This window comes from Dendronephthya gigantea, unplaced genomic scaffold, assembly GCF_004324835.1.
Source record: "Dendronephthya gigantea isolate DGI-Jeju-01 unplaced genomic scaffold, DenGig_1.0 000003F, whole genome shotgun sequence".
In the NCBI taxonomy this organism is placed as follows: Eukaryota; Metazoa; Cnidaria; class Anthozoa; order Malacalcyonacea; family Nephtheidae; genus Dendronephthya; species Dendronephthya gigantea.
This window is the reverse complement of record NW_021163013.1, coordinates 2,889,550-3,033,728: the sequence shown is the minus strand read 5'-3', so window position 1 is coordinate 3,033,728 and position 144,179 is coordinate 2,889,550. Positions and strand designations below refer to the sequence as shown.

Genomic DNA, 144,179 nt, shown 5'->3' with positions numbered 1-144,179 from the left:
TTATTTCGAGTTCTCCCAAACTCCCACAAGTGTTTCTATAACTATAATAGAAACACAGGGAAAAATCTTTTATATTTTTTTATAATATAACTCAATAAAAATATTTCATACTAATGTTATAATTCGATTCAATTACAAATCTCAATACATCGCCTATCAAGTTGGGCGGGAAAATTGCCGTATTTCTATACAGTTATGGGGGGAGGTATACTGAAAGTCAGTCAGTTACTCATACCTGTTACGAAGACAAATTGTTCATGTTCAACCTAGTTACTTTTTACTAAGTCTTTGGCGAAGCAAATCCCAAGGCTTTAATGCTATTTTTAAGGTATTTCTTTATTCCGCCAATCAATGACGGTTACTGGCATCACGTGGCGGTAACATGGTCTCTTGGAATATACAGTGTTTCTCTTGATGGTATATTAGTGTACAGTGGTGATGGTCTTTCTTCTGGCAAACCGTTGAAAAATGATGGTGTCTTTGTTATCGAGAGTTCATTCTCGGGCAAATTGAGTCAATTAAATGTATGGAGTGATTTAAAGTCTGCTACTGCGGATCTCGATATAAATTCCACTACACAAAGCTGTTTAACTGACGAAGTTGGAAATGTTATTAATTGGCGCTCCCTTAAGGACAGCTATCATGGTTGTGTGGTTGGCATAGAACTAATAAGTTCGTGTAAGCCGCTTCGAAAGAGTAAGTCGAGTATTAATTTTTGAAATTTCTCAAAGCAAATAGAATAGTAATTATACTTAGTGGTTTTAGGCACACATTTTGGAAACTGTTCGTAGGTACATAATAATTGAAAACTGGCTCGTCTGACGTCAGGCATGCATCTAACTTTTTTTTACTCTAGATCCTGATTATGACTTTATCATGGTAAAACCATCATCAATCGACGTTAACAAGATAAATTTAGGAAATATTTCAAGTCTTGAGGCTTTCACAATAACAACCTGGTTAAAACACGAAGAGAGGACGCAATATGACTCAAAATCTATGGAATATGTTGATTACAGGAATGCTAACGGAACAAAGTTGGTATCACTTTATTTTGCTGCAGAATATTTCATCTTGAAAATAATCGGAACTTTTGCAAGGCAAGTTTTTCTGACAAATAATTTTGTCTTAATAACCCTCTGGTATTTTCTGTGGAAACGCCATTAGAATGAAGTAGTCTGACAGTTTTTTTTCCCCATTGAATTTTAACTTTCATAAGTTGTGTCTTGCGTAAATGAGGGAAGATGTCATGCGTCATAATCGCCGATTACCTCCTCAGCGATGGGTTTGGGGGAATGGGGAAGTTCCAGTTAGGCTATATTTAGGAATTGTGCTATTAAAGTGGTACACCAAAAAAGACCATTTGCATAGTTAAAAATTAGAAATATTGAAATATGTTGAAGTAGAAATGTATGACTTTTCTAATTCTAGTTCACAGCACAGACATTCATCTGCTAAGTTCGCGTTTCAGCAGTCGTTTCGGAGTTTAGATATAAATCCGATATAAATAATTTTTTTGCGCAATCGCACCGAAGTTAATTTGAGTATATTGCGGCAAAAACTCTCCCTCTGTTCTACCATAAACTAAGCTCTGAAACAAATAAAGCATACTTGGCACACTGATGCCTGTGCTTTTTACTAGACTCTAAAAGACAGGTATTAAGTTTGTTAAGAGATTTCGATATTTTCAATTCTATAAATAAATATGCATGTGGTGTTCCACCGTAAAGACTTATTTACTCGCTTCACATTAGCCGTGTACGCTTTGCAATATTTCTTGAAACGTTCCAAGCAACTCTACTTTAATTTGAGATATTTAAATTTGGAAACTACTAAGCTTTTAGGGGTTTACACTCCATGCTCGTTTCATTCTCAGTCTAATAGACTTATATTTTGAAGACTCTTTAGTAATTTACACATCTTGAAAGGAGAATTACATTGCCTTTAAACGTTTTGAGAATTTGCGTCCACGCATTCGTTTTATAAACATGGGGTGTTTAAAATTAACTAAACTTTCTCACACTCGTGCAGGTTCATATATTGTGAGCGGAAAACTTACATAAAATTGAGAGCAGTGCGTAAAACGAAAAGCTTCTAATTTCCATGCGCAGACTGCTGAAGAAGACTGAGCCCTATGTACTGGGCGAAAATTTGCCGAATATGACCACCGTGAATTAACTAATCGTTTAATAATTAAAAAGGAAGGCAAAGATTCCATGGTTTTGGAATGAATCTCCAGCATACTGGCACCATTTGTCTACGACATGGTCGAGCGATACTGGCCACTGGAAGATATATCTCGATGGTTCCTTGGTCTCCATTATGCATGATGTAGCTTCAAATATTACCTTTCATGCAGAAGGAAGACTTTCTTTACGTAAGTGCTATGCTGTTTTATTTAATAATGCTCAGTGGATGGTTGCTAAGAAGCCGGTTAACGCTGACCGAGGGATAAAAATGCCTAACCCATCTTAAATCTTGGTTAATTTGCGTTGCTGAAAGCATTTTAGAGGCTCAAAATTGATGTAAATGTGTTCCTTAACTGGATGAAGTTTATCAATTTCGCTGAGTGAGTTTACGCCATTCAAGTTAAATATTCAACAATATTAATTTTAAGTAGAACACATTTTGAGAATGTATGAAGAATAAACACTAACGCTAAAATCCGACGTTTCGGAGTCATCTTGACTCCATTATCAAAGTTTAATAAAGTGAAGTGAATTATAAAAATTACAGCATTTAAACAAACTCAGAATACAAAAGGTATTGTTATGATTACACACACACACACACAAGATATTTCTTAATGTCTGGTTTAGATAAATTATGATCGCACTTTATGTGGCGTCCAATTGCAGATGCCTCAGACTTGTGTTCTTCCACGCGTTGATGCAGATGACGAGTTGTGTAACCAATGTAATCTGTATCATACAGATCACACTTAAACTGGCTACAAAAGATCAATTGTTTCAATACAACGGTGATCTCTATGAACAGAAAGATGGGGTGGGTATGGGATCTCCTCTAGGTCCCCTTATGGCTAATGCTTTCTTATGTCACGTTGAAATGTAATTAGATCTACCTGATTTTTACAACGATATGTTGTCAATTACCAAAATGCCGAGTGAATCAGCTGCTATTGCTTTTCTTGACAAACTTAACAACGTTCACCCTTCCCTACAGTTTACCATGGAGATCGCTACTGAGGGTAAACTCCCCTTCCTCGGTATGTTATTACATAAAAATGGCTCCTCAATATCAACTCGAGTCTACCACAAGTCAACCGACAAAGGGCTACTGTTGCATTATCAGAGCCATGTTGATCAACGTTACAAAGTTGGACTTCTCAAGACCATGATAAACAGAGCTTATCGTCTGTCGTCTAGTTGGATTTTATTTCTAGATGAATGTGAACAACTCAAACGCACCTTTAAACAACTTAAGTACCCGGAAAAACTTTTCGACAGAATCGTAACGAACTTTATTAACTCCGCTATCGTACAGTCAAGTGATCACGGCCATAGTACACCAATACAACACCATGAAAAAACTGTCCGTTTAGTTTTGCCCTACAAAGATAAAAAATCGGCGAATGTGTTGCGCAAACAACTTAAAGACCTCAGTGTTAAAACTGGAAATGTTAACTTTTTACCAGTACTTACGAGTGTGAAGATCGAAAATAGCTTGAAGTACCGCGAAAATAAACCTGAAGTTGTCAGTAATCAATGCTTAGTTTATTCCTTTAAGTGTGATCTGTGTGATACAGATTACATTGGTTACACAACTCGTCATCTGCATCAACGCGTGGAAGAACACAAGTGTGAGGCATCTGCAACTGGACGCCACATGAAGTGCGATCATAATTTATCTAAACCAGACATTAAGAAATATTTTAAGATCCTTAAAAGGTGTCGAGGCAAATTTGATTGTTTGATATACGAGATGCTTTTCATCCGTGACCGTCACCCAAAATTGAACACACAGTCTGACTCTATTAAATCTAAAGTCTTTATATGATCTTGTGTGTGTGTGTAATCATAACAATACCTTTTGTATTCTGAGTTTGTTTAAATGCTGTAATTTTTATAATTCACTTCACTTTATTAAACCTTGATAATGGAGTCAAGATGTCGTCGGATTTTAGCGTTAGTGTTTATTCTTCATATATTAATTTTAGTAGGCAGAAAAAAGAAAATTTGTAGGGTCGTGAAGCATTGTGGTTTTGCGCAGCTACATGCGCATAATCCATGAATTCGTCTAACTTCAGCACATGTGGTTTGGCTGTAAGTTGTTTTCATATCGTGCGACAAAAAAGAAACATATCAGTTACGAGGTTGTAACAAAATTCTATAAGATCAGGGGCGATATTTCGGCCCATATTCTGTTTACCATTTGCGTTTGTTTGTATACCTTTCTACTATAATTTGTTTCACTATAGTTTTCATGTTCACTCATCTATCCGTGATATAAATGTAATAATAGTACTGTCAGGATATAACTCATTATTTGATGCGCATTCGAAATGTATAGTTTATCAGTTTATACTTGCTTCGATTTGTAAACTATAAAATTAAGCCACAGTTTAATGTTTTTAAAAATAATCCACCTATAACTGTAATTGCCTAGTAACATTATTGACATGTGACTGGCTAAGAAAAATGAATTGCTAAACAGAGTCAAGTCGAAATCTCGTACTTTAATCTTGCGAAGTGTTAATCTTGATCTCTATTCTCTTCCGTTCTGTCGAAAGGATGTAAAAAGCGTGCTTGGACTTCCCTGTGTTTCTAAGAGTAAGAGCACATGTAGAGACGTGAGAGAATTTAAAAACAATGCGCAAACAACTGCACGCAACAACCGACAATGCCCTTCGACGCTAAAAATTTCCTTTTTTACTGCCTTCTCCTGAAAAAAATCACACTATTTATTTACTGTATACATATCCTGCGATAAAATATTTAATTATAGGAAGAAATTTATCAGTAGGAACGTGAGTGATATTTTAGAGGAATTAAGATCGGGATTGCTTTTAGCAGAATTAAATTTGACAAATCAAACTATGAAGGGTAAGACTACGTAGAATACTACCGGTGAAATGATAACAAGTCGTATTCTTGTCGTAGCCTATGTAGTTTTATCATTCACTTTATAGTATTCTCAATTTTCATTGGTTAATTCACCTGCAGTTAACTGCGTGCAAATAATACTCAGCTGCAAATAATACTCTGAGCATGCGCATTAATGTCAATTTTATAAACATGGCGACTCGCTTTGCCGAACTGTCCGATAAAACGAACTCAAAATTGAAAATTGAGTGGTGAATGAATTGAAAATTGAGTGGTGAATGATAAAACAATTATTGAACTCGGTTCTCGCAAAATATCGTGATTTGTCGGTGGCTCGCAGATCAATTATTTGCCTCTGCCTTTGGCATCGCCAAATAATTGATCTGCTCGCCACCGACAAATCACGATATTTTGCTCGACCTCGTCCAATAATTGATAATTATTCGCTTATAACGCCTACAGAAACCCCTACCTTGCAGGTACACTAGTATGGTCACTTAAATTTTAGATGGTGGTATGGCGCACAATAGCCATCAAAGTAGACTTAATGTTTGGAGCTATGAAATTGATGGCCATGCTTTATCATTAATGGCAAACAAAGGACCATTGTTTGAAAACGGTAATGTCTTCGCGTGGTATGGAATAAAATCCAAGGTTGCGGCAAGCACAGTCTTCCAAGAAACCTCGAGTGATCTACACAACTCTCGTAAGTATGACCTCTCCGATGGCCATGTTTCCCAGAAACGAATTGAAACGAATGCATTCGTATAGAATTTATTATATTAAGCTCCGGTAGGTCATCAGTGAAAATGACTGCAGGTTTACAGCATTTGATTCACTTTATACCGATATGCGGATTTCAACCAAAATGAATGCGTAATCCAGACATACCCCATGAAAAACATTTGTCTAAAACAACAAATGATACTGAATTGCCTTTAGGCTGATAAGATTATAGACTGTAAGAGGAAAGCTAGCGCTAGTGAAATGTTAAATCAGAAGCCGAAGACAACAATAGGGAACTCTAGCAGCGACTACGAGTACGAGTACGAGCATATACGAAATTCGTCATTATCACGCGTTGTTTGCATGCTCGTACTCGAAAGCTCGGCGACTACGAGTTTTAGCTGACGGCGTATTCAAACAACATGCGAGAATGACGAATCTCGTACTTGTAGTCGCTGCTAAATCTCGCTGCTAAAAATATTGAGGATGATAGCTCATCATTGATCTCGTTATGAATGATGCCATTTCATTTCCCTCCCAAACGTCAGTCGTCTGACCTTTACAAAATTTCAACCACTTTTTCCAGTCCGTTGCCGTTTTCCTCTTGTGACTCTAAAAATCCAACACCCACAGAAATGTCAAGTTGAACGTTAACTGTTGCAAATATTATCACAATATTGAAAATCAAATTTCATAAAAATGCTCTTGGGCGAGAAAGGCCAAATTAATAATTATCAACTTGTCAACTTTTCTTGCCAGGGTCGGTGTCTGTGTACCAGATGGACTTTCCCTCCGCTTCAGACAAGAACTACGTATTAATAAAAGACGCTGTCCGTGAAAAAATCACCGTCTTCTCCCTTTGTTTTTGGGCAAAATTTTTGCGCGCATTTGCTGGCGTATTTGTCTACTCAAGTCCAAAACATGATGATGAAATTGGAGTCTTTCTATTTGAGGACTTTGTATTGGACCTCTCTATAAAATTATCCGGGAAAAACGGGTTAGTAATGGACATTTGTTTCTCAATTTGAATATAAAAAATCATGCACAACAAATATTATTCGCGAAAGTGAGTGCAATTAAGTGAGCTTCAGCAGCAAAGTAAACTTCCGAACCGTAAATGAATCAATAAATATTACCGTGCAATAAAACGAAATTCTGAAGAATGTTTACGAATTACGTCTGATTTGTTCTCTTTTCGACTCCTGCTACACAAAAACCCTGATGACCCAGACGCACAGAAATGCCAAATAGTTCATTATCTCATACTCGACGTACAATCCTTGTGAAAACATTGACGCACACTCGGTGTTAATTGGCACTACAGTCAGCAGTCACGGAATATATTTCAAAATTTTCCCCCTTTCCCCCACAAATCAATGTTGGGTGATGTGTCAAAACTCATTCAAGCATTTAGCATGGACTCAACATTGATTAAGGGGGGGGAGGGGGCGAAAGGGAAAATCAACTCAAAAATACCAATGTTTTGCGTAAAAAACTCAAAATCAATTAGAGTGTATGAATTGTTTTGGCCAGGATTGTAGGCCTGACCGAGAAAGGTCTCGATTAAATTTTATAGTATTTTATGTATTTAAGGCCTGTGATTTCCAGCCACACATCATGGCATTTTTATTGCCTGCAGTGGAGAAGCAGTGATGGTTTAATCCAGATTTATCAAGACGGAAAAAACCTTTGGACGAGAATCGAATCGTTAGGTTACACAATACCCTCCAAAGGCATCGTGGTTCTTGGCCAGGAATTGGATGGTTATGGCTCGCGTTTTGATAGCAATCAGGCATTTCATGGAAGCCTTGCAGGGTTAAATCTCTGGAGCCAATTTTTGACAGCAAATATTATACAAGGAATGGCATCCGGGGTCCTAAATGTTAACGGAAATCTTCTCCAATTTAGAAATTTCAGAAATCATACATTTGGTATCGTAACTGTACGACATGGATCCGAAGTAGAGATTCCAGGTATTTTGTGATATAATCTCATTTTTATTTATCATTTTATTTGCAATGAATAAGCAATGCATGACTTTGAAACAGTATTTCTTTTCCGCTCCTCGTCAGAGACACGCCATTGTCAGCCATTCTTGACAAAATGCAAACTCATGTATGCATGGGATCACGGATGTTCATTTTTCTAGCATCACCAGAAAAAAACAGCAAGAAAAAAAAACAGGGGCCGGTGGTATGAAACCTAGATAGCGCTATCAACCAGTAGTGATTTTTTCAACAATGCTCGTTTTCTAAAAATGCTCGAGAAGTGATAAAATTTCAGCTTTAGAAACAACACTTATTAAAGAGGATCTGTGATTTAGGAATACTAAGATTTGATCAAAATTATGGCAAACAATGGGCGATTTTAAAGCGATGAATAAATAGCGCTATCTGGCTTTCATGCAAGCGGCCCTAGTAATGTGTACACACCCATAATCAACTTTTCACAAGTGGAATCATTCTTCACAATTCTTTCAGAATATCAAGTACAGAGTCTTCGAGATCAGTGGTGTGCGAAAAACATCAGTGAAGTCTTCACTTATGCAAGATTTGTTCTCAGTGCGGACCCAGATGGCTACAGGTGGCGGTGTGTTGCACCTGCGGCCATGTTGGATGAAAATATGTGTTACAATATCACTAAGAGTTCATCTTTGTACTATGCCATGGACACGAACGAAGACATTTTCGGAAATAATTGAAAAATATTTCCTTGACATAAATAAGTGTGATGATATACGTATAAATTGGTTCCAATATAACAGGGAGCAGCGTGACAGTGTCTTCGAACATGCAACTTCGCGTCAAATCAGGTATAATGACTGCCTAAAATAAACAAAACACTTCTGGACGTTTCGACCTGAATGTCTTCGTTGGGAGAGTTAGTAACTGCATACTAACTCTCCTGACGAAAGCCCTCAGGCTGAAACGTCGAGGAATGTTTTGTCTATTTTAGGCAGTCGTTATACTACATTTTTGATGCTACGTATAAATAGGTAAAATAGATGCGATGTATTTAAAGTTAAGTTTTGTTCCGACTGTCGGTAATAATTTTGAACTGCTTTACATGCAATTACCAAAAATTTTGGGTTAGTGCCAAGGTCATCTGATTGAATATTTAACCGTGTAAATTACTTTGCAGAAGCACAACGAAATTTTGCACAACGCACTCTTCGCACTGTGGTTTTTGGATCGACGCACTAAGACGATCATTTTCCACTAAGGTTAACATCCACACAAAGTCCTTCGTATATAATTACCATCACATCATAAAAAATATTAAAATGGAATTGATTTAGCTTTGATCAAAATAAACGAAATCTTTTTCTTTATGTATTATGTTTCATGTATCAAAAGAGCGCGAACTATTTAAGAAAGTCTGGGGGTCGGAGCACTAATATTAATAGCACTTTCTTATTATATAAAGCCATTTATACAACTCTTATATATAACAACAGAGCAAATTAAAGAGTTTTCCTTGTTTTGCATCACACAGAAACTCAAAATGCAGGCGAAGTATAAAACGCATTTTATCGACGGTTCCCTGATCGAAATCCGCCGCTTAAATCAACCATTATGCACCAAAAACGTCCAAAAGCATTCTACCGAGGAAACGAGCCTAAATCGCAACAAAGGCAACTCTGGTCGTCGCAGAATATCATGCACGATGCATACGTGTGCGCCAAATATTTCTGCTGTTTGAGATTTACTTGAAGACTGCCCACACATCAGTGTCTTTCGCAATCCTCTGGCTGTTTCGTGGCTAAAAATAGCTATAAAGCTATATAATGTTCTTTAACAGTTGAATTTCAGTCTTTCGGATTACGTAACATAGAAGGTAAAATTAAAAAAACAATACACCAAAAGCTTGTTCTAGTCAGCTTGCCGTCCGCATGAACCCCGGGGACGCGACCTGATTAGCTACATATTCAATAATAGATTGTGATTGGTTAATGCGATAAATTAATAATGATTGTGATTCAAATAATGATTGTGATGCATTACGTTAGACCGCAAAACTGGGTCTTCGCTACGGCAAATCTTCTTCTCAATTGAAGAAACAGTGTCGGTAGGGCAAGGGCGTTTTAGTGCTTGTTCTGTCCCGTTTGTCTACAGTCGTGGTTCTCTTTCAGGCGTTCTTCGATGTCAGATATTTGTGATATTAATCCACGCCGCTTCTTTAGAGCGTTCACACAGCTTCGGCATGTGTACTGGCTCCATTCTAAGTCGACAGTGAACAGTAAGCTATCATGTTCAGACTGTATAAAAATTATTTCCCTAAATATTCAGACTGTATATTTCCCTAAATATCCCTTAAACTAAATATCTTTCTTTCGCTCGGCTAAACGTTTGTTGGCAGAGGTCACAAAACCGGGAACTTGCCGAAATTACAATGATGCAATGATCTACATAAATTCCGATGGCGCATAATTTCACACAAAATTTCCGCATTGGCGCAAGTAAGCTGCAACAATTTGCAAACAAATTATTTCGACGAACAAATTATAGAACATGGATTTCAGCGTTGATGCGCAGACGCTATATTACAATAATTTCATTTATACAATATTTCAATTTATAATATATTACTATATATAGTATAATAAACGTTATAAATATTGGTCATTTAAATCGGCAGTGTTCAAGCAACTTGGCCAGGTTGTCTAAGGCGCCAGACTCAAGGACGTCGTGAGGAATTTTGGTCCACATTGGTGGGCATGGGTTCGAATCCCACACCTGACATTTTTTCACTAATATTTTAAAATTAGTAGTGCTATATTGTTTTAAAAAAGACTTTTGTGAAATTACTTCTGTTGTTTCCCCATCGATAACGTGGAACAAAGAAATATCGGTTCAAAATTATTTTGAACAGTTAGGCTGGCCGAGCGGTCGAAGGCGCTAGACTTAAGATGGTGTACGAGTTCTGGTCCACATTTGTGGGCGTGGGTTCGAATCCCATACCTAACATATTTGGAAATGTTGGAAAATACGCACAGGAAAATTTCCTTTGTCGATGAGTTCTCATGCCGCGTCTCACTAAAATCCCCATCCCATACAAGACCGGTCAACGTCTTCTCTTTACGCCTACGTAAAATATGTCCATATCTTACAATCGCATGCGTGACTGCATGCATATATTTACAACAAACACACAACATTGCCTTTCCTCCAGTTCATCGGTCCCCGTTGAACCACTACAACTACTTAATAGTTTAGTTAAGATACCGTGCAGGTATTTTTTTAATCTGTTCGCTACGTCGCAAGGGTTTCGAAGGGACAGCCTCAGCATTCGCTTTTGCATCACTCGTATACTGACAGGTTCTGGAACTTTTCTGCTACTAACAGACTGTTGACTCTCTTTAGGGTTGCCGTTACGGAAAAACTAACCAGTGGCGTAGGAAGGGGGGGGGGGCACTGGGGGCACGTGCCCCCCCAAAAATTTTTCAAGGAACCAAAAGTGCCCTTTTTTTGAAAAAATAATCCTTAATTTTCCCAATAATCCTTAAATTGAGAGGGGTTTGTGGCCATTTCAGAGGCCTATATCTCAAAATTTTCTCGGCGGAGCATGCCCCCGGACCCCCCTAGCAGTACAAAGCCCAAGAAATACGAATCAAACCGTCCCTGTATATCTTTATTAACCATTTTAACCGCCATTTTTATTAACCAAAAGTTCCCCCAGACGCTTGTGCCCCCCCAACCTCTGGATGCTTCCTACGCCCTTGAAACCAACTGAATGTCTCGTCTCCACTTTAAGGTTTTAGCTAGTTAACGTGCACGACCTTCGGTCTGGACTGCGTAGTCTTTCGGATCCGTACTACAGTGTCATTTGGGAGCTTTAGCACTGAGTGACTACGAGTACGACTACGAGTACGAGATTCGTCATTCTCGCGCGTTGTTTGCTTACGCCATCAGCCAAAACTCGTAGTCGCTGAGCTTTCGAGTACGAAATTTGCCAAAAAACTCGTACTCAAAAGCCCGGCGACTACGAGTTTTGACTGATGGCGTAAGCAAACAACGCGCGAGAATGACGAATCTTTTACTCGTAGTCGTACTCGTAGTCACTGCTAAAGATCCCTATTGATTCGTTTTACAACGACATATGGTCCATCCCAATTTTTACTAAATTTCGGTGATTTTCCCTTCTTCCGCTGAGGGTTGTGAAGCCAAACAGCAATTCCTACTTTGTAATTAGAGACATTTAGCTTCGCGTTTTCGGCGCAAAACGGCAAACCGCAAACCGCAAGACTATTACGTGATTTTTTCCCGCCGTTTTCCTCCGGTTTGAAGTTGATGTTTTTACGGCAGAGTCGTGCTCTAGCGGTAAGTGAATTACTTCAAGGTTTTAAATGTTATAAAGTTTCAGTTTGTCATATTTGGGTGATCAACTTACTTTCTTAAGAACGAACACGTTTTCTGTTTGAAAAATGGTGTTATAGTTGGGGAAATTGTACCGAATTGAAAAGACATTAAAATGTGTATTTTATATGTCTTATATTAAGCAAAATAAACATGGCTGTTAACCTAGCCGCTAATAATTTCATGCAAGTCAGCTGGCTTACTTATATATTATACTAACCATGGCTTTTGATGCTCAACGTAATTCCTTAATACTTCTTAATAGCTATCAAAGAAACCAAATTTACATATTTTTTTTTACTTTTTTAAAGGACAAAATGGCACCTTTTAGATGGCCTTTGATAAACAATGACATAAGCCCCGTTTACACTACACTCAATTTATTGGCACGGCACGGCTAAAATGGGCACCCGTACCCATTTTATCTGTACTCGCCCTTTGTTTTGGTAGCCTGGACTCTAATAAAATTGGGTACGGGTGTACATTTTAGGCGTGCCGTGCCGATAAATTCAGTATATGTTATAGCTATAATGTTAGCAACCGAAGTTACAGCGAGAAACCCAAAGAGCAGTGCTGATTGGGAGGCAATTGCTGTTGCCCTTAGCCAAGCGTTCTCCACAGATGAAAAAAAATTGAATTTAACAGGGTGGGCCTGCAGGGAGCGAATGGATAGGCTAATTGCAAAACACAAAGAAGATGACAAGATATCCCTAAAAAAGGAATTTATATTTGAATATTTATATCTCTAAACAAGCATAATACTAAACGTTTGTGTAATGAATAACCTACAGTATCAAATTGACAATTATATATTCATTGCCTCAGGGAAGTGTCAGAGTGATGCTCTGAGAATATGCAAAAGTAATACCCTTTTAAGTGCCTTTCCATCGAAATAGGGGAGCTCAGCCCAGTAGTCCTTCCTAACATGTCATGTTTGTCCTCAGCTTTTGCAGTTTTCCCATGCAATGCTGCATGTGTGTTGGTTGCACGACTACGGGGTACTGAGTAAATTGATTTATAACCCCTAGGCCCAGTTACAAAGTAGCATTTCACTTGCCAAGCTCATTCCCTCATAATTTGAGCCCAAATAGGCTCCCATCTTCTACAGTTTATATAAATTGGTTTGGTGGGATATTATTTACATATATAAAGATTTTTGAAACACCTTTGTCATGTGTCATATTTGAGATGCTCACAATAAAAACTCATGTTCATGGTCTGGCACAAAAGAAGACTATACTGAGTTAACAATGTTGTTGGAAGATATTTGCATGTTTAGAAGAGACCAGGAAGATCTTAAGACTAAAGAAAAGGAGAAAAAAAAAAAATGAAGAATTAAAAAAGAAAAAAGGCCAGGAAATGCGAGATGCTGCACTCAGTGGAATGAGTAGTATGTTGATAGTAGATTGCATGGCTATATCTATTGCATTGTATTGTTGTGGTGTTATGCTCCTCATATGGAAATTCTAATTTATATTCCATATTATAGGAAGAAAATGTAATGATAATGAAAGTAGTGATACTGCAAGTGAAGATGAAATGCTTGAGAGTGAACAATATATCTCAAGGAAAGGTAACCATGATAAAAGCAAATTAGCTTTGAGCAGTACATTTGCAAAGAAATACTCAAAATGCATGTTTTACTTTGTAGTACAGGTAGAAAAAGAAAAGTGTGTAAAAGGGTATCAAAGCTTACTGCAATTGAGATGCCTACTAACAAATATGATCAGAAAGCCAAGTTGAAAGATACAGAATTGAATTTAAGAAGATTGGAACTTGACTTTCAAAGAGAGAAATATCTTGCTGAAGCTAAAGAGAGAAAATTAAAGTTTCATCTCGAAATGGAGGGAAAAAAAGCATTCATTGAGTTGTTACAAAAACGTTTTTAAGTGTAAAAATATATTGAATTTGGGTTCAACAGTTGAATTTGTTTATTTATAAACCATGTACATTTCGATCATTTTCCAAAACTTTGTCATGCATACATTGTGTAAAAATTATTTCATTAATTTTATTATAATTGCTATCTTTTATTGAACATGTTATTTATAGATATTGTCACATCAATAAACATTTTGTATTAAAGCTATAACTGATTTGATAAATATGTTTCTAATGAAGGGGGCTGAACTTTAAAGAATGAACTTGTTACAGAACCATATAGGCAGGTATGGCAATTAATTAGAACACTTCCAACCAAATAGTATTTTCCCAAATCCCAAGGGTTGGAGCAAAATTTTCTGGTTCTTTTTGAAATCCAGAAAGGCTAAATACTTACACAACTTTCCAAATCCCCACTCCACCCTAACACGAACTTTACTCATTCGCTTGTTGAATTCGCTTTGATTCTGTGTCATATGCAGGATCTCCATAAAGGACATACAGCTCACCATCAGGTGTTTCAATATTTTGCAATTTTTCTGTAAGACCAGTTACACTAAGCATGAAGGCATCATGCCTTCGCCCCTCTATTGGTCCAAACCAGTTGACAATTAGACCATTTGGGGCATGGATTGCCTAAAAAGAAAACAAATCTTATGAAAATTTCTGATATATCATGCCATATTGAGAAATTGTCACTTAATACCTGAAACTTGATGCAGTGAACTCGTTTGTGTCCACTGTACATTATGTCTTGGTTAACTACAGGTCGTGCTATTGGTCGCACAGTACCATCAATAAATGCCCAACACTGTGTGAGTGGTGCACCTTGACAATGCGTTAGATTTATCGCTATATGAGGTCTTCGCGACATAATACGGCGTGCTTCGAGCGTTATTTGGTGTGCTTTGAACATTATACGGGGTCCTTAATGTATTATGCGCGGTGCTTTTGACTTCACGCGAGGTGCTTTGAGCATTATATCCGGTTCTTTTACTATACTACGCTGTGCTTCGGCCATTTCACTTGGTCTATGTAGCATTGTATGCTGTAACTGCAGCAATATACTATTATACGAAGCAGTTTTATCATTACACCCGATGCTTCAGCTACATGCTGTGGCTTCAACATTCTGCGCAGTACTTACGGCATTATACGCATTGCTTCGAGCATTATATGCGGTGAGTTAAATTTGCGCGGTGCTTCTATCATTATACGCGGTGGTTTCATCATTATATTCAGTGAGCCAGTACTTTTGGTCAGCGTTTATTGAAAAACCTGGGAACGAGGTTGTGAAATTTACAAGTTTAGCGTGTTTAGCGTTGCACCGTCGATAGTTGAGCGTCAGTTACAGTTAAAGTTAATCGTTATTTATAAATTATTTGAGTTTTCTGGCATTTTGGCGGAGATTTTTTGGCACATATGGAACAAATATTACAATCAGTAAATTTGGGAATCTTGCTTGGTCGATTTCAAGAGCAGCGAAGGGAACTGCAAAAAGTTTTATCTGCCTCCGACCAACAGCTGGTTCATCTTGGTGTGAGCACGATTGGTGATCGCGTCTGCCTTCGCGATGCTTGTAAGAGAAAAATAGAAGAGAATATAATGGATCTACTAGCAACACAGCTGCTGTTCGTGAAGAGCGGTTACCAATATTCAACCCAAGGAGACACAACAGCCGCAGCTAAGCACGTGTAACCGCAAGAAGCGCGAGCTCGAATGGCGCGAACAAGAGGGCAGCAAAGAGCAGTCCATGGACGCCAACCTTTTTTTGCATGGCAGATACCACTGCGTCCAAAACCCCGTCGTCTGTAGAGAAGGAAATCCTATTTAAAGCTGGCCTAGGATTGAAAAAGATAAAGCTGGATATTCAAGACGACGAACAGACCGTTGTTAATAAAATTACATCAGATGAAAAAGACCCCCCTGGAAATTCCTATGGATTTCCGCAATTAAAAACGTGCGGAGGGTTTGAAATGATGTGCTGTCAAGCAAATTGTCGAGATCTCTCTGTCATCGACTGTTCGTGGAACGCAAAAGATCTGCATTTGAACTTGGGTGGGGACAAGGAAAGATTTACTTGCGACCAATACAGAAATCATTGTCAACACAACCTGTAGTGGTCGAAAGTAAATCTGAAGTAAAAGAGAAATGTTACATGTGTAATCAGGATATCCTTGTTCGCAAGCTGCGGGATCACTTGTGGTCTTCCACCGAAGGGTTAGAGTCAAGTGAGGATAATGATGATGATGGTAATAGTCAAAATACTGATACTGTGCCACCAATGCCACCAGCTGCAACTTCAAGAAACAATACCACTGCGTTAACAACAATGACTACGGCATCTACATCCAGACCATTTGTTACCCCACCAATTGTGCAACAATCCATCGACTCCTTAGACATCCCTGATAGTGCATCACCAAATGCCCACGCTTCACCAGTTTCAGTAAATACCTCGGCAATTGATTCATCAACAATTTCAACATCCTCTACTTCAAATTTTTCTTCATCTATTGTTCCCTCATTACCCCCCATCACTCCAGTTATTGACCTAACACACACCACAGCAGCTGCAATGAACAACAATGAGAAATCAGTGGACGACATTGTTGATGACACCATTTCCTACTGCCAACAGCATGGCATATTGAATCCTATTGAAATTCTTCGATATTTTCAATCTAAAATGGTGATAGGACGAGCACTGGAGGTGAAATCCATTGATGAAGCAAGTGAAGGTGCAACTAACTTCAACATGGTGGACCGAAATAATATTATGGCAACGGCAATTGATGAAATATCATTTCTGACTGAATATAGGCGAACCTTACAGGTTCAGTTCTATGGTGAGGTATGTAGTTGTAATATTTACATATTTTGGGTTAGAGGAAATTCTTTCTGTTTTCTGTTAATAATGTTGCATACTTTGTGACTATAGGTTGCAGAAGATTATGGTGGACCGAGAAAGGAATTCTTTCGTTTAATCCTGAAGGAAATAAAGGAGAATCTTTTTCACAATGGACTCAGAGTTCTATTGAGGAAGAAGTACCTACCTGTTTGAATAGTATTGGGTAAGAGCACAAAATTGTGAAATGTCAGTGTTGGGTGAGTGCAACCTAACAACTCAGAGAAAAATCCCTGTGTCGAGAGGTGTATCCAATAGTATGCAATCAATTGTATGGGGCATGTATGTATATGTCATCCAGATGAAACAAACATCATTATTTAATACTGACAGAAATACTAAGCCCACCAAGCTTCTCATTAAACTTGACATTATAACCTTTTTGCCTTAGGGTTAAGCATCATTCAAAATGGGAAAATTCCAATCTTTATTGATGGGGAAATAAAGAACAAGGTGTTTTCTGATGAAACTGATGAAGCGTGCATAGCAGACTAAGCAGAGTTACAAGAAGGTTTGAAGAAAGTTGGAGTCTATCAAGTGAGTTGAGAAATAATATCAATGTGTTTATCTTTCATGCTCAATAAGTACATATAAAAGTGAGAAATTAGAATACGATACATCCAAAATATACAGAATACTATTGATTTCTCTTTTTAGTTTAAATATATGTAACTTATATGGTTATTTTGTATATTTACCTACTTCATACATATCTTTGATGGGTTCAAAATGAAGTATTGCTTGACATTTTAGAGAGAATGTCATCACTGTATCCAGATGGCTGATGTATAATGCATGCAATATTTTAATTGAAAAAAAATATTTCTATTTCAAGCTTAGCTGTAAACTTCCAATATTCTCTTTAAACCATCTCTTTAAACCAGCCTGTACCCCTTTGACAATAAGAAGTTTAATTAGCTTGTTGAAGACTTCATTCAGTGAAGAAGGGTCCAACAGAAGACAATTTGAGAATCAAATCTATGGTGAATTTCTCAAATATCTAAGACAAGTTGCAAGTATGTAAATTGTAATACATATAAAATAAGATTTATTCTTTCAATTGAAATTACCTATGTTTTATTACATTATAATTAAATCAGAGTATATTTGCAAATTTACTAAAGTACTAAATATTACTTGTAGGTGGAAGACGGGGTACAATTAGCCTGGCTCATGTGCTCATGTTTACAACATGCGCCGATGAAGAACCTCCATTGGGATTTACAATTAATCCATCCATCAATTTTGTGGAAGTGGCAGGAGCTGACAAATTCATACCAACTGCCAATACTTGTATCTGTGCCCTGACGCTACCACACCCGACACATCTCATCCCTATGCCAACACCTGATCATCTATATTCTCTTTATGACTATGCATTTGCCAATGCAATCTTTGGGAATGTTTAAATATAATTCACTGTACTCATAAACAAATGTGTAGCACCTTTTTGAAAGCACTTGAGAAACATTTTTGTGTGCAAAGATGCTTTGTAATTTCGAGTACCTAGAGTGCATTGCCATTCAAAGTGTTAATTAATGTATATTAGTTTTAACTTAGGATTACTGTTAGGGTTTCAATGTTTAGATGGTTTGAATATATATATATATATATATATATATATATATATATATATATATATATATATATATATATATATATATATTTATTCATTAATGTACATATTCTATATTTGCAGATTAGGGAGCTAAAAGTTAAGAGCCAGTAATTAGGTGCACATCATGCCTTCTAATAATATCAAGTGCTTTGATAAAATCATCAATCCCATTGTTTGCATTCTATGAAATAGGCCAACATATTCATACAGCATCTATGAAACAGGCCAACACAGTATCTGATTTGTTGTTATCTGCACATTGAAGCATAACAGGTAAACGACTGAATCCATCAATACCACCGATAATAATGAAATTCCAGCGAATAAGTTTGTGGTTTGTGTCAATATGCCAAAGATGGTTGGACCTTGTACATGATATGTTCTTCTGTGCAACCTTCCTCTTGACCTTTGGACATGCAATACCATCACTATCAACCTTATGAAGGCTATCACGTAGTCGCCAACGTTGAACTTTAATGTTTCTCACCAAAAGCATCTGGTTCACAAGTCCTTCTCCAGAGTGAGGAAATTCTTGGGTAATTTCCTTTATTTGAGCGTCCAAATTTTCGTCAGAAATATCAGAAAACTCCATCTTGCTAAGGCCGTACTCTCTCATTCTTCGATAAATTGTGCTCTCAGATACACAAAGTATCTTGCACATTTCACTGATTGTAAAATTCTTGTCAAGATATGATTCTTGTCAAGATTGCGTAAAACGTCATTATAGATCGCTTTTGGGGTCAAGTAAAGATGTTTTGCCTCTTTACCGAATGGTCCTTCCGAACGACGATATAGTATTCCATCCATCATTACGATAGAGTCCCATTGTGCCCAGTACGACTTTGTAACTGTGCTCATTGCGTAAACATCTTGCCATTCTGGTCTTTTGCCAATAGGCTTCCATTCCAGGAGTGGTCTGAAATTCTTGGGTCCAAGTCAATAGCAAGGGTTCTTCTTGGTTAGTCACATTTCTTACGACTCCGTGATGACCGTTGCACTCTTCTTCGGTTGTCTCAACGTTTACGTGGTTAGGCGCATCCTTTTCTTCCAGGCTGGAACAAAACTTACCGGCCAGGTCATAACAGGGTCGTCGCGACAGAGCATCACCATTCACATGACTCTTTCCTGCACGATGTATGATCTTGAAGTCGTATTCCTGTAGCTTTTGCAACAATCGAGCAATTTGTCCTTCAGGCTGGCGAAATAAATTAAATAACAACTTTAACGAAGCATGATCAGTTCTAACTCTAAATCGGTGACCATACAGATAATAATGGAACTTTTGTATCGCTTTAACTACGGCAAGTAACTCTTTACGGGTAACACAATAATTACGCTCGCTGCGACTCAGGCTACGACTGAAATACGCAATAACTTTTTCATGCCCGTCTTGCTCTTGGGAGAGAACCGCACCAATCCCTCTTTCACTTGCATCAGTGTCGAACGTGTATCCAATAGGGTAAGTCAGCACTGGCACTGACGTTAAAAATCTCTTCAACTCATCAAATGCATCGCTACACTGTTCACTCCCAACAAAGTCGGTTTCCTTTTCGATAAGCCGATGTAGTGGGCTAGCTATGTCGGCAAAGAATTTGATAAACTTTCGATAATACGAACAAAGTCCTAGAAATGCTCTCAACTCTCTTTTATTCTTAGCAACTGGCTAGGACGCTACGACTTCAATCTTACTGGGATCTCTTGAAATTCCTTTACGCGTCACGACATGTCCAAGATACAACACCTCCGTTCTGAACAACTCGCACTTTCTAGGATTTAGTTTCAGGTTAGCTGCTCGAAGGCGCGCAAATACTTCACGCAAATTGATGATCTCTTCATCAAACGTTCGCGCGTGGACCAAGATGTAATCAAGATACAAAAGGCACACGTTCCAGGGTAAACCAGCTAACACCAATTCCATTAGCTTCTCGAAAGTAGCCGGAGCATTGCACAGTCCAAAGAGCATTACAACAAACTGCCACAATCCATACCCAGTTGAAAACGCTGTCTTTTCTCTGTCGGATTCTTCAACAACAACTTGCAAATAACCACTTTTCATGTCGAGGGTTGAAAACCATACCGATCCAGATAGCGCGTCCAACGTAGCCTCAATACGAGGAAGCGGAAACGAGTCTTTCTTCGTGATTTCATTCAACTTAGGATAATCCACGCAAAACCTTTGACTACCATCCGTTTTCTTTACCATCGCAATAGGGGCACACCACGCACTAGCTCATAATTCAATAACCCCCTGATCATGCATGTGCTCGATAGCTTCCTGTGCAATTTTCAACTTAGCAAGTGGGAGACGTCGTGGTTGCTGTTTTATTGGTTTTGATCACCGGTCTCAATTACCTAGTGTCGTGGTCATGACCTTTTAAACTTGTAGCTAGATAAGGCGCTTTTTGACGATCGTCACAGTTATTTAAATAGACGCTATTTCGAACTGTGCATAGTAAGAGTCCCACAAGCTCAAACCGTCAAACGACATTGGTTTCTGCACGAGTTTACGGGAGCTCTCTACGCCCGATGCTTGCACATTTGTTGAGCTAAGATGGCCCGCCAATTCGGGTTGCTGAAACGTAGGGACTTTGGGTAGAACGCGTTTCTTTTCAGATGCTGGAAAAATGGGAGTTGTCCATGTATCGTCAGAAGCAGAGATACGCCCTCCTGGAGTACATTTACTTGCTTGTTCGTCATTCGGTTTTTCTAACTTTCCTTCCTTTGCATTAATTTTCTTTAACAGCCCCCTCAGGACATTTTCTTTCAAGGCCGGTACCATCTCTTTCTGCATTTGTCAAAACCACTCAACAAATCGTTCAACGCGATCTTCTACAACGTCTAATCGAGCTTCAAAACATTCTACACCAACAGACAAAGTGTTCCGCTGCTTTTCGGTCTTCCCGAAGTCATCGTTAATGTGAGCCAGCTCTGCTTCAAGTTCTCCCTGTTTAACTTCAAGTTGAGTTTGTCGTTCGCTAATTTCATGTAGTTTCTGATCGACATCACCGATCAAACGTAGAATTAGGATCATTTGTTCAGCTTGAACCAGTTTCTGTTCGGCTACCATCTCTATCTGCTTTCCCAACATAGCATGCAGTCAATTCGGTAAAATTTTCATTTTCCATCGAAAGTTGTTGTTGTTGTCGCTCAACCGTATCGCCACAAGCAACCCCTTCCTCATCTCGTCTAACTCGAGATCTTGTTTCTATAGACTTATTGTACGTATAAAAAAAACGAATCCAACCGCAGCCACCAATATTATGCCAACAAAAAGAAAATCGCTTCCACTCTTATATACAGCCAAAACCTAACTAATATCCCCATACAAGACCAATCAATGTCCTCTCTTTATGCCTACGTAAAATATGTCCATATTTTACAATCGCATGCATGACTACACGCATATATTTACAAAAAACACATAATATTGTTTTAAAATACTTTTGTGCAATTACTTCTGTCTTTTCCCGTCCATAACGTGTAACAAAGCGATATTGGTTCGCAAAGACTTTAAACAGCAAGGTTAACCGAGCGGTCTAAGGTGCAAGACTCAAGAACGTCGTGAGGAATTCCGGTCCATAATAGTGGGCGTGGGTTCGAATCCAACACTGGCCTTTTTTTTCCGTAATACTAAATTAGTACTCCTATATTGTTTTAAAAACCGATATTGGATCGAAACGATTTTACAGGGTCAGGTTGGCCGAGCGGTCGAAGGCGCCAGACTCAAGAACGTTGTGAGGAAGCCTGGTCCACAATGGTGGGCGTGGGTTCGAATCCCACACCTGACATTTTTTTCCGTAGTACTAAATTAGTACTCCTATATTGTTTTAAAATACTTTTGTGGAATTACTTCTGTCTTTTCCCGTCGATAACGTGTAACAAATCGATACTGGTTCGAAAAGACTTTGAACAGTAAGGTTAGCTGAGCGGTCTAAGGTGCAAGACTCAAGAACGTCGTGAGGAATTCTGGTCCAAAAAAACTTTTGTGGAATTACTTCTGTCCTTTCCCATCGATAAGGTGTAATAAAGCGATATTCCATGTCTAATAATATCTTCCATGTCTGCCTGTGAAATCAAGAACCTACAATGTCCGATCGAAGAGTCATTCCACTTCATACCTGTTACCTGTGCGGAAATTGAACGCATACTAACATCTATGCCATCAAATAAATCACCAGGTCCCGACAAAATCAGTATGAGAACTATTAAAGACTGCCTCCAAGTAATCTTAGGCCCCCTGACGGATATCATCAACAGTTCATTTACAACTAATACGTTTCCAGAAGCCTGGAAAATAGCAGAAATCATACCAATATTAAAAGAAGGGGATCACGAAATAGCCTCCAACAACCGTCCCCTCTCAATGCTCAATGTAATCTCGAAGGTATGTGAGAAAGCGGCCTTAAATCAATTCACGAGTTTTTTAAACCGGACCGGCCACCTTACGGCACACCAGAGTGGAAACAGAAAGTACCATTCAACGGAAACCCTCAATATATTAGTAAACGATTTTTTCCTGAACGCAATGGATAACAAAGAGCTATCTGCCCTTATTCTGTTAGATCTGTCCAAAGCCTTCGATAGCATCGACCACACAATATTGCTTCAAAAACTAAGCAATATTGGAGTATCTCGTAAGGCTCTAAATTGGTTTAGAAGCTACCTTTCAGACAGAAAGCAATACGTACGCATTGGCTCTGCATTATCAGAAACTCTTTCAATCACTCATGGCGTCCCACAAGGGGCAATATTGTCACCTCTGTTATTTTGCATCTATATAAACGACCTTCCAACAGCACCAAAAACAGCTAAGTTAGAATCATTTGTGGATGATTCGAAAATATTCATGTCCTTTCCAATCACGAATATAATCGATGCAAAAAGTAACATAGAAGAGGATCTTAAGAGGATTGCAACATGGTGTTTCGCAAATAAGCTGTTAATTAACCCTGAAAAGACAAAATTAATGCTAATAGGCACTCGACAGTTAATCGGAAACCTTACTGAAGGACTGGTTATCTCGTTCCTAGGAAAAGAGATTACACCTTCCTCTTACGCCAAAGACCTAGGGCTATTCATGGACAGTTATTTAAGTTATGATCATCATATACGACACGTCATATCATCTTCAATGGCAAAACTGTACCAAATAAATAGAGTAAAGGACAGCTTCGATAGCGAAACCCTCCACACGATTGTCAATGCCCTAGTGATGAGCAGATTGTATTACTGCTCTACGGTGTGGTCGAATACATCGGCAACAAACATAAAAAAACTCGAAAAAGTACAAAATTTTGCTTGTAGGATCATAACAAATACAAGGAAATACGACCACATAACACCAGTACTACAGGCGATCGGTTGGCTCCCAGTCAAGGAACATTTACAGTACAGAGATACACTAATGGCTTATAAATGCATGAACGAACTTGCACCGCCGTACTTATGTGACCAGTTTTTAAAACGAAATGCAGTTCACAACAAGAACACCCGGAATAAAGACGACCTTGACATTCCCCCATGCAAAACAACATCAGGTCAAAGAAGTTTTTGCTATAGAGCAATAAAAATCTGGAACATTTTAGATAAAGATTTTAAAAAACTACACAATAGGCGAACAAAGTATAAGAAACAGGGTAATCGAGCTTGAACCTGCCTTCGTGCAAACAAGTAAGGGCATTGTTGAGGCTTTTGCGGCAAATTCCTTGAGTTATAATAGCACCATGGTTACTAGTGGTGATCAAGTATCTGATGGGATTACAGATAATAGTTCGAATCACGAGGACGCTTTTGACTCTATTAAAAATACCTCGGTAAACGGTGACCCAAGTATCTGCTTAATCACAGACGACAATTGTCAAACAACACCGCCTGGTACAGTAACTCGAGTTATGATTGATACTCAAACGTCTTGTCAACAACAACCCATTCCTACTCGTATCACCGCAAGAAAATATGGAAGAAAGTTTCATGGGAAGTCTTATTTGGGACCACGTAATAAGGAGGGAAAATCACGTACTAATGATGGTGCAAGAAGTAATATAGCACGCCAAAAACAGCAAGAGACGAGAAACAGGAATGATAAAATAAATGAAGAGGGTTTTTGCGGCGAATCGTGGGGGAGAGACAAGATAAGTTGGTTCAATTTTTATTACTAGATATCCCCATTCCACAGCCTGAGACTTTTGTCAACGATGTGGCTAATATTCGAGGGGCAAATATGGAAAATTGTGTCAGAATTAAAGTAAGCAAAACTCAAGATGTCTCGTCCGGTAGAGAGAATTTATTTCGCTTTGCCTGTGTTAATGCAAGGTCTCTGAAAAATAAAACAGCTGAGTTTGTGGATCATGTAGTAGGGAATAGTATTGACATATGTGTAGTCACTGAGACCTGGTTGAAAGATGCAGATTCTGTTAGCATTGCGGCGTTATCTCTATCAGGCTACTATTTTAGAAATTTCCCACGGCAAACTTATAGAAGGGGTGGCGGAACTGGCGTAATGTCTAACAGTCGTGTTGAAATCAAATTTATTAGTGGATATGAAAAAAATTCATTTGAATATTCAGAGTGGAATTGTAAAGTGTCCAATAAGGATATCAAAAATAGCGGTTTATCGTCCACCATATTCACAGTGTCATGCAGTTACCTCGAATATATTTTTTGAAGAATTTTCTTCTTTCCTCGAAAGCATCGTTATGTGCAGGGAAATACTTTTAATAACTGGGGACTTTAATTTCCATCTCGATGACACAGCAAATGAAGATAGTAGAAAATTCATTGAAGTTTTGGAAACATTTGGCCTTATGCAACACGTTATGTTTCCAACTCATGTATCCAATCACATACTGGATCTTATTGTTACGAGATCGTCAAGCGATATTATGATTAGCAAAGTTCAGCCTTCTTATTTCCTATCCGATCACTGCTTTGTCGAATGCAGTTTGTCTGTGCCTCGTCCCAATCCTAAACCGAAGGAAATTCAATATCGTAAAATGCGACAAATTAACATAGATGCGTTCAAATCTGACATTGCTGCATCTAATCTATGTAATCAAACTTGGGATAACTTGAATGACTTGATGCAAAGCTATGATGAAACCTTGTCTAATATTTTAGAGAAGCATGCTCCCGTTAAAAGAAAGGTAATAATCGAGAGAACAAAACTACCATGGTTCAGTGACGAACTTAAACGTCTGAAAGTAAATCGCAGAAAATTAGAGAGGAAAATGTTAAAGTCGAACTGTGAATGTGACAGGTCACTGTATCGTGCTGCCTGTAATAAATATTCTGCTAAATTGAGGATGGGCAAGCGATTATATTATTCTGAACTCATTGACCAGTGCTCAGGTGACTCAAGAAAACTTTTTAAGGTGGTGTCTTCTCTTTCCAAAGTTCCCAATGAAAATTCCCTGCCTCCGCATACTGATTTGGGTCAGCTTGTGAATGAGTTTGGCGAGTTTTTTCATCGAAAGATTGAACTAATTAGAACCGAAATCGATAGCATCGCAGTACAACCTCCATCTGTTGAATATTGGCCACCTGCAGCTGAATTTACATCATTTCGTCAGTTAACAGAGGAAGAAATTTGCGACATTATTATGAAATCATCAAAGGCTACTTGCAAATTAGATCCAATTCCAACCTGGTTAGTGAAATTATGCGTTGATGAACTGAAATCTGTAATAACAAAAATTATTAATATGTCATTGCATCATGGTTATGTTCCTGAAGCATGGAAAGTTGCTCTTCTGGTACCTATATTGAAGAAACTTGGTCTTGAGGCTTTTTTGAGAATTTTCGACCTGTGAGTAACCTCTCATTTGTTTCAAAAATTGCTGAAAAGGCTGTTGTTGGTCAAATAGTTAACCATTGCGAAGAAAATGCACTACTTCCTATTAATCAATCAGCTTATCGCCCTTTTCACTCAGTAGAAACAGCTCTTATTAAAGTTCAAAGTGACATTCTTATGAGCATGGATCAACAAGAAGTCACGCTACTTGTACTACTCGACTTAAGCGCGGCCTTTGATACGGTAGAGCACGAGATCATGTTAGAAATATTAAAATCAAATTTTGGTGTCGGCGGTACTGCGCTTGGATGGATAAAATCTTTTCTATCGGACAGAAAACAGTTTGTTTCAATAAACCAAGTACTCTCAGATAGTTTTCCCATGACCTGTGGTGTTCCGCAAGGAAGCTGTCTCGGACCGATTCTATTTTTACTGTATGTGTCGAAACTATTTGAAATTATTGGAAAGCATTTACCATCTTCACACGGATACGCTGATGATACCCAGCTGTACTTGTCCTTTTGTCCTGAGTCGCCTGTTTGTCAAAATGATGCAGTTCGGGCTATTGAAGCATGTATAACTGATGTCCGCGCTTGGCTGGTTTCTCAAAAATTAAAATTTAATGATCTCAAGACAGAATTCTTAATAATCGGCACTCGTCAGCAGTTGAAGAAGATTGAAATTAACTCTGTACAAGTAGGGGACGTGGATATTAAACCTGCTGAAAGTGTTCGGGATTTAGGTATCTGGTTTGATAAAAACATGTCGATGGATGTTCACGTCGGGAAGGTTTGCAGCAAAGCTTTAGAGGATTATATAACATCAGACAAATAAGGAAGTTTCTTTCTCAGGAGACAACTAAAATTCTTGTGCATGCATTTATAACCTCACATTTAGACTACTGTAATTCGCTCTTGTTTGGGATTCCACAGTACCAGTATCAGCGTTTACAAAGAGTTCTTAATGCGGCTGCAAGAATGATATGTTTTACACCAAGATCTGCTCATATCACTCCGGTTCTAATGAATCTTCATTGGTTGCCAATAAAGTTTCGAGTTGACTTCAAGATTGCATTACTGGTTTACAAAGCCCTTAACGGAATGGCACCTCAGTACATTGTTGATCTACTGTCGTATAAGCCTGAAAGCAAATACCATTTAAGGTCGGATAATTGTTCCTTGTTAAATATCCCGAAAACTAATGCAAAAACTCTTGGGGACAGATCATTTAAATACGCTGCCCCTCTCATATGGAATTCTCTTCCACTTCAAATTAGACAGTGTGAAACAATTAATTCCTTTAAAACTCAATTAAAAACATTTTTATTTAGGAAGGCATTTGAATAGACAAACTTCCTATTAAGTGTAAATATCGTGTTAATTTCTAGTAGGATAATTTTAGAATGGTTTTAGAGCATATTTATAACTGTAACTTTTAATTGTACAGCGCTTTAGAATATTTTTAACATAATTTAAGCGCTATATTTAAATGACTATATTATTATATTATTATTATTATTTTAAAACATTTAAGAAGCACTTAAAGAAAAATATGTTAACAAATAACGTTAACGGAAACCTATCTTAGTTAAAGTATTAAAATCTTAGTATAACTATATAACTAGGATTTCTCTTAATTGTAAACATATTTTATAAACATAGCATAGTCAATAACGTAATTGTAGATAGAAATATACCTATTTTTAGCCTTGTTAGTACATACTGAAAAGCCCTATTGGGAGTATGTTTTATGTATAATAATAATAATAATAATATTAGTTCGAAAAGATTTTGAACAGTCAGGTTGGCCAAGCGGTCGAAGGCGCCAGACTTAAGATGGTGTACGATTTCTGGTCCGCGGTTGTGGGCGTGGGTTCGAATCCCACACCTGACATACTTGGACATGTTGGAAAAATATTTTTGGGATGGTCAAAAATTCCTCACATCTCTTCACGTTAAAAAGAAAATAAAACATATAAAAAAAGTTATTAGCGATAAGAATACACTGGACATAAAGTTCCAATCCGGATTAGCATACTTTTCTACAAATAAGAAAGATACTTAACCATATATAACCGTAATACATGTTGCAAAGGCAATAGTACTGGTTATGGAACATAAGCCTTTGCAATATCCAAAATTGGGCGGCAACGTTTTGTTGGTAGCGTGGCGGAATGGTCTAAGGCGCTGGTTTAAGGCACTAGTCATTTCGATCGCGTGGGTTCGAATCCCACCGCTGCTAATCTCCATAAAATTTTAGCATTTTAGAAACGTTTATTTTATACTTGTAAAGTAATCCAAAAAAATTCTTCACTTATGCAAAACCAGGGTTTGCAAAATGTTAAACACCACAGGCTAAGGTAGCGTGGCCGAGTGGTTTAAGGCGTAGGTTTAAGAGATCAGTCATTTCGATGGCGTCGGTTTGAATCCCACGGCTGCCAATCTCCATGCAATTTTAGCATTTCAGAAGCGTTTATTTTATACTTGAGAAGTTATCCAATTAACATTCTTCACTTATGCAAAAAACTTAGCTTGCAAAATGTTATTCACCACAAGCTCAGGTAGCGTGGCCGAGTGGTCTAAGGCGATGGTTTTAGGCACCAGTCATTTCGATGGCGTGGGTTCGAAACACAACGCTGCCTCTTTTGGCCCGGATGTATGTCATGCGGAAACAATTTTACTTTTTTATACCAGTAGGTGTCGTTGCCGTGGTAGCTACTCGTCCGGTTGGCCGAACGGTCTAAGGCGCCAGACTCAAGAACGTCGTGAGGAATTCTGGTCCATAATAGTGGGCGTGGGTTCGAATCCCAAACTGGCCCTTTTTTTCCGTAATACTAAATTAGTACTCCTATATTGTTTTAAAAAAACTTTTGTGGAATTACTTCTGTCCTTTCCCATCGATAAGATGTAACAAAGCGATATTGGTTCGAAAATATTTTGAACAGTCAGGTTGGCCGAGCGGTCGAAGGCGCCAGACTTAAGATGGTGTACGAGTTCTGGTCCACTGTTGTGGGCGTGGGTTCGAATCCCACACCTGACATTTTTTTACCAATACTAAATTACTAGTGCTATATTGTTTTAAAAAACACTTTTGTGAAATTTCTTCTGTTGTTTCTCCATCGAAAACATGGAAAAAAGTGATATTGGGTCAAAAATATTTTGAACAATCAGGGTGGCCGAGCGGTCGAAGGCGCCAGACTTAAGATAGTGTACGAGTTCTGGTCCAGAGATGTGGGCGTGGGTTCGAATCCCACACCTGGCAAATTTCGACATGTAGAAAAACAAATTTTTGGGCTGGTCAAAAATTTATCACACCTCCTAATGTGAAAAAGAAAGTGAAACATTAAAAAAAAGTTATCAGCAATAAAAAAACTACACACGATATTTTACAGTGGATATAATGTTCCAATCCGGTTTGGCATACTTTTATACCATAAAGACAGATACTTTACCATATAACCGCAATACATTTTGCATAGGCAATAGTACTTGCTATGGGAAATAAGCCTTTGCAATATCTAAAGTTTGCCAGGAATACTTTGTAGATTACGTGGCTGCGTGGTCTGCACTATTGACACGTTTATTTCATACTTGGGGAATAATCGAATAAACTTTGTTCAGTTATGTAGAATAATAATTCGCAAAATAGTAACAACCACAGGCTTAGGTAGCGTGGCCGAGTGGTCTAAGGCGCTGGTTTAAGGCATCAGTCATTTCGATGGCGTGGGTTCGAATCCCACCGCTGCCACTGCCGGGCCGCATATATGTCATGAGGAAACTGTTTTTTTTTAATTTTGACATCAAGGGATAATTTTTTTAATTTAAACCAGTAGTTTTTGTTTTTTTGGTAACTACTCGTCAGGTTGGCCGAGCGTTCTAAGGCGCTAGACTCAAGAACGTCGTGAGAAATTCTGGTCCACAATGGTGGGCGTAGGCTCGAATCCCACTCCTGACATTTTTTCCGTAGTACTAAATTAGTACTCCTATATTGTTTTAAAATACTTTTGTGGAATTAATTATGTCTTTTCCCGTCGATAACGTGTAACAAATCGATACTGGTTCGAAAAGACTTTGAACAGTAAGGTTAACCCAGCGGTCTAAGGCGCCAGACTGAAGAACGTCGGGAGGAATTCTGGTCCACAATGGTGGGCGTGAGTTCGAATCCCTAACTGGCCTTTTTTTCCCGTAATACTAAATTAGTACTCCTACATTGTTTTAAAAAAACTTTTGTGGAATTACTTCTGTCCTTTTCCATCCATGAGGTGTAACAAAGCCATATTGGTTCGAAAACAATTTTGAACAGTGAGGTTGGCTGAGCGGTCGAAGGGGCCAGACTTAAGCTGGTGTACGAGTTCTGGCCCACAGTTATGGGCGTGGGTTCGAATCCCACACCTGACAAATTTGGACATCTTGAAAAACAGTTTTTGGGCTGGTCAAAAATTTCTCACACTTCCTAACGTGAAAAAGAAAGTGAAACATTAAAAAAAAGTTATTAGCAATAAAAAAAATTAGACACAATATTTTACAGTGGATATAACGTTCCAATCCGGTTTGGCAAACGTTTATACCATAAAGACAGATACTTAACCACATAGCCGCAATACATTTTGCAATGGCAATAGTACTTGTTATGGGAAATAAGCCTTTGCAATATCTAAAGTTTGGCAGCAATACTTTGTAGATTGCGTGGCTGTGTGGTCTGCACTATTGACACGTTTAGTTTATACTTGGGGAATAATCGAATAAACTCAGTATGTAGAATAATCATTCGCAAAATAGTAACAACCACAGGCTTAGGGAGCGTGGCCGAGTGGTCTATCGAGTATGGCGCGTTATATACCGCTCCATGACCCTGACGAGTAGCTACAACACAAAAGCATCCACTGGTGGAAAAAAATTAAAATTATTTTTTATTTTTAAATCCGAGGAGGAATTAGAATTTTCCTTTTCCAATGGAAATCGAACCCGCAACCTTTGTATTCTTAGTCCAACTCTTATCCAAGTGATCCAACGGAGATACAATGAGAATCATGTTTGTTAATGCCATATTTGTATGCCGCTTAGGCTGGTTTTTCATTATTTTGCAAGGAAACTGTTCGATTGCGAAATATTTGAATATTTTCTTGTGGAAGCAGCCAAGCTGAACTTATTTTGTTTATGCTTTTAAATTCAAAAGAGAATACACAGATATCCCACTGGCGAACTGCGGTAACTGAGATGTTTTGAAATGTATTGCTGAAGCCTGAATGACTATGGTTGAATGGACTTCAACAACCTATTTTAAAGAAAAATACTGTCTGAAGTAGCTAGGGTGACCTGTAGGCTGAACCAACAAGGGGGAATTTCGTTTTGGGCCAATCAGCGCATTTGTTTACGTTTTAGCTCTAAGCCAATCAGATCGCGTGAATCGCGATTTTACAACAAATCCATAGCTGAAAATAGGGGGTCACTTTCAAGCTTCTCTGCAAGTGGATTTTTAATATTGTTCAATGAAATTCAAATATGTTATTCTTATAAGGTTTTTCTACAAATTCCTCGCGGCGATTTTTGTTTTTTGGCGTTATTACGAAGTTATCCGGCTTCAAGCTTTGCCGTGCAAAAGCTTAAATAATGCACTTTGATTTAGCCGAGAACCAGGAACGAAATTGTCTCGCAATTTTCCTCGCAGACATTTCAAACCATTATTTCCTCTAGATTTTCAACCACGCTTTAAAGAAGTAGAGGAACGATATAGCATAAACCAATCACACGCGCGCTAATGAATTCTAAAGAAAATAGAACATTTTATTTTCCCGCCCGCACGAAAGTGTTTTCATTCCAAACAGAAAACACTTTCACAGTTCGTAGCTATTCCGTCGTCTTAAAATGCCTAAATTTTCAAAAACGTGTAATAATCCTTTTCACGACAAGTGGTCGGAAGAATTCAAAGACTCTTCCAGAATTATCAATTTAAGAGCGTACAACCTGGATGAATTCGCTAAGGCATTTGCCAAGTTTTCATCTGCTCAAAAAAATTATGAGGTCACACAAAAAAAAATCAACCAAGTTTGCAAAAATTGTCTTCAGCAGTGCCTAACGAAAAAGAGTTTTATTGGGTATTTACCTCATCTGTCATCTCCCAATGAAATCGAGAAGAAGGTAAGATACATAAAATTTAGCAAAAATATCTTGAGAGATCGTTTCACGACTACATAACTACAGATTACCAAGAACACAAGTGTCAATCTGACACAGATTGATTTCTGTTAACTTAGTTATGACAAAAGAACTCAAAGTTATAAGAATTAGGAAGTAGTGACATTGACTATGTCAATATTCCATGATCAAAAAAGAAAATATTGTAATTTGATATTTGGCCAAACATCAAAAAGGTTAGAGCTTAGGCATTCCCCTTGATCTACTATATTGTAATAAGGGTAAGTATTCTTAATATGCTCAATATAGCTCGAAGACCTATCAGTATTCTTGAGAAGTGAACCAGATGAAGAAGAAAATGAAACACCAGCACCTATAAGCCCTTCTGTTGCCCAGCCATCCTGCTGCCAAGACTCTGTGTCCACCATAACATTGAGTTGCCCAAGTCAAGAATCTGTGGCCTCTGATGAAGCAACTCTGATGAGTGCAAGTGTTGAATGCCAGACTGATGAGGTTACTTTTATGTCCAAAGAAGACTATGAAAAACTTGTTTCCAAAGCCACTGATGAATTAGATATCAAAGGTGACCTGGAAAAATTAAGAACATTCTTCCTTGCTTATGATCCACAATCCCCTGTGATGGATGCAGAGCATTTCCAAAATATTTGTATGCAAGCTGGTGCTTCTAGACTATTTTCAACCCTTTACAATGCAATAAGTTCAGATCGAATGTCAGATTAGCGCCAAGCATTAACAAAGCTCAGAGTTATGGTTGTCATATACATAATGATGTACTCACAGTCGCAACGAGCAAATTGGTTCCAAGTATCCCTTGCAAGAACACTGCAGCAATTTGGAATAAACGAACAAGGCTTGGCATCGCTCCGCAACTTGGGAGTTGTAGCACATCCGCGTACGATCAAAGAATCTATGCAAGCCTCATCGGCATCCCACATTGATAAAGTCAAGGAATTTTTTCACACTGCAATAGAAAATGAACAATTTATTATATTTTGTATCGATGACTACCATAATATTCATACCAAACATCGTCCTGAAAGCAAAACCCAAACCCAATCAGTTCACACATCTACCCTGCCAGGGCCGTAGCTAGAAGCTTAATTGGGGGGGTGCATATTCATATATTCGTCATATGCCCGAATGATTTCTTTTGTATGCTATTGTTCCTATGGTATATAAACATGAATATATGAATATACACCCCCCCCCCAATTAAGCGGTCTAGCTACGGCCCTGTACCCTGCTAGTTAAAGTTTTTCCAAATATCAAAGCTGTGTATAACAATCCATTGCAACCACTGTTACCAGTTAACACAGACTAGCAATTCATGATTACCAACAAACTGAAATTAGACAGATGCGACGAATGGACAACACAAAGCTTGTTGACAGTCTAAAACTACCCTTAAAATCTTACAATGACCTACTAACTGCTTTAAATCACATGCTATCTAGTGGCTTGGAAGATTATCTCACCCATTTTGCAGCCCCATTTCCTGGAGACTGGCCCATGCAATTTTTTATGAGACAACTAGTGTACAACACAGCATTGGTATCCTTACCTGAAGTGTGCAAGAATGTTGTTCCAATGATTGGTCCACTGCATATATCAATAAACTCCAGAGAGTGTGTGCTATTAAATTTCCATCCAATTTTTGAAGATCTATATTCCTTCCTCTTTGGTGCAAAGGCAAAGCTAGCAAAGAAACCAAAGCCATGGCGAATTTCCTTACTTCTTGAAGTAATCTATGGTGGTTGGACCCTTGTTCGAGATGCTATCATGTCTGCCTTCACAAAATGCCAAGATATTGAATTTCTCACATTAATCAACCTAGTTGACAATTATGTACCACTTGTCCGGAGCATATACTCTGTTGTCTTCAAATGTAGCAACTACAATCTTTATTGCAAATCACTTTTTCGCTGCTGGGTAATGATGATGGTTTTCAGACGCAGGCATTACGACAAAGCTCTGTTGGTAACTTTGTCCATCCTCAAGTATTGGGATAACAATATTCATCCCATGCACCAAGTTTTCCAGCAGTTCCTGGCAGCCTTTGACGAGTACCCTGTAGAAAATTTCCACCCAGTGCTTCGAGCGAGAACCAATGAGACAGATACGGCTGAACAAATAAGAAAGAAAGCCAAAGAAATTGATGACTGCAAGAGTGAGCTGCATGACTTTCAGTCATCATTTGTGCCCCCCAGGAAGTTCAATTTCAGTAAAAAGCGCAAATGTTGACAACCTGAAAGCAAGAGCTGCTGAATTTCTGGTCACCAAGTTCGAAGTTATCCACTCCCACCCTGGTATGGCATCCCAACAACCCAGGCAGCACAGACAAAAAAAAACAATAACAAAATGGCTCTTACCAAATTTATTCGACAATAGAGTAGTGACCAACAAAGTGCTCCCACTTGGATTTTCTTCAGTGGAAAAATCACCTAACCCAGATAGGTAAATTGGTTAAGATAGTAAAACCATAAATCTGACTGGTCTCCAGAATATATATATAATTATATATATATATATATATATATATATATATATTAATATATATATATTATATGTATAAACCTCCTCTACCTTCTATTGTCTTAAAACAGAGCATGTGATAACATCGATTGCTATCGCCAAAGCACGTTATGGCGCGTCTTTGAAGGCTGTGGTCATTCATTCCACATTGAGTGCACTCTTCCTGATATCAGTGTCTGCCAGATCTGTAAAGATTTCTTGACAACGAAGATTTCGTCACTTGGCAAAACGGCAAACGAAGCAGTACACCATTTCCATCCAAATGCTGTTCAAGTATCAGATGAAAACTCGAGCGACGAGGACGAAGACGGCGATAGTGAGATGCAAGATCAAGATGGGGACGATGAAGATCTTGTTCAAACCACGAATGTACACACAGTTCTTCAGCTGATAACCAAAGTGAACGCTTGGCAAAGGTTTCAGAGCCCAAGGTCGTAATGTTTGGTAGGTTATTGAATTTTGTTTCAAATTTTAGGTCGTATTCCTCCATGTTAACAAATATTATGGTCGTATATTATGGTCCTCAATAGTCATATCGCGCAGCAAGAAATGACATCTCACATGTCAAGTTCTCGCCGGAAATAAACCGTGCATAATTATTTAAACAGGATATTAGCCAAACGTAACTTTTTAGCTTGCTTTTGATGATGCGATTTCGTGCTTCTGTTAATCAAAGTGCATTATTTAAGCTTCTGCACGGCAAAGCTTGAAGCCGGATAACTTCGTAATAACGCAAAAAAACAAAAATCGCCGCGAGAATTTTGTAGAAAAACCTTATAAGAATAACATATTTGAATTTCATTGAACAATATTAAAAATCCACTTGCAGAGAAGCTTGAAAGTGACCCCCTATTTTCAGCTATGGATTTGTTGTAAAATCGCGATTCACGCGATCTGATTGGCTTAGAGCTAAAACGTAAACAAATGCGCTGATTGGCCCAAAACGAAATTCCCCCTTGTTGACTGAACCGGAAGTGAAATGAGCGAGGGTCTTCTGGGAATAAGAGCGAATAGTTAGAACGGCGTGGGTCAAATTTGTGTGAACAGTTTGTGAGAATTATCGAGAATATAGGACCTTTATACTGGAACTTTAACCGTGTTTGGGAATTATTGTGACCGTGGGGGGGCCTCATCAACGTTCCCCACACAGTGGCACCTCCGGACGAGATAGAAATTCGTAATTTTAGCGAGAAACAAGGAGGAAATATCGAACAAGATGGAGAAATTAGACAGCGTATTGACGGGAAAAATGAAAGCCTTACGTTTTACACTAAGCAAAACCGACGAGATTATCGGAAAACGAAATAAAACAGCCATCGAGCGGCATCGCGATACGTTGAATTCAATGTCAAGTGCCATTGGGAAGTTAAAAGGAGAAATCGAGGAAGCGAAGTTCATAGAGGGCGACAGCGACGAAAATGTCGACAATTGGGGAAAGGCAATCGTAGAACAATTAGAAGAAGTCGACGAGAAAATCACGCATTTAAACAAGATTATATCGGATCTAGCTCTTCAAGAGAAAGCACAACAACAGGAAGAGGAAAACAAACTGACATTTCATACAAGGAAAGATCAATTAGAATTTGAGCGTAAACAATTTGAACAAAAACTAGAATTTGAAGTAAAAATGAGCGAAATGAAAAAAGGTTCCATGACATCATCATCGGAGGACTCTACCAGTACAGTTACCAGTGCGGCAAAACTCCCCAAGTTAGTGATTACTAAATTCAATGGGGCACACCAGGACTGGCTAAGTTTCTGGAATCAGTTTGTAGCAGAAATAGACAGATCCAAAGTTGCTGCCATTACAAAATTTTCATATTTGAAGGAATTAGTAGAGCCAGAAGTGAGATGCTGTATAGATGGTCTCCCATTTTCAACAGAGGGATACGAACGTGCCAAAACAATCCTCAAGTCTAAATATGGTAAACCCTGTGAAATAGTGCATGCCTACATGAAGAATATTTTGGGGTTACCTGTCATCATGCACTGGAAATCAACCAAAGAAAGTGCACGAGTTTTATGAATCTCTGGTGTACAATGTACAATCGCTTGAGACACTAGGGAAACTAAAAAAATCACTGGGTATGTTCGCACTACACTTGACAAGTTAGAAGGAATACGAGGTGACCTGGTGCGGAATGACGATAACTGGCAGGAATGGGAGTTCCCACAATTAGTCTAAGCCATACGGAAGTGGACAGAGAGAAACCCACTACAAGTCAAGGACCATGATAACAAAAACGACAGCAAGTTCTCCCATCGGGGAGGGAAACCAACCGGACAACGTGACCGAGCATTTCAGATGAAACAAAGCGAAGTAAAGAAAGTGTGTGTTTTTTGTGAAAATGCTGAGCATCGATCGAAAGATTGTGATAAGATTGTATCGAGAGAAGACAGAAGGAAATTTCTGCAGGAGAAGCGCCTGTGTTTCAATTGTACAGGGTCTAAACATTTAGCAACCGACTGTAGGAGTAAGTCAACCTGTACAAACTGTGGCAGAAGACACCACACCTCTATTTGCGACAAGACATCAAACCCCTTGTTGACGACACCTTTCTCAAAAACTGCAGTTGTTTATCCAGTAGTTATTGTTGAAGTCCAGGAGATAAAATGTCGGGCCCTAGTGGACACAGGGGCCGGAAGCTCATATGCCTCAGCAAGTTTGCTAAACCATATCAAAGCCAAACCAACATCATCAGATATTCGCAACATTGAAATGCTACTTGGGACAACCACAAGGAAACTGGACATCTTCCAGATTGGCATTCAATCTGTGGACGGTGACTTTAGTCTGGAAGCAAATTTGACGAAGATTGATAAACAGCAGTTGTTGTTGCTACCAAACCCACAATACGACCAAGTTTTGAGGAAGTACCAACATTTGGATGGAGTAGTAATTAAAGATGAGGATCCAAAGGAACAGCTCCCAATTCATCTTATTTTGGGCGTAGGGGAATACTCGAAAATCAAAACAAGTTCGAGGCAGAAAGTCGGTGTACCAGGAGAACCAGTGGCAGAACTGACTAAATTCGGATGGATCCTACTATCACCTGGACAAGGTATTGATCTGTCTCAAATGTTCCTGACCCAAACATCGTCAGTGGAATATGATGAGCTTTGTCGGATGGATGTCCTAGGGTTAGCAGACACCCCAGTTGGAGATCAAGAAGCAGTATATGACGAGTTTAAAGAACAACTGTACAGAAGTCCCGAAGGCTGGTATGAAACTGGCCTCCCTTGGAAAGGAAGCTACTTTCCAGTGGGTACGAATGAGGCTAACAGCCAACGACGATTACGGACACTGGTGAGCAAACTCAAAGCCACAGGGAAATTGGAGGAATATAACAAAGTTATCAGAGAACAGTTGGAAGAAGGAGTGGTAGAACCGGTACCAGAGAAATCTGAGGGGCGAGAATTCTATATACCCCACAAAGGAGTGTTTCGTGAGACGGCAGAGAGTACCAAATTGCGGGTTGTGTATGATGCCTCGGCTAGACCATCCAAAGAGTCGCCATCATTGAATGACTGTCTCGAAGTTGGTCCTTCTCTCCAGAACAAATTGTGGTCGGTACTAGTGCGGGGAAGATTCCACCCTGTTTGCCTCAGTGGAGATCTGCGAAAAGCCTTCTTACAAGTGAGAGTTCGTAGCAGTGATCGGATGTCCTCCGATTCCACTGGCTGGAAGATATCAACATGGATGAAATACAAACGTTGCGATTTACAAGAGCTCTCTTTGGACTTACCTCTTCCCCATTCCTCTTGGGAGGAGTAATCCAACAGCACTTAGAAAGTTGGCACCCAAAGAACCCTGCTGGTGTTGAAGAGATAAGAAAGAGTCTTTACGTCGATGACCTTATTAGTGGAGCAACTACAATCGCGAAAGCATCAGAGTTAAAAGCAACTGCCACAGAAATCTTTCAAGATGCAGCATTCGAGTTACATAAGTGGCAGTCAAACGACAAGGAGCTGGAAACGCCATCATCATCAAACCAAGAAGGGGAAACCTATGCAAAGGAACAACTCGGGGTCCCAACCAAAGAAAACGGTAAACTCCTTGGTCTCGACTGGGATAAAGACAAGGACACAATAAGCATTACCTTTCCATCGCAGAAAGCAGACCCGTCGAAGAGAGGTATATTATCAAAATTGGCTAGAGTATAAATTATGACCCTTTAGGACTGGTGTCCCCGACGACATTAGCCGGTAAGTTGTTGTATCGTGAAGCCTGTGAGCGCAAGCTAAGGTGGGATGCTCCACTGAATGAATCCCTGGCGAAGAAATGGAAAAGGTGGGAGATCGAACTTCCGAACAGTGTTGAAGTTCCTAGAAGCCTCGTAGGAAATCGCGAAGAGATTCAAGAAATTCATCTACATACATTCGGGGATGCTAGCATAAAGGGAGTGGCAGCCGCGGTGTATGCTGTGGTAAGGCAGGCGTCTGGAGATACGCAGGGATTGGTCGCAGCAAAATCGCGTTTGGTTAAGAAAGGTTTGTCCATACCAAGAACGGAGTTTGTGTCGGCTCACATGGCGACAAACCTAGTTGACAATGTGAAAACAGCGTTGGAAGGTTTGCCAGTAACTGACGTGACGGGATGGCTTGATAGCACGGTGGCTCTGTACTGGATCGAAGGCAGAGGACAGTATAAGCAGTTCGTACAAAATCGGGTGAGGAAAATTTGCGAGAAGAGATACATCAAGTGGAGGCACGTACCAACGGATCAAAATCCAGCCGATGTCGGTAGTCGGGCAGGTTTGGGTTCTAACGATAAGCAGTTGTGGCAACACGGACCCGGTTGGCTTAGTGCGAAAGAGAACTGGCCTCAAACTCCAGTGATTGCTGAAACCGATGAATCGAAAGTCGAAACCAAGTTGACTCGTGAAGTATTCGCATTAGTCCTACCAGTGAAAGACACGTTTGACGAGCTCCTCGAAAAATTCGAACTTTGGAAAATGCTGCGAATTGGAGCGTGGGTAGCAAGGTTCGTGTCTAATGCAAGGATTCATGGGGGGGAAAAGTCATTGGGACCTATTACGACGGAGGAAATCCAAAAGCAACTACTATTCTGGGTGAAAAGAGTCCAAGGGCGGAATGAAACAACTGACACCTTCCACGACGACCGGTCGCGATTAAACCTTCAAACAACCAAGGACGGTGTGTACGAATGTCGAGGCCGTCTTCAAGGACTTTACCCGACCTATTTACCCGATCAAGAAATGTTCACCGAGAAGCTTGTGATGGACGCCCACATCCGAACCTTACATGGGGGAGTGGGACTTACCATGACTAAGCTACGGGAGGTTTATTGGATACCCCGTTTACGACGGTTGGTGAGGAAGATGATCAAAAGGTGTAATGGCTGTAGGCGATTTCGGGCAGCCGCAGTTGCCGATCCTCCACCCGGAAATCTTCCGACAGATCAAACGGTTGGATCCTCTGCGTTTCAAGTGATTGGAGTGGACTATGCGGGGCCAATTCCATATCGGACAGCGAAAAATCGAGAACGAAAATCGTACCTCCTTTTGTATGTAGTCTGTCGAGAGCGGTCCATTTGGAGTTATTACCAGACCTGACCACGACAGAATTCATTCATAGCTTGAAGAAGTTTATCGCCCGTAGGGGTCGTCCTACAAAAATCTACTCGGACAACGGGAGGACATTTGTGTCTGCAGCGACCTGGCTGAGAAAGGTGATGAAAGAAGAGAGGTTTCACAACTGGTTGGCAGAACAAAGAATCGAATGGCAGTTTAATCTATCTCGCGCACCGTGGTGGGGCGGTCAATTTGAGCGGATGATAGGATTAGTCAAACAAGCATTATACAAGACCATCGGGAAAGCTTGTCTACAGCTTTCCCAGCCGAAGGGCCAATCCAGATACAGTGCCTTCGAATATTTTCTTTGTCGTTCTCGGGATTGTCTAGGGATACACAATCTCCGGTTGGAAAGACGATCGCATTCAAAAACAGAACGACCCCCAGAAAAACATAAATCGACATTTTGATGCTGACCTTCAAACAAAATCAAAAGATTAAATGAATAATATATGGTGATTGACAATATCATTGCAGCATGTTTACGTATATACGTCATGTAAGTATGCAAGATATAATCTGTTCCTTCGAAGAAGTTTTTAACAACTCGTAAAATGTTCGGTCGCGAATTCTAATCGAATGACGTCGTTTTTTAATGTGATCATCAATTTTAAAGTACCGACAACATAAATCAAAACTAATTTACGTAACACGAGTTCCTGAACTAGCCGTATTTGTATAATTTCACTTTGAAAGATTTTGAAAACTTTGAAAGATGTTTCTTTCAAATAAAGTGATAATAAAATAAGGATACGTGCAGGAGATTCGTTTTTGAGGGTTTTGGCGAAACCGTTCTTGTCTTTCTTCTCGACGCTCTATTCTAAACGATCCAAGAAAAAATACGCTTAAATGATGTAGTAAATTAGCTTCAACTTCCTTTGTAAATTGAAAAAGTTTAAAATGTTTTTGGTATGAAAACAGAAATTAATACGTTCAAAAACCTTACCATGTGCACATAGCCTAATTAAAAAAAATAGGTAAAAACCCAATGTAAAATTATTGTAGTTTAATGCTAATCTAATTTTGCAATGATTTTTATTGTGTTTTTGTGAATTAGATCTTGGCAATGCCCTTTTATAACTGCTGATTATGCATTGTCATGTCCCGCATTTCGAGCGGTGGTGTTTGCCGTATATTGCAGCAAACGCTTGATAATACCTCACTACAAGAATAAGTGCATGCATTTCGAATTTGTTATATTCAGTTATCTTACTTTGACAAAGCGAAAAAAGTCCTTCTTTTTAGCTTATTGTCTCGTCTTCAATACTTGCGCTAACTTTGTGCTCTTCGGCTTCCCTTATATACAATAATAAACACTTGCTTTAATGTGGGAGGAATTTATAAGGACCGAGCATCAAAAATATAAATGGCACAAGTGGTTAACGAAACCACTTTGGGTTTTTGGCTTTACTCCATTAGTGCGGGTGTATCAACCACTTACATTCTTTGCGAATACTTCAACCTGTTTTGAAGTTTGAACACAGGAAATTATTTTGTTAGGAAGCCAAATATTTTGTTGGCTCCAAGGTCTCGAGAAAAATCAGAAAAAAAACACAAAAGCGGGAAAGATGCGTTTGAATATAATAATTATTGTGAAATATTCATTGTTACTGAGGTAATTGAGTGAACTGTTAAAATACAGCTTGTCCTTCTTTAGCTCTTAGTTGATGTGCGACGATTTTCTATTCATTTAACTCTCCGCCACTTATTCTGATATATTCCAATCGGATAAAACGAACTTTGTTTACCAACCGTCAGTTACTGCTGTGTAATAAACCAGGCAGTGGCGTAACCAGCCTGATAATTTGGTCATCATGACTATGCAAATTTCAAGTCATTAGACTTGAATTTTTTAGAAATTCATTGCTTTCACCGTCAATGAACACGAAAATTTTATCATAGAATGACTTAGTGGGGAGATTTCGCAGCGACTACGAGTACGACATTCGTCATTCTCGTGCGTTGTTTGCTTACGCCATCAGCCAAAACACGTAGTCGTTGGACTTTTGAGTAAAAATATTCCTACTTGCAAGGAGTTTTGGCTGATGGTTTATGCAAACAATGCGTATTCGTAGACGTACTCGTAGTCGCTGTTAAATTTCTAAATAATGAGGCTCAAATTTCACTACCTGGTACCGTTAGATGGCATTTTAACATAAATAGTCGGCAAGAAATTAGAAAAATTCATAATTTTCGATTGTAAATTTGCAAGTTTTCAACGTACGTGCGTCGCGCGGCGTTAGTTAAGCCAAGCGTGAAAGACGCGATTTTTGTGGCACGAATTTAGTCGTACGTTTTTAATCGGCTATTATTAAACTGTTTTGGCATACTCCGATTACAGTCAGCGGACTAAAATCGCTTATATAAATGACATCGCAAACGCAAGGATTTAGTCTATGGACTAAAAACGTACGACAAAAACGCGTCATGTGCGCCTATCTTAATACTCAGTCAGTATCCCCTAAAAAGCAACATACTGATGCCACTGATCTTATTCACACTTATTCACAGCACTGTACCGTTTTCAATCAACGGCACACGGAAAATGCTATTTTTTTTTCGCTGTGAACTCTGTCATTTGTCTTTAGGTATGTAATTCGATATTTAGTTAGCAAGACGGTTCTCCGGCATTTTCCACGTACCTAATTTCTCAATTTAGTTGTCTTAATTTCTCTCCTTCAATTTGCTTGGGGTAGAAATCAATTCAAGAATTTGGACCAGGCGCAAGGATGTTTTGCATTTCACTGTCAATATTACCCGATTAGTTTGACAGACAATAGCAAGATCAATTGACTTTGATTCAAAGGCAAATAACCACAATATTGCGCATTTCAATACATATCACTCTGCATGCATGCACATAATCCCTTAAAGGTTTTGTAATTATGGCTCTAAAGCAGTACAGCCGGGACTAATATAATACACCAAATGAACATCAAAATATTTTATTCCTTGACAACATGTATTACTGGACGTGTGTTTCTACCATGCGTGTTCGGCAATGTGCACACGGTAACGTTTTCGAGCGTTTTCACATTCGTTTTCATGCTAAAACGGTTTTAAATACCGTCAATTTACAGTAGAAGTTAAAGCTAATTTAACATATTAATCGTTGGATCGTGTGGACTGGATGTGAAAATATCCCTCGAAAACGACCCTCGTGTGCACATAGCGGCATAGCATCTGTATTGTATACGGCTTGGTTTAGAAAGTCTTATAATTATCTTGATCAATTTACAAGAAGCTGGAGTATTTCGTCGCAAAATTAATAGCACGACTTATTTACTTAATCACGAGGCTTCATCTGAAATATGAGAACTACAACGTGTTAACTATAATCTCTCGCGCAGAGCATGTGAAAGTTTAGCATGATAATTATGTGATAAATAACTTTCTGCTTTTGATCCTTTTATAATTACGTTACCATAGCAATTTCCAAGAATAAAGCGTTTCTAGAAGAACATGTTTATTAAACTGCTGAAGGTAGCTATTTGTATTTCATTGTTTGAAAAACGCTTACCTAAAATTATGTCGCTCTAAATTTTCTGCCTTTGTCATGTTTACATTATAACTGATTTAGAAACTGAATCACAAGGTTAGGGAATTTGAATACCGATTGATTATTTCTTGAAAGAAACCGAAGAGTAAAATGAATTAGTTGATTAGCAAATTTGATACTGGTAAAAGCAAGAGCATGCTAAATCGGAAAATCAACTGAATTATTCAAGTATGGTGGCCGGTCGTTCTCATAGTAGAAATTATAATAACTTGGATATATTTAAAAAGAAATAAAAAATAAATTTCATTAAATATAAAAATAAATTGATAAACAATAAAAATAAATTAATAAACAATGAAAAATATTTCGTTATAATTAAATTACAAATTTTATTTTGAAGGTAAAATAAAAAATAGATTTAAGTCTTTAGATCAAAGTACATTTTAAAAATATAGAGACGGAAAATTATTTGTATGGTGAACTTTGAAATTAATTTGCAATTTTACTATAAAAGCAATCCGTAATGCCCTGGCCGGTCGTTCTCATTTGAAAACATTTCGCAAAATGAAATGTTCCAAGCGGCCGGTTGTTCTCATAGCCCGCGATTATTGTGACCTGTGACAGAAGTAACCACTGACGTCACCTGTTATAGCTCAGTTATATAGCTCAGTGGAAGTAACTCAATAAAAAGTAAGATGGCGGAAGGAAATATACGAAATAACGATTGGGAAAATGACGACGATTTAAAGTCTTTTCTAGAGAAAAATGTTATGCAAAATCTATCACGTAGAGAGATTTTGGATTTTGTCCGCCGAGATTTTCCGCAGTACGCGTGGAGCTTAGGAACATTAAGCAGACGTTTGAAGTTTTATTATATCAAGTACGTTCGGTATGATACACCACTCGAAGACGTGGAAAGGGCAGTGCGTCAAGAGATAGAGGGTCCAGGACAATTGTTGGGTTATCGGGCGATGCAGCGAAAAATAAGAGAGCAACATAACTTAGCTGTACCCCGAGACCTAGTACACGACATAATGGGTTATGTCGATCCAGAAGGGCTGGAACGCCGCGGGAACGTTGGGGAAAAAAAACGACGAAGAGGTGCCACCGGTACTTTTACATCATTGGTAATACCATTGGTTAATTACTCATTTGCCAAAGGACCCCAAGTAGGCCAATAAGACAGTATACGCATAATAATAATTCTTAAATGACATATTGTCCAACTATTTAGGGATCCAATCATACCCATTCAGCAGATGGGCATGATAAGCTCATGGGCTTTATGAATGGCACCTTTCCTCTTGCCGTATATGGGCTACAAGACGTGTTTAGCAACTATATTATATATTTGAAGCTTTGGACATCAAACTCAGACCCAAAACTGGTGGGACGATGGTACCTAGAACAATTATACAGATCAAGAGGTAGAGTAGAGTAAGGTATTTTTAGTTTATCATAAAACTCAAATTACCACCCTTATATTTTCATAAATTATCTGGTGAATAAAGCAATTTTTTTATATTCTTTATTTAACAGTAATAAGTAATCACTTGAGGCTTGACAAGGGAACTGAAACAGGTCATATGGCCACTATCCATGCATTTCTAAGGCAGCATCAAGATGAAGAATATAATGTAAATGGTGAGGACACTGTACATTATGGGCCATCAACCAACAACAAGGTAAGATATACAGGGTGTGTCAGAAAAAGGTAGACAATTTTGAAATAACAAGGTGAAATTTCTTTTTTTTTTTAGTGTTACATTGAGCCGACGATTCTAACATACCAATATTTGCACAATTCTATGCGATATTTATATATATATATATATATATATAATATATATATATATATATAATATATATATATAATTATTATATATATATATATATATATATATATATATATATATATATATATATATATATATATATATATATTATAGTTTTTAACTATTCCAAAATTGTCTCCTTTTTTCTGATATACCCTGTATACATGAGATCACTTGGATATATAGCAAAACAGTCTAGTAATTAAATAAATACAGTATGTCATTTGAGTATGTTATTGCAGATTGAACGCTGGTGGCGCGAGTTGCACCATCGTCTCGAGAAGTATTTCAAGAGACAGTTACTAATGTTATTAGAACAAGGCCACTATGATCAGCACAATCAAACTGATAGGTAATGCTGCTTTTAATTATTCTATTCTGCTTACTGCTACCAGAGATTACCAGTAGGAGTAGTTATGTCATATATTCGTCTTATGCACGACTAATTACTTTTGTATGCTATTGTTCCTACAATATGTAAACATGAAATATATGAATATACACCGCCCAATTAAGCAGTCTAGCTACGGCCCTGGTGGTTATTACAAATAAAAAACCATTTTATTACAAACTTATGCAAGTCTATTTTCCCTAACAGAGATTTGTTGGCATTTGTTTATATACCAATAATTGGAAAAGAACTGGAGGTGTTCAGAGAAACTATATGGAATTCACATAGAGTAAGATGCCAAAAGGAAGCTCAGTTACCCAAGGGAATACCAAAACATTTATATGCATTTCCTGAGCAATATGAAGCCGAGCAATGTGGTATGTAATTGTATTAAATTTAAATAGTACGTAAGTGAACAAAGAGAAAGAGAATATAGTGTTCCTTGTTTGGTCTCAAATAATTGTATGTTTCTTTCACTTCATTCCCCTATCTACATAAACACAGTGAAAAGTGCAAAACCTGAAATATCCAATATGCAATTATATGCAATTGCTTTAATCAAAACTGTACAATTGCTTTAATCAAAACTGTACAATTGCTAGCCTGACATATTCATATACCATACTACATGAATTATATAAATTTAGTTTTTATGCCTGGTGTATCAGAAACTTTTTGTTACATATCTGATTAACAGGTTTCAGTGTAAGAAAAGAAATACTTGATGAGGCAGCCAATCTCTCTGAAGTCATGAGTGTTGGGGATGATTATTTAACTCATGCTGTACGAGAAGAATGTGAAAGAATTATACCTGCAATTGATGATGTAAAGCCAAATGATGCTGCAACAGCTTATTTATTTCTGAAGGCACATTACAATGTGCCATCAGCCAGTTTATCAGAAGTTAGTGAGAGCACCTGATATAGAGCCTGCATGCTGTCCATTCAAGTCTACAAAAATGCTACAAATGTACACAAATAGCAACTCTATAGTGATTTTTTTGAACAATAATAGTATATTTGTAAAAAGACAAGGAATGGGAAGACTTCCATCCTGAGCAACATAAGAAATATTACAGCTTGCAATCTATAAATATTAACCAAAATTTAAGTGTTTTACTGTCTTTACATGTATGGCAGTAGAACAGTGCTTTGTGTTTTAATAACGTGAAGTAACACCTGGATGGGGACAGGTTTTTTCAATGTAGGATTGCGAGTTAGACACTGCCAACTTTCAGAATAGTATCTGTCCAAACCTTTTTGCTCATCAGCTGCTGGTATTAAGTTCATTGATCATATTGCAAAACTTGTTGCAGATGTGTGCATCCAGAAATTCTTCAATACTTATAAAGGAAATATTGCCACAGCAAAAGTAAGCTTCACCACTCTCTGCACGTAATTCACTAGTGGCAATTTCTGGGTCATAAAGGTGGTAACCTGAACCCTGAAGATCAACAAGCATGAGTTTCTTGGAACTTTGAATGTGAGAATAATGCACTAGGCATTCAGCCTTGTCAATAATTGTCATCATGTCAGCACTGCAAACCTATTTACAAATATAGAAGCTATAGTCATATGTACTATATGTTGTATATTTTTAGACTTTTAGTATATAAAGAAATGTGTTTGAGTACTCTGTATTTTGCCATTGAACATCTACACATGTTAATCTCATAATATAACATAATATATATATGCATGTAACTACATCATGACAGTTGGCAAATTCACTAAAAAATAAAGTAATGTAACCAACCTCAGGTCTGCACACTTTTCCATTGTTGTTGACATATTTTCGGAATGTTCCTTCAACAAATTCTTCAACAGTTGCAGGTTGTCCTTGGCCTTGGTAAACTGTGTAGTAGGCTCGGTTAAAAGTGAAGCATTCGCCAAATTCTTGTGGGACTTTGTTGCTAAACACTTTAGTTAAATGCCTTGCAACCGAATGCATTTGTATTTGCTTTCGAGTATGGTCTTCAACAGTTGAATTGAGTGTACCTGTTATTACATTGACAGCCTTTTCATGGTATTTCTTGATTACCCATTTCTCTTTATCTTTTGTCACTCCAAGAAATGCATCCCTGAATCCACCAGAAGAAAATTTCTCTGAGTCCACCAATAAATCAAGAGAGTTTTCTAAAGACACCCATTCTTGCTCATCAAGATGGAACTTTTCTAACCTTAATGATACCTGATTCTTCATCTTAGGTTTTACAAGTTGTCCAGCTTTTAGCAACAAGTCTATTGAAACTGTATTTGGATAGTGGGTATCCTCAGTGTCTGGTGTCTTACTGACATTTATTGGCCCAAACACCATATCTTTAGGATCTGAAACCTCTGGGCTATCCGGATACCCATCATCTAATTGTTCTGTGACCATAAACCGCACAAGGTAAACCTGATAGAAGGAAAATGGTAATATTATATGTCATGAATATTATAATCACATAATTTAATGCACCACCCTTGGGGTATGGTGCAATGCCATGGTATCCATGGTATCCACATATGGCTTCCAGTACCTTGTCCTTCCTGTGAGGAATTTGGTTGATATTCGTACAAGACGGCCCCTTATTCGTTACCAGTACGTCGCACGAGCTCGCTGGCAGGTGGAAATGGGCTGCACAAGCTTTTTTAAGATTTGTTAGGCTCAAATCCTCATACTCGTAGGCCACAAACTCCCTTGGTTGGACTGCTTTGTATGTTTGCTTGTGATCTGGTTCGGCTGCTAGACGCTGCACGATTAGTTCATGCGGTGCGGAACCTGTCTTTTTTCCCCGTTGATCATTACTAGCCTTGCTTCGCTTGCTTTTCATTTTGTTGTGCAGTTCAGCCCATGCTTGATGTCTTTTGGGAGGCATATTACGATGTAAATAGGTGAAGCAAACCCGACTCTTCCTTGTAAAGTTTCTGTGAAATTTCTTTTATAAACGCGGATTGACAAAATATTAATGACGAAAGTGGCGGGAATTATTGAAATTATCTGCTCCTGTTGCAAGTCGGTTAGCGGATAGCCCATGACAACAGAATATGAAGTACAACGTATTCATCGAGGAATATCGCGGGCTATGAGAACAATCGGCCGCTTGGAACATTTCATTTTGCGAAATGTTTTCAAATGAGAACGGACGGCCAGGGCATTACGGATTGCTTTTATAGTAAAATTGCAAATTAATTTCAAAGTTCACCATACAAATAATTTTCCGTCTCTATATTTTTAAAATGTACTTTGATCTAAAGACTTAAATCTATTTTTTATTTTACCTTCAAAATAAAATTTGTAATTTAATTATAACGAAATATTTTTCATTGTTTATTAATTTATTTTTATTGTTTATCAATTTATTTTTATATTTAATGAAATTTATTTTTTATTTCTTTTTAAATATATCCAAGTTATTATAATTTCTACTATGAGAACGACCGGCCACCATATTCAAGGCATGTTAAACGTTTGACTTATTTAGATGAACTTAGAGTCAAACATATTGTCGCTTTGTAACTCTTTCCTGAATCTTTTAGAAAAAATAAGAAATTGCTTATACTATATAAGTTTCAGCTAGGGAGTTATTGAGCTCTAGTTCATAATTCGTAGCTGCTCTGATTATTCGATATATTAATTCGTTCGACAAGCTTTTTAGTGTTCAAATACCGTAACACCTACTGTTGCTATGGCGCTGATGAAGCAGCGATTTACCACACCGAGAGGTTAGTGCATGTGTCAAGGCCTTCTTTGGATAGTTTGTAGGTGTGGCTCGAATGGGCCTGTATATTTAGGCCTTCCTCAAGAAAATTTATTGACTGATCTTCTGTTGGGGGACATTTACTGAAGAATCCATTATAGCGAAGAGTTGTTTGTTGAGGTTTATTGTTTGACTGTGGAATTAAAAAACATCTCATGCAGTTATCCTGTGTATATTTGTACTGTAATTAGATTCAACCATCAGAATATAACCAATGTCAAGAGTTAAGAAATGCGCGTGTTTGAATGGCCTGATCCAAACACAGGCCTCGACCAATTTGAACACATGTTAGATAAATGATAAATGTTGTTTTATAAAACAATATCATACACAGTATAATATTTATAGAGAGAGGCAGTATGATCAGCTGTTACACGTGGCGAGAGTTTGTATGCTGTTTTAGTCAGTTTATCGCCAGGGATACCTATATAGTAAGTTGTATTTAATTATACCCTCCACTCTCATTGATCTTCGTTGTAAATACATTCGGAAATTATTTTGCAAACACTGTTACAAAGTGTTCATTATATAATTACTAGAACTGAATGCACCGAGGTGCTGCTACTAGAATTTATTTAGGACAAATCTAATTTGGAAACGAAAATCTAATATCTCTAATGGACATTTACCTCCAACACACACCATATATTGATGTGATATTGTCATTAAAGACGGCAAGGTTCTACAAAAAACGCGCTGTTCTAGATTTGACTCATAGTGAACCACATAATTTACTCTCTCGATTATCAGTTTCAACTTTCCACTGCTGCATACCATTCGAAATTCTAAACAGATTAGTCAACATGATTGCATGGGCTTCTGTCGGCTTCGAAGACTTATAGTCATGGTAAAAGTCGCTAACATGCAGGGGCCTATTGTATAAAACTCAACTACATTTTGCATAGTTAAATCCTAGTTAACTCAGAAATACACAACTCTGAATGGCCAATTGTGTCCTTAACTACAGTTAAAAGTTAACTAGTCTTTTATAACTGGCCTCAGATGTTACCAGGCCAAACCACGACAAGATTTATTGCAATCTTCATTCCAAAAAGCTGCATGTTCTATGTACGGCCATGACCGTGTTGTGCAAATCATCAATAAATAGAAAGCTACCCTTGCTTGTCTTACAGGAAATAAAACAAACTTATCCGCAATAATCCCAAGACTTCATCCTGAAATACGAGAACTACATCAAAAATTGAAAATTGACCGATTGTCAACAAATTTGTCACGTTTAATAAATGGTCGCGTTCCCAAAAACCCTTCGCAGTCGACTGGACTATGACGAATATTAGAAATATCAGATCCAAGATTAACAATATCTCTTTTGCAAGGAATACAATAACCATGACATAATCAAGGTACGAATTAATGAGATAAATCACTTTCTGTGTTTGATCATTCGATCACGTTACCATAGCATTTAGAGAGAATATAACGTGTTTCTAAAAGAATATGTCTATCAAACTGCTGAAGGAAGCTATTTGTATTTCATTGTTTGAAAAACACTTATCATCTATGTGTTGTTCTAAGTTTTGTGTCTCTGTATGTTTACTTAGCTGCTTCAGATTCAGGAAAACAGCCACAAGGGACAAGGTCGTAAAATTTGATTCCAGATGGAATAGTCGTTAATGATTCGTTTAGAAGTTTGAGATGCAATTATTTTGATTCAAAAATTGCGTCTGGTAAAGCGCTAGCTGATTCATATGTTTCAGAGCTCGTGGTTCACCCAATGCTAGTACTATGTACTACAACGATTTGAAGTCAAATAAATCATGCATATTGACGATTGATTTATGTCTGTAGTTGTATATCGTTGCGCGGTAACGTATTCCCGAATGTTTTGGTAACAGCAAATATTTGCGGTAGGATTGGCTAAGCTATATAAATGTTAAAAGAGTTTTATTTGGGAATTATTGAGCCCTAGTTATAACTCTGAACCTTTGTGAATAATCGTATTTTTTCGTGAATCTACTTGATACTAAATGTTAAAGCGTCATGTTATCCTAAGTGTTTCTTTAGTTCCTTCTAGCCTAAACAAACATTGCGTTAATGAAACAGCAATTTCTCACGCATGTATGTTACTGTGTGTATGAGGGATATTTTATAGACATGTAGATTAATGGTCCCAACGACAAATTTCAATGTGGGAATTTTGTGAGAGGGGGAACTTGAGGATCTCAAAGAGAAAATTATTTCGTTATATTTATAAGAATCACTTATATGAATTGATTTCCCACATTCTTGGTAGAGAGCAGTACTTCCTGACGAATTAATATCTCAGAGGAGCGAGATTAGTTGGGTTAATAATTCGTCTATGAACATGGTTATCTTGTAGTTAACACATAAATTATTTAACCTCACGAAAAGGGGCCTTCGCTGAGGGGGCGGTTGGAAACGATCTCACCAGGAGGGGCAAATGTGGGCCTGCAAAGGCTGACCCCCTCAGTTATATAGTTAAATAAGGCCTATAATCATGGGTTATAATTATGTATAAATCATGCAAATAATGAGTGAAAATATTTTTGCTATTTCCGGAGATTTAGAATCAAGTGAAATAAGAACAACTGGGTTTTTTGTGAATTTCGTGTGTAATAATGTTCAATGATCAGAATTTAATTAATCAATCGGTAAAACTTGTCACAGTATAGCGGATAAAATTTGTCACAGCATAGGGGATTGTAATTGGGCGAATCAGTTGTAAAACATGTCCGTTTACGCGGGATTGTATTCCGCCTTTATCGAAAGCCATGACTGATACGTATTAAACCCCTCGCGTTCGTTTATGACCCCGTCCGTTTAATTGGCACGGTTTTCAAGGATGTAGAGGGCATTTTCAGCCGGAATTTGCTTTCCATAATCATTGTTACAAGGCGAACGGTACATAATTACGCGATCTAAAATGCGCGTATACCCATCAATAGCATTTATTCAACACATCTCTAATTGCTAGCCAAAACCAAAAGATAATTAGCCTGAAATGGCCATTTGTTTACCACGTCATTCCGATCTATTAGGTGCCGTGCATAAAATGTACAGTTCAAACTCGTTATTGGCAACTATATATATGAACAAACTGTAGAATTCTGTAGTTAAAAATAGAAAATTTCAAGGTAATGACATGCAGGATGTTGTATAGATTAAGAGGAGATTTTTTACAAACTCGCGTATTGAGCGCTCAAAACCAATCAGATTGCTGGAGTGTGGAGTCTGGAAGTTGATAGAAGCAATTCCATGTAAACATGGCGGCCGGATTTCAAATAGTATGAGTGTTTCAGTGCCGTTTTCACAACCATAACTCTGGGAAAGTTATGCAAATTAACAGAAAATAAAAAGCATGTGATCATCTAAAGATATGAAACTCCTAGACAAAATGGATTCACTGTTTGCCAAATAATTAAGGACGGTGGAATGTTATACAAGAGTTCGCTATGATTGCAGTTTATAGAAGTTAGGATTGTATGACTATCATTTTACTGTTTTTTAGCTAGGTAACTGCCTGTGATCACAATGAATAAAATATAATGTGATCCTTTGACATATCAGTGTTAAAAAATTGCAGTTTCGTAGAACTTTTAGTGCCTAATCTTATTAATATACCATCTTATTTTACAAACAATTCAATATTGGAATTGCCATTGGAAAAATGTATTACAATCAGCACTTTTGACCGTATATCTTAAATATTAGACGGAAATACTGTATTGTACGTGATTTTCTTTTGCAATAGATGTATTTTGTGTATGCATTAGTTTTAAAATCCAAACATTAGATGTACCTAAAATAATTGCTGAGGTTTTGCTTGTCTGCTTGATTTGACATGAACTTAAAACATTAGTCTATTGCTAAAACCTATGTTCAACACTGGTAAATTACCCCAAAACTGTTTCCGATCAAACTAATTCATATTTTGCAATACACCCTGGGTATTGTAGTTTACAAAAAGTATATTTGATTTAAATTTGGGTGGTAGGTCCATGGTCGTTTTTTGACATTTTCAAAATCAAGCAATTTTCCAATTATCACAGCACATGTTTACCTGACATCTCAGAAAAGCTATCTACTTCTTGAGTAGAATTTGAATAGAGATACTTTGAAGCATATAGACACCTTCCTTAGTTTATATTACAAAATTCGTAGCAATTAATTTACTGAATAAACAATTTTCATCTAAAAAATCCATAGGTTTTTATTTAGGTCCTTTTTGTCAAAAAGGGACTTTATGCGAACCTTAAGTTTAGCCATTAAAATTCAGTGCAGAATTGTTTCCGATCAAACTAATTTATATTTTATGATAAGCCCCAGTTATTGTAGTGTGCAAGAAATACAATTTTGTTTAAATTTGGGTGGTAGGTCCGTGGTCGTTTTTTGACATTTTTAAAATCAACCATATGTTGTATATTTATTTTAGGCATTAGTATACCAAATGAAGTGGCACCTGTATTAACAATATATTGATGTAATTGAAATACCTAGGCAATTATATTTATAAGGGATTGCTGTGAAAACAATAATTAGTGGCACAATAACTTTGGTAGTTTGCCATTGTAGTTAAGGTGGCTTTGTTACATTTTTTTTCACAAGAAATGTGCTATTATGTATTACATTACATTTCCTTGTGTTTAACCATAAAAAAAATGAAAATGTTTCCAATCAAATTTTCTCTGTATTCACAAAGATTAGTATTATAATTTGAAAGTATTGGTAAGTATTTAGACTCCCTCCTAATTATTACAGTATAAGTGAACTACACTATTTATTGCAATTATTGATATAATATTTTAACAACAAAGTCACATTATAATGTACAGCTATATGTACACATATATCACACTATATGTACAGCTGCATAATTTTGGAATAAATTGTCCCATGATTGTTCCACCAATTGTCCTACATGTCCCATATTATGTACCCACCACACAAGGAATTCATTTTTAAAATAGAGAGGGCAGTTGTTCTTGAAATGAATTAAAGATAGTTTGACTTTCTCTTTCTTTCTTGTGTTGTTTCTTGAAATAGATTATTTAGGGTCTTTTTTTATTATTGTATCTTCAAGCTACTACACATAAGTGACATAAGTATCCACTATGCGAGTTTAGTAGTTTACTGGTATCTGTCATCTGAAACTATTGTTCTGATTTGTTCATATTTTCCAATATGTGTTGGAGACCTAGGAATAGATACGTTGAAATTTGAGAATTTTATTCTATCACAAGGTTAATTCTAAATCACTAAAATCAAACTTAATCAGTATATTTCAATATGTTTAATTGTTTATACTTTAGTGTGTGCCTGTGTGTCACTCCTTCGCACTAACAAAAATGTACGCATGGAAAATTATATTATTCAAAATACTAAAAAAATTAAACGAACACTCACCTGATGTTCTTCTTTATTTCAAGGAGCTTTTCGCCTTTTGAAATTCTCCAAAAGTTAGTAAAACAGCTGTCTCTCGACACGAAAACGTTACCAAACTTGTAAATTCAAAATGGCTGCGAAGCATATTTTAGCGAAGGCCTGGTTGCTAAGTTTTGAGCGATTTGGGGCAAAAATACGCGACTTTCTAAAAAATCTCCTCTTAAAGAGTTAAAATTTATTGTGATTTATTATTGAAACATAAACGTGACACTCATACAGCTTCGCAATGTGTGGGGGAAACATCAATTTTTAATATAATAAGGAATTTCGTAGTTCATTCGCCGTTGCTTTCAAAAATGTCAACAAATCCTTGATACATTATCACCAAATTCCTGAGTAGTGCCTGAGTAGTGTAGAATTTAATAAAACAATTTCATGGTTTGGCAGTAACATGGTTTAGCGGTAAAAATTTAGAGAACATGATTAGGGACCAACTATGAGAACTATGACATGAAAATAATGCTGATTTTTCAACTTTATTGTAATTTTTAAGAGCTGTAACAAGTCTACAAATTGAAGCTTAAAACAGACTTATTAAAACAGATTTATTACTATTAAGCTATTTACGCATCTATCCAACTAAAGCTATGCAATAAAAACGAAATTTGAAATGTGCAGTCCTTTTTTAAAAAATCTTTGGGTATTTTAGATATATGGCCAGCAACGACAAAAATTTGGAGGACAAAATGGAGGCACATGATTGCAATTCACATCACACCATTGATTTGTACCGGCAGAATGGCCAATCCAGACACAACGTCTTCGGATTTCAACTTTGTTTCCCTCTGGATTTCCTAAGGGTACACCATCTCCAGTTGGGAAGACGATTGCATTCAAAAAGAGAACGAACCCCAGAAACACATAAATTGACATTTTGGACGTGATCTTAAATACAAAAAGGAAAAGGTTTTGATATGTGCCCTTGCATACTAGCATAAAAATGATAATATCATTGGAATTCACAATCGTCACATAAACCGTTACAAGAAATTTATATAAATGTGCATCATTCTAAGACGGTCATTGGGCGATTTCCTTGCGGAAAATTACATTGTTTTTTTATGAATAATAGCATTCTAAAACAATGATCTATTTGGATTACATTTGAAATTAATGATGCAGAAGTTTTTGCTATAGAGGCAGAGGTTTCTGAAAATTCCTTAGTTACAATTACGCATTTTACACAAACACATTCTCAACTTACTCTGACGAGACTAAATAAGGTTTTCTTCTTCTAAGTAACTTGCCTTGATCCGTTCTTGACTTCTTGTGTTAACTTCACTCTACTGAATAACTTTTCCAATGTCGGAGGCATTTAAATAGAATCCAATCATCCGGATCAAAATTGATTTATAGGCAAAATTATTATTATTGCGGAGCATCGAAATCCCGCCCATGTGGTAAAGGTGCTATGCAACGCATTCTATTTTGTTGTATTGTGACCTTAAAAGTAAAATATGGAAGGTCAAAATTGACAGTTCACAAGTAACTAGTGTGACATGGCTGAAATAATAAATCTTTGCCACAACCACGCAGTCCACGCTTGACTATAGCATAACTTTCCATCACTGGTAACAATTATTTGTGACACTTCGGGTGAAGATATAGGGCGTCGTTTTTTGACAAACGTTCATTCTTATAAAAAACCAAGGCCTTTACTTTTTTCATATTAATCATATATCGCAACAATGGCTATAATTTAGACGCTTACAGTTTTTTCCTCCACTTCACGGATTTGCTTGAAATGCGGCGTTTTCATTCTCTTATTTGCGAAACTGAATTTCTTTCTCTCTACCCGCAACTTCCTTTCGTAGGGGTATCTTTTACATTAATTGAATCTGTTATCCTTTTAACATCGCGGTTAAACACGCGTTGTGCGTATGTACGCACTAATTTTGCTTCCACTGCGCCGCAAACCATGACCACAATATTTCACCTTAACTCGTTATCGCGGATATCTCGGAGCCATTCGGAAAAGTTCGGAAGTGACTCGCATTGTTTATCGAATATAACCAAATATTATAACACGCGCAAAACACATATACTACCGTTTCAGTCAGGTTGGAGACTCGGTCTCAAGAGTCCACCCAGTCCATCCTTACGTAATGGGCGACTTCAATTGTGACTTCAATGGGCGACTTCAATGTTCGAATTCTTTCCAATATTACCGATACATATGGCCTTCAACAATTTTAAACGAACCTACAATAACCAAAAATTGTAAGAATACAACTTATAGGAGCTTTAAAAACTTTAATCGAGATATTTTTGCAATGATATTTTGTCCCAAGATTGGAATAGCCTGACGAACACACAAAACCCAAATAATATGAGGGCTGAGTGGAAACAGGCATGTTTATAAATAGCTAACAAACATGCTCCAATAAGATGTAAACGTGTTCGATTAAAACGCTCCCCATGGATAACATCTGAACTTAAGAAATGTATGCATGAACGAAATAATACAAAAATTAAAGCAGTACGCTCTAATCATTCGTATGATTGGACAAATTTTAGAAGAATACGTAATACTGTCAATAGTGAAATTAAGCTAGCTAAAGAATCTTACAAAAAAATGGCTTTATCCAACACAGTGGCGATCCTCGAAAGATCTGTAGTTTAGGCTCATTAAAATCCACATGGCAGTTACAAAACTGAATTACATGGAAAAATGCAAAAACTTATCTTAATTCCTAACTAAAGTAGTAGATATATAACAACCTATATTAAGTAGTAACGAAGTTTTAAAAGAATATACATTGAAATTCCTAACTAGGTAAATAACTAACTATATTTAATAGTAACAAAGTTCTTAAAGCGTTCAGACATTATTGGAGAAAGTTCTGGATAAATATTACGAAAATCACAGTCGTGGGTTCGGTCAGATCTATATCGGATTTAATTATTGGAGTTAAAGGATTATATGGGGAATCTTGATCTCGCAGTGTCCTGATTAGTCTCTCACAGGCTTCGTCTCTTCTTGTACTAAATGATTTAATATTACTCTCGTGCAAGATAATTTTGGGTACGCGATTCTTAACGCTCTTTTCTGCACCGACTCAACTGGAGTAATGCCCGTAAAAAAAACAAAACTGACATTAAAGGCTAATTTCCACTCCGAAAAACGAGCAGCGGATCGAAATTTTTGGAAAGCTGGTCCGATCCATGAAGTCGTTTAGGATCGGATTAAAAAAAGTTAAAACTGTTTGAACTTTAATTTTTTTATCCGGTCTCGGACGCTTTCGGATCAAGATAAGCCAAACATTTCAACAGATGGCGCACGCGCGGATTATCTTTCATTCCGATCCGCTGCTCGTTTTCAGGAGTGGAAATTAGCCATAAGGAAATTAAATCAAATGGTGTTTGAGTAACTAGACCATCTGATTTGTCTAATTTGTTTAATACGCATTTCTCAAGAGTTCGTCCGAAACTTGCAAACGAGATTCCGCGGCATCGAATAATAGTAATGAAACTTTTACTGAATATCTTAGTAATACTCATCAAAGGTTTAAATTTATTTTGACAAGCAATTCACAATTTTTTCATTGTTAAATAAATTGTTAAAATCCAAGGCAACCGGTCTTGACAAAATATCAGCTAGATTAATTCGAGAATGTGCCGATCTTATCTCAAATTTTATCAGTAACGTCTTTAATGCTTCTCTAACAACTGGTATATTTCCAGAAGATTGGAAATGTGCCGAAGTTACTCCAGTCTTCAAACAAGGTGAACGGAACGAATTGAATAATTATCGCCCAATCTCTGTTATTTCGGTAGTAGCTAAAGTTTTTAAAAGAATAGTCTATAATCAACTTTGTGCATATATGACTGAAAAAAAAATTAATGACAAAGCATCAATTGGGATTTTGCTCCTTGCACTCATCATGTACGGCCTTACTCGAAGCAACTGATACTTAAGCCTTTAATATTGATCATGGCAATATTAATGCCGTCATGTTTCTCGATTTGAAAAAGGCCCTTGATACGGTCAAGCACGACATTTTATTGAGTAAACTACAAAATTATGGGATTTGCGGAATTGCTTTTGAATGGTTTAAATCATATTTGGAAAACCGTATACAAAAATGTCTCGTCAATAGCTCGCATTCTGAAAACTGTTCATTAACATGTGGTGTCCGCCAAGGAACAATTTTAGGCCCACTTATGTTCTTGATATTTATCAACGTTTTGCCAAATTGTTTGTCTGATTCACAACCCAGAATGTACCCAGATGACACTCATCTTACGTGCGCTGGCAGTGATATAGATGTATTGGAATCTAAACTTAGCCAAGATTTGGAAAACGTCAATAAATGGTTGATATCAAACAAACTTACTCTCAATATGACTAAAACCGAATAAATGTTAATTGATTCAAGAGCAGAGATTGAAAACACTTTCTGAAAATCATAATTTCGAAATTAATAGCGTTCCAATCAAAAGAGTCTTTAAATCAAAAAATATATTAGCGTGTTAATTGATGAGAACTTAAGGTGGCTCCCTACATTTTTTTAAAATATTGAAAACTTGTGGTTTTGATTTAAAATTTTAGCACGAGATTTCTTGCTAAGGAAAAGAAATTTCCCAGATATATTAACCAACATTCTAACAGTCAGAAATTGCCCATATGCATGATGTCATTACCGTTGTTATGGTAACAATGGCGATTCAATATGGCCGACATTTTACCTATTCACGCAATTTTGTTACGAGATAATTATAACTATAGCAATGGCATGCGCTGAACACGTGAATAGTCCATTTTTAAGTAGTGACGAAGAGACGATAATTAGTGGGGAAAAGTTGGGAAAAGTACGGACCATGAGGAGATTTTGTTTTGAGGCTAGGAAGAAGATATGTGATTCAAGTATTGACGAATTGAGTATTTTAGACGCATATTTATGATAATAAACAAAGCATAACATTACGTGTGACAGTATAATTTAATATCATAACATTGGTGACCCCCGACGAGAAAGTATTGTTTACAAAATACAAAGCACAGCCGTCAAAAGGAACGATGCAAAGGGACGCTATAGTTGACATTCCAGAAGCCGGAAACGTCGAAGAAACGGTCGAATCACTACGAACACAGATGGCAGCCATGCAAGCTGCCATTGAAGGACAATCATCATCGTCATTTTTTCGCCCAAAATCCTTCAGTGGGTTTTCGTATGAGGATATTACCGACTTTATCGAAAGATTTGAACGATACAGCAAGTTTTATAATTGGACAAACGCCAAGAAACTGTCTGCATTAATGCTATTGTTTGAAGGCCCAGCGTTGGCATGGCTACATACGGTACCAGGCGAGACAAGGAACAATTATGCTAGTCTAATAACGGCCCTTCGACAGCGATTTGCTTCACCAAACGAAGAGTTCCTTCAGAGACAACAATTAAATGACCGAAAGCAAGGTAAGAGCGAAAGCCTTAACAGTTACACAGAGGACATTATTCGTAGATGCAGCCGACTTGGACTTAATGACACCAACAGAATGAACTGTTTCATATCAGGACTAAACGACGAGTTAAAATCGCATGTCATTTTGAACCGCCCAACAACATTTGAGGAAGCCGAATCCTTGGCCGCCTGAAAGATACTGTCAGCAGAAGTACAAAATGTGGCAAAGCAGAGTTACCTGCTCCAAATAATGTAATAAATCAGATACATGATCTCCTAAATGAGAAAAAAGCTTCAGAGAAACAAGTAGAAACAATTTCTAATGATAACCTCAGAGAACGACAACGCCTAGCAGAGCTCGAGGGCCAAGTGCAACTTTTAATGTCCACTATTGACCGACCACGAGCATCCACAGTAGCACCTATTTCAACCAATTATCCCCCTGTTCAAACTCCCTCTACCCAGGATATCGACGCCATGAAAAGGGATATCATAGCAGCAGTTCGAGACGAAATCAGGAAAGACACACCACAAAATGCCCCAACAGACCGACAGGATTTCAGTGTAGGAAACAGATATCCCCGGCGAGACAGCAGAGGACGAAACCTTCGAACAACGGACGGGCAGCCAATCTGCAATACCTGCCAAAGAGTTGGGCATGTTGCAAGGTATTGCAAGGAAGCAGGTACGTCCCGTTTATCAGTCCGCCCCCAAAGTCGCTATGTCCCTCCTCCCCAGCCCCCTTATCATAACTATCAGTATCCCTTAGCACCACCACCACATCCTGAGAATAATGCTGGGTATTTAAACTCCCAAGGGCCTTCCATATGGGGACACAGGGGGGCCCGCAAGTAACTGGATATTCCCCACCAAATCGATATCACAACAGCTCTTATCCAGACACGTTTTGGCAAACGAGTGGACATTTCAATGAACATTATTCACCACATGTCCAACCCAGCCAACAAAGTCAGTTTATACAAACACAACCACCCCTTCTACCCTCTACATTACCTAGAGATATTAATGTTTCCCCTAAAGTCCCAGTGCCAAATGTACGTGATAGATCGGAAATTCCATCCATTTCCCCATCAACTAATGTCCTGGATCAGTCAACCCAATTCAGTAATGTTTTGATTAATGGTACTGTATCACTAACCCCTATACAAGTTCTTGTGGACACTGGTGCTGCTGTGACAGTAATCAGTACAGAATTTTACCATAAAGTTTTAAGTACATCAACACCCCTAGAAAATAGTGAAGTGCTCCGATCGGTCAAAACGGCAAACGGTGCTCACATACCAATTGAAGGCGTTGTGACCTTTGATCTCACTTTGGGGCATACAAAATACAGCTGCAGCGCCTATGTAGTGTCCGGTCTTAGCTATTCTACCGTTCTCGGTCGCGACTTTCTGCAACAAAACCGTGCTATCATCAATATGGGTGCCCATACCGTTGAATTTTTGGGTGACAATGTGCTCATGTTTGCGGATGAAAATTGCCCACCCAGCTCCTTGCCCGTTAAATGTGGTCAAACCCAAGTAATTGATGCACATTGCGAAGTTGTCATTCCAGCAACTGTTGGTCAGATAACAAATAATGTTATTGGTTTAATTGAGCCAGGAGAGAGACTCCTCAACAGATACCATCTAGCTGGTGCAGCATCCCTGGTATGCCCAGACATACAAGGAAATATCCCTTTCCGGTTACTAAATCCAACTGATGAGCCTGTCACAATCTTCCGTGGTGCCACATTAGGACAGTTCACACAAAAAGATTTCGAGACCACACCTCTTACTGATCCGCCCACCCCTACGTCATGTACAGGATTACCCACGACAACTCAGAGAAGCACCTCACTACCTATTATCAACCCCTTGGCAAGCACAATCCACCAATCTGATTTCGCTGATCTGCAAGACCCACCTAGAACACCAACCCCACCAAGCCCAACTCCCGCTTCAGTCACGCCCTCTGATTTTCCCAACCTGACCAACTCCGTGTTGTCTAACCCTGAGAAACAAGCCCTCTCAGAACTGCTTATCGAATACTCCGACGTCCTGTCTCATTCAACCAAAAGCTTGGGTCGAACAAACCTGGTCCAACATAGAATTGATGTCGGGCCTAGTTCCCCAATTCGCCAACCTCCATACAGGGCCCCCCACACCAAACGACGAGAGATTGCAAACCATGTTCAAGAAATGCTGCATGCAAACTTGATCCAACCTTCCAATAGTCCGTGGAGTGCTCCAGTTGTCCTGGTCAAGAAAAAAGATGGCTCATCCCGTTTCTGTGTAGACTATCGTAGGCTCAACTCGGTTACACGTAAGGACAGCTATCCAATTCCACGAGTAGATGATGCTTTAGATGCTCTCTCTGAAGCCAAATACTTCAGTACACTCGACCTTCGTAGCGGTTATCATCAAGTCGAAATGGACAAATCATCTCAACAGTACACAGCCTTCGCCACGGCATCGGGTTGTACGAGTTCTGTGTGCTACCTTTCGGTCTGTGCAACGCGCCTTCCACCTTTCAACGCTTAATGCACCAAGTACTCCAAGGATTGGACGGGAACATCTACCTAATATATCTGGATGATATTATCGTATTTTCTTGCACATTCGACGAACACCTTTCCCGCCTAAGATTAGTTCTCGATCGTCTACGAGCGGCTAACCTTACTTTGAATCCGAGTAAGTGTTTCTTTGGCCAACAATCTGTGTCTTTCCTTGGTCACCTTATCTCCCAACATGGGATCCAACCTAACCCCGAGAAAACACAATTGGTACGTGACTTCCCTCGTCCTCGAAGTGTAAAGGACATTCGTGCTTTTATTGGCCTTGCAAGTTACTACCGTCGGTTCGTGAAAGACTTTTCATCAATTGCCGCTCCCCTCACTCGGTTGACCAGAAAGAATACCGCATTTAAGTGGGATGAGTCATGTGAAAGAGCCTTTAATTGCCTGAAGAACGCCCTGGTTACACCACCGATTTTGGCGTATCCAAATATCTCTCAACCCTTTCATCTACATGTTGATGCCAGTGCAACCGGACTCGGCTATATTCTCGGTCAGAACATCGAAGGGCGAGACGTTGTCATCGCGTACGGCGGTCGGCAACTCAATAAGGCTGAATCTAACTATAGCACTACGGAACGGGAAGCACTCGCGGTTGTTGAAGCTATTAAGAAGTATCAAGTTTACCTTTATGGGCAAAAATTCTATGTCCATACAGACCATCATGCATTACAGTGGTTGATGAGCATCAAAGACCCCACCGGCAAACTGGCACGATGGGCCCTCCAGCTTCAACAGTATGACTTTGCGATCATCCATCGCCCAGGCACATCGAATGGTAATGCCGATGCAATCTCTCGCTTACCATACTCAAATATCCACATCACAGCCATCGACACCCCAGGAGTCCAAGTTGACACCATTCGTCATCTGCAACGCCGAGATCCAGACCTGCAAAACCTGATAACCTATCTCGAATCTAAGGAACTGCCAAATGATCAACGCGTAGCCAGAACTTTGCTCCTCCACGTTGATGATTACTACCTTAACGACGACCGTATCCTCTGTCATCTTTGGTCCCCTGGCAAGCGAAAGGCTGGTAATCTCTTCAGCCAACTAGTAGTTCCGGCTTCTCTGCGTCACGAAATCCTTACTAATGCTCACGACGACACTACTAGTGGACACCTAGGAATTCAAAAAACCTATGAGAAGTTACGGCGAAAATACTATTGGTTTGGAATGTTCAAAGATATCGAACATTGGTGCAAATCTTGCATTGACTGTTCTATGAAGAAGTCGCCCCGTTATCGCCGTCAAGCCCCACTTCTTCCCATCCCCGTCGAAGGAGCATTCCACCGCGTAGCTGTGGATGTTCTCGGTCCGTTTCCCGTAACGAATTCTGGCTCGCGTTACATTGTCGTCTTTTCGGACTATTACACGCGTTGGCCTGAGGCATTCGCCGTACCCTCTTGTGAAGCTCACCGTATCGCTTCCCTTCTCATTAACGAGATCATGACGCGACACAGTGCACCCCGGACCATCCTTTCTGATCGAGGTAGTAACTTCCTGTCAGCCCTTGTCAAGGAAACGTGCAAACTGATGAACACAGCTAAATTGAACACAACCGCTTACCATCCTCAAACTGACGGGTTAGTAGAGAGATTCAATGGTACCCTGGCACAAACCCTTTCTATGTATGTTAGCACCAACCAAAAGGATTGGGATGAACATCTTCCACAAGTCTTGTTTGCCTACCGAGTATCTCCGAATGCTACCACTGGAGAGTCACCGTTTCACTTACTCTATGGTCGTGAACCTCGTCTCCCAATGGACGTTAGCCTACTTCCACCTACCAATCTTAGCCCGTCTGTAGCTAAGCATCGCGCCCGTATTGTGACAACCCTTGAGGAAGTCAAGCAGCTTATCCAATCCAACACCCAGCGGGCTCAACTTAAAATGAAAGCCAGGTATGACCAGTCAGCGCGTCAACCTCCGTACACAATCGGTCAAAGAGTGTGGGTTTTTACACCAAAAAACCGTAAAGGGTTGTCAAAGAAACTGCTCCACAATTACCACGGACCGTACCGGATCGTGGAAAAATTATCCCCTGTTCACTTTAAGCTGCGAACCTTGGAAAACAAACTAGTTCACGCTCCAGTTCATGCAAACCGATTAAAACCATATTTCGATCCGAAAGATCGGCCGATCGAAGCCCCGCAAGAAGATCCAGATATGGATAGTGAACCATATCTTCATGATCATGACATACCAGCGGACAGTTTCCCCTCCTGTGTATCTCATGTCTCTACAAACTGCCCACCACTTAGTCATTCTAATGACGCACCAGCGACCGGAGTAACCACATCCGCCCAAGAAAATGTAAACCACATCTATGATGCCGAGCAAATTGTTGGTCATCGCGTCCGCCATGGAAAACCTGAATATCGTATCAAATGGCGCGGATATGGAAAACGGCACAATACGTGGGAACCACCAGACCACATTTTGGATCAACGTCTTTGGACAGATTTCTATGCCCGACATCCCGAACACCGTCCAACAGCAAACGTTAACAATTAATCTTTAATAAATAAGTATTTTTATATTGGTTCAAGTTAGTTTTTCCTCTGAACAAGCCAGGGGGCTTGTTTTTGCAGAGGGGGGTAATGTTGCGAGATAATTATAACTATAGCAATGGCATGCGCTGAACACGTGAATAGTCCATTTTTAAGTAGTGACGAAGAGACGATAATTAGTGGGGAAAAGTTGGGAAAAGTACGGACCATGAGGAGATTTTGTTTTGAGGCTAGGAAGAAGATATGTGATTCAAGTATTGACGAATTGAGTATTTTAGACGCATATTTATGATAATAAACAAAGCATAACATTACGTGTGACAGTATAATTTAATATCATAACAATTTACTCGAAAACAAGTTCGGTTACCTCAATTTTTTATGTTATAAAAAGTTTTCTTACAAAAAAAATAGAAAATTTGAACAACTAAAAAAAAATTCTATAGAACCAAGATTATGAAAAATTAAAAAACGTGATTTGGCTCTATAGAATTTTTTAAAACTTGCAGTCAAATTTCCCATCTTTTTGTAGTAAAACTTTTACAAAATAAAAATTTGGGGTAACCGAACTTGTTTTCGAGTAAATGCATGAACAGGTAAAATGACGGCCATATTGAATCGCCATTGTTACCATAACAACGGTAATGACGTGATACTCAATAACAATTTTCGACTATTAGAATGTTGGTTAATATACCTGGAAAATTTCATTTCGTTTAGCAAGAAATTTCCTGCCAAAAATTTCAATCTAAATCATTAGTTTTCAATATTCTTAAAACTCTAGGGAGCCACCTTAACCTGGAGTTACCATATCGACAAAAATAACTAAAAAAGTAGCTTCTCGTATCAGCGTTATTAAGCGTTTAAGGTCTGTTGTTTCATCAGAAACATTATACCTAATCTATTGAGCTCTAATACAACCTTACTTTGACTATTGTAACGTCGTATGGGGGAACTGTGGAAAGACCTTAGCTGATCAAATCCAGAAACTACAAAGCCGAGCAGCTCGAGTATTAACCTTTTCAAAATACCCAATGCCAAATTCAGAAAGCGTTGATGGTTTATAAGTCTACACACGATCTCACTCCTGCATATCTACATTTCAAATGTATAAAACTATAAATCGTAACATTGTAACTAACTATTCACTCAGGGACTCTGTGAACAAGCTTGCTGTTCCATTATCCCGCACCAATTATCTTAAAAACAGCTTTAGTTATAATGGCGCGGTCTTGTGGAACAGACTAGTAATATCAGACAAGCAGAATCCCTAGATGAATTTCAAAAATTGTTGAAACGTCATACTCGATAAAGACGGCATGTCGCGCAACTTCGCCTCTCTGCAAGTTACGCTGCTGCTGGCACCAGATTCAACGAATACCACAACTCGGGGACTGTATTTTTAACTTTTATTAACACTCTATGTACAGGTATATTTTGTACACACTTAGTGCACGTCGATGACACAATACTCTTAAGACGACACGCTTAAGAAAGACACACTCACTCTGACGTTACGGTGACAACACACCACACAATACAACTCTCCTAATAACACTAACTTAAAGTTTACAATTCTACATATATTTATACTAAAGCTATAGGGGATATTATTCCATTTTGACATCAATTTCCTTTGCGCAATTTATGCACGTCCCAGGATGTTTTTTCCCGCAACGCGGTTAACTCTCTAACCGCACTGCCCCCATTCTTCCATCCGTTTGCGTTAGCGTGTGGGACAGGCGGTTTCCTTCTTCGTGGTTGGACGTGCGTTTGTTTGCGCGCATTATTTCCCCTGTTTTCAAGTTACTCTATTTCCACATAAATGAATATAACTATATGAATATAAAATACACACACAACACAAACATGACATTTGACACATTTTCACGACACACTCCCCGCCTTGACTAGCGCAGCTAGTCAATTAATCATGTTTCTCGTTCTCCACTCTGAATCTAATGCTGCTGCTCTTTTTGGTCTCCCTTCTCGCCTCACACTTTCAGCATTCGCTTTGTTTCCCTTTTCTAATCTATCTTTCTTATTTTGCTTCTCTGTTTCCTGGCTATGATTAACCTCGATTGGATAGAGTTTCTGGACAGGGCGAGAAAGAATGACCTCTTTACCGTTGCGTATCAACCTAACCCTTGCACCCCTGATCACCTCATCTCTTCCAACAATCAACTCTTCAACAACAGCCGTCTTCCAATTTCCTCTCCTCACATTATCCTCAAATACAACCACAACATCTCCCTTTTTTACCACCCTCTTACTATCTTCTTGATTTCCACGATGGAATTCTCTAAGATCAGTAAGATACTCTTTACGCCACCTATTCCAAAAATGCTGCTTTTTTCTACACAAATACCTAAACCGTTTACTACAGTATTCCTCGTCCGACTCCTCACCAACCACACCGTCCGGCATTGACTTCAGTCTCCTACCAACCAACAAATGAGACGGCGTCAATGGTTCACTACCAACTTCGTCATAAGCATATGTTAGTGGCCTAGAGTTGAGCGTCCCCTCAACTTCCACTAACATCGTCAACAACTCATCAAAGGTCAGTCTCGCACTCCCCAGCACCTTCCTCAAACATCTTTTTACCGACTGCACCATCCGTTCGAAAAATCCACCCCACCAGGGAGCTCGTTCTAAGTTAAATTTCCACTCAATCCTGTTGACTCCTAAGAAACCCTGCAAGGTCTCGCACTTATATAGTTTTTTCACGGCTTTGGCGGAGGCTTTAAATGTTTTCGCATTGTCGGTTACTATCAGTGCCGGAGTTCCTCTGCGAGCTGAAAATCGTCTCAAACACCGCAAAAATTCTTGTGTTGACAAATCTCTCACTAAGTCTAAATGTAATGCTCTACTCACACAGCATGAAAATAAGGCAATGTAAACCTTATCGGTTCCGTTGGTCGCATTTTTGACAAACAATGGTCCGGCGAAATCTATCCCAGTTTTTGAAAATGGTTCGCTTTCTTTTACTCTGAATTCCGGAAGATCAGCTTCCTTTGGTGCGCTATAAGGCTTTCCCTCTAATTTCTTACACACCGTACATTTGTTTATGATACTTTTAACCCTTTGCCTACCCTTGGGAATCCAATAACGTGATCGTATTTCCGCTAACGTTGCCCTTACCCCACTGTGATGTATCTTATTATGGCAGTTAATAATTACTAACTCCGTCAATCTACCTTCCTTTGGTAATAACATTGGGTATTTGGCGTCTTCGCTTAAGTCTGACTCTGCAAATCTTCCTCGACATTTCACTATTCCTTCTTCCTCAACTAACCTAAGCTGCCTTTCTAACTGCTTATATTTTTCATCTTCTCTAAACTCTACTTGCGAGGCTTTTACCCAAAGTCTTTCTGCTGCTACTAATTCTTCACGTTTTAAATAATCTGATTTTGCAAACTCTTCTTTCCCCTTTGTTTTCGCAATCAATTTCCGTACAAATCGTTGCACCCATGCAGTCACACGTACTAATCTCTCTAGAGAACTATATCTTTCTATATTAACTATGTTGCCTACTGATGCAACTTTCTTCGTATTCGAACTAGCACAGTTGCTTTCTTCTCCTCTGCCTTACTACCTTCTGTGGCAATAATTTTCCCCTTTTCTGGCCATGCACTTTCCCCGCTGCTCAGCCATTGTGGCCCAGTCCACCACAATGAATCGTTTTGCAACTTAGATGCTAATACTCCCCTACTTCCTAAATCTGCGGGATTTTCCAGCCCCGGGCAGTGGCTCCAATTCCCCTTATCGCTCAGATTTAGAATTTGATTTACCCTATGGCGTACAAATTGTTTCCATTCGCCATGATTTTGGATCCAATATAAGGCCGTTATGCTATCTAACCAATATCTAACGTTAGTAAACTTAACTTGCGTCGCAAGAGCCTTCTTTACGGAATCTACCAATTTAGCTAACATCAGTGCTGACATAAGTTCAAGTCGCGGTATTGTAAGAGTCTTAAGCGGTGCAACTCTGGTTTTTGCTGTCAACAACTGGACATAAACTCCTGTTGATGTATGGCACACAAAATAAACTGGGGCGCAATAAGCTTTCTCGCTTGCGTCGCCAAATCCATGCAGTTCACACGACTGAATCTCGCCATTTATATTATTGTAAACGCATCTATCTAACGTAATCGATTTTACTCTTTCCAAATCCTCAATCCAGTTTAAATATTCCCTTGAGTTTTGCTCAACTAATTCCTCATCCCAGCCTAAGTTGTCGACACACAACTTCTGAAATAGGATCTTCATCAAAACAACTACGCAACTAACCAAGCCTAGCGGGTCGAATATCTTGGCCAACGCACTTAGTAATTTTCTTTTTGTGAATTTCTCTTCCTTGAAACTCTCTACTAATTTCAAAAAATCAAACATAATAATATCCTTTTCGTAATCCCAATTGATCCCTAATACTTTATCATTATTTCCATCTTGCGCAATTCCTAAGCTTGCCTGCGCATACGTCTCAATGTCGTCTAACCTTGTGACCTTATCCTTCTTAGCCTGGCTCTCGTTTTTGCCTATATGCTCTCGCAGTGCTGCGTCATTCGTCATCCATTTGCGCAGTTTGAATCCCCCCATAGCCATTCGATTTTTGGCTTTTTCATACAAATCTCTAACTTCTTCAGTTACTCTACCTCCTGAAACTAGATCATCTACGTAGAAACCGTCCTTGAGTTTCTGAACAAAGATTGGATCGCTCTCATTAAACTGTTCAATATGATGTCTAAGGGTCGCGTTTAACAAAAATGGGGATGCATTTAACCCGAAAACTACTCTGCAAAACCTGTATACTAAAATTTCTAAATTACCTCCTACAGCATCTCTTACCCACAAAAATCTCAAATAATCCCGGTCCTCTTGTGCTACTTCTACATTCAAAAATGCTTTTCTATATCACCGATTAACACTACTGGGTTTTCTCTAAACCTTAGTAAAATATCAAATAACAATGGCGTCAGTGAAGGGCCCACATGAAGACAATCATTGAGGGATGTTCCCTTCTTACCCTCCTTTGACGACGCATCGTAAACAATACGTAATTTTGTGGTTTTTGCGTCCCTACGTACAACCGCTTGATGGGGTAAATAATGCACTCTTTCCTTTGTTTCCAGTTCCCCCACCCTCTCAATTATACCTAGGGTTTCCTGCTCTTTTATTATCGCATCGTATTCTCTTAGCAAACTTGGTTCCGATGAAGTCGTTTTATCTGTCCTTCATGCGAGCCAAACTGTTCGAATAATTGGATGGCAAATGATCGTGACCTTGTTTCCACGGCAACTTAACCGAATATTTTGATCCGTTAAATGTTATCTTGTCGAGTAACGCTTCATGCACGTCATCACATTCCTTAACCCCTAAGGTATCTAAATCCCATAGTTTCTCTATATCCGCTCCTATTGAACTTAACTCGTTTTGTTCTCCGCCCTGTGAAACAAGATTAACGTTAGCTATTTCATTTTCTGAGCTCCCAAGCAGTGGACCACTAATCACCCAACCTAACATCGTATCAACAGCAACTGGCTCATCATCACCACCTTTCAAAACTTTCCCACTTTGAAAGGCCCAAAGATTGTCTGCCCCAATCAACACATCAATCTCTAACATCTCACCCGTTTTACAAACATCCGACAACCACAAACCTTGCAAATGTGGATACTGACCCTTAACAACCTCAAGATGCTCGTTCCTAATTCGCGAGATCTCCGGCACAACCAACGCCTCTACCCGCAACTTCCGATCGCCACGTTTCGACACAATTTCAAAATCAACAACCTTCCTTGACTTCCCTTTGTCCGCCGCCGTACCAAACGTATTAATCGCAAGCCATTCATTTCTAATCACACGCAACTTTGCGTCATTCATTGCCCTGGATGTTACAAAAGATTTCTGGCTACCTGAGTCAAAAAGCACTCTCACTCTTTTCTCTCTTTCACCCTTCAAGATACCTTGCGCTGTTTGTAAGGCAACTCTACAACTTGTACCTACATGAAGGCTTTTATGGCCATTTTCTGCCTGGTCTGCATGCTCTTCCCTGCTTTTCTCGTCTTCCTTACTCTGGTTGCCACTACCTCCCTCACACTCTTTCTCACAGATCGAAACATGGTGCGGGCCGCCACATACATGACAAGTACTATTACGTGCACGACAATTTTTAGCTACATGACCCTTATTTATACATTTAAAACATCTATTAAACTTACGTAATAGTTCTAACTTCTCCTTTCTGTCCGTGACCTTTCTACATTCCTCGCTCTTGTGATTTCCAGTGCAATAAGCACAGAAAAGTCCTTGTTTCTTTGTTAACAACGTGTTGATTGTTCCCGGTAGACGGCGTCGCCCCTGATATTCTCCCTTTTGGTTGGTTGTCTGGCTGGTTAAATCATGGCACTCACGCAATTCTATCTCTGCCAACAATGCTTTGACCACGTCGTTCATTGTCCATTCCATATACTTCTCACCCCTCGTTATTGTCAGTCGAACGACCTCTGGAAGCTTATTTAGGATCGACGGTACTACGATCTCCGAGTAGACTTCCTCTTTGACACCGAGCGCCTCTAACCCCCGATAATTGGTTTCAACTACGTCGAAAAACTTGCGCAAACGTTCTGTGTCGTTCCCATTGAACACTGGCTTCAAATTTAGCAAATCGTTGATGTACGCCCGCTGTACGATTGTCTTATTACCGAAACGTCGCTCGAGAAGTTTTACGGCCGCTTCGTAGTTTATGGACGTCAACGCAAACCCTGCAATCGCCGATTTTGCAGGCTCCTGGAGCAACCCTCGCAAATAAGTGAACTTGTCTACGTCCGACAAGGATTCGTTTTCGTGAATGGCGCTGCTGAAGGCGTCCCAGAACTCTGGCCATTCTTGTACTTTTCCCGAGAACTTCCGAACTTCGAGTTTAGGAAGCTTTACCCGCGCTTGAGCGCTAGCCTTGGCCCTCGATGTTTCTTGTTGCGACCCGGCTTGCCGATTCGATAATTCGACCCTTTTTATGGCCATTTCAATCGCCGCTAACCCCTCGTATATCTCGTCGGACGTTTTCGACGCTGACTCTATTTCCGCTTCGACGTCTCCGTCATCTTCAATGAGTCCTAAAATTTGCTCATCTAGCTTCTTTATTGTTTCTCTCTTATCTGATAAGCTGAGCTTCAACGTATTAAGCTCCAACACACTTTCTCCTGTGACTTCTTCTACTAGAGTTTTGGCCCGTGCCAAACTCCTGGTGACGTAGGCTCGATGCCCGCCTCTCTCTGCCCGTTTTCTCGATATACCTGACATAGCTACACTTCGACACTCGATTTCTGCTGAATTCTTGAATCTGCTTGTATCCGGCTCGAAGGACCACGTGTCGCGCAACTTCGCCTCTCTGCAAGTTACGCTGCTGCTGGCACCAGATTCAACGAATACCACAACTCGGGGACTGTATTTTTAACTTTTATTAACACTCTATGTACAGGTATATTTTGTACACACTTAGTGCACGTCGATGACACAATACTCTTAAGACGACACGCTTAAGAAAGACACACTCACTCTGACGTTACGGTGACAACACACCACACAATACAACTCTCCTAATAACACTAACTTAAAGTTTACAATTCTACATATATTTATACTAAAGCTATAGGGGATATTATTCCATTTTGACATCAATTTCCTTTGCGCAATTTATGCACGTCCCAGGATGTTTTTTCCCGCAACGCGGTTAACTCTCTAACCGCACTGCCCCCATTCTTCCATCCGTTTGCGTTAGCGTGTGGGACAGGCGGTTTCCTTCTTCGTGGTTGGACGTGCGTTTGTTTGCGCGCATTATTTCCCCTGTTTTCAAGTTACTCTATTTCCACATAAATGAATATAACTATATGAATATAAAATACACACACAACACAAACATGACATTTGACACATTTTCACGACACGGCATTCATGGAAACCAGGTTGATTTGTATTTGTATTATATATTTTAGTGTGCATATATTTATAGTTTATTGCATGTAGCTGCAATTTGTAACCCTGATGAATCCACCGTGGATAAATAAAGTTCAATGAGTTCAGTTCAGTTCCTTGCGAGAAACATAAAACGTCGCTTTGTCACTGCACGTCTGTTGCCGACCTTGGTCTGGTCTTGCCGATCTTGGTCTTCGTTTTTTTATTGCAGTGGGTGTTTTGGGTATTGCGTTGACATTTCAATTAGCTTATCAAAACAAAGACTGCAAAACGTATCAGCATCGCTACTATCTACAACAACACTAATTGCAATTTGCCAGGTCATTTTCCCATTAATAGTGTACACAAAATGACAGAAATTGCAGTTCATATCAGGCGCAAGAGTGTTTATGTAACAGTTATCCAAATTATAATATTCAGATCGTTCCTTCGTTTCGTCTACTCGAAAAGACCCCAAACTAGAAATGTAATTGCACATTGATTTAGCCAAGGAATTTTCATCAAAAACCTTATTAATTAATTCCTTCGGTTCTGACGCCTGATCTAACACCGTCATTTGTGCAATAAATGCTTCCTTCCTTACAATATGTTTTAATTGCTGAGATATTTCTCTGGCAAGGTTCCAGAAGTCAATGTTTGTGTCTGAAAGATACTTTAGTTTGTAGTCCGAATTATACAAAATGACGCCCAAGTAATCGTTGTCCGGTCTGGGGTTACAAAAGCGTTGACCATTAATGGAGAACATGTAGTCTAGCATCATATCTTTAGATTTATTGCCTCGAAGTATTTGACAATATGCTATGTGTATCGAAGCTATGACTGCTCCAGTCACTGTGCAACTATGGGCTTTGGAAGCTGTCACAATTTCTTTAGTCTCAGCTAGGGTAAATACCCGACAGGTCGGTGGACGTATGTTTGTATTTGCACGAATTTCCTGAGGCGATGGAAACTGCGCTTGATACGGATTCATCTGCTTCTTTTCCAAAGCACGAACAATGATTTTTCCCACCAGATATTTCAAAATCGGTCTCAGGCCACAGAAAGTAACAGCAAATTTATATAGCGAATGCCAAAATCGTTTACGTGTAATTATATCATGATAATATGGCAGAAGTTCCAGACTAGATACTTCTTGGTCAATACATGCAGTGCCATTCGCGACTTCGTTCATCCTGGCGAGTAACTGCTGACAAAATTTTACACAAGAGACGCCGTCAATGCATGAGTGATTAAAGTTAAACATTAAAGTATTTGCATAATCTTTGCTGTCTGATGAAAATTCCTCTTTCAATACTGCAACTCTCCATAACAGCCCGTTCCCTCTTTGCTTCGATGAATGCTCGAACCAAATATCTCGCCAGTTTGAAGACTTAACCTCAGGATAAGCTGCGATATCCAATATCTCGATAACTTCATCGATATCCTTGATTTCGAAATACTTTTCGCCGTTTGACATTGTTGTTATGACTGCTCGAAGCATTGGTTGTCGTTTGGCGACGAGTATCAAAGCGTCGCGAACATGTTGATTTACCAGGCTGAATTTCGATGTGAATGATAACACTACGCAGATATTACCTGAGCCAGACCTTTCCACTGTAAAAATATCACACATTTCTTCAAAATGTCCCAGTCGACGTCGATTTACAGTCTCGTTTGCTAGCAGTTGACTCATATTTATGCATATATATGCATAATATTTGTGAAATATTTCAGAATCCTATATATGAAAAATGCGCCGGCTAAACTAAGCACGACTTGATAAAGGACTGCAGAAGTTAACATATTTTTATGAAACACGTACTAACAGAAAGAAATATTAGGATGTTATACTATAAAATATTATGCCATTGAATATCGTCTTTCCTCGAGATGTTGACAACCACTCGAGCCAAAAGTGCTAAGATTTTATTACTATAAGTAAATAAAATTATGCAGTTATTATGACGTAATATTGTTGGACACCAGTCAGTGTGCTCTATATCGAGTAGAATAATATGCAGTATAAATAATAATATATACCAGGGACCGGTTGTTCAAAAGCCAGTTAATGCTAACCCAGGGTAAAAAATGCCTAACCCAGGGTAAAATATTATTAATATTTAAAACCTCGGTTGATTTGCGTCGCACAAAGCTCGGTTAGCGATAACCCTGGGTTAAAATTTATAAAGAATTAACGCTCCTAGCTAGGTTGTCTAACGTTTTAATCGTGGGTTAACTTCAATTCAAAATGGATGAATAAGGAGCGGAAACACGTACAATTCTTCATGAATTTACCACTTTTGAGCCGTTTTACTAACAGTTTCGGAGCAGAGAATTATTTAAGTCTGACTTCGTTCGGTTTAAGCTGATGTATTGATTTATTTATCGCTTCAATACAATACATGATAAATAAATACAACCGCACAAATTGAAACATCGTAATCGAAATATTGGTTTCAGATGCCAAAATTCGATTCTCTAGATTGGCAGCAAGTGGTTAGGCTACGTTTGTTCCTGAATTTAATAATCAAAGAATGCCTCAAATTCATTCATTAAATAGATTGACAATATTTCCTCGTCGCGTAAAGTTTTCACGCTCGTTTATTGACCAATCGAAAGCGTTCTTATATCCAATTTAGTTCTTAAAATACTTTTAATCCTAGGTTAAATGTTTAACCCTGGGTTAACCAACCTTTCCGCTAGCCCTGCTTTGAACAACACCGGCCTGGTTTACAACCAACCCAGGCTTAAACTTAGCCTGCTTTTGAACAACCGGTCCCAGATTTGTCTATATGACGTCATATATAGCTGTAACTGATTACGTAATACACATATATTCGTGCGCGAAACATAACCAATAGCCAAAGCATAGCCAAACCTGCCCAGTGTCGAAACAATTTACAGCAAGACCACATGATTGTATCGAAGTTACGTATATTTTTTGGCATTGCGCATAAACAACTGCATGCGCAGAACCACTATATAGGAAAAAATTGCTTTTAACCGCCTACTACACATGCATGAATAAGTATATATTCACATAATTCAAGGTATAGTAAAGTTGAAAACATAACGGGATTGTTTAGACGATTTCATTCTAGGAACAATAATTGAAATACTATAGAAATTCATGCATGCAGCAACGCCTCGCAATTTCAAACCAAGTACACAATTTTCTGAGCCAACATGCTCCTAAACTTATGTTATGAAATGACACAAAACTCAAATCAGTCTTATTATATTTTACCGAGTATATTATAGCTAATATTTCAATCATATTCAATGCAAAAATACAATTATGCTGCATTATACCAAGGCTGAATAATGCTTTAAAATCGAAGTTCCAAACGATTAAAACAGCACAAAATCTTCAGAGACAAAGAAAAAACCTGAAATGTTATTTTACTCTGTAATGCAGTCGACGGCTGAAAGTTTTATTCTTTATATTAGTGTGTATTTTTATATCAAAATTCAAAATAAAACTTTCAAAAACACAGGTTTATGCATTTGTTTCACAGGTTTATGCGTTTAATTGTACAAAAAGCTGAAAATTATACAAGGCTGAAAATTAAACAAATCAACGGCATAGAAAGCGTAAAATTATACAAATAAAGCTCCTCCGGTTAACCGCGAAGCAAATAAGAAATAAACAAAGTAAACACGTGTAGATATATATATATATATATATATATATATATATATATATACCCTTTCAAAACACTTATAAGCTTTCATATTATGAATTATTTCTCTTACACGGCTTTGGCTTGACTGTATTTATGTTCTTCTTTGCTATGTGTCATACTTCATATATCTTGTTTCTTATCATTTTATTTTGCACAAAGTTTATGAAACGCTTTTACAAAAAGGTTTACGAAATGACAGTTAAATTGCTGACGTTCTCAATGAAATACAAACTTTTTGTGTTAGCCAATCAGAACCTTTGTTGATTACCAGTCGTTACTCGCGCATGCGCACAACTTACAAAACCCCCAACGTCGACCGTCCATGACAAAGAATTTTTGACATGGATTCCGCTATGTTCTGCCGGGTTCCGGGTGTAATTCATAATCTCCGAGCGGAATTAGTACCCTCGCAGGCGCTCCGCGCCCGCTCGGGGATTATTTGATTCCACATTATATTGAGTAGCTAGCCAGTAATATAGAACACCCCGTCTTTTAAAAGACAATCATTTAGCCCTTGTCTTAATTGAAAAGCATTATAATTATTGCAAATCGTCACAATCCCTATATTGCCTTTGATACCTGTGGAGGGTAATGTGTTCCGTAAGAAATTATTGAAAGTCAAACTGGGATTATTTCAACAGCTAAGAAAAGGCCATCCGGGTTTTTAATTTAATTGTCTGGACGTTTTTTCATCCAACATGGCACCCAACAGTAAACAGGTGTCAATGTCTTTAGATACATTATTTTCTTCGGGTGGCTAAATAAACATGCACTGCTATAAAAATTATGATAAAATGAAAATTGAATTATCCTTTGACGTTATCGTCAATTCCGTGTGACAATTCATCACTGAAGAATCGGCCTTGTTGAGAGGAAAAATAATTGTGTTAAATATAACGTTTCCTTGATTTGCTATTGAAAAGGTTAGAGATAGTGTGCCAGAGAAGAATGCCGATGCAGAGTAATGAATGCATTATAATTATTGGTAAACGGTACACACATAAATTTAATTTATTGGAAATTGCATGATACTTTAAACAAGGGGCAAAATTTTAATACTGGAATCGTAGCTATCGCGAATTTTCCGAAAATGTCACCAGATAAATCTACCCGCAAAATTTCGACCAAAAAATTCCATGATATTCAAGTGGCGGCCGCGGATCGGCTGATCTACTTGGTCAAAATGATGCCATATCTTTCCCTCCCAATATTCTATAGACGTACAAGTATGATACACGATCGCGTGATAACGAGGCATGTCAACTGCAGCACATCACATTAGAAGGGCGCGATTGCGCATTGGTCAGTATCGGTAATTGTCAGTATTGCGAAATAGCGCAACTTATGTAACTTCAATCCTAGTGTTCGTGTTAGAAAGTAGAAACTCAAGAGCCGCCGATAGCTAGTCGTGTCCAGCCATATATGAGTATAAACCAGAGAGATATTCCGGTAAAACTCTCAGACTTGGAATTAATATTGTAAAATCCGGTAATGAAAGGGCGGAGCAAATTGGTTTCATCAATGGTTCTAATTGATCCAAAGTGATATATGACACCGAGATAATATATAAGACTGCTGTAGAAGAGTCGACCAGACCAGTGCACGAAAAGTTGCGCAAGACTATAAACCGCTAAGTTTTTTTTCCATAAACTAGCTGATTCCAAGTGTCAGTGATGAGCTTTAATACCCGTGCACGACAGCCGATTTGTATGTTTGTGATGTAACATGCGTATAATCAAGTATGTAACATTTGAGGTTCACCACTGACAATGGCGGAAACATGTACATCGGTTGTCAAAATAAATTACAGCGAAAATGATTTATAAATAATCACTATATATATACGGGGTTCGAGGCCCAGGTTAGGGGTTGATTACATGGTGTCTTTTCATCCCGGGCTGAGTTTCAGCCCGGCAAACCGGGGCCAAAGTATATTTCAGATACATGACAAGTTTCAGCCAGGGCTGTGTTATGACACGTCAGAATTATTTTGAAACCAGGTTGAAATTTCAGCCCGGGCTGAGTTTGTAAAGGCTGGTAGTAGACCTATTTCGATTCTTCGAGCGCTTTAAAATCCCGAGTGACAATAACTTGACCTTTAAGACACTATATGACTGCACTTAAAAATGAAATAAACAAACGAAGAAGCATTGTGAAGGCGAATTTTTCTGTCTGGCTTTAATTTTGAGTTGAAACTCAGCCCGGGCTGAATTCTTGTCATGTAATCGCGTGCGCGATTTTCGGTTAGAATTTTATAACAACCCCGGTTATATCCGGGCTAAAAATACCCCATGTAAACAGCCCCTTAGTGGAGAAAAATTTAGGTTGATTCTATAGCGCCCACGTTAATTTTATAATTCCTCAGTCACGATCGCCTTTTTTGGATTGTAAATTTCATGCTAAATTAGATGAATTGAATTAATCCTCGTGTGGTTGTTGACTCAAATCACACAATGACTAATGGCAATGCCGTGAATACTATCGTCACATGTCGCCAATTAAATTCATTTTAATTTCAGAATTAAATTCAGATTTGATCTCGACAGGGTCCGCGGAAGATCGTTGATGGTGGATATACTCATCTATTCATGTTCAGCATTATTACTTTGTTTTGAAGTTGATGCTTTTACGCTCTGCTACCATTATTATATAAATATATGCCTCTCCCCCACTTAACGATTTTCGCGGTGTGTGGATCTCGAGTATTAGGACGGCTTCACGGTAGGAACAAATATTTCAACCAAGTTGCGGAATCACATGTCTTTTAAGTATGACAGAAGTCCAGAGGAATTAGGAAGTTTGGATTTTTCTACCATACAAGCTGTGCAGATTAACGTATAAAGCGCTGCATAGCTACGTCTATCAATTGTAGTTGTATAATGTACGTACTTATACTGTATACCTGGCATACTACAATTGTAGACAAAACCCTTGAGACTACATTGAGGAAATTATCAGCGTTATGTCCCTGAATCAACTGCATGTAACGCGCCCCCTCATGAATCAATATTGTTTCGAGTTGTATTGAGATATTTGGTGATTAATTGGGATAATTCATATAGTCTCAACAGGTTGTGTGCAAGATTGTAGCAATGTATGCATGCAATGCTTTCATGTCAGGTGTTTACCAAATTTGTAATTTTTTTAGATAATTGTGCAAAGAATATAAAAATACTTCAAGCTATATTTCACGCCGTGTATTAGGCACGTGAAGAGGTCTTAAATTACCAACATAGGAATATCGGTTGCTGCAACTGCCAACTTGTCACGCGATCGCTTCTTGTCCCAAAGCCGATCTGGCTTTCATGTGAAAATTATTTTGAATAGATCGTGTGAGGAACACATTTCCCTGTGTACATGCAGAAAATATTAAAAGAATTTTGCCACCGCAAATGCATTATAGAGAATCGGTCAAATGCTAATTTTTCTTTCAAGGATCGGTAAATTTCGAAAAAAGACTTTCCTCGGGTGAAGAGCACTTGAATGACTTGTTCTTTTGTTCATCTACGGATAAAAGGACAGTTAATTAATAATATTTCTTCGCCTGATTTCTCCGTTAGGATTGCAGAAATAAAATTTCAAATGCATTCGATTTTACAAATTTATTGCTTAAACTGTATGCCGTGACGTAGCTATAGCCTGATGATTTAGCCCAAATTTTCATTATTCATTATTTTCATGCAGTCAGTGAACAGGACTAAAATGTCATGCTGACGGGGCCACTGAGTTTATTGATGAAAGTGGCTGTATGAATTTGGACAACTTGCTAATTGCAGATACATCACAATGCTTTAGCCTCTTTATAACAGCTTTACTATCAATTATTAAATATATTGCATGATAGGGCATAATGATCTTTATGGGGCTTAAATCATTCATGCACCAAAATCGTCGGAAACGCCGATCAGTGTCATTTCTCTTATATACAATAATAATAATTTTTATAATGCCTTTTTATTTGCACAAAATATTGAAGAAACCTGATATTGCAACAATTTACATGCTTCAATAAAATGCACTTGCACATTCAGCTGCAAATTGACACAACCAAAAAACGCACGAACAAGCGAATTGACCTTGCATGAAAGGGCGAACCCTAAATATTGACCTTTTAACATACTGTTATGATGTTTATGATATTTATACGTCAAACCACTCTAATTGTTGAATCAAAATCTATCAATGGATTTGTCCTCTGGGAAATCTCTGTGAGGGTTCCGCGTGTGTTTCGAAATTGATATAATATCACTATAGTTGATTACAGAACCGAAACATGTATAAAGATCCGCCATATTGTACTGAATAAATAAGCTGAATGTCATCATCATAGCTTTGTTTTCTTTGTTTCGAACAAAGAATTCCCACCTGCATACAAAATGCCTAGCTTGCACATGCACACTGGCAACATGCACACTGGCAACATGCACATTGACATTAACCCAACATCCTAATGAAACTTAGGCCCTGTCTACACTAGTGCGTTTTCGTTTGAAAACGCATACATTTCGATGCGTTTAGGCCTTCCGTTCACACTAATACGCTCGAATACGCTCAGCATATAACATAACTATAGTTAATTACAGAACCGAAGCATGTATAACATGAACATTGATATTAACCCAAGATTCTATCCAAACTTAGAATGACGTATCCTTATAAAGGCATATACTTAGGACCTTTCGTTACCGTAGCAAGTGCATGGCTAATGTAACACTCTCCATCAATATTGTGTCTGCATGTAAACAAGAAAGACTGATCAGATCACAAATACCTATAGTTTAAAAAAGCGAAATTTAGTTACTCGCATTTGGTTGATACGAGATATTTTCAGCTCGCGTGCAAATCTAAGCTATGCACTTGTCATCAGTTTAAAGACAGGGATTTTTGGAAGTCTAATCTTAAGAGATGCCATTCAGCTCTAAACTAATATAGCAACTCAAGTCTCAAATCTACCACCACTACACCTCTAATTATAAGCGCTCGAAGTATCACCCCCGCTAAGACTCTTATATAGAGACGGGTTTTACCGCAATCACAAATCAATCACCAGCATTTTGCAAATGCGGAAAATTTGAACTATAAAGAACAACAAGGATAGGATACAGCTTTGTGATCACAAGCACAAACACAAACAAAATCGCATTTCAAAAGTCATGCAGGGCCTACGATATTCACTTCAGCGTGAGGTAATGCTTAAATTTATGATCCTGCAAGAAAGACCGTACGGGCAGGTGCAGTTTTTTCACATCTCGCTAGAATTCATCTCTTTAGTTAGCCATGTTCTAAGCTTATGCATATTATGACGTGGAAGAGCCTGACCAATATCGCCGTTCGCTTTAATAGAAGGAGCACTTATTGTTATTTTGACGTATGCTTTAAAATTTGGGTTTGATTAATGAATATAACATGCAGTCATATACACACATTAATTCAATTATGCCCTGCAGCAATGCAATTGCGCAATTATATTTCGGTCTTTTCAGAAGCCTTCGAGAGTCTGTTTATACATTAAACCCTATAGAGCTTTGCTTTCTATCACGCTAACATCCTTTCCGTTTCCATCCGGTGATTTAAGTGTCTTGATATTACAGCATTACAATTTGTTATTGTTCCACATGCGGTTTGCAGAAATGAAATTTTTCGCTATCAAGTCCTTATTGTCATATATATTAGACTCATAATCGGTACGGATTGATTTCTAGTTTTCATTTCTCTAATAATATTCAATAGATTTTGTTAGAAGTTTTAAAACATCGTCATTGTGATCATGCATTTGGATAACACCCGTATATTCCTGAGGAATTATTTATTCTCGCACCGGGAATTAATTTAACAAAAGCACTGTGTTGGACTACGCGTATTCATGCATGCGTGGAAAATGTCCCCACTTCAACACACATTGCGTGCATAAAGACTAAAGAGGAATCGCTAGGTTACCGGAAATGAACTGAGCATGCGTAAGCCAAGATAGTCAGCATAAAGATCTGCACGTCATTGAAAATTGTCACTTTGGGGTTGCAGAAGCAGCGAAGCACACAGTACCCGTTTAAACATGAGCAAACCTGATCGTATTAGCCAATGGCTCCCTTCAGATAGAAAGGTGATCGACAAATGGCTTGCTGGGTTACTCAAAGAACTTGAAACGAAGCACAAGGATCAGATTGACTTGATTATGAAGGAGCACCCGCCAGCCGCAGATGAAGATGCAGCCTCGAAAGGCCATCCGCACATTCACGGCCCACACCACCATCATGAGATGATCAACAAAATGGCTCTTCATCCTCCTGTGGCTGCACTTCGAGATAAGATTATCAGTGACCCAGGTACTTAGGGACAGCGCAATTGCATTTTATAGCTGTGCACAAGCAATTCACTTCTGCTGGTTTTATACTTCATATATTGCACCAGATTAATAGCTACCGCTCTTCAAAGGAGTTGCACAGGTCCGATGAGTTTCCTTTCATTTAAACCGAAATTGATGTTGCTACATTGATTTATTGTCTGTACCAAATCTTTTACTAACTGTTCTCCAGACCGTAATGTCAAAATCAAGGAGTCTCTTATGGCTCGGGGAAAATTTAGAACCACACCCTGCATTATCATGCCACGTCAGGGGACTTGTTAAACGTAGTATTAATCGGTATAATGCAAACGAAAACATGCAAATGATGCGTAGAATGGGATATCTCTGTTGCAACAATTAAAAAAGATTAAATGTGCACATGATTTAATCACCACTCCGGGTTGAATTCTTTGTAAACAAGGGCGACTAGATATTAGCTTATAAATTAGACTTCGAGGTGTTTTTTGTTTCATTTTTACGAAAAGTAGAAGACAGGCAAGCCATAGAAAACAGATCTTGTCGAAAATATTAATTTTCACCTGCGAAATAAGCACACAAGCGACTATATTCGATTGAAAGAAATCGGGTGATTACACGCTCTAATTGTTAATACATGCATATATTCCTCAATTTGAATTTTTTTTTTCTTTACTTGTTTTGACACATTGCATGGATGATTCGTGTATTATTATAGCGTTTTCAAAGCGGATTGTGTTCTGAGTTACGAAAAATATCATGAAAAAATACCAGCACAGCGGGTGTAAATTAAAAGCTTGGCTATACGCCAATGCATAGTTACAGTTAGAACCAATTAAATACTCACGATATATGCAAGAATACATTTGCAGTTTGCATATGCCGGATTTCGCGTAGCAACGAATTCCAACGAATTATGACATGTGAATTAGGAGGAAATTCAAGGCCCTCTTTGTTAAATGGCCGCCAAAATTTTGGAAGCTGTAATCGTGCAGGATTTTGAAAGTTTTATGTTGCAAATTTCGTACAAACAGCAGCTGCACCCATCATTTATTATTCGTCCAATATTTTGAGCTTCAGTGCGCTAATTTTTTCATTGTCGTCAACATTTGACACCTGTCATAAAGACACTGGTGCGATATAAGAAGACAGGCCCATGCCTGGCCTGATGCCATGGGGTGTTATTTGTTTAGTAGGGCTGGGCGTTTAGAATTACGAGAACGTAAAAGGGCTGGTTAATTACTGAGAAGGAACAATAATCTAGATGTTCTTTTTTTCGGCCGTGTAAAGAAATCTTTTTAAAAGACGGCCATTTAATTGCGGCCATTTCGAAAACTGCCTTTCCATAATTCAGCTTACTGGAAAAAATATACTGTTCTTCACTATTTTGACAATTATGCGGCCTTAAAAATTGCATTTGTTATTAATTCGACTACATTAACCTTTTGCATGAGACCTAATATAACAGCCCGTATTGGAAGTTAGTGGTAAACCTTCAGTAAGGAACAACAAGCTAGATGCTCTATTGCTCGGCCGTGTAAAGAAACCTTTCAAAATGAGGACCATGTAACCCCAAAGATGGCCTTTGGATAATTCTATTCACTGGAAATTAGCGCTATTTTGACTCTTGCGTAGCTTTAAAAAAGTGTAAACAAATATAACCAGGGGACAAACGCAAACTTCCAGCCGTCTCTTGGTTTCCAGGTCCAACTTTTTTTAGTCCACACTCCTCGCGATGCCGTCGAGGCTTTTCGCATTGTTTTCCTTACGACATGATTGTAACGTTTCATCCGGGTTTTAGTTATTATTATTATGTTAACATATTGTGTGACATTCGTAATGCAATATTTTTTTCGTTCTAAAGAACTCTATAACGTCAATAATGAGAGCTCTCCGGGTTTAATAATATTGATATTCGACTTATTTCCGCTAATGTCAAAAGTGAAAGCGCGATATTAAACAGGCTTCTGATTATTGACATAAAGAATAAGTACTCACTAAATATGAAACTGTACTTGCCCAAAGTTTTACAGAGTGTAACATTCTTGCAGAAATTCTAGGACATACCTCTGTAATAACCTAACTCCGCAATAACTATACCATGGTTTAAATTTTTCGCAATCCTTATTAATATTCTCTCACTTTTCGGAGAAAGACGAGCTTCACAGATAGCATCCCTCTTCCTGTTGCACATTGCATTATAAACGAAAGGCCTCACTGCCCAAATTCTGCAATAAGAATGCCAGTTATTCAAAAGACAAAAAATCATCACTGCATATGACAATTTCCACTGCATGCATATAAAGGAAAATATCACATCCCCTAGCTGCTTTCGAATATCATGGGATGGTAAAACTTACTCGGCAATCTATACTTGCAATAATAAATTGTTTCATGCCGCATGTATCATCGCTTTTGCATGCTACATGTATCATCGTATTAGCTAAGATTTTGCTAAAATTGCAAAACTGTGTAATATAATTATGATTTCGTGGAAAAGTTAAATTATATTTTTTATTTTGATAGAAATAAACATGTTTTTCCATCAAATGTTCTGGCAACAACTAACGCTGCCAGATATTTCGGAAGGAAAGAAAATCTGGTGTTGGCAAATCATGATTCTTCTTATCAACATGATCATGAGAAAGGCACCCGAGTATAACAAAACTGGTTTGGTTGGTTTTCCAATCAACGTGATCTTGAACTGGCCAATGGCAACTACGGCTGGTTTTGCTGCCTTCCTGAACGACAAGGTAAACAACGTAAAACTTTCAGTGTTTGAGCTTGATTGAACATCTCTATCAAATCATCGAATATCGCCAGCTTGTTAACAAGCAGCTTATTTGTGTCTTAGCCAGAAGACAGCTGCCATATATTTACCCTGGCTTTGCATGCACCTTCCCGACATAGTCTAGTACAACCCGTCTTTGCATTTATTTATAGTTATGACAAATAATTAACAATTATTATTGAATGAGGTTGAACATGGCCTAAACCAAAGCCGAAAACAAATATTCAGAACGGCAAACCACGTTTGATAATCTTTTATTTCAACAAGACTTTGTTCACTCGCATTTTTCGTTTCAAATTTCCTCGTTGGCACTCGCTGTAGTCGTCATTGATGCACACAGTACATTGTTATACAAAGTGTTGTTCAACAATCTTTGAGAAGACCAGTTTCGGTTTTGCTTGGTCAGAATTTTTGTGCAAGCAATCCCTCCCTAGAAAAAATTGGTGTGTCGTCCCTATCGATACGATTAGCTAATCAAAAACTGTAAGTAACTTTAAATAAATTAACATTACTTTTCTTAACAGGTGAATAGATTATTCAAGGACATCCTGAATTATTGGGGCGAATTTTTGTCCAGCTATGATTCTACCTATGTCTTGAATAAAGACAAAGAATCAGGTTGGTTTGGTGAAGATGCGATGGCAGCAATGCCAAATTTTGTTAAAGAATTTGAATGTGATCCTACTAAACCCCACTATGGCTACACATCGTGGGACGATTTCTTCGTTAGAAAGTATCGGCCTGGAATACGGCCAGTCGAATCTCCTGATGATGACAATGTTGTAGCGAATGCCTGTGAGTCTGCACCCTTCAAATTGATAGATAAAGTTCAACAACGAGACTGGTTTTGGGTCAAGAGACAGCATTATTCACTAGGTAAGCATATCAAAGTATCGTCCTTGAGCAGCTTTTTTTCTTTCCTTCAGAAAGCAAAGCTCGTAAAAAAAGGAATACGGTAGTGAATACCTTTATATCTACTGCTAATGCTCTTTCTGATGATCATCGCGCGAGTGCTCATCTTTGGTTCTTTTGTGTGCGATATTATAATTTATCATCATTTTATTAAGATTTAGCATAACTGCTTCACATCGTGCATAGATGTAGACTTAGGTACTGAATAATACGTTTAATTCTTCCCGCCGCTGCCATGAAAACATAACACAATAATATTTGTCTGAATATCACCTTTGGTTTTTGAGTCTCTCGCAAGCAATATTCAAATATTGTATTCTTGTAAAAGGTTATAGAAAAGAAGTCGATCTATTTAGAAGTGCTTAATAGGCATAAGTTTATATGCTATTAAAATAGTAATAGTTAAACTCCTTCACTCTATAGCTTCTAGCCTTCAAATCACCAATTCCAAAGTTTGTTTGACTGAAAACATTGTAGAATTATATACTATTGTGAAGCCTCAGATCATGTCATGTCATCACGACTTCATTAGGATATCACTTATCTATTAATATTCGCATAGATCATTTGCTCAACAATAATGTGATGGCAAGAAGGTTTTATGGTGGAACCCTCTACCAAGCCTTCCTCAGTGCAACCAGCTACCATCGGTGGCACAGTCCTGTCTCTGGTCACGTTGTGAAAACAGAGTTGGTCGATGGTTCTTACTACAGCCAAACTTACAACATTCGAGACGATCCTGCATCTCCCAATGAATCTCAGGGTTACATCTGCCAAGTTGCTGCAAGAGGTATCATCTATATCCTGGCCGACAATCCTGATATTGGTCTGATGGTTTTTGTCTCCGTTGGGATGTCCGAGGTCTCCACCAATGAGATTACCGTGAAAGAAGGTGACTACATTAAGAAAGGAGATGAAATTGGAATGTTCCATTTTGGTGGCTCAACCCATTGCCTCATTTTCCAGCCGTGGGTGAATGTTTCGTTTGATTTACGTGATCAAAAGCCTGGCACACATAAAGATCTGTTCAATATTCCAGTACGATCAAGAATAGCAGTTATTTCTAAACCGAAGGGTAAAGGAGGCAAATGACATTGTCATTCATACTTGACTTTTTCTCTTTCATTATTTGCTGCTTGGTAATTTTTTATAACCATACTTAAGGGGTGTTGTAGGGTGTTTGTTTAGCATTTGTTTAACGTTAGCATTATACACGGTAATTAGAAATGGGCTTAATTTTGCTTTTTCTGCATGATTTCAATGATCGCATTGTTGTAAAATCTGGCAATTGCAGGGATGAAAACCGCATTAAAGGTTTGGGAATGAATGTTCCTTATTTGATTTTTTTTTTCAGTGTAATTTAACTACAGATACGTATGTGAGGCTCAATTAATATAAGAAATGTCCAAGTTTTAGCTTAAATACCTATACATGGGAAACATTAAACCTAATCGCGGGAGATACAGATTTATTAGGAAGACAAGTGTAATAGTTTTCTTATTTATTTTTTTTGTTTGAGCCCCAACAATTTTTACAAGTATAATAATTTCCTGATATTCATGCCTGCATGGGGCCTTTTCTGTCAAACCACTGAGCATGGGGCCCGTTCCTCTACTATAAACTTTGATACGAAACAGTAGCTACATTCATGCATTGATTGACATTATATTACTAATGTAACCAACAGTACGAGGAAAAAGTGTTTTCATCTTTTTTGAACTAATGACGGATTTAAGCTAATCATTTAACCAATCGTCATTTGAATTCGAAAACAAGGTGAACATAAAGTAGAAAACCTAGAACATAGCTATATTGCAGCTATAGGTTTGACTTTTCACGTAAAAATTTGTCGGAATTAGCCCGCCAACAAGTAACATAATTATTATGTATACATGCCCCTTACGAAAAAAACACAGGTAATTCACATGTGTTTCATATGTGGGTAACATGTGAACAGATGTGGTTCACATGTATTCACATGTGGTTCACATGTCTTCATATGTGGTTCACATGTCTTCACATGTGAAAAGTTTTGACAGATTGACCACACATGCAAATCATATGTGAACCACATGTGTCTCCCATGTTTAAAACAGGGGATTGACATGTGATCACATGTGATTCACACGGCAATCATATGCATCTTGCATTTCATGTGGCAGCTAGACTTAATTAAACAGTATGTATAGTTATAACTGTTATAACTGTTATAACAGAATCGGAGTTATTAATTGTGAGTACAACAAAATCTTAGACCAAAGCACACAAAAAACGAAAGCAAATGACTTGAAATCAATTTTTATTGTCAATGCTAATTAAAGTAAACAATCCTCTAATATATTATATTCTAATACTAGAAATACATGCATGCAGCAACCCCTCGCCATTTCAAACCAAGTACACAATTTCCTGAGTTAACCTGACCTAAACTTATATTATGAAATGACACAAAACTCAAATCAGTCTTATTTTATTTTACCGAGTAGATTTATAGCAAATGTTTTGCCCGTTCAATTTTGCTGCATTATACCATGCCAGCAATAAAGTAACGGTTTAAAATCGAAGTTTCAAACAATTAAAACAGTACAAAATCTTCACAGACAAAGAAAAAACTTCAAATGTTATTTTATTATGTAATTGCAGTCGACGCCGGCGGCTATAAAAGTTTTATACTTATATATATATATATATAATTATATATATATATATATATATATATATATATATATATATATATATGGTGTGTATTTTTGATACCAAAATTCAAATTACACTTTCAAAACACTTTTTGAAGTTAAAGCAAAGGTGTAACAGCCTTTCACAGGTTTATGCGTTTGCATAAAAAGCTGAAAATTTATCAAATAAACGGCATACAAAGCTGAAACGTATACAAATACGGCTCATTCTTATTGCGAAACAAATACGAAAGAAACAAAGTGAACACGTACCCTTTGTCTTTGAAAACATTTATAAGTTTGCAGATTATGAATTATTCCTCTTACACGGCTTTGTCTTGACCGTATCCACGTTCATCTTTGCTAACTGTCATGCTTCATATAATATCTTGTTTCTTCTCGTTTTAGTTTCTTTGCACAAAGTTTATGAAACGCTTTTACAAAAATGTTTACGAAATGATCGACAGTGTCGACAGTTAATATAAATTGTCGACAGTTAATATAAATTGCTGACGTCCTCATTGAAATACAAACTTTCTTAGCCAATCAGAACGTTTGTTGATTACCAGACGTTACTCGCGCATGCACATATTTTACAAAACCACCCAACGTCGACCGTCCATGAAAAAGATTAATTTGGACAACTTTGGATTCGCCTATGTTCTACCGGGTTCTGGGTGTAATTCCTAATCTCCGAGCGGAATTAGTACCCTTGCAGGCGCTCCGCGCCCGCTCGGGGATTATAAGATATTAATTAAGTATAATGCAAAACGTCATGATATATTCTTAACAACCATTTTGGTACAAAACAGCATTTTTCAAGAACTAGCATTTTGCTCTTAAAATTCGTTTGCTTTGAAGGAAGTAACATTAGGAAAAACGCCATAAAAACACATTCAAACACAAAAAAATAAACCATACAGATTTTCTAGAAAATACTCAAAGTTGAATTTGTCTAACTAGGTTTTATTTACTTCTTTAGCTAGTCTCTGTCCACAGTGTTATTGCTAACATATTATGCTATTTACATTACACTCATCCCTTATTTCTACAAACTTATCTACAATGTCTCCTAGCCTAACAATCATGAGTGCAGTTTCAGCTTCCAACACCTTCCAAACATGGCTACAGAGTCTACCGCATCCACTAGTTGCTTTAAGCGATGATGGTTGGCTCAAGTATACAAGTCTCGCAAAAGCAAAACAAAGCTCATTAACCACAACAAACATTCGAGAATTACGGGTATACTGTTCGCAGTGTAGCACCTTGCCCCCAACAATGGGCAAGATCTGTATTGGCGAAATCATCAGTGACTATAGAGCAAAGAAGGGCGACCAGCACTAAATCTCACAAAAGTGGAACTGATTATAGGTTGGTGTGTGCTTTGCAATGGAGCATAAGAGGAAGCTTTGCTTATAGAGATATATTAGAGTTGTTTATATTTTTTTAGATTATGTTACTAAAAAATTTCCAAGCACCTGCAATGAGTCGGCAATCAAGTGCACCATGGCACAAAAGTGCAAGGATATCAGAGTATCCATGGGGAACAGGATGAAAAGACAGGAAGAAAAAGAATAAGGACAGTAGAACATTAACTTAATAAATTTAATAGTCAATCTAATATACTTGTTAATCTTTAGTTTTCTATACTTGATATTGAATTCATAACATTGTAATCTATTTTTTCAATGAAATATAATTTTACTGATTTTACTTACTGTTGCTTTTACTTGTTACATGTGTTCAATTTTTTTTCCTAGCATGAATTTATTTATGTGAATCACATGCAAGCCTGCATGTCATACATGGTAACCACATGTGAGTCATATGTGATATAACCACATGTGAGTCATATGTGATATAACCACATGTGAGTCATATGTGACATAACCACATGTGAGTCATATGTGATATAACCATATGTGAGTCACATGTGATATAACCACATTTGAGTCATATGTGATATAACCACAAGTGGTTGTTCCAGTTTCACATGTGAGTCACATGTGATTCCACATGTGGTTTTCACATGTGTTTTTTTCGTAAGGGAAGCTAATTAGCAGCCTGGAAGTTCACAATTTCAATAAGCAAGAGAAAAATGCATTGGCCTCTTGATTATAAAGGAACTGACCTGAATTAGACAAGGACAAATGTCTCATATCACATACGCCATTTGTGTATTCCTGAGAAATTGATTAGTTTCCCATCAACAGTAGTTTTTTTTTTGAGAGATGGTCCATCAGGATAAATTGGGCCTTTTTTTACTTAACTTAAATTACTTAATCAGTTTTTGCAATCCAAATTCCAAAACATTTCCTGAAATACATATGATGGCAATAGTGTACTATACCTGTCAGCCAAGGCCAATGATTCAAATATCACTATCACTTTTGTAGTTTTTATTTTAGACTCCTTTGTCTAAAAAAACAAAAACAATTTAGAGAAATAACACACGACTAAAAATATTCAAAAAATTTAAAACAAGGTTCAAAAAAACGCTCTCGATCGCCGATTGGCAAGTACACGAGTTGCCAATCAGAACTAAACGACAGATTTTCGCATGTTTTCAAACGGATTTATACTACATAAAATCTGTAAACTGCAATCGGGTAAGCTTTTAATTTCTTTTTAACCATCCTCAAATATATTTCTCGCCTACTACATGATGAACGGCAACTTTGTCTTTGTTTCTTAACGTATCGAAAACAATTTCCTGTCGACCGTTGATCGGCAGTTGCCAACTGACTTGCCAGTCACATCTCAAAGATTTGCACAAACAAATAATCAAAATATTATAGAAAACTTTGTAAATACCTTTTTAGCTTCAAAATTGCCCCGATTCCTTGTGATTTTAGTATTTGCTTAATGTTCATTAAAGCAGGATTGTTTATAAAACATTACAGTAAAACACACGTTCAGTCGTTTACAAAACAACGAATCCAACACGTTTACTGACAAAAAGTGACCGGGGGAAAAATCACTGGTGTGGGCTCAATATTGAGCCGTGTCAGTGATCATTACCATGGCCAGTTTGGCCTATATCTGGCGTCAGCACGAAAAATCCGCCATGTTTCTTGCTTCACTTTTTTGACAGGAGCCGGTCCTCCAGGAATTATTATATAGCTCAGTGATGTTACCCACCACGTATAGGGTAACTTTTCACGGGTTTATTTACCCTGTAAGTGGTGGTAACTTTTATGTAATGTGATTTATTTACGCATATAGATATATTGCCAGCCATGAATTTTGCATACCCTTTCCGCAGCTCAGTTTTCTGAGCATAATAAAGACACATTAAATTTTACGCCGTTTTGGGATAATTTTGGCTAGGAGTAATGGTTCTCCTAGCCGCTTTATTTCTGTTAAACAAAACGATATTTATTAATACATTGCATTAAAATTCCAAATATTTACGCTCAGAAAAGGGTGGAGGCAAATTACCGCCAGCACCTGTAGATACGGCCTACGACCATCACTAATTAAGATATAACGTTCCTTCCTCTATATATATCAGTTACGGTAAATCGTCCAATGTACATAATTTTTAGCGGAGGCTTTGGGGAGGAGGTGGGTTCAACTTTAAAGGAGCTCTGTCTTTTGCGATGTCACGCTTAAACTGACCGTTTGTGGTTTGGGTATATTCGGTCTTTGTTAGTTTTCGATTTGCTGCTGGCCATTCACCACCTTTCCCATATTGCGTGCCATCCATTACCTGTCGGTCTTTTAGATTGGACGCAAAGCCCATAATATAAGATTTTTAATTATCGTCGGCAAGGCGTATCCCCTTGGGGGTACACCTTGCCTTAGTAGTCTATTTATAAAATCACATTACATAAATTTCTTATTTCCTTCGTAAATATTTTGTTTTATGTAATGTGATTTATTTACGCATATAGATATATTGCCAGCCATGAATTTTGCATACCCTTTCCGCAGCTCAGTTTTCTGAGCATAATAAAGACACATTAAATTTTACGCCGTTTTGGGATAATTTTGGCTAGGAGTAATGGTTCTCCTAGCCGCTTTATTTCTGTTAAACAAAACGATATTTATTAATACATTGCATTAAAATTCCAAATATTTACGCTCAGAAAAGGGTGGAGGCAAATTACCGCCAAAACAACGAAGCAAAGCAAGTTGACCCCACCCCAAGGAAAGGGATGCATTCAGAAAGTTTCGTAATACAATAATACAGGATCAGCGGTCTGCGCGACCTGATAAACGAACATGGGCAAAAAGGCACTTACAAAGCCTGTGAAAAGGCATAGATTATCGCCCTTGCTGATAATCTACACTTAACTGATATTAGTTTAGCAGAGTCACAACATTACCGCGCCAAGAAGAAGCTTCTCCATCACCCTGTTATAAGCACTTTATTTCCCCCAGAATGCAAACGATCGCCCTTGCTGACCATGTGCAAGCTGAGGAAGAAATAAAATAGCCGCGCAATTCGAGCAGAAACTCCCCGCAGGTTTTCCGCTCGAAAATTCATCCAAACTATGTTGATAGGGAAGAAAAACGTATATATTTGAGGAATGCGTTCGATTTCCAACGCCCCATAGTTCGAATTTGGGCATCCGAGTGCCCGTGTTCAGCTGCGTGGGAGGCGGCGCCTATTCGAAATGAATGAGACTTATATTTGGAAGTATCGAGTCCACAGAAGCGGAAAGCCTTTTTAAGAAGATTGGCAAACTCGTCACATGAGACTGGAATGCCCAGTTGTGATAGAAAAATAGCTCCGGGCTGGGCGCCTCGCAAAATCATGTACTCCTCTAATAAGCGAACAGGACAGCATGCCGTTTGCCTGTGAATTTCCAAACTAAAAGGTCCACTGTTATAATTGTGCTTGAAATCCTCGAAAGTCAACCTTATGCCTGCAACCCGGCCATCATCGGAAGATAGTTTGGAGAGATGTCGCAATTGAAGGGGTTGGCTATTTGACTTCTTAGTTATTTCTCCAATTCTCAGGAACGCGAAAAATGCTAAAGAGCACATTGCCCGGAATTGACATATTTGGTACGGTGACCCAGCAATATGAGGCGCAGCCTCAATAAGACGATTGAGAATTGGTAAAGTTATAGGCAACCTACTATCTAAGCGGAAGCCTTTCTTACCATACCCCTTTAATATTTGCGTTACGTAGAAAACTCTCGTTGGATCCGGTAGATCGGACATGCGATGAGTATAACCCAGTGCAGATACATAAGTATTAACTGTTGAAGAGGCGTACTTGAGGTCAAATAAGTACGCTATGAATAACGCGACGACTGAGGGCGACAAAGGCAAAGTGAACGATCCCTCATTAAAAATTGCCACATGAAATTGCGCAAAAAGTGCCCATGCCCGCTTATAAGTCGGCACTGAAGAAGGTTGCAAGCTACTTTGAGCTAATTGAGAAACTATAGTCGCCAATTTTCCGGCAGCAGGTGAAAGGGAATAGGCGTTGGAGCTCGATGCATGTCGGCCGGCGCCAATTGTGAAAATTTTTGGAGCTGTAAACGAGACAAACAATCAGCTAGGACATTTTGTTTACCTGGTATATGCTTTGCTTTGAATAAAATATTGTTTTCTAAACAAACCAAAACCATCCGGCGAACGAGTGTCATGATATAAGAATCCTTTGATGTTTGCTTATTAATAACAGACACCAAAGCTTCATGTATGTATGTAAAACCTTCTTTAATGACGCTAGCCTTATCAACAAAAGTTGGTTTCCATAAGGGGCGTCCAAAACACAATAGAACATTTACAAAAGATAATAATATATCTACATAGCTATTTACAAAAGAGAAATATATAAGTAAGAAAATAGATTAAGTTGGTGTGATCCGGCCGTATGCTAAGATCTGTACATGATTGAATCTTAATTCTATTTAACAATTCATTTGCTTTACAATATTTTTGAAAGAATAAATAGATTGCGCTTCCTTAGCTTCTTGCGAAAGATTATTCCAAAGTTTAGCACCACTGTACTTAAAACTTTTTTTCAGAAATTCTCGTCTCGGTTTTGGAAGAGCCAAATCAATGTGACAGTTTCTGAGGTCATAATTATTTTGCAAAAGATTCCTCCTGATGAATAATTCTTTCAAATTAGGTGCGGTATAATCATTCAAAATTTTATATAATAATGCTGCCTTGGTCATACTTCGTCTGGAATCTAAATTTTCCCAGTCAAGTGCCCGAAGAATATCATTATCCGTGAGAAACAAGATACAGTGATTGCGCATTTTTGATCCCCATAAACACAGGCTGAGGACAATCGGATATAGCTCTAGAACGGCAATATTGTAACTCCGCCAGTCAATTGGCCATGCGCCATAGCACCAGTCGCAACCAAACAGGGCCCCAAAACCAATACTACCCGAAGCGTCAGTATATAAATTCAAATGGGAGTTATCACGCCAATGGTTGTGCAAAAAGAATGATTTGCCGTTGAAATTCGACAGAAACGTTTGCCAGACACGAAGATCATGTTTCACACTTTGCGTTAAGCGAATAAAGAAATGAGGGTGTGAAATGCCACGCGTTAGATCAATTAGGCGTCGCAGGAATGCGCGACCTGGCATAATGACGGAACATGCGAAATTAAGTAATCCAATTAAGGACTGAAGTTCTTTGAGTGTAACCTTTTTACGAATTAAAAAGCGTGCTATAGATTGAACACATTTCTCGATTTTATCAATCGGCAATCGGGCCTGGAATTGTATTGTATCTAATTCAATCCCAGCGAACGTTAAGGTTGTTGAGGGACCCATGGTTTTTTCCGGTGCTATAGGCACGCCAATGAAATCACAAAGAGCAATGAATAATTGTAAGTTTGTTTTACAAGCAGAATAATCCGGTGCAACAAACAGGAAGTCGTCGAGCAAATGAAGGAGTTTGCCGATGTTAAGCCTTTCCCTAGCGATCCATTCGATAGACGTACTAAAAATCTCAAAAGTGCGACACGAACTGGAGCAACCCATTGGCATTGCCCGGTCGTAATAATACAAACTCCGCCATTTTATGCCTAAGAGGTGATAATCCGCTGGGCTGATAGGAATGATTCGAAAAGCATTTTTTATATCTGTTTTTGCCAGGAAACAACCCCGGCCCGCTTTTTTAATAAGTTGAATAGCGTCGTCAACGGTAGCGTACCGCACAGATGTTTCGAAATCGGGTATACCATCGTTAACCGATGCTCCCTTTGGAAACGATAAATGATGAATCATGCGAAAATCACCCGGTTGTTTTTTAGGAACCAGGCCCAAAGGCGAAACCCGAAAATTTGGAAAGGGCGGAGAATTAAATGGCCCAGCAAGGCGAGATGCCTCTAACTCTTTCGTTAATTTTTGGTCAACCGCTTCTGGGTTGTCAAGAGCAGACCGTAAATTTTTTGCTTCAAACGACTGTTCTGCGCCAGAGAAATGAATGCGAAAACCCGAAGTAAATCCGGAAATTAGTGTATCAACAATACTTGGATGATAACCTTCTAACAATATTTGTAAATTATGAAGTTTTACGGGTGTTGGCAACGGACTTTGTTGAAATAGGCTTAGGCGATCGATCAGTGGGAGATGGTCTGTTGTTGGCACGAAAATTACAATTCACGGCACGGTGCGATCCGTTGCATTTAAAACAAATGTGCTTGAAATCACAACCGGCACAAAACGTTCCGCGATGAAACTTAAAACAATATCCCCGAGGAACAGACACCTTTGAAGGGTGGCGCGTATAATTGTTGCCTTGCGTGTTCGGCTTAGACGTAGTGGGATATTGAGATTTCAACCATAACTCCCAGTGAACGGTCGCCCAGGGAACGCGCGTGGCCTGTGTTTGGCGCAAAAACCGAAAATTCTCATCGTAGTAAAACCAATTATGACCCCTATTGGCCAAATCCTGGATGATTTGACAATATTTCATGAGCGCGGGGGACTCATGAGGGTACCGTTGTGTATAAATGGAAACAAAAATATGAAACGAACGAAGCCAATCGCTAATAGTTTTGACCCTTTTGGATTTCGCAGCCGGCTCAAGAAGAAGAGAAGCAGGTTGACCGTTGTCAGAGGTCCGTACACTAATCTCGTATTTAGCGGCCGCGTCTGGGCCACCTGACAAAGTACTTATATCGACAAACTCCTCATTCCATATTTTAAACTTTATTTTATCCGGAATCCGTGAATCAAGAGGCAAAGCGGCAGAGTGGAACGATTCCCGTGGACCCGAAGCACTTGAACATGGAAGAGAAAAAGGAGTGGTCTGACCTGTAAGGTTTTCTTGTATGGACGTGAGCGCGTCGTTGACCAGAGAATCTGCATTGGGACCCTGGTTTGAGATTTCGATTCCGGAGGTAGAATCTGTTGGGGCAGACGCCATTGTGGATGTTGAAGACGCAGAGGTTGGTAAGAAGCCAGCTAACTTTTGCGCGACTGCCTCGGTAACCGAAGACACCAGTGTTGAGATAAGCTCACTCGAAAGAGAGGGCAAAGCCACATCACTCACGGGCACAGTTGACGTTGACGGGGTGGCACCAACAGATACAGCATTGGGAGAACTTCGAGTTCTGCGAGATGTTGTTGGTTGGTTCTGAACAGACTCTCGCAAAACGGCTGATGGAGCGGCGACCCGCTTAGAACGACGCACGGGTGGCATTCTAAAAAATAAAACTTTAAAAGCAGAAATAGATACTTATGGCGTGATGAGTTAAAGATAGTAAAGCAACCGTACCCAAATTTTTGTCGTTGTGCGAGAAATAAAACTATCCCCCGTAAGGTGAACATTCAATAGTGAGGATTCGTTCGTTATTAATTTTGTCGTAATTGAAAGTTGGAATGTGTGAAAGAATGATTATAAAACGTCAGCAGGATGAACATGGCAGATCCGAAGACCGCCGCACCATTCACCCTATGGCCAACAAAAAACTCACAAAAAGTGTGAGAACTCTCATATAGAGGAGAGATAAAATCAAACGTCAGCAGGATGAACATGGCAGATCCGAAGATCGCCGTACCATTCACCCTATGGCCAACAAAAAACTCACAAAACATGTGAGAACTCTCATATAGATGAGAGATAAAGACAAAGTCAAACGTCAGCAGGATGAACATGGCAGATCCGAAGATCGCCGCACCGTTAATCATATGGCCAACAAAAATCACAAACAGTGTGAGAACTCTCATATAGATAAGAGATAAAGATAGAATAGATAAAGGCGCTAAGGCGCTTCATAAGAAGTAATCACGAGTAAAGTTTGTCAAATTTCAAGGTTATAGCAAAGTAAATGTAACGTACGACATGCAGCTTGTTATATATATATAGAGAAAGAATTTTATAACATTTTAATTGCTTGAAGAATTGCCCCCCGATAACTTCGGTATAATTTATATTGCCCGATTCTATTAAAATGGACCCCGTCAGGTAGAAATGGCGTCACGGAAGGTCGTATAAAGCCATGGTGTGTCCATAAGAACACTCTCGGGACCTTCTCTAAAACTACCTGTAGGTAATTATTTAGCATTAAACGCTGCTTTTCAAAAAGAGGGTTGTTCTTTCGCGGGGAAATCAGGCATACGCATACCAATTTTACGCGATATTGATCTAGCATTAAAGCAACCAAGTCGTCAATGCGTGAACCGACTGTTTCGGGCCTTAAAGCGGACAAATCGTTCGTGCCTATCTCCAGAATAACAATATCTGGGGCACACCGAGAAACTACCCCTAAATCAAATTTGCGGATCTTCTCCACTGTTCTACCCCCTATACCGTGTAGATAAACTCTCGCTGTGCCCTTGAGTTTAAAGGTCGGGCACATGCGAATATCCCGCTTACGTTTCAGGTCGCACTGTAGGCGACGAACAAATGAGTGTCCCAGGACCAAAACTTTTGGGGGTACCATTGTGTATTCGTAGCTACTATATGTATATGCTATATTAATATATAAATATATATATAGAAAAACAAATATAACACTTCTGTAAATACCTTTCAACTTTAAAGGAGCTCTGTCTTTTGCGATGTCACGCTTAAACTGACCGTTTGTGGTTTGGGTATTCGGTCTTTGTTAGTTTTCGATTTGCTGCTGGCCATTCACCACCTTTCCCATATTGCGTGCCATCCATTACCTGTCGGTCTTTTAGATTGGACGCAAAGCCCATAATATAAGATTTTTAATTATCGTCGGCAAGGCGTATCCCCTTGGGGGTACACCTTGCCTTAGTAGTCTATTTATAAAATCACATTACATAAATTTCTTATTTCCTTCGTAAATATTTTGTTTTACCCCGGCGTTCCCCTAAAGAGCGTAATTGTCATCGCTTTTTTCATCACACCTAGAAGTGGGGCAACAATTACGCTCAAAGGAGGAAATTACCCGTTATTTTAAAGTAATTTTTACCCCAAAACTAATTACTACCATAATGTGGGTAAAATTTACCCCTAAATAGGGCAATTTTTACTCCTCAAAATTTATTGTGCATTCACATTAACCCATGATTCTGTCCAAACATAGAAATTAGAATGACGTATCGTTATACATATAGGCATATACTTAGGACCTCTCGTTACCGTGCAAGTGGCTAATGTTACGCTCTCCATCAATTGTGTTCGTAATCAAGAAAGACTGAACAAATCGCGAATGCCTATAGTTTAAAAAAGCGAGTCTAGTTACTCGCATTTGGTTTATACGAGTTATCTTCAGCTCGCGTACAAATCTAAGCTATGCACTTGTCATCAGTTTAAAGACAGGGAATTTAGGAAGCCTAATCTTAAGAGATGCCATTCAGCCGTCTAAACTAATATAGCAACTCAAGTCTCAAAACCACCACCACTACATCTCTATGTTACGAGATAATTATAACAATAATGATTGCATGCGCTGAACACGTGAACAGTCTATTTTAAGTAGTGACGAAGAGACGATATAGTGTTGGGAAAAGTACGGACAATAAAGAGAATTTGCTTTTGAGGCTACGAAGAAGAGATGTGATTGAAGTATTGACGAATAGGGTATTTTAGACGAACATTTATGATAATAAACAGATCAAAGCCAGAACGTGTGACAGTGTAATTTAATATCGTAACATCTAACCGCTCGAAGCATCACCCCCCCTAAGACTCTTAAGGCCGACACAGACCGGACGCGATGCGGCAACGCGACGCGAATTTTGAGTTTTCAGAAGCACATAAATCAAATCCTGGAAGCAAAATTTGGAAACTATGGACGCTAGACCAGTCAAAATGTTTTATTGTTATGTAATCTACAAGATTATTATGATAGTTTAAAATTTATTTGATTTTCAAAAATTAAAAACGTTGAAAATTTGCGCCGCGTTGCCAATTCGCGTCCGGTCTGTGTGGGCCTTTATAGAGACGGTTTTACCGCAATCACAAATCAATCGCCAGCCTTTTGCAACTGCGGAAAATTTGAACTCAAAAGAACAACAAAGACAGGATACAGCTTTGTGATCACAAACACAAACACAAACGCATTTCAAAAGTCATGCCGGGCCTATACGATATTCACTTCAGCGTGAGATGATGTTTATATTTATGATCCTGCAAGAAAGACCGTACCAGCGGGTGCATTTTTCACATCTCGCTAGAAATCATCTCTTGGGTTAGTGATGTTCTAAGCCTATGCATATTATGACGTGGAAGAGCCTGACCAATATCCCCGTTCGTTTTAATAGAAAGAGCACTTATTGTTATTTTGACGTATGCTTTAAAATTTGGGTTTGATTAATGAATATATACATATTCACACATTCATTCAATTATGCCCCGCACGCTGTAATGCAATTGTGCAATTATATTTCGCTCTTTTCAGGAGCCTTCGAGAATCTGTTTATTATTCAATAAACCCCATAGAGCTTTGCTTTCTATGACGCTAACATACTTTCCTTTTCCATCCGGCGATTTAAGTGTCTGGATATTACAGCATTACAATTTGTTATTGTTCCACATGCGGTTAGCAGAAATGAAATTTCTATCGTTATCCTCCTTATTGTCATATAAATGAGACTCATAATCGGTACGGATTGATTTCTAGTTTTCACCCCCCCTAATAATATTCAATAGATTTTTTTGGAAGTTTTAAAACACCATCATTGTAAACATGCATTTGGATAAAACCCGTATATTCCTGAGGAATTATTTATTCTCGCACCAGGAATTAATTTAACAAAAGCACTGTGTTAGACTACGCGTATTCATGCATGCGTGGAAAATGTCCCCACTTCAACACACATTGCGTGCATAAAGACTAAAGAGGAATCGCTAGGTGACCGAAACAGAACAGAGCATGCGTAAGCCAAGATAGTGAGCATAAAGATCTGCACGTCATTAAAAATTTGTCACTTTGTGGTTGCAGAAGCAGTGAAGCACACAGTACCCGAATAAACATGAGCAAACCTGATCGTATTAGCCAATGGCTTCCTTCAGATAGAAAGGTGATCGACAAATGGCTTGCTGGGTTACTCAAAGAACTAGAAACGAAGCACAAGGATCAGATTGACCTGATTATGAAGGAGCACCCACCAGCCGCAGATGAAGATGCAGCTTCGAAAGGCCATCCGCACATTCACGGCCCACACCACCATCATGAGATGATCAACAAGATGGCTCTTCATCCTCCTGTGGCTGCACTTCGAGATAAGATTATTAGTGACCCAGGTACGTAGGGACAACGCAATTGCATTTTATAGCCGTGCACAAGCAATTCACTTCTGCTGGTTTTATCATTGATAAAGGAATCACACAGGTCCGATGACGACGAAATTGATGTTGCTACATTGATTTATTGTCTGTACCAAATCGTTTATTCTTCTCCCGACCGTAATGACTGAAAATCAAGGAGTCTTTCATGGCTCGGGGGAAATCTTAGAACCACACCCTGCATTGTACATGCCACGTCGGAGGAATTGTTAAACGTACTATTAATCGGTATAATGCGAACGAATATATGCAAATCATGTGTAGATTGGGATATCTCTCTTGCAACGATTGAAAAAGATGAAATGTGCAAACGATTTAACCACCAATCTGCGTTGAATTCTTTGTAAACAAGGGCGATTAGATATTAGCTTATAAATTATACTTCGAGGTGTTTTTTGTTTCTTGCATTTTTACGAAAAGTGGAACACAGCACACAAGCGTCTATAATAGATTGAAAGCTGGTCATATAAGCAATCCGTTGATTACATGCTCCAATTGTTAAAACTGCATATATTTCTCAATTTGAATATTTTTTTTCAATACCTGTTTTGACACATTGCATGGATGACTCGTGTATTATTACAGCGTTTTCAAAACGGATTGTGTTATGAGTTACGAAAAATATCATGAAAAATTAGAAAAATATCAGCACAGGGGGGGTAAATTAAAAGCTTGGCTATACGCCAATGCATGGTTACAGTTACATGAATTGAATACTCACGATACACGCAAGAATAAATTCGCGGTTTGCATATGCCGGATTTCGCGTAGCAACGAATTCCAACGAATTATGACATGTGAATTAGGAGGCAAGTCAAAGCATTTTGGAACCTGTAATCCTACAGGATTCTGCAAGTTTTATGTTGCAAATTATCGCACAGATATCACGGCTGCACCTATTAATTGGTCCAATATTTTGAGATTCAGTGCGCTAATTTGTTCACTGTCGTCAGCATTTGACACCTGTCATGAAGACACTGGTGCGATATAACAAGACAGGCGTCATGTCTGGCCTGATGCCATAGGGTGTTATTTGTTTAGTAGGGCTGGGCGTTTAGAATTAAGAGAACGTAAAATGGCTGGTCAATTACAGGGAAGGAACAATAATCTAGATGTTCTATTTTTCGGCCGTGTAAAGAAATCTTTCAAAATGACGGCCATTTAACCTCGATAATTTTGCTTACTGGAAATATATTGCTCTTCACTATTTTGACAATTATGCAGCCTTAAAAATTGCATACTGTTATTAATTCCACAACATTACCCTTTTGCATGGGACCTAATATAACAGCCCATATCGGAAGTGAGTGATAAACTTTCAGTAAGGACCAACAAGCTAGATGCTCTATTGCTCGGCCGTGTAAAATGAGGGCCATGTATCCCCGAAAATGGCCTTTGGATAATTCTATCCACTGGAAATCAGCACTAATATCAGCACAAATATTTTGACTATTTGCGTAGCTTTAAAAAAGTGTAAACAAATATAACCAGGGGACAAACGCAAACTTCCAGCCGTCTCTTGGTTTCCAGGTCTTGCTTTTTTTAGTCATCGCTCCTCGCGATGCTGGCGATCGAGGCTTTTCGCATTGTGATATTCGTAATGCAATGTTTTTTGGTTCTAAAGCACTCTAAGACGTCAATAATGAGAGCACTCGGTGTTTAATAATATTGTTATTTGACTGATTTCCGCTAATATCAAAAGTGAAAGCGCGATATTTAACAGGCTTCTGATTATTGGCATAAAGAATAAGTATACTAACTAAATATGAAACTATACTTGCCCAAAGTTTTACAGAGTGTAACATTCTTGCAGAAATTCTAGGACATACCTCTGTAATAACCTAACTCCGCAATAAGTATACCATGGTTTAAATTTTTCGTAATCCTCATCAATATTCTCTCACTTTTCGGAAAAAGACGAGCTTCACAGATAGCATCCCGGTTACTCAAGAGACAAGAAAATAATCATATTCCACTGCGCAATTGCATTTTATAGCCGTGCACAAGCAATTCACTTCTGCTGGTTTTATACTTCATATATATTATAGCACCAGATTAATAGCTACCGCCCCTCAAAGGAATCACACAGGTCCGATGCATGACTTTCCTTTCATTTAAACCGAAATTGTTGTTGCTATATTGATTTATTGTTCAATAAAATGCAATAAAAATGCCAGTTACTCAAAAGACAAGAAAATAATCATCTCCCACTGCATAATCTATGACGATTTCCTCTGCATGCGTATAAAGGAAAATATCACATCCCCTGCTTTCGAATATCATGGGATGGTAAAACTTACTGGCAAGCTATACTTGCAATAATAAATTGTTTCATGCCAAATGTATCATGATCCTGTATCAAGATTTTTCTAAAATTGCAAAACTGTGTACGATAAGAAAATTATGATCGCGTGGAAAAGTTAAGTTAGATTTTTTATTTTGATAGAAATAAACATGTTTTTCCATCAAATGTTCTGGCAACAACTAACGCTGCCAAATATTTCGGAAGAAAAGAAAGTCTGGTGTTGGCAAATCATGATTCTTCTTATCAACATGATCATGAGAAAGGCACCCGAGTATAACAAAACTGATTTGGTTGGTTTTCCAATCAACGTGATCTTGAACTGGCCAATGGCAACTACGGCTGGTTTTGCTGCCTTCCTGAACGACAAGCAATGTAAACTTTTAGAGTTTGAGCTTGACTCAACATCTCTATCAAATCATCGAATATCGCCAGCTTGTTAACAAGCAGCTTGTTTGGGTCTTAGCCAGAAGACAGTTCAGCCCAACCTCTAGCCTGGCTTTTCCTGCACCTTCCTGACATAGTCTGGTAAAACTTGTCTTTGCATTTATTTAGTTATAACAAATAATTAACAATTATTATTTAATGAGGTTGAACATGACCTAAACCAAAGCCGAAAACAAATATTCAGAACGTCAAACCGACGTTTCAAATTTCCGCCTTGGGCACTTGCTGTAGTTGTCATTGATGCAAAATGGGATTCTATTAACTGTCCGACGTTTTCATCACCCTCTTCCCAGTCTCAACATCCATACCAGACAATCTGATAGACACAGTACATTGTTATACAAAGTGTCGTTCAACAATCACTGAGAAGACCAGGTTCGGTTTTGCTTCGGTTCAAATTTTTGTGCAAGCAATCCCTCCCCAGCAAAAATTGGTGTGTACGTCCCTATCGATATGACAGTTTCGCACATGGCTATTAGCTAATTAAAATCTGTAAGTAACTTTAAATAAATCAACATAACCTTCTTATCAGGTGAACAAATTATTCATGGACATCCTGAATTACTGGGGTGAATTTTTGTCCAGCTATGATTCTACCTACGTATGTCTTGAATAAAGACAAAGAATCAGTTTGGTTTGGGGAAGATGCGATGGAAACAATGCCAAATTTCGTTAAAGAATTTGAATGTGATCCTACTAAACCACACTATGGCTACACATCGTGGGACGATTTCTTCGTTAGGAAGTATCGGCCTGGAATACGCCCAGTCGAATCACCTGATGATGACAATGTTGTAGCGAATGCCTGTGAGTCTGCACCCTTCAAATTGCTACATGACGTTCGACAACGAGACTGGTTTTGGGTCAAGAGACAGCATTATTCACTAGGTAAGCATATCTAAGCATCGTCGTTGAGCTGCTTTTTTTCTTACCTTCAGAAAGCAAAGCTCGTAAAGAAAAGGAATACGGTAATGAATACCTTTATATCTACTGCTAATGTTCTTTCTCACGATCATTGCGCGAGTGCATATTTTTGGTTCTTTTGTGTGCGATAATACAATTTCATTCACATCGTGCATGGATGCAGCTTTAGGTACTGAATAATACGTTTACTTCCTCCTGCCCCAGCGATGAAAAGAACACCCAATAATATTTGCCTGTAAATCCTTTCGGTTTTGAAGTATATCACCTTTGGTTTCACTCTACAGCTTCTAGCCTTGTAATTCCTAATTCCAAAGTTTTTTGACTGAAAACATTGTACAATTATATACTATTGTGAAGCCTCAGATCATGTCATTTGAATTTACGTTTTGTTGCCAGCCATCGATATTTAAAACAATTTCAATCGCCGGGATCTATATATACTGTAAATTAAAGGCAAACACTATATAAAAATATTGCAATTGCGTTTCTTGTATGTCCCCAACAGTCGATTATGTATTTTTAAGTCCGGCGCCGAAGAAAACTACTTAAAAAAATGCACTCTTTGGTAGCCTTCGGCAGTAAGTCATTGCGTGTGACATACACATATGAGAATCTTACTTTTCGACTCCATGTCTGTAATTGAGAGCTAGGATATCATTTATCTATTAATATTCACATAGATCATTTGCTGAACAATAATGTGATGGCAAGGAAGTTTTATGGTGGAACTCTCTACCAAGCCTTCCTCAGTGCAACCAGCTACCATCGATGGCACAGTCCCGTCTCTGGTCACGTTGTGAAAACAGAGTTGGTCGATGGTTCTTACTACAGCCAAACTTACAACATTCGAGACGATCCTGCATCTCCCAATGAATCTCAGGGTTACATCTGCCAAGTTGCTGCCAGAGGTATCATCTATATCCTGGCTGACAATCCTGATATGTTGATATCGATGAAAACCGCATTAAAGTTTGGGAATGAATGTTGATTGTTCGTTTTTTTTTCAGTGTAGTTTACCTACCGATGCGTACATAAGGCCCAAGAATTATAAAAATGTCCAAGTTTTGCTTACGTGGCAAAAATTAAACTTAATCTCGGGAAAAACAAATTTATTAGGCAGACAAGCGTGATGGTTTTCTTATATATTTTTTGTTTGAACCCGAGCAATTTTCACAAGTCTAATCAATTTTCTGATATTTATGCCTGGGGCCTGTTGTATATCAAACCACTTGGCATGGGGCCCGTTCCTCTACTATGTACTTTGATACGAAACAGTAGCGACATTCATGCATTGATTGATATTATAAATTATTACTAATGTAACCAACGGTTAGGTTCGAGAAAAAAGTGTTTTCATCTTTTTGAAACTAATGACGGTGTTAAGCTAATCATTTAACCAATCATTATCTGAAACGTTATAGATGCATTTTCAATTCAAAAACAAGCTTAACTGTAACATAACGAGGTTTGACTTTTCACGTAAGAATTTGTCGGAATTAGCCAAAAAGTAACATAATCATGTGTACATGTAGCTGGTCTTATTTGAAAAATCACTCATCTTAATGAAACGCAGTTTTCTTTCAATCTTCACACTGACTGAAGAACCAGGGGCGTAACTACAACGATAATTTGGGATGGGGGTTAATATTTTCAGTTCTGCGAAACCGATTTCTACAGGGTGTCTCAAAAAAACGAAAACTATTGAAATCACTCATAAAAATGTAATTGTTAGAGTTTGAATGCCTAAGCACCCTGTCGCACGGGACCGACAAGTCTATAAATGTTTGCCATAAGCATTTTTATGCATGATGCAGTAAAATTTGTGTGTACGCAAAATATTTATTAACAATATTTACAATTTGTCGACCTTTGTTGAAAAGCGTTTCGAACTTCCGTTGTACTTTGGGCCGTCCCTTACAAAAATTTCACATAACGATTTCACATATGAAATATTTCATATATGAAACCTTATGTGGAATTGAAACACTTCATATATGAAAATTTCACATGTGAAATTGTTTTGCAATTTGTCGACCTTTGTTGAAAAGTGTTTCGAACTTCCGTTGTACTTTGCGCCGTACGTGTGCGCGTATAATTTATCACAATAAACACTCTTTGTTCCGCGGTCAGCTGCACCATTTTCTTTCGAAGCAATAACAATTAAGGCTATTTTAATCATACTCACAACTTCATATTTTTCGTATTTATGAAATTATAAATTGCATTAAATATACCCAAGGGCTAAAATTCGTGAACACGGCATTCGAATTTGAATGATTTCAATAGTTTTCGTTTTTTCGAGACATCCAGTGTTGTAAGTTTAATTGCACTTATATAAAAGAAATCCGTCGAAAAGAACTGAATATATGAATTATAACCCCCCTACCCCCAAATATCGTTCTAGTTACGCCACCGAGAAGAACCCAGTATTTAGTCTGTTTAAAAAGCCCTCATCATAGCATACTGACAAAATCCATATAATGGAACAAAATATTTCACTACATAATTTTGAAAATTTTATATTCTACGAACACAAAATGAACAATCGTTAATCGTTAATCATAAATAAGTATAATTTGCTACGTACTCAAGAGTAAAAGCATAATCGTGGAAAATTCTTGTTTTAACCTCCCGCTAGTTCAAACCGTGCGATTCTGTGGATAATATTATTTAAACGTCCTCTGCTAGATTTAATGCAAATTTCAAGGCATAACATGAATATAATTAATGTAGGCTAATACCGTAACAATTGATTTAACTTAATGAGCATGCAGTCTTCAGCATCTTAACAGCCTCTTTCCTCAACATTTTCTTGGTCCAAAAGAATATTACCGAGTCGACACTGGAAATGCACAATGCTAGCGTCACACCCCAAACTGAAATTTCTAACTTCTCAAACTTGTCCAAGCCTTGAAAAACTAGACTAGCAATCGGTGTTGGAAGAATACCTAGGACGAAAAAGCAAACCACGACAATAAAACAAGACCTTGCTTGCTTCATTTCTCGGAGAAATAGTTTTTTCCTTGTCAAGTTTTCCCTGGAAAGAGTATCGCGTATTCCGTTTCCTGAACGCCCCAACTTTCGAACAACCAGGTAGATTCTCGTGTAGGCGAAGCTGATGAAGGCGAAAGCAATCATTCCTTTTATTGATGAATACTGCAAGAGAAGCCCGTCTACTGCCAGGCACAGGATATGAAGAGGAAACTCCATGCAACATCCGAAAAAAACAAACATCAGAAGCCTTTTTTTTGTTACTAAGGTATTGTAAGCATAAGGATGTAAAATGGCAATGTATCTTTCGAGAGTCATTGCAATCAACGTATTTGTAGACAACGAAATTAGAAAAATTGTCAATCTGAGTGCCAAGGTTGCGAGAAAGCAGTTGGGATTTTTTGCCATTCCGCTCACCAGAAAGAAGACGAAAAGAGGTATTCCAAACATGCCAACTAGCAAGTCAATGGCAGACTGAATATAAACGACAAAGTAACAAATCTTACTGTTCATTTGGGAGGACCTCAAAATCGTTATTATAGCAACGGCGTTGAGCATTACCGTTGGTATTATTAACACGAGATTAAAAACAACGGCGGAGGTATGGCTAGCAAGTAAATCGTCTGACGGAAGGTTTCTTGTGATAAAATAGGTGGTTCCAAAAATGTCGCACGTGACTTCATAAGTATCTTGCTTCAGTGACAGATTCATTGCTTTGCTGGACTAAAATTTGACTGCCTTGCTCTCTCTTGAGACCGATACACAAAATAGGGCTTGTGTTAAAGCGAGTTATGCTACTGGCAAAAACCTGATCAATATATAGCTATATATACATTACTTTTCTAGTGCATTAAACTTTCAGCAGAGCATGTTGCAAAATATTAAGCACACATTAACTTTAATGAATGCACTATGCGAATTCAATATCACAATAAATGAAAAAGATTACGGGGTTTAATTTGCCCAAATGCAATGTAAATGTGTGATTGCATTGCAGCTTCTTAATCAAAGTCAACATCAATTGTTTTTTGTTTTTCGAGCATTAGCGTTTGATGAAAGCAATAAGGCAAGATGACATATGATCAAAGAATGATTCGACTTTGTAATATTAGACTGATTTTTAATATATATTGCACTGACTGCATGGCTTTTGTAAAGATCACTTGGAAGCTAATATTATATAAGAATAATTAGGTTGCTCGTAAAAGCAGACTATATTTTATTATAAACCGAGGCTATAATTATATCGAGTTCATGAAATGAGTACACGAAAATATTTCCGACATAGTCATAGGCTAAAAACTAGTTCTTTCCTGTAATTCTTGGCTTTTTTTTCATTTATTTTATCAGCATTTTGTCTTACATAGGATTTTTTAGAAATAAGGCGGTAAAGCCCGTTTTCCAGTAGGCGAATTTATTCTCGCGATGCGAAAGGATATCTGAAATCCGGTGTGATGTGATTGCTTTGCCAAAGAGTTTGCCGCGCGAAGAAGTAGAATCAAATTTTTATCAGTTTGCGCGAATAAATTCGCCTAATGTTATATAATTTATTCGTCGCTATGCCAGCAGTTGATCTAGAACCAATAAATCAAGATTGACAGAAAACAATATAAGAATGAGCCAACCAAAGATCACATATATATTCAAATATTCTTCCTTTGTCTGACGGATCTATTTCAATAACAATGGACCACTTGCGTAATAGACTATCTTATGATCGAGGTATTAAGAACAAAATAAATCACACACCTAAAGAGGATCAAATGAGGTATAACAACTGCCTAAAATAGGCAAACCACTTCTAGACGTGTTTGAGCGCCGTGAGGGCCTTCGTCAGGAGAGTTAATGTGAAAATAAAAAAGGGATAATACACGTTTTGTATGGGGGAAAAACACCTGATAAAAATGGCCGGGCCAATAGAAAAAAAAAATCAAAACAAAGTGGAATACATTACGTTGCCAAAGAGACGCCTGATTATGGGCTAAGAATAACCCGCAATGAGGGACGCCTGATCAGCAACAAAAAATATATTACAACCTTCTTTGACCTAAACAGAGCCATTGAACAATTTTGCTTTAGAGAGCTGTTAACCAATGCGTCCCAGATATTTTTATGGTGCTGAAAAGAGACTAGGGGGTTATCGGTGAAAATGGTACATGGATCATTCTGCAAGGTATGAAAATTCCTAAGTATGACATCCTTAACAGCAAAATTGAAAGGATGATGTGTTAGAACTAAGAGCGTAGAATTCATGTTAGGGGTCGTAGGGACAGTTGTCTCTAAGAGTGTCTAAGCGGGAAATGTCGGCATCCTTACATAGGGCAGTGTCAATAAGTCAGGGGGAGAGCCCCGCCCGAGAAAGAATGTTCTCATCTCCAAAAATTTGGACTGGAAGTCATCATCTTTACTGCAAAGGTTGCGGAAACGAAGAAATTGTGAGAAGGGATATACCTCTTTAGTGTAGCTAGGGTGGAAAGAAGAACATAAGAGGTAGTTGTATGAGTCAGTGGGCTTGTAGAACACTGAGGTAGTAAGCTTATTGCCATTCATGGAAACCAGGATATCTAAGAATGATACACTGGTCTCACTGATCTCCCATGTGAATTGAAGAGCTGGATGAAATTCATCAACAAATTTGATAAATCTCTCCAACTCAGCACGAGAACATGATGCTGTACCCAGACAATCATCAATGTACCTTCTCAGGTAATCAGAGGGCCAGTGTACTCTTCATAGATTTGTTTTTCTACAAAACAAACAAACAAGTTGGCATAATTGCGACCCCTTTTATTTCCAATTTTAGCCCACAATGTTGCCATGCGAAGTAGGCGTTTTTTATATATTTTGCATGACGGGCGAAAGTGTGTAATAAATTTATTAATACACTCGTCCGGCCATAATAAAAGTGAATGCTACAATTACTAGTTTCGCATGGCTATAGCTTCCGAATTTACAATATTTCGCAGCCAAACTTGAAGACTCTTCATCCTAAAAATTTTTTAACGCAGTATTTTTTAATCAATATTTAAGCAGTTCAGTTCGCAATGTGGCAATTACATGTAGGAGATGAAGGGGGTGGGGTGGGATTGGCGAAAAATTCTATGTCAGGTCGGTGGACGGTAGATGATCTACGTTTGGTTGTTTTGTTGGTTACGCGCATGCGCGTGTAAAAATTGGTGATACAAATGTTCTTATTGATTAAGACAGAAAGTTTGTATTTCAATGCGAAAACTCTTTAGTAAAACCGTTTTTCTATTGCTCCTTCGCTTTGACTTTAAAAAGTGTTATTTGAATTTAGATAGGACAAATATAACTGCACACTATAAAACTTTCAGGGTGGACTGCAATCACAGATCTCTTCGCGTCTGAAGATTTTGTCCTATTTTAGATCTTGCTCGTGTTTAATGCTTTAAACTTCGCCCCCGGGATTCGTGGCAAGCATACGCCGTTTGTTTAGTTTCTTGTCTAAGAAGATTCGTTCTTCAAATGTCATTCCAATTTCCGCTTTATCGTCCCACGATATTTTTCGACAAATAAGCCTAAGTTTTGTACTTTTTCATCAAAATTTTTATGAAATAATGTGCAGTTCGAGTATCTGTTGAGGGATTCTGGTTGTTTTCATATGAAATTGTGCGAGTGAATTTTGTTTGTTTATATTATTACAGCAGTTTCTATCCTTCCCAATAACGTACTATTATAATAGCTTATACTTCCCGATCACTGTCGTCACTGAACTCACAGAGCAAAGTGGACTAAGTTTCATCATTTCAAATAGTATTTATTGGGGCTACTTTCGCTTCAGGGGCCAGTTGTTCGAAAGGCGTTTAGCTCAAACGGTGGATAAGTTCGAAATGGAAAGCAAAATTATCTATTTATTGAACAACTGAGCTGAAATATTTCCATGTAAATAGTTCAATTTTCAGTGGAAGTACATACTTATGACACAAGATGCAGGCTCAATCATTCACAACATCTATGAGAGTGTTTTTGAAATTTGGCTTATCCACCGTTTAAGCTAAACGCCTTTCGAACAACCGGCCCCAGGTAATAATACAGCAAAAATTGAACGATATACTTATAGATAATTTTTATATCGAATCATGGAAACTTTATCTAAAATATTGTCGGTTTGATCAAATATAACATAGACTAATTTGAATTTTGAGTTATTTCATAATATAAGTTTTTGTCGGCAAGCTACAGTAGCTAAACTGAATTAAAAACTTCCTTCCATCTCTTAACACGGATTACCCTGTTCTCTTTTTTGTGTGTGTAGTAATGGTCTATTACATTTGCTCTAATAATTGTGTACGTATACTTTGTACGTATATGGTTTGTTCGCACGTATTTGATGTGTTTACCCAAGGCAAAACCGCAGCTGTGAATTTCCTAAACAGAGAAACAGGCCACAATTCTCTCTTGTTTTACCTTTGCAAAACCCAATAAGTTAAGCCCTAAAATCTAATTTGACTTATTAATGAAAACATAATTAAATTTTAGTTTAAAACAGACAAAAACAATTCTGGACGTTTCGAGCTAAGGGCCACGCGCAAATATACTCTCGAGCTCGTTGGACCGCCATACATAGGTGCAATATAGTATTGTCATTCTTTATATAGGATTTATTGAAATTAATGGCTTTACTGTTGGATAAAGTAATTGTAAAAATATATAGTCCATACTACTATAAAACTTGGTTTACTTTCATATTTAACAAGCAGTGCTTAAATATGAAACAAATTTAATTGTATAGTGAATAAAATCATATGAAGGAAACCACGTTTATTTTATTTTATATGAAAACTTTATAATGGCTTCCATGCCACTAGTGACATTAAAGCACGTCAAAAAACCAGGGCACACTGAGTAAAGTGGTGTATCCTATTTATATACGAAACTGCGCTACAGTCTAAGAAACACTTTAGCAATAACATCGGCAAGAAAAAATAATTTAAATAAGGAGCCAGATCTTAATTGTGATGACTTTTAAACGCCTACTTAAGCACAAGTACCTTCACATCGTGCACTTCCTTGTCACAAGCTTTTCATGCAACTTTGTCTTTTTTTCTCTACCTTGCGTTCGGTTTTAAGTTACTTTTGCCTTGTCTGACGGAAAACTCCACCATATTACGTTAAGATAACGTATCTTACATGTTTCAAGAATATAACTTTTGCTAACGTACGTCAGTTGTTATTATCATATTATAGAGGCACTGTTTGCAGCTGTTTGTCTAGTATGGTTGGACGATAATTAAAAACAACATTTTCACTGTATATAATACAAATTTTACTCTCAACATTATTGCTTGGATTGCCGGCCACGCAATAACATCAGTACCAACTCAACGTTTTAACCTCATCTAGTCAATAGTTTATAAACGAATTATTTTTATATATAATTATGTTATACTTCAGTATTAGAAAGAATATGTCTCATATTTGATGCATCTTAATATTCAAATCCAACAGCCACTTCACTAAAACCTTTTGTCAGGCTAGCACGAGTATCACACCTGCCGGTGCACGCTACGTGATAATATATTTGTGACGGTCGCGTTTATTGGGAAGAGAGCTAAAATATGGGTGACCGCCATATAACAAATGCAGTATTCTTACTCGTTCTGAATGTGGTTTTCTTTGTCGCTGGAATTTGCCTTAACTTTCTGGTGATACTTAACATCTGGAGACTGTCGAAACTTCGCAGGAAATCGTGTCATTTTATGATAATGGTTTTGTCCTGCTTCAACTTGCTTCTGGTTCTAATAAATCATCCGCTGTTTGCATACGTCGCGTTTCTTTGGGCAAATGGATTTGAAGCGTTTAATCTCAGTTGGATACGTCTTACGACAAAACTAACAAGTTTTCTTTTTGGACTTTCAATTCTAGCTCTTTTTGTCCTATGTTTTGAACGATATTTAGCGACACATTATCCAATATTTCATCGCAACTCCGTCACGAAGAAAAAACTTTTATCTGCGCTTGGGTTACTTATATTTATCCTAATTATTCTGCTCTTGGTGCATCTTATCCAATCCATACCTTTAGTTGTTGGCGTTGTAATTTTCCTTGCTATCTTTATCCCTCCATTGTTGTACATCAACTACAAACTTTTCAGAATCGCGAACAAAAATCGTGTATCGCCACGGACGAAAAAGACCTTGTCGCTAAAAAATATAGCCAGTTGTTTGCTAGTGTCCGCTTGTTTTGCTGTGCTTCTAATTCCATCTTTTGTCACCATTGGCCTGCACATCGATTCGAGGGGACATCATCACGATTTTATCTACATCTGGGCTAAAACCATTGGCTCGATGAATGGGACATTCAACTGCCTTATCTTTTATTGGAAAAGCAGCATTTTACGCGCTGAGGGGATTAAATTGATTCAAAGAATGAGAACATGTGGACGTCGTTGAGATCAAAATTAATTCGTCAAATTATTTAACCCTCTCAAACATTTCTCAAAAATATCCCAAAAATTTCTAATATCGATGAAACTAAATTCAGGAAGAGAAGTCAAGGATTAAACATACAATGTATTGAAATTTTAAACCAAATTAAAACGTACTATATGTAATTTGCATAGTTATATGTATGTGAAGTAAATTTTGGGCCATAACGAACCGCCTGCTGAGTATATACAAAGAGACATAGAAAGTACATAGCAGCTGTATGTAGTTATTGTATTTGTTCCGTAATAAAGAAATGGTTTTAATCGGAGGACTAGTTAAAATGTTTAATTTTTAACCTAATTTTTAGTACTTTCAAGCAAGGGACCGCGAGAGATGCTTAAGTGGGGATAGGGGGAAATATTTATACACTGGCGTTTTCAAAATTTATTGCTTTTACGGGGGCTACATTATGCATGTAAACAACGGAAACCGAACTAACCCAAAACCAAACGACTCAAACCAGAAGCAACTCAAAGCCAGAAATGACCGAAACCAGAAATAACAAAAACCAGAAGTATGCATGCATTAGGGACTATTAAATTTCCCCAGGATTAGTGTGTGCCTGCATGTTTGTATTGCCTATAAAATGAATTGAAAGCCAATTGAAAATTGGAACACTGAACTTATTGGCGGGACACGAGGATGAAGAACTGTTGCGTTAATGGTCGAAGTCTCTTTTAAAAAATACTGCTCAATCGTTGCAATTACAAAAAAACCCGCAGGGTTTCTATATTCCAATAATGCCTTACTATGCTAATGTGCCCCGTTTAAATCTCTGAATAATTCACTAATAATTATACCCATTGGTTTCGATCAATTTTGGTTTCGGTCATTTCCGGTTTCGGTCATTTCCGGTTTCTTCTTTTTTACAGGGATCCGTCTTTACGATTAATTTCTTTACTGTCTTTAAATACATATACTTACTAGGAGAACTTGTGTGGATGCATCAACTAGAAGTTTCTGTGCAGTAAGAAATATAGAAAATTAATAGAAGACAAAAATTTACGTGCATACAAAATGACATCGGCCAAATTATCAAATAAAAATGCAATTTTGCTTATAGCTACGAAGACACAATGAGAAACTGAAAACCCTAATTTTCATCACGAAAAATTAAAATATTGAACCTAAAATGCTGTACATAATTGATATTGTCCAGTTCAAATGACCATTTTAAAAATTCAATCGACGCATCTGCAGTGGTAAACCGGCGCTGCTAAACATTGCCATCTTGAAAAAGTTGCTTTTTCGAGAATGAAAGGAAGTGGACGTTGCGAGAGTGGACTGCAAGATTTTTCTGGAAGAGATGCGAATTTTTATGTTAGGGTGTTTAACCCATACGACTCAAAACATCCACGCCGAGCGTTGCAATTGGGCAGCTAGCTCCTTTAAAGCCAACGAACGGGAAAAAAGCGACATTACAACCAACGGATTGTTTATGTCGAGCATGGCTCCTTCACACCGGTCGTCTTCAGCGCTTTCGCCGGATGCGGAAGAGAAACCCAACATTTTCTCTCCTCCGTGAATGTGAAGCTTGCTGACAAGAAGAATTCTTCAGCTATGGTGGTTAGCTAGTACTAGTTACGACGAAAGATCGCCTTTGCTTTGCTTAGAGCTCGCGTGGTGTGTGTTCGTGGCAGTCGAAGTTAGAGGACTGTGTCCATCACATCAACTAATGGCATTACCTTGTCGGAATGGAACTCGAATATTAGCGAGTTTAGTTAAGTTGTTTTCGAGATAGTCTGTATAGTTTCCCCGGTACTAATAAACGTTTTTAAATTTAATCTTATAGACCCTTGCGATCATCATTGCGGAACATGTATTCCAACCCCATCTTACGCCTGTATTCTAAAAGCTCACTCACACTCACACTCACACTTGAGTTGCATTCCAGTGAGGTGGTCTCAAAAAGGGTTGAAGTGTGAGTATGAGTGGAGTTTGAGTGATCTGTGGTACTCAGTGAGGAACCACTCATCCTCAACAAATTTTGTTCAATTTGTATTCACTGAGGTCACTCAAGTATAACTTATATGAGTCGCACTCGCCTTTGTTATCGAACGCAGTGAAGTGTAGCTTACTTTAGGCAGTAAGTTGCACTCGGCATTGATAATGAGTACGACGAAAGACGTCTATTTGAAGAGAATAATAAAGCATACAAGTTGGTTAAAATGTCCCAGACAAGGCAGTATTTTTCAGAACTGGAGAAGTCGCTTATAACCGAATTAGTTGCAAAACAAAAGAATGTCATCGAAAGCAAACGGAACGATTACAAAAGCATTCAACAAAAAACTTACGCACACTGGAATGCGACTCAAGTGTACGCACGCGCACTATGGCGTAAAGACGCTAAAAAATAGTGCTCCGTGACATTTGAAATTTTTACACAATTACTGCTAAATTTTTAGAAACATAATTGCGTTATTACTTAAGTAAGGATATCTTTAAAACAACGTTGGTGTTATTTTTTGTTAACTTGGTGTTTTCGCGCATTTTGTGACTTTATCAAGATTTGGACATCGAACATTGGTCATTGGAGTGGTTACGCGTTCATTGCTTTTAGCGTGAATAATTTCCAGTGCTACTTCAACTGTGAATTCTGTGAGTTCGAATTGGTTATATTATATATATTTTTGGAACTTTTACGCAAATATTTTGCTATTTCTCGAGTTTGGACCGTTAAATTATATTTGCGAACGTTATTCCGTTAACCGCGTGCTACGTGATTTGGTAAATTGGTTGGTGACGAAGCACGCTAATTAGAAACTATGCCGCAAGAAAGCAAAGACGGAGAGCGCGCATTTCAATGTAATTTGTGCCCGAGACAATTTGGTTCGGAACGAGGACGGTCGCTACATTTAAATTCATTCAGGAAAAAACACGCAACTGGTGGAGCGAGTCAACAAGATGGACAAACATCAAGTATGCCTGGTTCTATTGTTGTCGATCCGGTTACTCCCTCAAGTTCTCAAAATAGCGGATCACCATGTGTTTGGGGCAGCCTCACTAAAGACGATCTAAAGCAAGTTGTTAACGCAGCCTATGAAGAGGTGGTTTTTTGGCGCAAAAATCTGTTTATGTTGCCGAGTGGAGCTGCTGGAAAGTCATACGTCAGGGAACTGGAGAGACTTGTTAACGCTTGGAACAGTAACTCGGAGATCTTGCATGATATTTCTTTAAAACTTACTATGATCATGCCTGCTCTTCTCTTACAAAAACCGAGTTTCAAATCGAGATCGAAAGACCATGTGACTTGTCTGTCTCGGCGCATGGCTTTGTGGCAACAAGGTAACTTTGATGGGTTACTTCGGGAATGCAGAACCATCCAGTCGACACTACTGGCTACTAGAAAGGTTTCGAATGAACAGCTTTCCAAGACATTCGCTAGTCTCATGTTTCGTGGCAAAGTGAACGCAGCTCTACGTTTGTTGGATGAACAATCATGTGGTGGAGTTCTTCCTCTTAATGACGCTGTGTACAAGGACCTCTTGCAGAAACATCCACCTGCACAACCTGAGGATCATTCCGTCATGATTGATGGTGAAATTCCATATGTCGATCCATCGTTATTCGCCAACATCGACGAGGCAGCCATAGCAAAAGCAGCATTGAGGACTCAAGGTGCTGCTGGTCCTTCAGGTCTTGACGCACTTGGATGGCGGCATATTTTGGTGTCTCGCAACTATGGAGATGCTGGCAAAGATCTACGATCCGCAATAGCGTTAATGGCGAGAACACTTGCAACCCAGAAGGTCGTTATTGGAGCAGATCAGACCACCAGCTTAGAGACCTTCTTAGCGTGTCGCTTAATACCTCTGGACAAGAACCCTGGTGTCAGACCGATTGGGATTGGAGAGGTTCTACGACGGATAATTGGAAAATCAATTGTCTTTGCCATTAAACCACAAATCATGGATAGCGCAGGAGACTTGCAGCTATGTGCAGGACAACAATCAGGCTGCGAGGCTGCTGTTCACGCCATGTCGAAGATTTTTGAAGAAGAAGAAACAGACGCTGTCTTACTGGTAGACGCCACCAATGCGTTCAATTCCATCAACCGCAACATCATGTTACATAACATTCAGTACATTTGTCCTGCAATGGCTGTTTATACGTTCAATTGTTATGTAACAGCTTCAAGATTGTTCGTGCAAGGTGGTAAAGAAATTGCATCAGCTGAAGGTACCACGCAAGGTGATCCGTTAGCCATGCCGTTATACGCCGTCGCCATTACTCCACTCCTGCTCATGATTAAATCTGGTGAAGCTAGTGATGTAAGGCATGTTGCGTACGCGGATGACCTTAGTAGGGCAGGTAAGCTAATGCAACTGCGTGCCTGGTGGGAGAAGATTGCCGTGCATGGTCCGAGTCTTGGTTACTACCCGCGAGCTGATAAATCCTGGTTGATTGTGAAGCCACACCTGGAGCAGACTGCCATTGAGATCTTCGCTGGAACTAATGTACGAATTTCAAGTGAAGGGCATAAGTACCTTGGAGGATATCTTGGATCGGATGACGGAAAAGATAAGTATATTAGTTCTTTAGTTAGTAATGGTGCCAGCAACTTCACGTTTTGAGTGAAATTGCCAAATTCCAACCCCAAGCAGCATACACGGCGTTTGTCTCGGGTTTTCGGCACAGATTTACTTACCACTTCGTGCCGTTCCAGGTATCAAGACCGCGATGCAGCTTGTTGACGACACCATCAACCTGAAGCTCCTTCCTGCACTCCTCGATAACCGTAGCTTGTCCATCCATGAACGACAATTGGTTTCGCTTCCAGCTCGTATGGGAGGTCTTGGTATTCCGATCTTTAACGACATCTGTGATGAAGAACATTTGAACTCCACAACCATCTGTCATCTTCTCTCAAGTAGAATCATCCACCAGAATGGTACACCGTCAGCAGAACATGGAGATTCCATCCACGATCTTCGCCGTGAGATTGCAAAACAACGTCAAGCTAGGAACTCGTTGCTGCTACAGAACTTGAGATCGAGCATGAGTGAAGAGCAGATTCGAACAAATGACTTCGCCCAGTTGAAAGGATCCTCAGCTTGGCTAACTGCTCTGCCACTTGCTGAAGAGGGCTACATCTTGACCAAGCGTGAGTTCTTTGATGCAATCTACATGCGTTATCGATGGCCTTTGAAACGCCTTCCATCTTTCTGCGCTTGTGGAAAATCGTTCACGGTAGATCATGCCCTGTCGTGCCTGAAAGGAGGTTTCATCCATCGAAGACATAATGAGATCCGTGATCTACTTGCTGCTGCTATCGATGACGTTGCTTACGATGTTTCAATTGAACCTGCTCTTGCTCCTTTGACTGGCGAGGTTCTTCCATCCAGTGCTAACTCAGCCGATGACGCCAGAGTGGACATTGCTGCGAGAGGTTTCTGGCAGAGATGTGAAAAGGCATTTTTTGATGTAAGCGTGTTTAACCCATACGCCTCAACACATCGACGCCAGACGTTGAGCAGCTCGTTTAAAGCCAACGAACGGGAAAAGAAGCGACATTACAACCAACGGATTGTTGAGGTCGAGCATGGCTCCTTCACACCGGTCGTCTTCAGCGCCTTTGGCGGATGCGGAAGAGAGACCCAACATTTTCTTTCCTTCCTGGGTGCGAAGCTGGCTGACAAGAAGAATCATTTTCCATCTATGGTGGTTAGCTGGTTACGACGAAAGATCGCCTTTGCTTTGCTTAGAGCTCGCGTGGTGTGTGTTCGTGGCAGTCGAAGTTGGAGGACTGCGTCCATTACATCAACTAACGACATTACGTTGTCGGAATGGAACTCCAACATTAGCGAGTAGTCTAGTTAAGTTGTTTTTGTAAATAGTCTGTAGAACTATTATACTTAATTTTAATGCATGATTGATTATTGTAAATTTCCCTAGTACTAATAATGTGAATAAATTATTACCACCTCAAAAAAAAACACAAAAAACTAAAGCTTGGGAAACACTGACAGAAGAGTTTAACTGCCAGGCGGGTGTCAACAAGCGTGAAGCAAAACAAATAAAGAAATGCTGGGAGAATATAAAATCTCGGGCGAAAAAAAGTATCGCAAAGGAGAAGAGAGAAGCTAAACTGACTGGTGGTGGTACGGCGTCGGCGGAGAAAGATCAAGATGCAGAAGTTGTTGTTGCAATAATCCCAGCGCAAATGGCTAGCCTGGATAATCCATTTGACGACGACAATTATGAACCTGGTAAGGGTATCGTTACAGAGTAAATACAGTGTACTGTAAAGTGTTGTCGTCTATGTATAATGGAAAAGTTCTGGAGGTTGATGCTGTTCATCAATTTTCGATGTAAAAACGACACACCAAATAGCATGCATCTAAACACCAAATAGCATGCATGCATAGTATAGCGTGGGCATAGTATTGGCTACTTTCCATATACGCCTACTTGCCCACAACTCATTATTGTATGTAGTATTTAGAACAGACTGTGATTTCTTTATTTTAAAATCAGTGCCGGTAATAATATCCGCATCAATAAAATGACCTGACGCTATAACATGACAACCAAACATGAAACTATAGTCAGCTTCTAAAACTGAGTTCACTAATACATTATAAAACGAGAAACCTATTTCAGTTCGTTTCTATAAATAGCCTAGATGTCGTTGAAAATGAAGAGGACCAGGAATCCCTAGAAGACGAAAGCATAACTAATACTAATGAATCCCAACCACAAACATCAAAGATTATTGGAGTATCGAATTCTCTGCCTCACAAAATATATAGAATCTCTGCTGCCCAAACAAAATGTTTGGATATGCAGGAACGACAACATACAATTGAGATGGAAATTCTTCAACTTAAGAAGAATAACCTCGTAGAGGAACACCAGAAAAAGATGGAGGTCCTTGAAGCGGAGTTACAATATTGGACGTCTAACAAAAAAAGAAAAGCTAATACTGAAGACGAGCCGTCGAAGCGTATTACACGGCGAAGGAAGTAAAACCATTGTTTTCACGATATTTGTGCCATGAAGCTGATTTGCAAGTGTAAATAATTATATAAATGTTTAACATAATAATTACGTTGAGAGTGAATTGACATTGCTAATCCCTCTTGTGACGATAATAAATTCCAATAAATGCGACAAATACTACAGATTTTGTCACGCTATGGAAATATTTTTGTGTTCATTGACTGTCAAAACAATCAATTCCTAAAGAGAGTTAAAAATAATGATAATAATTTTCAAAGCAAGATGAAATTATCAGGCTGGTACACAAATGAACATAGTTCATTTCTGTTTGAAATAAGCGATTGACACACAATAGTTACTAGCTTTGCTTTTAATAAGTCAATTTTTTGTTCCATATATAATGAAAAAGCTATGATTTTTGTGTTAATCATGCTGGACATTTAATTTTGTCTAAACCATGACTAGTTGAGTAGGTTTAATGTTGCTTATTTATAATGTAACACAGACATACAGGTTGTATTCAATGTCATAATAAAATGAATGACTGTTACTAATTCATAATTCATGTAAAGTGCTGAATTATGAGAGCACGCCGTGTTGCATTCCCGAGAGCTGGGGCCTGATCATTCACAACTGGTAAAGGATTTTCATCAGGGTCTTCCAGGTTTGCTTCATCCATAGGATCATTTCTTCCTCTGATGAAATTGAACAGGACTGCTGTTGCCACAATTATTGTAAGAGTAGTGGAAAGTTTTGTTCTAATGAACATAGATAGACAGGGAAATAACCTTTTCCAAACCCCAAACATCCTCTCCACTGTATTTCTTGTCCGAATTTGGAATACATTGTATCTACGTTCGGGGGGAGTATGTGGGTCCAGTAGAGGTGTCATCAAATATGGTCGACAAGGATAGCCATTATCACCGAGAAGCATGCCTTGGATGTCACCGCGCTCAAACTGTGCACACAAACGACTGTTATCAAATATTCGTGAGTCGTGCACGCTGCCCGGCCACCTTACAACAATGTTTTGTATCTTTAGATTTGGGCCACAAACTGCTTGAACATTCAGTAAAAAAAACCCTTCCGATTTCTAAACAACTCTGCGTTTTCACCTCCTGGGCATGGAATTTTTATATGCGTACAATCAATCGTCCCAATAACATCAGGGAATCTGCATATCCTCCAGAAATCGAGTTTAACTTGAGGTAGCATATCAGCAGTCGGAAATTTAATATAATGAATTTTTAGTCTAGCAATGGCCTCAGACACGCGCTTTATAATACGACTTGCAGACGGTTGAGATATATCACACAGGTCTCCACATGCTTCCTGAAACGTTCCAGTTGCATAATATCGCAATGTTAACAAAAGCTTAATTTCTACAGGAATTGGATTACCTCGTTTGTTATGAGCAGATATATCTGGCTCTATAATGTTTAACAGCTCCCGAAAACCATCCTTGGTTAATCTAAATCTGCTTCTAAATTGCTCCTCATCATACATCATACATCGCGTAGTTGAAATTGTAATTTCTAATCTCCCTTCTGTTATTGCGTGCCAAATAATCTAATTGCTGTAATCTTTCAAACCATATATTCGCCATGTTGCTTATCACTACTTCATGTGAGTGGGGTTCAAGGGAGGTATGTCCCACCCTCAAACTCCACTCACATTCGACCTCTATTTCGGGAGTGAATGCTGTTAGTGAATGTTTGGAGTGCAAGTGTACCTTCCCACTCGTTGAGATTGAATGAATACTCATTGAGTACTGAGTTACACTTACGGATATTGAGGCGCACTCATTGAGTGTGAGTGTGAGTGAGCTTTTAGAATACAGGCGTTAATGTTTATGTTTTATTTTTACTACCAGAACCGCGGAAGCGTTGTGTTTATCGCTGTCCCTCGGGATATAGCTATGTTATCAAAACCATAGATAATTTTATAAAAACAAGGCAAAAATATGAAACTTTTTTCATTTTATTCGACATAAAATCCCAAATCAACAAGAAAAACATTTCTAACAGATTAAATAATCCGTTCTTATATGTAGGATAATACATTACTATGTAGTTTGAATAATAATGGTAGGCGGAAGCTAAGTGTTTAAATGGCTAACCCTACTTTATAGTAGGCAGGTAACAAAACTATGTACTGTTGAAGAAATTACAACAAAATTAAAATATTTAAAATGGACAACAACGTTTTATGTTCCCATGCAAGCACAAATTATATTCACGTTTCTATGCACAAATATATGTAAAAGCTATGAGGCAAACAAGAAAAAAAGGCTTCCTTCGTTCAACAGAACATCACGGTTCACTTCTTAGCGAGATTTTTGCCCGGCACATCATGGACAAGCAATCTGCCTTTTTGACTACGATTGGTAAAGGCGTTATTGCGGGTGCACATATAGTAATATTCACCCGGCGAAAACCTCAGTAACATACCACGATACGATGCTGGGGCGTTGTTTAACTGCACATCAAGCGCAGCTTTATCTGGCGAAGCTTTGCAAAGCGTCATGCTGTTGTAGTAACCTGAAGATGCCATACTAAGTATAAGATCTTCCTTGGTTTTCGTCGCTGGGTCACTCGACCAGACGATTTCAGCATTGGTGAACATGCTTAATGGTTTTTCCGATGTTATTGGGTAGCTTAAAGATGGGTCTTTCATCTCTACCATGTTGGTTCGATCAGACCCTATAGGATTTATAAAAATATGCAATTATGATACCTGTCACGGACCGTGAACGTTCGACCATTTTGCCAGCAAGGGCTGGTTTCCACTGTCTCGCGTAAAAAACGTGACAGTGGAAACCAGCCATTATTCGCATGCGCGAAATACGAACGAGTATAGCCTGGTAATCAGGCAAAAACGTTCTGATTAGCAAAACGACTCATAACCTGTAAGCTCATATAAGTGTTTTGAAAGGATAGTTTAATTCAATGCTACAACTGAACACTTTACATTAGTTCATAAAAAATGTATTCACGGGGATAATAATCGGAGCAATGATATCCGAGAAAACAAAAATATCCGAATTGCGCATGCGCAGTAATTGGCGATACGTTGTCTTACCCTGCTAACTTTTTTATGTTAAAAGATGATAATAGGTTCCTGGTTTCTAAGCAAAATAATTTCGTTCGGTTCTAAATAGTTATGCCAGGGAAACGCAGTATAATTTGAAACGAAAGTGCGTTTCCCGGACAAAGATACGTAAATATGGCGTTAACTCTTTATGACTAACCTGCCTTTCCTTGTCCAGCATTCCCGTTTGGATTTGTATTTGACCCTTTAAATAGACGAAAAAACTTGTTTAATATCACGATCAAGCTGTTTAGTTATCAAGTTATTTTAAAGATGCGACAAGTATTTCTAATTATTGGAGTGACATGTACTAAAGTGGTAATGCATCACTTGGCCGAAATTTCTTTAAGAATCGCTAGAATTGTCCCACTGATGAAATGTTGGTGTTCACTGATTGTGAAAGCAATGAATTTTTAGGACATGAATAATTTCGACAGAAAATTTACATAACAGGACAAAATCGTTAGGCTGCCAACGGTCCTGAATATTATTAAAATGAATTATCTTACCAGTCCACTGAATATGCAAAAGGCTTGAACTCGCTATAGTCATGCGCTTCGGAATGAAATCATATTCAACTGCAGGGTAAGCTTGTACGATATTACCGCGCTTTCCTCGCACATTTAGATTGCGGATGACGTCATGATCCGAGACAGAATCTGGCCTGGGTACTAGTTTGAATAGATGAGATCGATCTTGGAATGTTCTTCCAAATTGAGCGGTGTTGATAGCAAGCTGTAACGGCAGCTGAACCTGGCCAACTTTCACTTTTGGGTTGTTTTGGACTGGAGAATACACACCGTTGTCCCTGTAAATTATATAGACATTATATTATACAAATATTATACATACAGGTAGTAGCTAGCGTATTCGGTCTAAAAATTCTACTAAGCTGTGATAATCGTTTGATCTTGTGTGAAAACAATAATCAATTTCTATAAAAGGATTCAATTTTATTCGCCCAGCGGGTATACCTACAGTCCATAAGGCTGGTTTTCATATAACATAAGTCGTTATAAATCACATGTAATAATTCGTCGTTAAAATTCACATAGTATTTTCTCATTATTTCACATATTATAATTCGTCATAAATTGTCGTCATTCACATGTCATAATTCGTCGTTATTAATTCGTATTATTATAATTCGATGTAATATCTACAAATAGTTGGTTAGGTTCAATGACTTCTAAATGTCTAAAAAGGACAATCACTCAATGGCCGAAAGAACATCTCTTGTTTTTCTGAATACGTCAAAATCATTTGTATAACTTCACAAATCTATATATACCTAAGATTTTAAGAAAATTTAAACGATGACGGATGCTCGAAAAGAAATACTTACGGGTCGTTATTTTGTTCGCTGAATGTCTTAAATGGCGGATAGTCCCCTGTGGAAATATTGTACCTGGACAGAAAAAAGATTAGCTATTAGCTGATTACAGTGTAGAGCATAGTTTCAAGTCATCTAAAGATGATCAAATCACACCGTTCTCTTGAGATACAATTCCCAAGTCTATAATTTCTTAAAAATGGTTACACGCAACCAGTGGTCAAAATTTTAGCATAGAGGGACAAATCGTCAGGCTGGCTAGGCTACTGATTAAAATATTATTAATCTTCGATCTGGATATCATTCGACAAAAACATTTGTCAACGGGAACTGATTACAAAAGAGTTTGGACAAGAGAAAATCATGGCAGGGTTTACATTTATTACAAAGCAGAACTTATTATGACATTATTACTCTCTCTCTATTAGGTTCATATACTTCAAGGATAGTGGGATAAAAAGAATTATTTCATGTAATATTGGCGAGAAGTAATTCTTTATTTCTTTCCTAAATATTTTCTTGCAATTTGATGGTAACCTTTCGACGAACAAAACTCATTCGGCAATTTTTTATTCTGTTCCATTTATGTCAAATTAAATACAGGTTAAATTTGACTAACCTTATTCTTAGGACGCATCTTTGAGCTCGTTTAGACGGAAAATGTGGAATAGTCCAAGTGTAACGAAGCGGGATAACGTTCTCGCCATTACCCAAATGGTTTGAACGTGAATATGGAGCTGGCTTGCAGTCTGGTTTATTAAGGCCGACCAAACAACGCTTCAAAGAATCCACATTATCGCCAGTCATTTTAAAATTATCGATATCTTCGGAACGGTAAGGAATGGCCCAAATCAGAGGAAGGTCTTTGGAACGTGCAGATTCACATCCTTGTTTTGTCTGATACTTGGGATATTCTTCCAAATAGTTGCTATACGCAACCCAAAACCCTTGATTCTTTTCACAATCACGTTTATTGTTATAGGCTGAGTAATGTTGAAAGCCATCAGCTTTCGATGGATAATATTGAAGGCATTCCCCTATTGAGATAAAGTTAGAGCTTTTTAAAAAAACTTATCATTAGCCTCCTCCGCAGGCATCTCTTATGTATTTATTTTAGGCTTTCATATTTGGCTTCGGTTAGCTGTGTCGGGGGGCGAGAAAAACAGCTAACCCAAGCCAAATATAAATGCATAACATAAATACATAAGAAATGCCTGCGGAGGAGGCTACCCCATCATCTGATATTTTATCTTTTTGTCATGTTTTGTCGTACCCTATTTACTTTGCCATTAAACTATGTAGCCACCTAAACCTTTTGAGGAGGCTAGATATTCTTAAACCGGGAGATTTTATGCATGTCGTCATCAAATAAAGTGCTTCTCAAAATATTAACTTTTTCTCATGGTGTTTTTCAACCAATCTGATTTAGAATGGAATGCATAAAATATTACACTTGCCTTTGGTCTTCGTATTGAAACTTTCCTCCTGATAATATTTACACATAGATTCATTATAAGCCAACACCACAATGTCAGTCCAGTCAGTTGGGTGCCAGTAAGGATAGTAATCCCTTTCCTCTGGGCATTCATAACCACTTCGAGCTCCATTTGCATTTTGACGTGTATAAATACTCTTATCACCCTTCAGAGTCTGATCAGCCGTGAACAATCCTTTGAAAATTATAATATATTGATACATTTTACTGGCCACGTGATTTCGAATGTACTGTTTATTCGGAATTTGGAAATATGGCAAACATATATGGTGCTGAATACTCAATTATGCCTGGTTTCCATTTAGTCGTATAGATGTTGATTTGTTTTTATTTTTTATGCAAATCCTCATTATTGGCGCACGCAGAAATATTCTTTCACATCAGTTACCTTTCACATCATTCACGACTAAGGACATTGGAGGGAAGGCGTAAAGACCCGCAGAAAATTGTATTCGTGAGTCGACCAGCTTTCAGGAAAATCACTCTATTTTATCACCGCCTCGCCCATCCCCCCCCCCTCATCTCCAAAAAGTTTTCACTGGTAAATCTACTGAAAATATAAGTTCCGTGGCATCACTATAGACTGTTAATTTGGATGGACTTATTCATAATTATATTCGTGTTTATATTATTAATTTATTTTCAAATTGATTGTTTTAACGGTCTGTGAACATGAATATATGAATATGTCCACCCCACTTATCGATGAGGAGACGCCACTGAGTGAGTTTCTGAATAATCAGTTTCCCTTATCATTAAGTGGTAAGTAGTAAGTAGGAGTTCACAAGTCGTTTGCCACCTTCAATAATGGAAAACAGATTCAACGGAAGAACACGGTGACTTATTGCATTATTATAATGAGTATATTTGCATAAAGTCATTTTAATAAAGACGAGCCACCCTAACCAACCTTTATTACGATCTCGCTTGTAGCATTTGTCATACCATTCCCAGGATTCATGGAGACCTCTAGCAAAACCAGCTGAGTCAACATTGAGGTAATAGTTCTTGTAATAGCGAGTGGTAAACGTATATTTGCTGTATTGTGGAGAAGTGGTAGTTTTCCCTGGAAAGTATTAATTTGTAAATAAATAATTATCCCAAAGAAATGCACTCCCTGCTATTAATTCTAATTCTGTAGGCTATGTGATTACAATGGCAATAGCCGAATTCCGAAATTTTATGTTCGTACTTTTATAGAGTGGGTCGTATTAAAAAAAACTCGTCGATTTTTCAAATATTTTCACCCAATTTAGTCAACTTAAAAGTATTTTTATTGTAGTTAAAAACATTGATCACCTATTAGCTTCTAAAAGTTATATTATATTGATTTTTTGAACTTTAAGTACTCTATCAAGTATCTGAGATCTAAAATTTTTTGGCCGATGCAATAATTGAAACGAATGCTGTTGTTTTAATAATTGCGAATTTATAATGAAAGTGTTATTCTAAAAATCTTTGTATCATCCTTGATATAAAGGAGTTTATTTCATGAGCACTAGGCAACAAGTACACACTAGTTTCCACAGAACTTGGCGAATACAGGATTAGGCAGGATAAATCAATAGCTTTAATTTTAAAATCACAACTGATATTTTGAAAACAACACGATTTGTTATGAATTTCTAAAGAATATTTTTAGATAAAAATCCACCAAGTTAGAGTCGTAGTCATTCATTCTTCTTTAACTTGAATCTGCCACTTGTTTCCAAGTGATATAATTTTATATTTCATATAAAGGAAATTCTTATGACTCATGGAATTTTTTACACTGAGTATTGCATGGCAAAAACAATATCTTTTTTGTTCACCTACACATGCGAAACAGACGGGATTGAATTGTTAATTCTGTCAGAAATTCCTGGGCGAGTTCACAAAGTTATAAACAGAATTTTGATGTTTTCTATTCAGATGGATTTGTAGAGGCACATTTAGGAGTGATGTTTGAAAATTTTGCGGAAGTACAATTAATAAAAAAGATCCCTTTCGACTTATCAGCATCGAGAAATTACCTCATGTCAATGATAAAGTTTTAATTTTCTGTAACGTATTATATTAAAAAATAAAACAATAGAATTGTTCATCCATGTACATGGATATGAAAAACGTTTAACCGCTAAAACAAGTTTTCTACATGGATGCAGTGCCATACTGTAACTAGAGACTTAATCAGGGGCTGCGACTTTTCAAATAATTATATATCTGTCTTATGGCTGAGTGACTCTTCCCCCTCCCCCTAATTATTAAACTTCAAGCTACGGCTTCGAGATGCAAAATTTTACAACTTTTTTCCAACTTACCATTTCTCATAGAATGATGACCCAGTTTTTGATTGTTTTTGTCATCTTGACATCGGTATTGAAGAACAATGTTGCAATTTAAATCTCGATCATTACAACCATGCTGATTGGTCCATTCAATTGTGAGCAATGATTTCCCAGCCAGACCTTGAGAACTTGGATCATGTTTGCCACTTTGGAAATAATGCTGAAGACAAAAATTTGCTAAATACATGCTTGAAATATGCAACATAAAATAATTATGTAACGTGAAACAAACAATACACTTTTGAAATTTGTACATTGATTTATTTAAATTATTCAATCAGAAAGTTTGATTTGTATCACGTGTTACATCTAATCAGTCAATTAATCATGGAATTCCATGAAGTTTTCATCACCTTATAGTTTGAGATTGCGTTTAACAAGTGTGGATGCCTGGACACAGGACTAGATTGATTGTGCATTATACAGTTTTTAATATTTTTTTACAAAATCGTAATTCGCACATTTTTGTCTGCTATATATGATATCAGTTATCGCATGGTCACAAGGAGATGTGTTTTATGCCTAGATGTTGTTTCGATTTTGTATCGATATTTCAAATTGATATCAATCGTGCCATTGGATCATCTTTTTAATTCATCCGTATAATGGTATCAGGTATTTAATCATCTATACGAGACGGTTTTCCCTTCCTCTAATTCGTTGTCTTTTTAAGTTCTATTTTTACTCAAGGAAATTTTTCCACTAACAAGAGTTCGTTTTAAGTTTCAATCATGCAATTAAGTTATTAAGCAGCTTGCCATTCTTGCAATTTAAACGTAAGTAATTTTGTTTGACCAATAAATTTAATAAAAAAATTTCGTCAAAAAATTTTCCGTAGTTTCACTCAATTCAGATTGAAATCGTAACATTCTTTATTTGCATAGAGTTTTGTTTTCGTTTTCGTTTTGCAATTTTCATGTAATTCTACAACCGTTGAAAAAATATACATCCAGGATTCGTATACAAACGGTCGCTGGTGTTTACATACCATGTTAAACTGTGTCTCTTCGCTGGTCGACGCGGAAGCAGTTTTATCACCAACATTGTAACCACCTTTGGCGTTGTTCTGAAATTGGGGGCATTTATTAGAATAATCATTGAAGTGTCATGTAGGGGCTAGCAAATATCTGCAAATCGGAATTACTGCAATGTTGATAGCCAGCCCTATACTCTGGAAAAACAAACATCTGAAAAGCCTGTTATTAGCATGATGGAATTACTAGATTCTGATAGGTGGAGAGTCGCACAGTTATTTGAATTAAATATATACTGCAGATCAATGGACGACTTGTGCTATAGCCATGCATGTGAGGTTGGCAAATTTTGTATACTTTTGTATTACGTGCGGAAATGTGTAACTAATTTAGTTACAAGCTTCCGGTCGTAATACAAAGGTATACAAAAATTGAGAAGTTCGCATAGCTACATTTTCCGTATTTTAAAACAATGCAGTTTGACTTATTTTAGTAAGCTCTTTCAGAAAATGTCCTTTTTATCGCAGAGGTAAAAGATTAGTCTAAAGCGCACGTCGTCCATTATTAAAATATTTGCATACAAACTAAATGGCTCTTTTTATGACCCAGAAAGGCCAGGAAGATAAACGAAAATACTGTCAAAAGTTCAAAATACTGGATTATAAAGTCTTGCTGGGCTTTATTTGTACAAGAAATTGCCATTTATGCATTGAAAATTATATTCTAAGAAATTTCAACAAGTTATTTTATTATACAATTATATTTCCAGTTGAATGGGGGCAGCTGTCTAAAAATATTCTTACGAAAAAAATCACCTGAGAGTCAAACATCCGATTATTATTTGCTCGATTAGCACCAGCTCCATTTAGGCGATTGTTGGAACCTCTGGGGTTGTGTAGAAACATATCAGCATCGGTGGAACTCTTCATGAGCAACAATCCAGCTAGGTAAAATACATTTTTTTTCCATAAATTCAATGCAATAATATTTTTAAGTGTAATTAAGTCCCCAATTATATAATTAATTCAAGTGAGTTTGTAATTGTCCACTGCATGCATCTGTTGGCTTTTTAAGTCCAATTTCAAATGTACGCCATTTCGCTAAACTTGTTTATTTTGCGAACTTCTTATCCCATTTTTGCTCACTTCTTAAGAAATTGATCGTGAGGCACATGAACCAAAGCGCCTTTTTATGGGTTTTGAGTTAGTTAGGAGGCAGGAGTTAGTAAATATAGCCAGAAGCGCAGGCGGCATGCGGCGAGGTTTGTGGGCTCATGCGGTTCAGCTTTTCAGTACATCATTTAGATCAGGTTCGCTTGTAGAATATATAGCAACAGCTAAAAGAAAATAATGGGGTTCAATGATCACTCTTCAAAATTGATAACCTTCATCGCGTTGGGGTCTTGGGGAACACATTTTTATTTTTAAGCTTCTAAAATGTGATGTGCATAAAGCACATTGAAGGTTGATAGTAGCCTATGAGGTTGAATGTTGAATGTTGATAGTGACCTATGAGGGTATTTGAAAATTTTTGATACCTGAATTCTAAATAATATGCACAGTAATAATTATGTTTTCGTGGTTGACAGATGCCCTTTAGTGAACTATATACAACAAAGGTCGGTTTACAGAATGCAAAAGTGGTAATACGCTACATTATCTTCAATAATAATCTCTACATTTCTTTAATGCCCCATAAAAGGGCATCTTAACAGACGAAGGAAGCCAAATTACTTGTTGGCCAACACGGTGTTTGAGTGTGTGGTTGGCCCACTAGTCTTTATGTTAAGAGGACTTACCTTGAAAGTCGTAAGTTAAAGACGTTGGAAGACTTGAAAATTGGAGTGAGGTCGGTTTTTGATTATAATATTGCATTATTTTCCTACTTATTTGAGGAAATATAATTGCATTCTCCCGAACATGGTTAATTTACAAATAAATTTATAGTAGCTATTCTCAAAAGAGATCATTACTGGGCGGCGCTAATAGCATTTTTGGTGGGCAAAAAGTGGGAAGATTGCATGGGAGAAACATTTGCCCCCATCAGGATATCTGCCAAAAATTGATCAGGTTGTCGCATCAGGGGTGAACAATGCTTTGCTGCACCCTGGGAACAGTATTGTTAACATTGGTATTGAACCTTGTTGAACATCAATGTTGATGCAATCACGATGCAATGTTGTTGTAACAAGTTGCAACAACATTGTTGTAACAAGTGGCAACAACATTGATGATTCAACAAGCTTCAATAACATTGTTAACAATACTGTTCACAGGGGGCAGCACAACATTGTTCACTCCTGTTTTTTAAAAACTTGCATCAACATGATGATTTTTACGCGTGTACCTGCCAAAATGGACTGCCTTATACATCTATTACTTCATGTCGACCGCAGTATATATACATCACGTCATAGTAAATTAGCATGCCATTTAATAATAATAAGTTAGCATTATCGTTTTGAACTAAATTAGCTATAGCTAATAGAAATATATTAGTTATAAATTAGCTAGAGAACTATAGTTCTACTTCTTAAATTACGACATAGATGAGCTGACTTATCCAACGATTCCCGAAACGAGTCAGTCAAGAGTTATTCCAATCTTTGATGAACATTGTTTTGCCCAAAATTACAATAACAATGACTCTCATATAACTTATGCAAGTATTATTTAAATATTCATATCAAATTACGCTTATATAAATAAAAAAACAACCACACCTAACTAGATTCAAATGAACTTATTTGAAGGAACTAGGAGTAACTATAAAATCAGTAATATTTTAACGTGTATATTATATTTTTTTATATACATGTATTTCAGTTCAATTTCTTGTACTGATAACAATTTAGATGCTCATATTATTATTTAATTCATTTTCTCTTTAGTTTGACAAGATGTATATATGTGTTTATGATAAACAGATCAATATACAGATAGTACAAATTTAATAGTGCAAATAAACGCTTTTGGTTAGCCGAAGTTGTTCGGGCTCTAGATAAAACCGCCAATACGTGCAAAACAAACATGTGAATGGCTCTTTGACCCTCTATCTTCTATAATTGATTTTGTGGAACCATTTTCATTTTGTTTAAACTGCATAACGAACGCGACACTTTATTGCAATATAAATGGAGCAAATAACAGTATAACAAATCGTTAATTCAGTCTTTCAACTGCATGGTGCAGTTTCATAGTTGCTTCCTCCGTAAAGGAATCTGGAACTGAAGATCGATCGCTGTCTCAAAGCATTAGGCATCTCGAATGCAGTTCTTCGATTTATACCTCTTTGACCACAATGGGTAATTGCAGCACACAATACCACATTGTGAATGCCGGCGGCAAGTGCACTGAAATAAAACTAGGCTACATGGCATTGTGTACAGTTGTTAATTGTCCTTCTCACACTTTTGGGTTATCCGCTTGAACAGAGGTGGAGACAGTTCACTCAAGCCGGCACAAGCTGGCAGAAACGTAAAGCCAGGCTGATGACTTTTCCCAGTTCTCACTATGCTATATTAATTACATTAAGCAATGTTTCACCACCGTAAAGTAACGAATCATTATACACAAAAGAAGAGCGAGCCAATAAATATGGTAGCATTATGAAATTATACGAATAATACGAATACGAAATGAAAAGCTATATGTTTATACGTTCTTCAAGGTGTGTATGTCAGGGCACAGCTATGTGGCGATGTACATAAATCCACGTTAGTACGAAACGAATAGGCTATAGGTAAGAAATCATCAGGACAAGCAGTGTGCATCAGAGAATGACGCCTTTCAATGAAAACTTGAAGTCTAATATTACGTTCACAGTATATGCAAAGCAAAAAGACTTACCTGCCAGAACGAGCGTTGTTATTAGCAGACAATTCATCTCTTCTCTGTGACAGAAAACAAGCGGCTGTAAAAATATCGCAGAAAACAGTGTAATGTAAGACAGTGTAATGGAAATCACCGCCATACGAGAACAGACATCATAGGCGTTGCGCACTGTATAAATCCTTATCGATTAAAATTATGTGGCAATGCCACGATATAGTTGACAGATACGTACCTTACCAACTTCTGTAGGTCTTTATGTTTCAGTTGTAGACGTCGACCGCTTTTGCAGCTGATAAGCATCGTGTGCTCTAACTTTATAGCGTACGGATACCTTAATCACGTGATCTTACATACCAAAGACGAATGTTGAGTTGAGTTGAGTTGAGTTGAGTTGAGTTGAATTGCGTTGCGTTGCGTTGGGTTGATTGTTGAGAAGTTGCATTCAACTGGAACAGATTACGTTTCATTGTTTTCGTTAAGCAAAAATTGATTAAATTTCTTCCGCTTCACTGTCACAGAAGCATCCAAGAATGACGCAACGCCTCCAAATATATTAATATTATGACATTATGTCAAGATCAAAGTATGAAACCAAGAAACGACGCAACGCCTCCAAATCTATTAATATTATGACTTATGCCAAGATCAAAGTATCTAACCAAGAAACGCATTAATTTTAAGCCGAAGCATGTATTTAACAGTTATTCTGCGAACTCGAGTCGTATATGAGCTGATAGCCGACGAGGAGTTGGCTATCGGCCATATACGACGAGTGGGCAGGATAACTGTTTTATTATAATTATACACAAACTTTGTCGCCCTTTCGGTGTATTTTGGTGTGCTATTATCAACTAAAGCTTTGATTTCTATTTCACTCAACTCCCCAAATCTTTCAGTCATTTTGTTTACTTTCTCTAGTAGCCAACCAATGAAATTGCAGCATACCTAATATCTGGCGCTTGTGTATATAATAATTACATTTATCTAACTATTGCTATGGTTATCTGTTTTGGTTTAATTTGTAATATCATACATTATTTGTTTGCCTTCGTATCATCAAAGAACCTTGTCAAATTGTGAAATCTTACAAACACATACAAATGTACTTCTTTTGACTTACTTGCAGCTACAATTTAGTGCAAAAGTATATTTGGTTTTGCGATCGCTTTTTTGTTTACGACCGACCTGTTTGGGCTCCCACGACTTTGTCATTAAGATGGATTAAGGCAATGAAAGAAAATCTTCCAACTGTAAAAATTGTATTTACCGATTTTTGTTACAGCTGAAACCGACAGTAACCCGTATGTATCACAGGACAATGACAAATTGCTTAATCTCGGTATAGAAACGAGTTTGTACCCAGGTGCATTCAACTCGTCCGATCCACAGATGCATCAAAGAATGAGGTAACGCCCTCAAATCTATAAATCTTATGACTGATGCATTCTGCCAGGATCAAACCACATTTATTTGAAGCCGAAGCATTATTTACATTTAGCTAACGATTGTTATCAATCGTCGCAGTGTTATCCAGAAAAGCAGTTAGTAGAGCAGAACGCCAAAGACATAATTATATGTCGCATGTGACAGTTTGTTAAGAACGGAAAAATATTTAAATAAATAATTCATTTGTAACTCAAACCTACATATTCATACATTACATACCGACTGATATACCGTCAATTCACCCATAATTGTTAGTGATATTAAAGAGTTTTGCATTTGATCGAAGAGATATACGTATGGTGCATTGAAAATAATCCTCTCCGATGATGCTTTTCTTCGAAGTTGTTAATCTGGTCAAATATGGTATCAAAACTTCTCAAATCAAAAACAAAATCATCTCGACGTTTCAACCTCTAGAGGGGCATTCGTCGGGAGATTATAAGTTTATACTAGCTGACGAAGCCTGTTAAGTTGAAACGTTCAAAATATTTTTCGTCTGTTCTAATTACACACATTTAATGACAGGTTGTTTGGAAACGCTGCCACGCCGCTCCCTAGTTATATATTCGAACGTATATTGTCGCCGGATATTATATTATGCTTTGGATTAAAAATATATTATTAAAATCTGTTTACGCAAAAGCGTTCATGAAGAATGCAACGTTGTGAAAAACATAAGTACAAGCGCAATTCCGTGGATTTGAGTGTCCTCGGATGCCGCTTGTCAAAACAAAGTGTAATGAGGAAAATTTATTCAACTGGAAAGTTATATTGAACATGAATGATCTAAGGTCATTAAAACTGCTGGCTTTTTATAATAACTATAAAGGTTGCATGTAGATTATAATTGTATACATTGTCAGCCGCTAGATTTTAGAGAGTTCCACGCATTTAGCTTATTCTTTAATTCGTCAGCATGCATTTTAGACGCAAAATAGAATTGTGTTTCAATCGTTTGTTTGTCCTACGCCGCCGAGTGTAGCCAGAGAAATATAATTCTCTGTAAAGCTTATATAATTCACAACTGGTAGATACCAACATATTAATGAATAGGCTATATAAAAATTATCAACAAAACTTTTGCAGCTTTCTTTGACGTGTCAAAGAAGGAGATGCAAGAAAATCAAGGAACCTATATTATAGCAAGGTTTGGCTAATTTTTATTCACTTTACCACTTATCTACGAAACCTAATCTTTTTGCTAATAACGATTCACAATTTGTTTGGGATTTACAAAAAACTCGTTCCATTATTGTTCTGGCTGGCAAAATTTTCCATTTAAATCTCAAGGTGTCAGAATCGCGAATTTTATTTTTATTTTAAATTGAAATGTATAAGTATAACACTTTAAAGATCATACAAACGTCGCGTGGGTTTTGAGTGTCGGTAAAAGCGCGAGTACTGCATCAAAAACAGGAGCACAATTCACTTAAGTAGAAAGTTATATCGAACATGATTTTGGTGATTACAATTCACATTTGGTTTAACTTAATTTAACTTAACTTCACTTCAGGCTTAGTCTTTGATTCGTCAGCACTTAACATAGTAGAAATATACCTTTGAACAGGCATGCTCCAACGATTGTGTTAAAGATAATAAAGAACGCCTAAGAAAGCCTAATAAAGAACGCCTCTTTAATATTGACATTAACTTGATCAAAGACCCTTGTCAAATTGTTAAATCTTAACAGATACAAAAGTATTATTCCTTTTGCTGCAGTGGCGTAGCCAGAACGATAATTTGGGGGGGGGGCATATTCATATATTCGTTATACGCAGCTAGGATTAATAATTATTTCTTTTCAAATCAATTGTCTTTGAAGTCTGTTTACATGAATATATGAATATGGGTCCCCCCAATTATCGATGCTGGCTACGCCACTGCCTTTTGACTGACTTAAACCTACAATACTGTTCTGCATTTCAGTACACGTTTACAAGTGCAAAATTATTTCGTATTGCAATCGCTTATTTATCTACGGCTGACTTGTGTGGGCTGCCACGACTTTGTCTTTAAGACGGATTAAGGCAATGGATGAAAATCGCCCAACTGTAAAAATTATATTTACCGATTTTTGTTGAACTAAAACCTACAGGCTATAGTAACCCCTAGCTATTTATAAGCTAAGAGGAGAATATATTCAATTACAGTTACCATGTCTGCTACCAGAAGGTTTGTGCCAAGTTGCATTCAACTGTACCAGATTATATTTCACTATTTTTGTTAAGCACAAATTAATTAAATTTTGTCCGATCCACAGAAGCATTCAAGAATGACGCAACGCCCCCAAATCTATAAATCTTATGACTGTTGCATCATACCAGGATCAAACCAAGGAACACATTTATTTTAAGGCGAAGCATTATTTACATTTTTTCTCAGTGTTATCCAGAAAAGCAGTTAGTATTAAGCAGAACATCACAGGCATATAAAATCATGTGGCATCTAGCAGTGGCGTAGCCAGCCCGAAATCTAGTCATGCTATGCTAATATTTTGGTGTTCATTGACTGTGAAAACAATGAATTTCTAAGTAATGAATAATGATAATAACATAAAATTTGCAGAGCAAGACTAAATCGCCAGGCTGGCTACGCCACTGGCATGTATAACCGTTTGCTAAGTACTGAAAAATATTTAAATAAATTATTCATTTATATCTCAAACCTACATATTCATACATTACGTACCGACTGATACCGTCAATTCACCCCTATAATTGATTTTAATATTACAATGTTTTGCATTTGTAAAGTTTGCAGATTCCTGAATAAATGAGATAAAATTGTTGATCTGATCAAATGTGGCATCAAAAGTTTATCAAATGTGGCATTATAAGTTTATACTAGCTTACGAAGCCTCCTAAGTTGAAACGTGCAAAATATTTGTTGTCTATTTTAAGTCATGGTTACACCATATTTAATGAGAGGTTGTTTGGGAACGCTGCCACGCCACTCCCTGGTTATATTTGAACGTATTATTTCGCCGGATATTATATTGATATATAATGCTTTTGACTAAAAATATATTATTAAAATCTGTTGACGCAAAAGCTTTCATGATGAATGCAACGTTGTGAAAAACATAAGTACAAGCGTAATTCCGTACGCGTGGATTTGAGTGTCCTCGGATAGCTACTGCTTGCCAAACAAAATATAAGTGTACTGAAGAAAATTCATTCAACTGGTAAGTTATATTCAACAAGTTTCTCAAGAACTCACAGTTTGCTTTATATATAACTATAAATGTTACATGTATATTATATATAAATTGTCAGTGCTGGATTTTAGAGAGTTCCAGAGCGTAGCGTAACCAGCGCCTGACGATTTGTCCCATTATGCTAAATATTTTGGTGTTCATTGACTATGAAAACAATTAATTTCTAAAGAGATGAATGATTATACCTTGAAATTTACATAGCGGAACAAAATCGTCAGGCTGGCTACGCTCTGGAACTTTCACTGCATTTAGCTTATTCATTAATTCCTAAGCACTTTAGATGCAAAATAGAGTCGTGTTTCTGAATCATTTGTTTGTCCTACGCCACCAGAGTGTTGCCAGAGATTTAAAGCCATTGTTCATAAAAAATAATCCGCTATATAATATACTGTAAAGCTTATATTCTTCAGAACTTGTAGATAATATATATATATAGGCTATATAAGAGTTATCAACAAAACTTTTGCAGCTTTCTTTGACATGTCAAAGAAGGAAATGCAAGAAAATCAAGGGGCCTATATATCAATGTTTGGCTTATTTATTCACTTTATAACTTATCTACCAACCCTAATCCTTTTAGCTAATAACGATTTACAGTGTGGTTGGGATTTACAAAAAGCTTATTGAATTATTGTTTTGGCATACAACATTATCCACCATTTGCATTGATATTAAAACAAGAGATTTTTTAATTAAAAGGTGATCAAAATCGCAAATTTTATTTTTTTTTAATTTATAAAGTTATATTGAACATGATTTAGGTGATGATAACTCACATGTGGTTTGGTCTTTATAATATTATAACCAAAAGGTGATATAATGCACTTATACTATAACTTTTAAGAAATTACAACTTAACTTAACTTGGTCTTTAATTCGTCAGCACTCTAGCGGAAAATAGATTTACCTTTCAACAGGCATGCGCCAACGATTGTGTTAAAGACGGATTATATATAGCCTAATAAAGAACATCTCTTTTATAATACTGACATTAGTTGATCAAAGAACCTTGTCAGTGGTCAAATTGTCACGTCTTAATACATTATTCCTTTTGACTGACTTGAAGCTACAATACTGTTCCGCATTTCAGTATACACGTTTACAAGTGCAAAATTATTTGTATCAATTGTATGGCAATCGTTTATTTGTCTACGACTGACCTGTCTGGGCTGCCACGACTTTTGTCATTTAGACGGATTAAGGCAAAAACAAATCTAAAAATTATATTTACCGGTTTTGTTTGAACTAAAACCTACAGTAACCCCTATATATCACAGGACAATGAAAAATTGCTTAATCTCGATATAGAAACAGGTATATTAAAACAATTACAGTTACCATGTCTGCTACCAGAAGGTTTGTCCCAAGTTGCAATCAAATGTACGTACCGGTTTATATTTCATTGTTTTCGTTATAAGCACAGATTAATTAAAATTAATTTTGTCCGATCCACAGAAGCATTCAAGAATGACGCAACGCCCCCAAATCTATAACTCTTATGACTGTTGCATTATACCAGGATCAAACGAAGAAACACATTAATTCTAGGCCGAAGCATTATTTACATTTATTTACAGTGTTATCCAGAAAAGCAGTTAGTATTAAGCAGAACGTCACAAGCATATAAAATGATGTCCGGCGCATTTAACCGTTTGCTAAGAACTGCAAAATATTTAAAACCTACATATTCCTGCATTACATACCGACTGATACCCTCAATTCCCCCCTAATTGTTTTTGATATTACAGAGTTTTGCATTTGAAACGTTGTTGATTTGATTAAATGTTGTATCAAAACTGCCCAAATTAAAAACAAAATCTTCTCGACGTTTCGACCTTTATATAAGGGTACTCGTTGTAACAATAAAACACACAAATTAAAAAAAAAATTTTCTCGACGTTTCAACCTTTATAAGGGTACTCGTCAGAAAATTATAAGTTTATACTAGTTGAAGAAGCCGCGTAAGTTAAAACGTGCAAAATATTTTTCGTCTATTTTAAGTCATGGTTACACCACAAGTAATGACAGGTTGTTTGGAAACGCTACCACGCCACTCCCTGGTTATATTCGAACGTATATTGTCGCCGAATATTATATTAATATACATGCTTTTGATTAAAAATATATTATTAAAATCTGTTGACGCAAAAGCTTTCATGAAGAATGCAACGTTGTGAAGAACATAAGTACAAGCGTAATTCCGTGGATTTGAGTGTCCTCGGAAAATAATTGTCAGACAAAATATAAGTGTAATGAAGAAAATTCATTTAACTAGTAAGCTATAATTATTGAACATGGATGATCTATGGTCATTAAAACTCACAGTTGGCTTTATATACAACTATAAAGGTTGCATGTATATTATATGCATTGTCAGGTGCTGGATTTTAGAGAGGTCCACTGCATTTAGATTGTTCATTAAATCGTCAGCACTTTAGATGCAAAAGAGAATTGTGTCTCAATCGTTTGTTTGTGCTACGCCGCCGAGTGTACCGAGAGATTTAAAGCCATTGTTCCAAAAAAAAATTATCTTCTATAATATTATACTGTAAAGCTTATATTCTTCAGAACTGGTAGATAATGGGCTATATAAGAATTATCAACAAACTATAGCAGCTTTCTTTGACATGTCAAAAGAAGGAAATACAAGAAAATCAAGGAGCCTATATCATTATAGCAATGTTTGGCTTATTTATTCACTTTGTCACCTATCTACCAAGACTAATCGTTTCAGCTAATAACGATTTAAAATGTGTTTGAGATTAACAAAAATCTTGTTCAATTATTGTTTTGGCATACAAAATTGTCCAGCATTTGCATTTATATTAAAACAAGAGATTTTTTAATTTCACAGTGATCAGAATCGCGAATTTCATTTTTTTCTCAATTGAAATGCATAAGTATAACGCTTTGAAGATAACACAAACGTCTCGTGGGTTTTGAGTGTCGGTAAAAGCGCGGCCACTGCATATATGACAAAGAGTAATACAATTCACTCAACTGGAAAGTTACATTAAACATGCATTTTAAGTGAATACAACTCACATGTCGTTTGGTCTATAACACTGACATTAAGTTGATCTGTTCTGGTTTAAAGTGTAATTATATTTTATTGGGTTACCCTCGTAACATCAAAGAACCTTGTCAAATTATTTTCAAGATTTAACACATACAAATGTATTGCTTTTGACTGAATTGATACTACAAATACTGTTCTGCAATTAAGTATAAGTACAAGTACAAGTACAAGTGTGTTTTGTCTACGACCGACCTGTGTAGGTTCCCACGACTTTTTCATTAAGACGGATTAGGGTTATGAATATAAATCTCCCAACTGTAAAAATTATATTTACCGCTTTTTGTTAGAACTG

The 144,179-nt window shown here is 37.9% G+C and overlaps 8 protein-coding genes, 3 non-coding genes and 1 pseudogene across 11 annotated transcripts in view; 9 read left to right on the top strand and 3 right to left on the bottom strand.

The window, feature by feature from the left end:
- LOC114540040 (sushi, von Willebrand factor type A, EGF and pentraxin domain-containing protein 1-like) overlaps positions 1-1,238 on the top strand; it is a 9,765-nt gene extending 8,527 nt beyond the window's left edge. Inside the window, exons 6-8 of the mRNA XM_028560399.1 lie at positions 329-696; positions 857-1,100; positions 1,220-1,238. Of these exons, the coding sequence (XP_028416200.1) occupies positions 329-696; positions 857-1,100; positions 1,220-1,238 (631 nt within the window). The remainder of the gene's footprint in view (positions 1-328; positions 697-856; positions 1,101-1,219) is intronic.
- A 978-nt stretch (positions 1,239-2,216) lies between these two features.
- On the top strand, positions 2,217-8,490 carry LOC114540024 (neuronal pentraxin-2-like). The gene is made up of 5 exons (XM_028560398.1): positions 2,217-2,377; positions 5,572-5,769; positions 6,549-6,786; positions 7,383-7,762; positions 8,270-8,490. Exons 1-5 carry the CDS (start codon positions 2,323-2,325, stop codon positions 8,488-8,490), a joined length of 1,092 nt encoding a protein of 363 aa, XP_028416199.1. The 5' UTR covers positions 2,217-2,322.
- A 19,648-nt stretch (positions 8,491-28,138) lies between these two features.
- Trnal-uaa lies at positions 28,139-28,234 on the top strand. The gene is given in 2 exon segments: positions 28,139-28,176; positions 28,189-28,234. It is a non-coding gene; the product is annotated as a tRNA-Leu (tRNA).
- Positions 28,235-29,284: 1,050 nt separating this feature from the next.
- Trnal-uaa lies at positions 29,285-29,380 on the top strand. The gene is given in 2 exon segments: positions 29,285-29,322; positions 29,335-29,380. It is a non-coding gene; the product is annotated as a tRNA-Leu (tRNA).
- A 626-nt stretch (positions 29,381-30,006) lies between these two features.
- On the top strand, positions 30,007-30,088 carry Trnal-aag. Its single transcript has one exon. It is a non-coding gene; the product is annotated as a tRNA-Leu (tRNA).
- A 6,156-nt stretch (positions 30,089-36,244) lies between these two features.
- LOC114539993 lies at positions 36,245-40,604 on the top strand. The gene is made up of 4 exons (XM_028560397.1): positions 36,245-36,617; positions 37,602-38,665; positions 38,836-39,163; positions 39,208-40,604. The coding sequence occupies exons 1-4, from the start codon at positions 36,245-36,247 to the stop codon at positions 40,602-40,604; spliced, it is 3,162 nt and encodes a 1,053-aa protein (XP_028416198.1).
- Positions 40,605-44,625: 4,021 nt separating this feature from the next.
- On the top strand, positions 44,626-48,109 carry LOC114542407. The gene is made up of 6 exons (XM_028561971.1): positions 44,626-45,248; positions 45,356-45,548; positions 45,661-45,806; positions 46,199-46,308; positions 46,555-46,724; positions 47,045-48,109. The coding sequence occupies exons 1-6, from the start codon at positions 44,817-44,819 to the stop codon at positions 47,266-47,268; spliced, it is 1,275 nt and encodes a 424-aa protein (XP_028417772.1). The 5' UTR covers positions 44,626-44,816; the 3' UTR covers positions 47,269-48,109.
- Positions 48,110-71,235: 23,126 nt separating this feature from the next.
- On the bottom strand, positions 71,236-73,314 carry LOC114539977. The gene has a single exon (XM_028560396.1). It carries the CDS (start codon positions 73,312-73,314, stop codon positions 71,236-71,238), a length of 2,079 nt encoding a protein of 692 aa, XP_028416197.1.
- Positions 73,315-83,648: 10,334 nt separating this feature from the next.
- Positions 83,649-89,014, top strand: LOC114540879 (L-tryptophan decarboxylase-like). Its single transcript, XM_028560891.1, has 4 exons — positions 83,649-83,974; positions 86,497-86,723; positions 87,286-87,637; positions 88,236-89,014. The coding sequence occupies exons 1-4, from the start codon at positions 83,704-83,706 to the stop codon at positions 88,763-88,765; spliced, it is 1,380 nt and encodes a 459-aa protein (XP_028416692.1). The 5' UTR covers positions 83,649-83,703; the 3' UTR covers positions 88,766-89,014.
- Positions 89,015-97,345: 8,331 nt separating this feature from the next.
- Positions 97,346-100,340, bottom strand: LOC114540889. Its single transcript, XM_028560900.1, has 2 exons — positions 100,309-100,340; positions 97,346-98,980 (listed from the first exon to the last, which is right to left on the bottom strand). The coding sequence occupies exon 2, from the start codon at positions 98,977-98,979 to the stop codon at positions 97,837-97,839; it is 1,143 nt and encodes a 380-aa protein (XP_028416701.1). The 5' UTR covers position 98,980; positions 100,309-100,340; the 3' UTR covers positions 97,346-97,836.
- Positions 100,341-102,692: 2,352 nt separating this feature from the next.
- On the top strand, positions 102,693-107,717 carry LOC114540900 (annotated as a pseudogene).
- A 17,338-nt stretch (positions 107,718-125,055) lies between these two features.
- LOC114541061 (protein DD3-3-like) lies at positions 125,056-136,974 on the bottom strand. Its single transcript, XM_028561051.1, has 12 exons — positions 136,378-136,974; positions 136,161-136,224; positions 133,128-133,255; positions 132,327-132,404; positions 131,312-131,498; positions 129,922-130,077; positions 128,974-129,186; positions 128,136-128,553; positions 127,529-127,591; positions 126,693-126,991; positions 126,344-126,388; positions 125,056-125,795 (listed from the first exon to the last, which is right to left on the bottom strand). The coding sequence occupies exons 2-12, from the start codon at positions 136,195-136,197 to the stop codon at positions 125,413-125,415; spliced, it is 2,007 nt and encodes a 668-aa protein (XP_028416852.1). The 5' UTR covers positions 136,198-136,224; positions 136,378-136,974; the 3' UTR covers positions 125,056-125,412.
- Positions 136,975-144,179: the final 7,205 nt, after the last annotated feature.

What these genes read in the sequence shown, in the direction of transcription:
- LOC114540879 (XM_028560891.1), top strand. Translation starts at nt 83,704, where the DNA reads ATGAGCAAACCTGATCGTATTAGCCAATGGCTCCCTTCAGATAGAAAG. An exon ending in TAAGATTATCAGTGACCCAG is followed by an intron (nt 83,975 to 86,496) that starts GTACTTAGGGAC and finishes TTATTTTGATAG; the next exon opens with AAATAAACATGTTTTTCCAT. An exon ending in GAGACAGCATTATTCACTAG is followed by an intron (nt 87,638 to 88,235) that starts GTAAGCATATCA and finishes ATATTCGCATAG; the next exon opens with ATCATTTGCTCAACAATAAT.
- LOC114540024 (XM_028560398.1), top strand. Translation starts at nt 2,323, where the DNA reads ATGCATGATGTAGCTTCAAATATTACCTTTCATGCAGAAGGAAGACTT. An exon ending in AGAAGGAAGACTTTCTTTAC is followed by an intron (nt 2,378 to 5,571) that starts GTAAGTGCTATG and finishes CTTAAATTTTAG; the next exon opens with ATGGTGGTATGGCGCACAAT. An exon ending in AAATTATCCGGGAAAAACGG is followed by an intron (nt 6,787 to 7,382) that starts GTTAGTAATGGA and finishes TATGTATTTAAG; the next exon opens with GCCTGTGATTTCCAGCCACA.
- LOC114542407 (XM_028561971.1), top strand. Translation starts at nt 44,817, where the DNA reads ATGGCGGAAGGAAATATACGAAATAACGATTGGGAAAATGACGACGAT. An exon ending in CCGGTACTTTTACATCATTG is followed by an intron (nt 45,249 to 45,355) that starts GTAATACCATTG and finishes CCAACTATTTAG; the next exon opens with GGATCCAATCATACCCATTC. An exon ending in CAGCACAATCAAACTGATAG is followed by an intron (nt 46,309 to 46,554) that starts GTAATGCTGCTT and finishes TTTCCCTAACAG; the next exon opens with AGATTTGTTGGCATTTGTTT.
- LOC114539993 (XM_028560397.1), top strand. Translation starts at nt 36,245, where the DNA reads ATGGAGAAATTAGACAGCGTATTGACGGGAAAAATGAAAGCCTTACGT. An exon ending in AGATCAATTAGAATTTGAGC is followed by an intron (nt 36,618 to 37,601) that starts GTAAACAATTTG and finishes CAAAAACTGCAG; the next exon opens with TTGTTTATCCAGTAGTTATT. An exon ending in AGCAGACCCGTCGAAGAGAG is followed by an intron (nt 39,164 to 39,207) that starts GTATATTATCAA and finishes ATGACCCTTTAG; the next exon opens with GACTGGTGTCCCCGACGACA.
- LOC114539977 (XM_028560396.1), bottom strand. Translation starts at nt 73,314, where the DNA reads ATGTCAGGTATATCGAGAAAACGGGCAGAGAGAGGCGGGCATCGAGCC.
- LOC114541061 (XM_028561051.1), bottom strand. Translation starts at nt 136,197, where the DNA reads ATGAATTGTCTGCTAATAACAACGCTCGTTCTGGCAG. An exon ending in TCATCATTCTATGAGAAATG is followed by an intron (nt 130,078 to 131,311) that starts GTAAGTTGGAAA and finishes AATACTTTCCAG; the next exon opens with GGAAAACTACCACTTCTCCA. An exon ending in AGCGAACAAAATAACGACCC is followed by an intron (nt 126,992 to 127,528) that starts GTAAGTATTTCT and finishes TATAATTTACAG; the next exon opens with GGACAACGGTGTGTATTCTC.
- LOC114540889 (XM_028560900.1), bottom strand. Translation starts at nt 98,979, where the DNA reads ATGCCACCCGTGCGTCGTTCTAAGCGGGTCGCCGCTCCATCAGCCGTT.